The sequence below is a fragment of the Diadema setosum genome, chromosome 13 (assembly GCF_964275005.1).
Source record: "Diadema setosum chromosome 13, eeDiaSeto1, whole genome shotgun sequence".
Lineage (NCBI taxonomy): Eukaryota > Metazoa > Echinodermata > Echinoidea > Diadematoida > Diadematidae > Diadema > Diadema setosum.
Genome location: NC_092697.1, coordinates 35,451,883 through 35,596,061, shown reverse-complemented (window position 1 = coordinate 35,596,061; position 144,179 = coordinate 35,451,883). Strand labels below are relative to the sequence as shown.

General features: G+C 39.3%; 1 protein-coding gene, 1 long non-coding RNA gene and 1 other non-coding gene across 3 annotated transcripts; 1 reads left to right on the top strand and 2 right to left on the bottom strand.

Annotated features, from left to right (window-relative positions):
• Positions 1-20,351: 20,351 nt before the first annotated feature.
• On the bottom strand, positions 20,352-20,426 carry Trnad-auc (transfer RNA aspartic acid (anticodon AUC)). The gene has a single exon. It is a non-coding gene; the product is annotated as a tRNA-Asp (tRNA).
• Positions 20,427-27,229: 6,803 nt separating this feature from the next.
• LOC140236625 (dynein light chain Tctex-type protein 2B-like) lies at positions 27,230-27,802 on the bottom strand. The gene has a single exon (XM_072316543.1). The coding sequence runs from the start codon at positions 27,800-27,802 to the stop codon at positions 27,230-27,232; it is 573 nt and encodes a 190-aa protein (XP_072172644.1).
• Positions 27,803-44,842: 17,040 nt separating this feature from the next.
• LOC140237279 (uncharacterized) lies at positions 44,843-141,029 on the top strand. Its single transcript, XR_011901825.1, has 3 exons — positions 44,843-45,015; positions 85,367-85,403; positions 140,917-141,029. It is a non-coding gene; the product is annotated as an uncharacterized lncRNA (long non-coding RNA).
• The last annotated feature ends 3,150 nt before the right edge of the window (positions 141,030-144,179 follow it).

Here is a 144,179-nt window from a genome sequence, read left to right as displayed (position 1 = left end):
AGGGAGTGAGACCTGCCATCTTTGGTACCGAATTCCGTATACACTAACGGAAATACAGAATGAAGTATATTTGACCTTTGACCTCACTTTGCACACCCAAAATGGCGTCTAAGCAAAAAGTGATTATTTTATGAAATGATTCTTGTAACATGGTCTTTGCGTGTGCAAAATATGGGAAAGATAGGACATGTATTCACCAAGATACTGGATGAAACATTTATGACCTTTGACCCTAATTTACATACCCAAGATGGTGTCCGATCAAGTAGTTGTTATTTTATGAAATAATGTACGTGACATGTACTAAACATGTGCAAAATATGGGATTGATAGCCATTGTTGTTGTTCATCTATTGCACAGAAAGTAGAAAGAAAGAAAAATAAAGAAAAAATTATGTTATTTTATAGAAATTTGAAGGAGAAGCATAAAAAAATCAGAAAAAGATAAAGTAAGGAAAGGGAGATTAAGATTAACTAAAGAAAAAGAAGAAAAAAAGTGTTTAAAAAATTTAAAAAAATATTGGCAGGGGTGAGCCTCGAACCAGGGACCTTAGGATTACGAGTCGGATGCGCTACGCAATGACCTATTTCATTCTCCATAGGCCCTGTGTATTAAGCAAAATGACGCTGCATCGAAGCCTCGTGCCATTTTCAACCAAGTTTTTCGACGTGATGCTGACATCGTATGAAAAAATGGAGGGCACACTTACGATAGCCCAAAGTCTCAGCTACAACATACTAAAATCTGGGAGAAATTCACCGAAGCATAAGTGAGCTAGTGCTCGAAAAAGAGAGTCATGTCAATTTTCACTGCCAGAAAAACTGCTCTCCCATAGAGATAACACGTACACTGGTCAAATTTGACAATATTACTTTCAATCCATTTTTACGAGGTGATGCCGTCATCCAATCAAAATGTTGTAATCATATTAATGAAAGATCATATAATAAGCTACAACATACTGAAATCTGGGTGTAAATTGGCAAAGGATAAGTGAGATACGCTTGAGTGAACTTGAAATTTGATGACGTCATTTTGAAAATTTACTTTTTTTACTTTATTAAGATATTTGATATCTTTTAATCATTTTTCCAGCATCGCCAACCCATGAAATAACATATTCAACTCATCAGCTTTCAGAATATGTAAAGAAAATGGGGGGTCACCGTCCATCCTGACAAGTAAAATTGGATTTAAAATTGGCGTTTTTTTGGCATCGTTGCACTGTATATCGCCATTGACGCGCGCGCGGAATTTCAACTTTGACGGGCCCGTATGACGTCATATTAAGTCGGATTGACTTGAAACTTGGTAGAAATATTCCTTGACATTTCAGGCATCCGATAAATGTAAAAAAACGGGAAATTTCTATTGCATATGAGCTGTGTGTGCGAATATGTGCGCGCGCGTACGCGTCCGTCCAATTTTTTCAATTTTTCAAAAAATGCTCCAAATGGTCTGAAACGTGTGCAAAAAAAATTTGAGCTCGATTTGAGCATACAAATATTTCAACGCGCGCGTACGCGCGCGTTTTGAGATAAAAATGAATTTTGAGAATTTGAGTAGAATTCACTTGACTTGAAATATGTGTGACGTAAATTTCATTGAAGAATTCTATTCTATTAATGAGATATGCATGAAAATGTGTTTTCATATAATGACGTCATAGTGACGTCACGGTCGACTGATCACTATGATTTTACTTGCGCTGTCGTCTTTGCGACATGATACATATATGGTATAAGTTTGACATTGAGAGGCAATGCACTTTCTGAGCTAACCTCTGCACAAATTTTGTCCAGAAATAAAGAAGATTAAAAAGAAGAACAAAGAATCAGTACAGATACAGAAGGTGATCCGAGAGGATACTCGGATCACCTAAAAAATCGGATCACCTTAATTTGTCAGTAATGACAAATTACAATCTCTAGTTGTTTCTTTATTTCTCCTCAAAAGTTGTGCAGAGGTTAGCTCAGAAAGTGTATTGCCTCTCAATGTCAAACTTATACCATATATGTATCATGTCGCAAAGACGACAGCGCAAGTAAAATCATAGTGATCAGTCGACCGTGACGTCACTATGACGTCATTATATGAAAACACATTTTCATGCATATCTCATTAATGGAACAGAATATTTCAATGAAATTTACGTCACATATATTTCAAGTCATGCGAATTCTACTCATATTCTCAAAATTCATTTTTATCTCAAAACGTGCGCGTACGCGCGCGTTGAAATATTTGTATGCTCAAATCGAGCTCAAAATTTTTTTGCACACGTTTCAGACCATTTGGAGCATTTTTTGAAAAATTGAAAAAATTGGACGGACGCGTACGCGCGCGCACATATTCGCACGCACAGCTCATATGGAATAGAAATTTTCAATTTTTTCACATGGATCGGATGTCCGAAATGTCAAGGAATATTTATACCAAGTTTCAAGTCGATCCGATTCAATATGACGTCATACGGGCCCCTCAAATTCAAAATTCCGCGCGTGCGTCAATGGGGATACACAGTGCAACTATGCCAAAAAACCGCCAATTTTAAATCGGATTTTACTCGTCAGGATGGACGGTGACCCCCCATTTTCTTGACATATTCTGAAAGCTGATGAGTTGTACATGTCATTTCATGGGCTGGCTATGCTGACAAAATGATTAAAAGATATCAAATTTCTTAATAAAGTAAAAAAAGTAAATTTTCAAAATGACGTCATCAAATTTCAAGTTTGCTCGAGCGTATCTCACTTATCCTTTGCCAATTTTCACCTAAATTTCAATATGTTGTAGCTTATGAAATGCTCTTTCATAAATGTAATTACACAATTTTGATCAGATGACGACATCACCTCGAAAAAAATGGATTGAAGGTAACCTTGTCAAATTTGACCAGTTTACGTGTAATCTCTATGGGAGTGCAATTTTTAGGGAAATGAAAATTGACATGACTATCTTTATCGAGCACTAGCTCACTTATGCTACGGTGAATTTCTCTAAGATTTTGATATGTTGTAGCTGAGACATAGGGCTATCGTAAGTGTGCCATTCATTTTTTCATACGTTGTCGGGATCACGTCAAAAAAATTGGTTGAAATTAAAGCTTATCTTCGATGTATTGTAATATTTCTTTCTTTTTACAACTTTATGTGCAATAACTCAAGAAAAACATACCCTATCACCACCATATTTTGCACATGTTTAGTTCATGTCACGAACATTATTTCACAAAATAACAACTACTTGATCGGACGCCATCTTAGGTATGTAAATTAGGGTCAAAGGTCATAAATGTATCATCCTGCATCTTGGTGAATACATGTCCTATCTTTCCCATATTTTGCACACGTAAAGACCATGTTACAAGAATCATTTCACTAAATAACCACTTTTTGCTCAGATGCCATCTTGTCTGTGCAAAGTGTTGTGAAAGGTCATATGTACTTTTTTCTGTATCTTCGTTATGACGTGTTATCTCTATGGGAGGGAATTTTTCTAGATGTTAATATTGACACGATTGTCTTTATCGAGCACTAGCTCACTTACCCTTCGGTGAATTTTTCTCAGATTTTAATATGTTGTAACTCAGACTTTGCGCTATCGTTACGTGCCCTTTGCTTTTTTCATATGATGTCGGGATCATGTTAAAATACTTGGTTGAAATTAAAGCTTATCTTCGATGTGCTGAGATATTTCTATGTTTCTGAAACTTTCTTTGCATAACTCAAGAAAAACAGCCCCTATCACCCCCATATTTTGCACATGTTTAGTTCATGTCACGTAGATTATTTCATAAAATAACAACTACTTGATCGGACAACATCTTGGGTATGTAAATTAGGGTCAAAGGTCACAAATGTTTCATCCTGAATCTTGGTGAATACATGTCTTATCTTTCCCATATTTTGCACACGCAAAGATCATGTTACAAGAATCATTTCACAAAATAACCACTTTTTGCTCAGATGCCATCTAGGTTGTGCAAAGTGGGGTCAAAGGTCATATGTACTTGTTGCTGTATCTTCGTTATTGTGTATACAGAGTTGGTACCAAAGATGGCAGATACGACTCCCTTTTCTAAATGAGAATCCAAACATCACACGGCCAATGTCTCTGAACACAGAAGAAACCTGCATGGTCATGCCTATTGCGATCAGGACTTGAATCATTGAGTAAAAAAAAAAAAATCGGATCACCTTAATTTGTCAGTGATGACAAATTACAATCTCTAGTCTTCTTCTTTATTTCTTTCTCCTCAAATGTTGTGCAGAGGTTAACTCAAAAAGTCATTCACCTATCACTTCTAAACTGATACCATATATGTATCACGTCATAAGGACGACAGATCTAATGTATCACTGTGATCAGTCAACCATGACGTCACTATGACGTCATTATCTGAAAACACGTTCACATTCGTATCTCATTAATGGAATGGATTTTCTCAATGAAATTTACATATCATATAGTTCAAGTCAAGCTCTATTGATATATTTCATAAAATTAAGTCACGTTCATAGTAAACGAGCGCGTACGCGCGCGTTGAAATTTTAACATGCTCCAATCGAACTCAAAATTGTTTTGCACACGTTTCAGGTCATTTGGAGTATTTCAGAAAAAAATCGACGGACGCGTACGCGCGCGCGCATATACGCACGCACAGCTCATATGCAATAGAAATTTCCCGTTTTTTTCACACGTATTGGATGTCTGAAATGTCAAAGAATGTTTCTACCAAGTTTCAAGTCAATCCGACTCAATATGACGTCATACGGGCCCGTCAAAGTTGAAATTCCGCGCGCGCGTCAATGGCGATATACAGTGCAACAATGCCAAAAAACCGCCAATTTTAAATCCGATTTTACTCGTCAGGATGGACGGTGACCCCCCATTTTCTTTACATATTCTGAAAGCTGATGAGTTGTACATGTCATTTCATGGGTTGGCGATGCTGAAAAAATGATTAAAAGGTATCAAATTTCTTAATAAAGTAAAAAAAGTAAATTTTCAAAATGACGTCATCAAATTTCAAGTTCATTCAAGCATATCTCACTTATTCTTTAGTTGATTTTCGTCCAAATTTCAATATGTTGTAGCTTATTAAATGGTCTTTCAGATATATAATAACAACAATTTGATTGGATGACGGCATCACCTCGTAAAAAGGGATTAAAAGTAACATTGTTAAATTTGACCAGTTTACGTGTTATCTCTATGGGAGTGCAGTTTTTCTGGAAATGAAAACTGACATGACTATCTTTATCGAGCACTAGCTCACTTATGCTTCGGTGAATTTTTCCCAGATTTTAATATGTTGTAGCTGAGACTTTGGGCTATCGTAAGTGCGTCCTTTGTGTTTTCATACGATGTCGGGATCACGTCAAAAAACTTACTTGAAATTAAAGTTTATCTTCGATGTATTGAAATATTTCTTTCTTTTTGCAACGTTATGTGCAATAACTCAAGAAAAACATACCCTATCACCACCATATTTTGCACATATTTAGTTCATGTCACGAACATTATTTCATAAAATAACAACGACTTGATCAGACGCCATCTTGGGTATGTAAATTAGGGTCAAAGGTCATAGATGTTTCATCCTTTATCTTGGTGAATACATGTCCTATCTTTCCCATATTTTGCACACGTAAAGACCATGTTACAGGGATCATTTCATAAAATAACCACTTTTTGCTCAGATGCCATCTTGTCTGTGCAAAGTGGGGTCAAAGGTCATATGTACTTCTTTTTCTATTTTCGCTATGACGTGTTATCTCTATGGGAGGGAATTTTTTTAGATGTGAAAATTGACATGACTCTCTTTATCGAGCACTATCTTACTTTCGAGCACTATCTTACTTATTTCTCTCAGATTTTAGTATGTTGTAGCTGAGACTTTGCACTATCACGATTCGAATCATTGATTAAAAAAGAAATCGGATCACCTTAATTTGTCAGTGATGACAAATTACAATCTCTAGTTTGCAATGTGTTCACAATGTTAAAACGCTCAAATTTAACAATGTGAAGAGATTTTACGCTGTGGAACACTGTCTTTCCAGCAGGGTTGTTTTGCTTTGTTTTGATTTTCTGTTTGTTTGTTTGTTTGTTTGTTTGTTTGTTTGTTTGTTTGTTTGTCTGTTTGTTTGTTTGTTTGTTTGTTTGTTTGTTTGTTTGTCTGTCTGTTTGTTTGTTTGTTTTTTATATTAGCACGTTTATGATGTGTGCAATGATTGATAAGGAACTTAGGTTATGCCAGAGAGATGGGGATGTGTCATAAAAGATTATATGATATTTCACATGTTACATCTCGTGAGAGTTATTCGATTACTTTGTTTAATAACATGGAGCTTAAGAAACATTTTTATAAGGGGATAAGCGACACGTCTATTGTAGCTTTAAAAATAAAAGACAGATATAGATTTTGTCTTCCAGGGCAATCAAACGGCTTCGGATATAATTATGTTTCGCAAGTCTTGGCAGTTTAATTCTCAATACACATAACTACTCCCTTGCTCAAAAATGAATGAATCAGATGTATCATCAACATGCGTACATTATAAACCTACTGTGTCGCTGTGGGTAACGTCCCAGGGCACGTAATACGTTCTAAATTTCAAGGGTTGTAGGATCCGGAGCAAATTGATTTGCCTTTAACGGTGGTGTGTGAGAGACAATGCGGTGACGTCATTCGTCGTCTGCGAAACTTTTTAATCTGGGCTATAGGAAGTCCCGCGGGAATAACTTGACAACGCGCGACTGCATACGACGTGGTCTCAGCAGTACCAAGGATATTACTTTGCCTTCCACAAAGGGGTGACATGATAACGCCCAAACACAAATCTATGACAGTCACATAACAAGGAAAGATATTGTTTTCCTTTCTGCATTCGCTCAAAAATAGCTGACAAACGTCAATTTGAGAAGGGAAAAAAATGGGAAAAGGAAAACAGAAAACTTCTCTCGGTTTTGCATCACGTCTTTTCAGACTATATTATGTTTGAATCCAGCTGAGAATCACAAGAAAGACTACATGGGGATTCTTCAACATCCAGGCCCCTGGTTTCCCGGGTCCCGGGTTTTTAGCTGACTTAACAAAAGTCTCTGAAACTTTTTTTAGGTGATCCGAGTATCCTCTCGGATCACCTTCTGTATCTGTACGGATTCTTTGTTGGTGGTTCTTCTTCTTAGGTGATCCGAGTATCCTCTCGGATCACCTTCTGTATCTGTACTGATTCTTTGTTCTTCTTTTTATTCTTCTTTATTTCTAACCAAAATTTGTGCAGCGGTTAGCTCAGAAAGTGCATTGCCTTTCAATGTCAAACTTATACCATATATGTATCATGTCCCAAAGACGGCAGATCAAGTAAAATCATAGTGATCAGTCGACCGTGACGTCACTATGACGTCATTATATGAAAACACATTCTCATTCATATCTCATTAATGGAATAGAATTTTGCAATGAAATTTACGTCACATACATTTCAATTTATGCGCATTTTACTCATATTATCAAAATTCATATTTTCTCTTCAAACGTGCGCGTACGCGCGCGTTGAAATATTTGTATGCTCAAATCGAGCTCAAATTTTTTTTGCACACGTTTCAGACCATTTGGAGCATTTTTTGAAAAATTGAAAAAATTGGACGGACGCGTACGCGCGCGCACATATTCGCACACACAGCTCATTTGCAATGGAAATTTCCCGTTTTTTTACATTTATCGGATGCCTAAAATGTCAAGGAATATTTCTACCAAGTTTCAAGTCAATCCGACTCAATATGATGTCATACGGGCCCGTCAAAGTTGAAATTCCGCGCGCGCGTCAATGGCGATATACAGTGCAACGATGCCAAAAAAACGCCAATTTTAAATTCGATTTTACTCGTCAGGATGGACGGTAACCTCCCATTTTCTTCACATATTCTGAAAGCTGATGAGTTGTACATGTCATTTCATGGGTTGGCGATGCTGGCAAAATGATTAAAAGATATCAAATTTCTTAATAAAGTAAAAAAAGTAAATTTTCAAAATGACGTCATCACATTTCAAGTTTACTCGAGCGTATCTCACTTATCCTTTGCCAATTTACACCCAAATTTCAGTATGTTGTAGCTTATTAAATGATCTTTCATTAATATAATTACAACATTTTGATTGGAGGACGGCATCACCTCGTAAAAATGGATTGAATGTAATATTGTCAAATTTGACCAGTTTACGTGTTATCTCTATGGGAGAGCAGTTTTTCTGGCAGTGAAAATTGACATGACTCTCTTTTTCGAGCACTAGCTCACTTATGCTTCGGTGAATTTCTCCCAGATTTTAGTATGTTGTAGCTGAGACTTTGGGCTATCGTAAATGTGCCCTCCATTTTTTTATACGATGTCGGCATCACGTCGATAAACTTGGTTGAAAAATGGCACGTGGCTTCGATGCAGCGTCATTTTGCTTAATACACAGGGCCTATGGAGCATGAAATAGGTCATTGCATAGCGCATCCGACTCGTAATCCTAAGGTCCCTGGTTCGAGCCTCACCCCTGCCAATATTTTTTTTTAATTTTTTTAAACACTTTTTTCTTCTTTTTCTTTAGTTAGTCTTAATCTCCCTTCATAACTTCATCTTTTTCTGATTTATTTATGCTTCTCCTTCAAATTTCTATAAAATAACATATTTTTTCTTTATTTTTCTTTCTTTCTACTACTTTCTGTGCGATAGATGAACAACAACATTGTCTATTGATCCCATATTTTGCACATGTTTAGTTCATGTCACGTACATTATTTCATAAAATAACAACTACTTGATCAGACACCATCTTGGGTATGTAAATTAGGGTCAAAGGTCATACATGTTTCATCCTGTATCTTGGTGAATACATGTCCTATCGTTCCCATATTTTGCACACGTAAAAACGATGTTACAAGGATCATATCACAAAATAACCACTTTTTGCTCAGATGCCATCTTGTCTGTGCAAATTGGGGTCAAATGTCATATGTACTTCTTTCTGTATCTTCGTTATGACGTGTTATCTCTATGGGACGGAATTTTTTTTTAATGTGAAAATTGACATGATCGTCTTTATCGAGCACTAGCTCACTTACCCTTCGGTGAATTTCTCCCAGATTTTAATATGTTGTAACTGAGACTTTGCACTATCGTTATATGCCCTTCGTTTATTCATACGATGTCAGAATCACATTAAAAATCTTGATAAAAAATAAATCTTATCTTCGATGTATTTAGATAGTTCTTTCTTTCTGCAACTTTCTTTGTAATAACTCAAGAAAAACACGCCCTATCACCCCCATATTTTGCACATGTTTAGTTCATGTCACGTACATTATTTCATGAAATAACAATTACTTGATTGGACAATATCTTGGGCATGTAAATAAGGGTCAAAGGTCATAAATGTTGCATTTTGTATCTTGGTGAATACCTGTCCTATCTTTGCCATATTTTGCACACGTATATAGACGATGTCGCAAGAATCATTTCACAAAATAACCACTTTTTCCTCAGATGCCATCTTGGGAGTGTAAAGGTGGGTCAAAGGTCTTATGTATTCGTTGCTGTATCTTCGTTATTCAGTGTATACAGAATTTGGTACCAATGATGGCAGATACGACTCCCTTTGCTAAATGAGAATGCAAACATCACACGGCCAATGTCTCTAAACACAGATGAAACTTGTATGGTCATGCCTATTGCGATCAGGACTCGAATCATTGATAAAAAAAAAAAATCGGATCACCTTAATTTGTCAGTGATGACAAATTACAATCTCTAGTTCTTCTTTCTTTATTTCTGGACAAATTTTGTGTATCGATTAGCTCAGAAAGTATTCTTCCTATCAATGTCAAAATTATACCATATATGTATCATGTCCCAAAGACGACGGGTCTAATAAAATCATTGTGATCAGTCGACCGTGACGTCACTATGACGTCATTATATGAAAACACATTCTCAATCATATCTCATCAATGGAATGGAATTTTTCAATGAAATTTACGTCACATTTATTTCAAGTTATGCGGATTCTACTCATATTCTCAAAATTCATATTTTCTCTTAAAACGTGCGCGTACGCGCGCGTTGAAAAATTTGTATGCTCAAATCGAGCTCAAATTTTTTTTGCACACGTTTCAGACCATTTGGAGCATTTTTTGAAAAATTGAAAAAATTGGACGGACGCGTACGCGCGCGCACATATTCGCACACACAGCTCATATGCAATGGAAATTTCCCGTTTTTTCACACTTATCGTATGCCTAAAATGTCAAGGAATATTTCTACCAAGTTTTAAGTCAATCCGACTCAATATGACGTCATACGGGCCCGTCAAAGTTGAAATTCCGCGCGCGCGTCAATGGCGATATACAGTGCAACGATGCCAAAAAAACGCCAATTTTAAATCCGATTTTACTCGTCAGGATGGACGGTGACCCCCCATTTTCTTTACATATTCTGAAAGCTGATGAGTTGTACAAGTCATTTCATGGGTTGGCAATGCTGGAAAAATGATTGAAATATATCAAATTTCTTAATAAAGTTAAAAAAGTACATTTTCAAAATGACGTCATCAAATTTCAAGTTCATTCAAGTATATCTCACTTATTCTTAGTTGATTTTCGTCCAAATTTCAATATGTTGTAGCTTATTAAATGTTCTTTCAGACATATAATAACAACAATTTGATTGGATGACGGCATCACCTCGTAAAAAGGGATTAAAAGTAACATTGTTAAATTTGACCAGTTTACGTGTTATCTCTATGGGAGTGCAGTTTTTCTGGAAATGAAAACTGACATGACTATCTTTATCGAGCACTAGCTCACTTATGCTTCGGTGAATTTCTCCCATATTTTAGTATGTTGTAGCTGAGACTTTGGGCTATCGTAAGTGTGCCCTTCGTTTTTTCATACGGAGTCGGCATCATGCCCAAAAACTTGGTTGAAATTAAAGCTTATCTTCCATGTATTTTCATATTCCTTTCTTTCTGCAACTTTCTTTGCAATAACTCAAGAAAAACAAGCTCTATCAGCCCTATATTTTGCACATGTTTAGTTTATGTCACGTACATTATTTCATAAAATAACAACTACTTGATCGGGCACCTTCTTGGGTATGTACATTAGGGTCAAAGGTCAAAAATGTTTCATCCTGTATCTTGGTGAATACATGTCTTATCTTTCCCATCTTTTGCATACGTAAAGACCATGTTACAAGAATCATTTCACAAAATAACCACTTTTTGCTCAGACGCCATCTTGTCTGTGCAAAGTAGGGTCAAAGGTCATATGTACTTCTTTCTTTATCTTCATTATGACGTGTTATCTCTATGGGAGGGAATTTTTCTAGATGTGAAAATTGACATGATTGTCTTTATCGACGACTAGCTCAATTACCCTTCGGTGAATTTCTTCCAGATATTAGTATGTTGTAGCCAATGTAATACTCTTTAAGTTTTGTTAATCAAAGTTTTAATCGGATGATGTCTTTACCACTTGAAAATGGATATAATGTAACCTTGTCAAATTTAACCAGTTTACGTGTTATCTCTATGGGAGGGAATTTTTCTGGAAATGAAAATTGACATGACGGTCTTTATCGAGCACTACCTCACTTACTCTTCTGTAAATTTCTCTCAGATTTTAATATGTTGTAGCTGAGACTTTGGGCTATCATCAGTGATTCTCCATTTTTTCATACGACGCCGAGATCACGTCAAAAAACTTGGTTGACATCAAACTTATCTTCGATGTATTGAGATATTTCTTTCTCTCTGCAACTTTCTTTGCAATAACTCAAGAAAAACAGCCCCTATCATCCCCATATTTTGCACATGTTTAATTTATGTCACGTACATTATTTCATAAAATAACAACTACTTGATCAGACACCATCTTGGGTATGTAAATTATGGTCAAAGGTCATAAATGTTTTAACCTGTATCTTGGTGAATACATGTCCTATCTTTCCCATATTTTGCACACGCAAAGGCCATGTTACAAGAATCATTTCACAAAATAACCACTTTTTGCTCAGATGCCATCTTGGCTGTGCAAAGTTGGGTCAATGGTCAAATATACTTCATTCTGTATCTTCGTTATAGTGTATACCGAATTTGGTAACAAAGATAGCAGACCTGACTCTCTTTTCTAAATGAGAATCCAAATATCACACGTCCAATGTCTCTAAACACAGATGAAACCTATATGGTCATGCCTATTGCGATCAGGACTCGAATCATTGATTAAAAAAAAATCGGATCACCTAATTTGTCAGTCTTGACAAATTCCAAGTCTAGTTTTTTTTTTTTTTTTTTTGCCGTGACGACAGGAAACAACACAATTCTGTATAACTACACAACCAACATGACCAAAGTGGGAGTTAGCAGTGTCACGTGACTCCAATCAAATCGAACAATCTTAAGACATATATCTGTCTCATCTGACGAAATCTTCCAATTCGTTGTCTGGTAATATAATCACAAAATTTAAAGAAAAGAGTTACATAGAGCAAAAAACAAACCAAAACACAAGTCTCTTCATTATCATGACGTGAAAATCTTAACTTCATATTTTTATTTTATATCACTTCCAATAAAGATATAAAGTACACCATGATATTTGCATATATATGCAATCGAAATCAATGCAGCTCATTTTTTTTACAATACTTTCTTTAACTTTTACATTCAATTAACATTTATTTCATTCAAGAATTTGGATGGGGGAAGGTAAATTATTATTTCCTCCGCTTGAAGCTAAGCTCCAGATAAAGGAACTCCTACATCGCCGAAAATTTTGTCAAGAAATTTTAGGCAAATTGATGCATTATGTAGCCAAAGCTTGCAATGAGTGTTAGCCTAAGTGTTGACTGCTTAAATTATCATGTATATCTTCTCTTTGTTGACTTGCTGAAAGAAATTAGAACCGATATGACTTCTTTTTGTTCGTTAAACTTTCATCGGAAATCCAGAAACGAATACTGTCAATGTCCAATGTCAACTATGATCTTTTGCATAACAGCGACTTTCTTTACAGTTTCTTTCCAAGTATGCCTTCTTCACATCGTTTATTTTCAATGATTTAAAGGGATGGTATTATTGATTGAGATTAGGATTCAGCTTTTAGCTTATTGCGAGATACTTAGAAACCACTTTTTAAAGATGTTAAAGAGGATACACTTCTTAGAGGAATTCAACATTTATTTGATGAAAATCGGTTATGAAATGGCTGAGATATCAAAAAACGAAGTCAAAACAAAGCGATCATAATAAAAGGTGTGTCCCATCTTTTGTGAGGATCGCGTTATTTTGGATATCTCAGCCATTTCAAAACCAATTTTCAGCCATTAACTCTGAATTCCTCTTAAAATTATATGCTCTTTCATATTTTGTAAGAGATTTCTCATTATCTCAAAAAATCGTCATCAAAAAAACGTTGGAAACCTGAAGCCCCATCTCAATCGAAACTATACCATCTCTTTAAAAGAATTCATTTTAGTTTTGAATATAACGACTTGCTATTTTTAGCATCTGTAACGCTATCTCTGAGTATGGACTACTGAACGATATTTGTCTTCATTGATGGTTCTTTTCTCAGAAGAAATTAATCCACAATTTAGAGTTATGAGTTTTCTTGACGCCACAGTGCACTGCAGTGGTTCCGCAGTGGGAGATCAGCATGTGAAAACACGGCGATATGAACAAAACTCCTTTCTTGTTTATCTGTGATCTCGGGTGTACTTTCGTAACAGATCGGAAGGATTGCCGTTTCGGAATTACGCGTGATCGACATGATATATAGAGGAAAATGCAAAATTTGCTGAAGTGACTTAAAAGTGTTGGTGTCCGACTTCCCCTACCACTGCCTATACGTCTAAACTTTGTCATTTACACTGTTCCTATACATACAAAATGTCTCGTTTGTTTGTCTTGGTTTGTATTTTACTTTCTCTATGGTCTGTCACGCTATGGTAATGATGCTATAGGGTTAGGGTTAGGGTTAGGGTTAGGGTTAGGGTTAGGGTCAGTTCTAATTTGATTACCATACATGTCTCGTTAGCCCAGCTAAAGAAACGTGCAGTTTTGATTATTGTATTTAGTGTTCAGGTGTTGGTGAAGAATTTAAATCAAAATTTGTAAACGACAATGTAGCATCAATGTGGTTGCAACATTGTATAGGCCTACATGAATGCAAGAAAAACAAAAATAGTGAGGAAAGAATTTTAAAGATTGACATCATTATCTATCAACCCCACAATTTCCGGTCCTTTCCCCCAAATTTAAATATCGATTTCTCAAAACACTATAAAACACAATAAAACAACATAATGGACACTTCCTTTCACAATGCTCTGACTGTATTGAGATAACTAGATAGTATATGCTGTTTTGAGCTCATTGTGTTGTTATGTTCCATTTGACGTGTAACAAGTTTGAAAGAAATGCATTGTGCGCTCCGTGACCCTCTTAACTAAAATGTGTTTCAATGCGAGTCATATCCTTGAGGAGTGTGTATAAAGTGTGTCTCTTTAGAGAAACGGTCAATGAACACAAGAATGTCTTATACGTATAAATAGGCCGAGGCGCGTATTGTCCTCAAACACATTAATGAAGATTCAATGTTATCGATCTTTATATCGATGCAAGCCTGCTATATTATACCTGAACATAGATACCATTGATATAAAACGACGTTGTTATGTAATGCCGAATAATCCCCTTGTAAGGAATACCTTCACTTCTTTTTACAAATCTATACAATCATCAAGAACTCAAGTCATGCATGCGCATTGTCACTTTGAAGAACAAGATAAAAAGTTGACGTGGCTTAATAACAGCGCCAAAAATTTATATGCAACGAACCATTTTAGTGGCTGAAACAACTCTGATGAATAACCGTATACAAACCCTTGGTCAGTAAGTTAGAATGATTAAAAGGAAGGAAACACTAGGAATTCGGCAGTAGGCCTAAAGAGATCACTTACCTGTAAAGAAGTCATCGTCAAAATATTGGTATAGGAATCCTGATCAAAACTAGACATAACACCTTCCCATGTCTCCGTTAATATTTATAACGACCACGCGACAAGTTGATCAGGATTCTAACTAAAAACGTCCATCGCGGAATTACGCATTGCACGTTTCTCTCAACGAGTGAAACTGTAATGACGTCCCAATCTCAGGTAGACCGGAGATAAACTCAGGGAGATAGACTCCCACCTTCCTGATTGGGCCATCTGCCATCTGCTTGCATGTTTTTCTCGGTTTCCTACGAGGCGACTCTCGCGTTATTGTTTGTCAACAAGGAGGGAATTATCCCCAAATCGCGACGATTTCAAAGCGGATTAGGTCCACAGTGGCAGACAAGAATGAAAAAATCCGATCAAACGTTCAAGCGCAAGACAGTAACAACGTCCACAGAGAATTACTTTTCTCTCTTAAAACCGGCTTAACGGACGATATTGTTTTCTCGAAAATAACGGATATCAGTTTGTGCCAGGAGTAAACAGATAGGTTGGCAGTATAGCTCCTTGCCTTACAAATACATATTACCGAAGACTATATACCAGATCACTATTATGGGACTCTATTGGCCTAATTAGAGACAGAATGTATGCTACTACAGCTGTATTGCTAATTTTCGACAGCTAAATGGGAAATTACCAACACAAACAAACTATAATAGGTCAAGACAGTGAGGCGCCTGAAGTTGACCGCCTATTTCGTGATTACCTGCAATTACGGGTAGTCATCGTGTGTGTGTGGTGTGGCGACGCTACATCAAACTAAAACTAGTCACACACGTTATATTTCTAGTCGCTTTTTTGCTCGATCAAGAGGGCTTAAAATAGTTTTTGTAAAATTCTCCACATCGTTTCGACAAATCCTCCCCACTATAGAGCCCTAGAGTTGTCGCTATCAGACCTTATCGTTTTATCGTCATCATAATCACAATCAAGATCACTTTAGCTGGTTGAATTTGGTGTGAAGTGTTAACATCACAATATATCACTGGCTTCTCATAAGCTCCACAGTATATCCTTGTTAGCCTCCCCCTCCCCCCCCCCCCCCCCCGAACTGACCGACAAATAATTGCTCTTCATCGACGTAAACAAGAACCGGTAAAAAAAAAAAATAAACACTGTATAATCGGTGCTAATATATTTACATCTATGAAGGGCCATTGGTTAACCATTTACGATAAAACAACTTGACGCCAAAACAAAACTGCATTCATTTGAATGAAGTTCCTTTATAACTACAATGTACCCTTTATGATTGTGGACATTTAACCCTTCGTAGAGTTCTCCATGGCGACTTATAAACTGTTCATCATTCGCCATGTCTCTTTGTTTGTAAGGCGTTTCCCTCTCTAATCACCATTGTTACGTCTCTCTTATGAATAGAGTATTAGGCTGTATAGGTAATAAGGTATATGGCATGGTATCGGGTGCACGTCACGAGACCGACACCCACGAGTCATACAGCCCACGAGTCATACAACTCACAAGTCATACAGCCCACGAGTCATACAGCCCACGAGTTATACAGCCCACGAGTTATACAGCTCACGAGTCATACAGCCCAGGAGTTATACAGCCCAGGAGTTATACAGCTCACGAGTCATACAGCTCAAAGTCATACAGCCCACGAGTCATACAACCCACGAGTCATACAGCCCATGAGTTCGACACTAAGCAAACAAGGCCCACGAGACCAACCTTAAGCCCCGTGTTGTATCTGTCGAACTCGACGTGGGCTGTTTTTACCTAGTGTCGAACTCATGGGCTTTATTAATTTGCCTAGAGTCGAACTCATGGGCTGTATTGCTCGTGAGCTGTATGACTCATGGACCTGTTTTCAATGTCGAACTCGTGGGCTGTATGACTCGTGGATGTCGGTCTGGTGGGATGACCCCATGGTATCGAGCTGCGGAATCAGTTCCTTGGGTATATAGAGACTACTCCATGCAATATGCAAAAATCTCAGGTAGAAACGCGATCACGTCTACCTATTTTTTGTCACCAGACCCAGGAGTACGTCAGTCCAGCTGTCTCACCGGAAATGAGGTCAATGTCTTCACTGTCGCGCCGTTTTCAGGTGAACGTGTTCTGTCTGTAGTCGGTTGAATAGCATCTCATTTGAACAGGCGTCTGACTCCCTCCACCTGTGGGAGCAGTGACGACTGGATACATAGGACCCTACGATCGTTATATTAATGCAATTCCTTTTAAATTTATTTTCATTTTGTCGACAGAAAGTAGTCCTACAATGTAAGTGAAATTGGACATACATTAAGTACAAAAGCAAAATAGCATTATGTTCATATTCATAATTAGATAAACACACACACACACACACACATTTATATATTCTGAAAACATGGAGAGGCCCACTCAAAAGATTATGATTGTAATTATGTTGGTCCCTCAAAAAAAAAAATAGGGAAAGCTTACAATTACAAAGAAAGAAAGAGATGACGAAGAGAACAAATAGAAAGAAAACAAAAGAAGGAAATAACTGAATATTTTATGTCAAAGCAAAAGTTAATACCAAAGCCTAGATCTATAGTTAAGCTTCTATGAAGCCTACAGAGACGATTAGCCACGACTGGACAGTACAACGGAAAGCAACTATATACACAAGTGGGATATAGGAAACCACTGGCAACACGAGTGACAATATAAATTGAAGCACCTTGGAGTAGGTAAATAAAGTGTCGATGACGTCAGTATATTCCCACGACATATCAGAGCCAAGCGCGGTGTTTATGGGTGGAATATATAAAGTCACGATATTATACATCTGGTTGTAGTAAAAACTGGTCTCTTAGATGCAGTCATTGCGTTGCTATGAAACATTCATAGATTATAGTTTTGCGTAGGAGACCTATTACCACAAAACTTCCCCTGTGGTACTTCATTAAAGAGTCACTGAATTTCGTACGTATTATTTTGAGTAACGCGTTTTCTTTTACGTTGTAATCGTTTGCTTCACACTTTAATCGGCAATCGTGCCATACCATTATGGCCAACTCCGATATCTCCAAGAAACATTCAAACCAGAACTCGGCAACATCAATACAGTCATTCTGTATTATGTTCAATTATGAGGGATGTGATGAGTTGAGGCGTTCGCGTGTAAGTTTTTGATTTTGATTTAATTTTAGGAGTTTGTGGAGGTGTCTGTTGGTGATCTCATTTTCATTTGGTCCTTTGTCAAATAATGGCCGTTGAATCTGCTTTCAATTTTAACAGTGAAATAATCATGATGTTTTCTTGTTGCGTTTGTCAGCACGTCAACAGAAAGAATGAATGTTCAACTGTTCTCTGTCTCGTCAATGTTCTATATACTTAAGAAGAAATTTACAACTTGACCAGATGAAGTAATTTCCCCTGACCAGTATTCGCTGTTTATCGCACACATGTAAGTTTAGAAATAAGGATACAATATTAAACATTTTTGTGTTACACGCAAATCGAGACCCGTTAGTCGGCATGGGAAGTGAAATCACACCCACTCACTTATCATCTTGAAAGGTGCCAGCCTCTCCATCATATTTCTACATCATCACTTTGATTAAACTGAGATATCATTGCAAACATTAATGAAAATTTTAAATCCCTGAAAACAAATTCAGACGCACTCTTATACGTCCTTATGAATGTTCCATCCCACCAGTCCTGCTACAGCCACGTTATGTCACATTCATTTGATCGACCAACAGAGGGCGTACTGTTGTTCCTTTTCACAGTGCCGTATGATAAAATAATGTACTATGAGTTTACAAGCCTACTTTTTCTCTGTCTTACTTTACTTTTTTACAGCAATATACCTTGTTTTATCAGTTTTGTAATTTTATGAGGGGACTGCAAACTGCAGACTCAGCTTTTTATCAGTCCCCTCCATTTCCAACAACTTTTTTTTTTCGGTATTGGTGATGAAATTTACAAATGTATCACAGTTCACAGTTTGTTTTCATTACATTGTTGAGTTATCATGTGTATAAATATTGTAATCATACGTGTTGGAAATGAAATAAAAATGAAAAGGAAATGAAAAGGAAAAAAAAAAATCCAGAATCCAAACTTGCCTCTCTTGAATCAAGTATCTAGTATCCATACATATCAACGGAATATAACCAGGACGCCACACAATACGCCATCTACCAAGAAGATGATTGTGTGAAAATTGGGACAAAAAGGAAGCTATAACTTTATCACAACACTACATTCTTTGCACGGCTTTCACGATAAAAGGTATAAAAGGCGATTAATTTGTCCGCTGTCCCAATCCTTCTGTTAGAAACACCTTCTGCTCGAAGTAAGAATACTGGTTTAGTTTTATGTACATTAGCGTTTGATAATTGTTTCTTTATCACGAACTGTATCTTTTTAGTTTCTGTTGTGATTTATTTCTTTTTCTGTGATATGTTGCATTGAAACGGGTACTGTTGTTTACACATTTATTAGGTATATTCGATCGACGATCAATAATTGCACTAAATAGCCATAAAACTGCATTATGTGAACGTTGCTAAAATTTAGTTGGGAATGTTTGAATTGGTCCTATTGTCAAACTTCACAGCAACCTTCTTCGAAACTACTGTACAGTCAAACTAAATTGTATACAGGGACTTTTATTTTTGCGGCTCTGTTTCCCTGTATGCTACAGCGCCCTCTTTGTTTTCAATCAGTACAGTGTATAGTGGCAGACCTGAGGATGTGAACACCGTAATTGCGTATCCGGGCAATTACACCCCCCCCCCCCCCCCCCCCGGCTAAATACTGGTTAGTGGTAAGGTTAGAGTAAAGATTAGGGTTAGTTTAGGGTTAGGAGTTTGGGTTAGGGTTAAGATTAGGTTCAGGATTAGAATTAGGATTAGGGCCAGGGGAAGGGTCCGGAGTAATTGCCCAGGGGGTAATTGCCCAAGACCGCGTTGACCCATTGCTATTGGGTGCTGCGACAATTTCTCGTGGTCGCAGTTCCTGCGAGTGGACAGAGACAACCCCAGTACCGGGCCAGCATCTATGCTACGCTGATCATTTAGCCGTCAATAGTCAAATACTACGTGCACAATGAAAGATAAGGCCCATCTGCAATGCTAGACTAGAATAGGAATTCGGTTTCAGAGATGGACCTTCGGCCCTCTACATTGATATGTTTGGCGATTTCGAAGTTAATCAAATTATCAAATCAAATTATCAGTCTATATGACAACAACAAAACATCCATTGTAAGTATCATTTGAAATTTGGACAATGTTTTGAGACGGTCAGTGAATCACCTTTAGTGGAAAAATGTGCAAAGAAAATGGGATCCCATCGGGATTCAAACCCGAGACCTCCGGATTGATAGCCCGGTGCTCTACCGACTGAGCTATAGAAAGCCCTAGTTCAGTGTTGGTCCCAGAAACCCTTAATTCTCAGTGTCCGAATGGTCAGAAGCTATAGCATTGTGTTTGTGTGTGACACACACCTTATATCATGGTACAAGAGGAAGAAGTACAATTTACACTTTGACCAAAAATCAAACCAAAATAATAAGTTAAGATACAAATGAAAACTGAAGGCTTAAAATCAAGCGTCAGGACGGATCAGCTGAGCAATCTTTGATCTTCTGCATCTTCACTGTTGGTGTTGTACGTCATCCGCTTTCAGATATGAAGTGAATCTCCCAGTTTTTGTTCATAAGGTATCATTTGTTGTTGTATTCTGTAATTATAATGTATAAATTAATCAATTAAATAATTTATACATTCATTCATTCATACAAACATTCATTCATTCATTCATACATTCATTCATACATTCATACATTCATTCATACATTCATTCATTCATTCATTCATTCATTCATTCATACATACATTCATTCATTCATTCATACATACATACATTCATTCATTCATACATTTATTCATTCATCCATTCATTCATACATACTTTCATTAATTCATTCATTCATACATACATTCATTCATTCATTCATTCATTCATTCATTCATACATTCATTCATTCATTCATTCATTCATTCATTCATTCACTCATTCATTCATTCATTCATACATTTATTCATTCATCCATTCATACATACATACATTCATTCATTCATTCATACATTTATTCATTCATCCATTCATACATACATTCATTCATTCATTCATTCATACATTTATTCATTCATCCATTCATACATACATACATTCATTCATTCATTCATTCATTCACTCATTCATTCATTCATTCATTCATTCATTCATTCATTCATTCATTCATTCATTCGTGCATTAATTTTTTTCCATGTGGTGCAGCAATTTGGTAAAAAACAATTGTATGCGTTGAACAAATCGTATTCTGCGCCTACATTATATGTTTGTTTTTCTTTTGCTTTTTTTTTTTCATGCGAGTGTGTTTATGAGTAAAAGGGCGACTCGCCATTACATAGACAAACACGAGGCAACTCTCGTGCAAAAGAAGAAAGAGAAAAGGTAAGTATGTGTGGAATGAATGACAGGAAACTTCGTATGATGGACCGAGGATTTGGTTCGCACTCTGCGAGTTTGCTCGGACGAGGGTACAAGAGCCTTTGCAGCAGGTTTCTGTCGATAGTGTCATGGCAACGAGAGGAGCGAGTTACATTAGTGGGGGCGCTGTGGCATAGTGGATAAGACTCCCGACTCCATTCGGAGGACCCGAGTTCGAATCCCGCCCAGTGCTTACGTCCTTGGACAAGATGTTTTACCCACTATGTCCCTCTTAACCCAGGTGTATAAATGGGTACCTGGCAACGCCAGAGTAATAATAATGGCAGGGCCCTGTGGTACAGCAGTGGTAACACTGAAGAGGCTACCCTGGGTAAATAAGACCTTATTATCATTATTATTATCACTGTGTATGGCAATTATTCTAACAGTTCTACTTAAACAACTCTGCGAACATAATTGTCTAGTTTGCACGAGGAAACAGATGACGCATGAGCATGTGGAATAATGATAATAATAAGAAAAAAATATGTCTTTGGTCTAGCCATGACTTAATTACGATGTTCAGTCCAAATCATTTGGACATCTTCCAGCTGACTTCATAAGTGGAATCGTGGGATATGCGTACGCTGTACTGACTGAATGTAAATGTTGCAAAGACCCTTTTCAAGCAAGTGATGTGTACTCATTTGGTGAACTGTGTCCCATCTCTTTACCTGTCTCTTTTTCTCATTCTTTTAAATGCAATATTCTTCATGGCCTGGGGCTCTCGATACGTTAGTTTTCTTAACTCTGGCAAAGTTCTATTTCCCCTTCTACTTACGATATCTTTCACGTAGCTTTGTAAGTATTCTCTTTGATAAATGGAATACTCTCCATGTCAGAGGTAATTAAAACACTCATCGAGCACTCCATACCTTTTGACACTTACGGGTCATCTGTTATTCATCATAACTAAGGGTGATGACGTCATGGTATCGATTTTTGTTTAGCTCTTGGCAGGAGTGTCACTTACAGATAAGAATGGCAAAAGCATGTCAGAACCGTGCGCCTTCGATCGATGAAAGGGTGAGCGATATCAATTATTAACCGATCATCCAAGCGAACGATACTTCTCGCCAGGCAAGACAAACACCGGGTTGCCGAGACAATTGGGAACGCAAGGACATGTAATGTTCTCATCCGTGTATACACGGTGCGCGGTAAAATGTTCTCCCGCCCCGATTTTAAACCGAAGGTTCCATAACGCCTGGTTTCCATTGATTTTAGCAGCTTTTCTTGCTCGTATGAATGTGTCAAAGCATATTGTTTAGACGTGGGTCATCCTTTCCACTGGACGTCTCACGTAGATTAGGAAAACAGAACGCCATGTTGCTAAAGTTGTTCTGCATTTGCCATCCATTTTTTTTTTTTTTGCCACTTGCACACAGATACATTCACGACAGTCATACGTAACAGGATCAAGTGCGAGCTTTCAATATTAGAAACAGAATGTGTTTTGATTTTGACGGCATTTTTTTTTCATGTTGATACAAATTTAGCAATTAATGCATAAAAGGAGCTAAAGTAGTCCGATACTGAAGGAGATTTTACGCTGAGTACATCTGAACCGATCTAGATTCCATACAGAGCAATAAACCAAGGATCACACTCAGGGATCGATTTAGGATTAAATTCCACTTTTAAAGACGGATTGTCAAATGTGTTTAAGTGCTATAACATAGTTTGATGTAAATGAAGGGTTTGTTTGCAAAAACCGATAAGTCCATTTTTGAAGATTTTGAAGTATGATCTCTGTCATAAAGTACAAAATGATACCTTTTAAATGATATATTGGTCACTACATATAAAGGTATATTTTTGAAGTTATGGTCAAAAGAAGCAAAAATTTTCTTATTATTCTCTTTATTTTTCTTGACCTTTAATCGCAAATATCTCCATTTGGCAAATATTGACTTATCGGTTTTTGCAAACAAACTCTTCAAATGTTAGGGACATTTGCAAGAAACTGCAATCAATTTAAATCCCAAAAATCAATCAGAAGTCTTGCGATTAATAATTGTCAATTTGAAATCGATTACATGCTTCGTTCCATTCTGTCAGTGGGAAAAATAAGCTTGGCCTTAAATATAAGCATTGAGCACAAGTCTAGTTATATTGATTGCAAATCAAGCAGAATTTAATTTAAAATTGATTGCAATTTATATACTTTCTTGCAACGCCCCTACAAGTCATATGTGTAAGTGTTGTGTGCACTGCGAAAAGTTCGGTGTTAAATATGAAACACCGAGCTGGTGTTAAATTTTCGGTGCTCATTTGTGGTGTTAGATCAACACCTCCGGGTGTCACTTCAAAATATAAAATTGTTTTTTTAATAGTTTCTTAGTTATTGTTTTTCTTGTTGATTTTGAACTTCAAGACAATTGAGAATTTTCCGATAAAGTACTTGATTTTTGGAGAAAAAAAAGGTTTGAACACATTTACACCACAGTAACACCAGTTGGTGTGGTCTCCTATTAAAGCTGGGCGGGTGTTATATCATTGACAGTAACACCAGCAATATCAAATCAACATCATGTGGTGTCTTTGTTGAATTAACACCAGCACAGTGTCAAAAATATCACCAGCTGCAGTGTCAAATTAACACCATGAAGTGCCAGGTGAAGATTTTTCAACAACATACTTTCTACACCTGGGAGTTTGGTCCTCTATTGACACTAGTTCGGTGTAACACCCATGGTGTTAAATCTAACACCGATGTTTTTGCAGAGTATGTTTGCATCTTGTTTGTTCTTGTTTGTGACTGTATCTTTTTAAGTGCAACCTGGCATTCAGCTACGTCGCATCGGCGAATGAAAACATCACTAAAAATGATTTTCTACAGTCAATAGCTACCTTACATAAATGAGGCTCATTCGAGGAGTTGTTGTCAAGTAAGTTGTAATGTTTACTTTTGTATAATGATCTTTTAAGACATTGTGTCAGTCAACTTTGAAGTTTGGGGAAAGGAAGGAGATAAGGCTATAGCGAATGAAAGCAGTACAGGCAACTGCCGCTATAACGAAGTCATCGGGAACAGCAGTTTTCTTTCATTGTATCGAAACTTCGTTATAGTCGAACAGTAAAGTATACAAAAATATATAGATGATAATTCTGGGACATTCATTTTTAATTCGTTGTAACGAGAATTTTGTTATAACCGCGTTCGTTATAACGGGAGTGCCCGTAATAGTGGAAAATCTCTACATTTTTTTTTAAAAACCAAGTTTCAATTATTGAATCGACTCAACATTCTAAACTTTTCAATCAATGACCTGTTGCTCGATTGCTTGAATAAGTGTTCGTAATTTTAATGAAACCGACTACGCCTACTGATTACGACAGTGTGTGGATGTCACGGTGTTTGTGTGTGTGTATGTGTGTCAATCGCTGTGTATGTAATTCCTATGCAATTGTATGACTATTGGCTTCCTGTGTTCTTGGTAATTACAGACAACGAAATTATGTGCACGTATAGCCTATGTACATTACGTAATTCGGTTACCAAGCGCATACAGCAAGAAAGGGCACGAATAGTCGATTTGTAGTTGTCAAAATCATTCTTGTAAATACATTGTCGTACATGAGGAACACAAGACTGGATACCACGTTATCAACTGGAACGAAGCATTTCAGCTATACATGTAAAAGTTATATCGATTAGCGAGACAAAAACAAGGAAACCAAACAAAGCAAAGAAAACCTCGAAGTACAACTCTGAAAGGCGATAGGCAGGCATATTTGACACTTCGCGCTTTTCTCAGCTTAAAGTATCGATGAAATGAAAAAGTGAGCAGTGTATGGCTGTTTATAATATTTTACTGGAAAAAATTACACCTCAAATCGGTCTGAATGGTAGCCCGATATGAGCGCAGAGCTGTGCATTACAGAAATAGCGCCACATTAAATGAATGATCTCACAACTTTCGGCAGTGAAGCATTACAATATCATTGCAATATGGATGGAAGACGGAGGGAAAATGTGAAAGTAAATCTTCAGGCAACCTCTGAAAGAAGGTATCGGTAAACTAACTAAACAGATGAAGCACACAGATAAAAGTCGATACTTCTTTCCTATCTTGCTCAGCCCAGACGGCATTTTGAGCCGAATAACTTTCGTCGAATTGGCAGCCAGACCATGCAACAAAGCATTGGAGGATATCTTCAAATGTCTTGGCGAAGGAAATACGTGTAGATTCAAAGTTAACATAAATGCTACATAATGTAGGGCCTATGTTCTATCACAGCGCAGTACCAAAACAATGACGAAATGTGTATATCACATCCCTGCTCCTAAACATCTAACAACAAAACAAACACAAGAATCTTTGACACTTATCTGGAAGCTCCGTTCCGTCAATGAATTTCATTATGTCATTTATTTTGACTAGCCTTCTTCCCTATGTCCCCCATTAACGTCTCTACAGGTTACGAATACTTAGCAACCATTTTGCACGTTCACAAGAAATGGCAGGATATATCTCATCTATTCATGTCAGCTGTTTCCATGCAAGTCCCAATCATCATTAGCTGATGGATGAAAATTGACCTATTCCTGTCTTTATAGACGGAGGCGTTTTATGACATTGCTAACGCAAACCACCAAGGTACAATAACAAGTGCTCTCCTCACCTCTCATTTCTACAGAGGACCATAAAAGTTTCCCTGCAAGGTGAATATCTTCCATAATTTATGACAACACAGCAAATATTCTTCCAGCCTCTGGGAAACGTTCAATGTACTCAATAACTCGTGTTTCAAGAACGTATACTGCTTCGTGTATAACCGATACGCCATCAAATATGGGAAAAGAAGTCTTTACTACGTGACAAACGTATTTGCAATATAGTGACAATATATATAATATAGTGACAGTTACAATGTTTATTTGATGACACGGATATGGTTAACTGCACGAAACATATTGATCCATCTGGAACTAAATGGCGAGAAACATTTCCAAACAAGTGTCAAGAACAAAACGACCTTTTCGTCATGTTACCACATGTACAAGACCTTTAAGCGGACGCCATGGACATCCAACGCTTGGGGCAAATAAATCGAAGAAGTTATGGGCCATCATTATTCCACTCGGGTTTTAAAAAGCTAAACCACAATCCAGGATTATCGAGTGGTTAATATCTTTCCTTGAAGGAAACGATCGCATGCGTTGAAGCGCAAAGTTCAAACCCACAAATAACAATGCACAAGATACACTGCATGAACATTCGAGTAATGTTTCAAACTTCTCTATGGTTTGCCTACAATTTGTGCGTGACTACCAAAACATCGATCTTTTAAACGGCACAGGGCAACGTGTTCATCAAAACAAGATCCAAAGTGAACCAGGTCTTTGTCATTTACAAGATCTTACCAGTGTGTACTTCAACTGAATATAATTCATCAACTCCATGCATTAAAAAAGCAAAGTCGAAACTGTAACACTCATTACACAGATGTATTGAATATGCAGCTGGAAGAAATTATCATTAATGTTAGGGTATTTCTGTCCATTATTTAAGCTAAAGATGTTATCGTTTTTGTTGCGCTTTCAGTTGAACCGTTAATCCATTGATACATTGAAAGAATGTTTTCTGATTCGCTGGACGTTGAATGTTACGCTACTTCAAATTTCCAACAACGCAGAAGTGGCCAATCTGTACAGCGAAGTTACTCGTAATAAACACCATACACCAGCGCTACCGCAAAAATGGACGAATTTTGATACGAAATGGATGCGTAGTTGTCCAATTTGTCGTCCCAGACAAACCTGCTGGCTACTTGGACCGACTGCCCGCCTAGCGGACCTACGATTACGTGGCTGACGATTTTATGCCGGGCAAAACCCAGCGATTTCACATCAAATTTGACTGCTTCACTGAGCTCTTTCGTCAAACTCTCCACCGAGCTCGGCAAGTACTCGACATCCGCCAGCTTGGCTTCCAAAGTCTTTCGCACGACCGCCTCGACGATACCGACGTTGAAGTGGGCATCGGGAGCGAGTTTGTAATTGTTCTCGAACTGCGGCGCCCTCATACTCATCTTCGACCTATCGCCATCAGGCGTTAGTCTCGATCTCCCGCCGGACCTGGCCACGGCCAGACCCGTGGAGCGTCGTGTCGTCAACAAGGACGGCTTGCGGACCTCGATATTGCCACCCTGCCGAACGGACGATGATGGCGGGGATGATATCGTCGAACGGTTCTCGACACTGTCAACGTCGGTCGCCTTGGTCGACGTCATTGTGTAGACCCTAATCCTACTCACAACATGGACCTGCGAAGTTGTTCATGCACAGGCTCTTACGTGTATAGTATTGTACTTTGCAGCATCACAAAATTACACAAAATAACGCCATGTCGAAAGAATCGAACACCGTGGCTCCATACTGATAAACAGAACGTTGCTATAATGGCACTTGATTCTTCCCGAAAATGGTTATTTCATCCGATATCCATGCAATTTCGATTAGAATATCATTGTAACTTTGAAGGTCTGTTTCACCAGATGGCTGTGGGTTTCCTCGCTTTATTGTTTTCAGTAATGACCTTTATCTCCGAACTCCGTGCAACATTTTATTCCACTTAGGTTTCCGATACACTGTAATTGCGGAGACAGTAAATCATAAGTGTTACAGTCACCACAAGACATATACTCCAATACTTGTTCTCCGACGTCAATCGATATGTTCGGTGAATAAATTGAGTGTCCGATGAAAGAGCTTTTATGAATAGCACGCCGTATCCTATTTTTCCTCACACGCGAGAACCTCCCTTCCGAGGACTTCTTCACGCCTGATCTTGTTCAGCGACGACGGCGGATGATTTCTGGCACGCTGCGCCCGCGGGTGAGAAATTGTATCGATTTTATGTTGATCGCTCCAAGATCAAACAAATCCGGCGGCGCATTAATCCAAGCGGTCTTGAGTGTCACTGATAGTCTGCTCTTAGCACTAGTAAGAGACAGATATCAAACGCACTTCATATATTTAAGCGGAGATAGCTATTTCTCGTTGTATTGGCATGCGTATTGCACGATTAATCCAAGTTCAAATTGTATCACTATCACCTTGTACGCTTCGTCGGGCTGTAGTCACGACTGAATGAAGTGATTTCAACGTTTGCATTCTATAAAAGGAATCCAAGTTCGTTTCCTTTAAACACACCTACAAGTGTGGATGACAAAAGAAGTTATCTATATATCGCTCACCCGTTGAAAAGCATATCACTATTGTCGCTCATTCAACTGGCTGAATATGAATACCGCACAGGGCTCAACCCTGGCGATAATTGTCGACTGAAGTATTATTGTTCCACTAACTGGTTACAAGTTGATCTCCATAGCAAGACGCAACCATCCAAAAAGTATTGTAGTCTGTTGATCAGACCCGCCCGACCTATGATGGTAATAAACACATACACTTCCATTAAGTATTTGGAATCTACAGTCTACAGAATAATGAAATAGTATTGTAGAAGCTATGTATAGTTTACACCCTTTTCAAACTTTCTCATTGTTCTTCATCTACTCAGTGTCATAGGCCTTATAGCCACTATTTTACAACATCATGTATCCCTGTATCAATATCATATTAAAGTGGATACTCGTACGGATCTGCAGTCGTATAGAGCCCTCGAAACCAACTGATGATAAACCAGAAGTCTCTCCATATAAATAGTGTGTTAGAATACACCTGATTAAAATCTACAGAAGTTGATGATCAGAAGAAGAAGTAATGAAAGAAACCTGTAAAGAGACTTGTGGGTGAGAGGGGAGATTTTAAAGAGTGACCTCTGAATTGTAAGCCTAGAGCTAGCGAAGAGGACACTCTAACAAGTGGCTTCAACCTTGTTCGCTCGTTCCAGTCGACGTGACAACTTAACTTCCGGCTTACACCCTTTATCGCTCCGGTCCTGAGCTCATAAGCACATTAATCACCATGGCAACGGGACAAGCGTAAGAAGAAGCCATGGCTTGGAGGGCGCCCTTGGTGCTGGGGTCAAAGTGGACGAGCTTGACAAGGTCGTAAAGTTTTAATGGTCTCTCGCAGCAGTAAAATATAAGTTATGAATATGATAAATGGACAAAATTTTAATGTAGGTCATATCTAGACAGGTCGTGAAATTGTCCGTTCGGGTTTTGTGTTGTAAATTGGGGACGCGCCGCGGCGTACCGTAGCAACAGGTTTAATGTGGGCATGAACATTGTGATGAGTGGCACGAAGCTCGAACATCGTTGTGTGAATAATTATTGTATTGTATCACACTTGCAATAGACCTTTTAATGGACCTTACCACACACATGTACCACATATACTAAAACGAGCTTTTAAGTATCGGTCAAAAGATTTTGAGGAGGTTGAATTACTTTAAAGCTAAACCCTAAATCGCAGCATAGAATTTCTCACAAAACTTGAAATTCAGGAATCTGTCAGAGTTAAGTTGAGTGAAATTATTCATACACGGATTGAAATCGTGCTTAAAGAGTAATTACAGAAAACTGCAAATAGATACCATCATAAGCATACAATAAACAACATCCACTAATCTTGCAAGTTTCAATATGAAATGCAGAACGAGTAACTGGAAATCAATACAAAAGAAAGACATTTACAAACATAACATAATCGCTGGTACAAAAGAAAACGGTTGTTGTTTCTCGTTAGACACGATTGCATTTTCAGAAGAAAACAAAAATCAGTATATAAGTGAAACAAATCAAGTTACATGGACACGACGTTTGTTCATCAAATCTTCATGGTATTTGACCGATTAATCAATGAATTATGTAATATTAATAACCTTGCAAGGAGTCTTTTTTTATCAATTAGTAATTCGTTTTCATATATATATATATACGTATTAAGTCCTATATTCATTTATCTACTGATTAATTGATTGAGATGGATGAATGGATTTCAATGCAGCTCTCGGAAAGACTGTATAACAATGGAGATTGGAAAGATGGCCTTTTCATAAACTGGTCATAGCGCCACCTACGGAAGTTGGTTAGAATGTAGTTTATTTCCATCACAACAGTGACCTTTGTATTTTCTCGACAGGACATAAGTGTCTTTCCAACGATTACTATATCTCACAGAACACATGAGTGAAATAACTGTGGCCCTTAGATAAACCCTCAATAAATGTAAGCTCGTAAAATGCGAATCATCGAAACGCTCCCGTACATCAAGTTGTGTAATAGTTCAATTCTGACATCAGTGGATGGTATTTATGGCAAAGTATGGAACTGTCTCGTGAAAGCAGGACCAATTAAAAAAACAAACGAGAAAAAGAAAGCGACAGCAGTCTAGTCTGGATCTTAAATCCGGCTACGGATGTACTAGTACTTATCTCCCCTGGGAAGGGTGACAGTTATCTTTATTTCCTCAAGAAAAGAAATCGTCATAAAATGTGAAGAAGGAATGGACTAGATGGTACAGCGTGCTGGGTAAATGAGCTAGCAGAAACCAAGTTTTGGCATAGCGCCATCTCTCGTCGTCAATGCGACAACTAGTGCTCTTCGGGCAGATCGCGCTCGAATATCAGCCATTATAATAATTATCAAACATCTGAGCTACAGTCTTCTGAACTGTGCGCGTAATATTACAATATATGCCACCATATGGAGAGGGTATCATGAATAATGATACAGGGAGAACGAGAGCTAGAGAGATAGAAAGAGCGGGGGGGGGGTGGGGGGGGGGAGGGAGAGGAAGGATGAGACAAATGACACCTTTCTAAAATTGTCAATCAATAATTATGACATGCCTGCATGATTGGTCGAGGTAGAGCATTGATTACAGGTAATATGATAGAATCGTACCGCTTACAACTTGGGCAAAGTCGGCCAGAGCGATAGAACGCATCCTCATGACTTCTTAACGGAACGAAAGATAATGCGTATGAAATAATATGTTACGTGTTATCGTAGAAATTTGCACAGCTTGCACTGACTAGTCTGGACTTACGACAGATTATTACGTAGAACAGAGTACTAACAGCTGTAATTTGCTCATCTAAAAAAAAAAAAAAAAAATAGAGGGGAAACTGTAATTCAATTTTCTCTTGGTTTAAAGCACTACATTATGCTAATACTCCTCGCGTATTTACCTCGCCCAAACCTACGTGATCTATATAACGATGTATATATTATACATCCACTTCCATATCGCCACTCCTTCCCCGGGGAAGAACGTTTACACATCGTCAAAATCAACATACTGAGTATACGCACTCAGCAATCCACGGAGTCCCTTGTAAATTAGCAGGGGGTAATGGATATCTCATGTAGGGAAGGAAAGATGGTGCACATTTATGTCGTATAAATCAATGTGAGAAGGATGCCATCATAACCGGGGTGACAATGAGGCTCAGTCTTAATATGAAGCAACACTATTAAAGAGTCGGAACTTACTAAGCATTTTTGTTTGTCTATTGTTTTAAGTTTCACGATGGGGATAGTGGCAGAATTGGTAATCCTCGTAATGAAAATGGTTGCGATGATGACAAAAATCATGATGATTGATCATAATCATCAATATTACAACATTTATAGTAGTATTTTATTATCATCTTTATCACCATCATCATTATCTATATCATTTTCTGTATCTGCGCTCATTGACGAATATCTATTTGTAAAGATATTGCGTTATCTATCACCACTTCGTGACTGCAAGTTTAAACGCATATTTGGCGAAAATCCAATGGATAAAAAGATCAACTTTTGTCGATGTCTTGATTGGGAGGTAAAGATTTAATGTCAATAGATTTAATTGTGGCATTGCCAATTCCTTTCCGTTAAAGGGATCATATAGTATATATTGGTGGAGATGAGAATTGGGCTTTTGACTTTTTGAGAGATACCAAGAAACCACTTCTGAAATAGGACAGAGCATACGATTCTAAGAGGAATTCAAAGTTTATTTGATGAAAATCGGTTTCGGAATGGCTGAGACATCCAAAAAACAAATTAAAACAAAGCAACCCTAATAAAAGGTGGGTCCCATCGTTTATTAGGATCGCTCTGTTTTGGATATCTCGGTCATTTCAAAACCAATTTTCATTACATAAACGTTGAATTCCTCTTTGAGTTACATATTCTTTCATATTTCGTAAAAAGGCTTCTCATTATCTCACCAAAAACCTGAAGTTAGGTCTCAACCAAAACTATACGATCCCTTTAACATGTGATCAAAGGGGCGACGTATTATACAACATCCACTTTATATTCAGGCCTTTCAATTTCGTGACGCCATTTCATAATGGTCTTTTCCGCTGTTGGACGACCAAAGTTTTCAGGACTTTGTCACAACACTGAAGCCATTTGGCTAAAATGAAAAAGAAAAAAGAGGAGGGAGAAGAAGAAGGATAAAGACAATAATATAAGAAGAAAAAAGATGAAACAAGAAGAAATTGAAGAAGGGAAGAAGATAGAGGAGGTGAGGGAAAAGAAACAAGGCTGATGTGTTCTACTAAAGTACTGAATCTCTTTATTCACCATGTTCACATAATTTTATAAGAGTTTGATGGCAAAACGAGTTAAACGCCATTTTAAAACATTTCAAAGTAAGTCCATCATCAGCTAGAGCAAAACAAAATCTTTTCAGTTATACCCCACTTGTTACATAAGGAGTATGGAAGTTATGATCAATGTTATCCCATATTTTCTTAGTATTTTCTTTGTTTTCTGGCAGTTTTAGCTGCAAATGTCTAAAATTGACATGAATGGAGTTACAGTGTACTTCGTTTTGCGATAAGACTCTTCATATTTGCCATTTGTTGTACCCATGCTCCTTATCTTAATCTTCACGCTCGATTTTAAGTGGGACCTACGGTCGACAAGCTTGCTTCTAGGTAGGTTCCATCATATTTCTTTAGCATTCATTCTCAGATTCCAACTTTCATAGATCAACCACTATGTTCTATATGTTTGCAATACTCTATAATGCCTCCTAGCTGGATATCACGCATTATTTATACTTGTTATTTTGTTATACTTGATGCATTTTTATTCAACGAGAAATATGAAAACGAATTGAAATTGAAACTAAAATGAAGAGTTTGTTCGAAAAAAAAAAACCCGATAAGTCCATTTTTGAAGATTTTGAATTACGGTCTCTGTCATAAAGTACAAAATAATACCTTTTAAATGATATATTGGTCACTACATAGAAAGGTACATTTTTGAAGTTATGGCCAAAAGAAGCAAAAAAATTCTTATTATTCTCTATATTTTTCTTGACCTTTAATCGCAAATATCTCCATTTGGCAAATATGGACTTGTATTATCGGTTTTTTCAAACAAACTCTTCAAAGTATACATTTGGGTTTCAGTTTCCTTTAACTGTGTAAAGAAGAGAGTTGAAATGAACGAATGTGAGAGAAAGTTGGAAGGGGAGAGGGAGAGGGAGAGATTGAAAAGGAGCAGGGTAGGGGTATTGGGTGATGACAAGAGAGCGATAAGAAAATCACCCGCAAGTCCACGCCTCCTAGCACATTCTCAGGTAATATGTCAATTTCACGTCGTTCCCGACAGACTAATCCGAACGTACTCCATGCACGCAGCCTTTTACCGGCAATAGCGGAAGATAGATGGCGCTGTTTATTCTTCTTGTTTAGATCTCCATTACGCTCGATCCAGGCTCGACATAGAAGTAGAGATAATGGGAGATGATCTCTGCCGGATAGCCCGAGGCAGGTAAAAGTGTCACTTACATTAGCTATAACATTTTGAGACAGCGGGCTTGAGAGAGTTAATAAGGGCACAGTAATTAGTGTCCATCATCCTGGGATAGTCTTAACGACCATGAAAATGACCGGACGAGTTTCCTCCAAATTTGATCGTTAAGGGCTTTTGCTTTTGCGTATTACCGGATGTTTTCGTTTTCTCCGATCTCAGAACGACCATTTCCAATAACTGCCATTCTGTTGATAGAAGCGATCAAAACGGTACATTTCTAAGTAAATACTTCTAACAGCATTTATCATTGTTTTGTTATGGGACTTGCTCACGTGCACAGCCAAGTTACGTCGATCCTTACGAATGAAAACATAACAATTTGGTGTGTTTGAAGTTTTGATTAAAGATATCTCATATAGTTTCTTATTATTTTCTGTGTTCTTAGCAGTTTCAATCGCAAATATCTCATATTAAAAAAATGGAGTTAATGCGTTTTGCGGTAAAATTCTTCGTATGCAAACATAGTAATACAGCTAAAGACATAGAGAGACAGAGAGTAGGACATGATGCATACATAACAGACTATACTATACCAACATACCCACACGCACGCACACACGCACACACACACACACACACACACACACACACACACACACACACACACACACACACACACACACACACACACACACACACACACAATATATATATATATATATATATATATATATATATATATATATATATATATAATACGCAGCAAGCACACTCCCCTAACAATCGTTGTCTTGGTTTGTAATCATTGATTGGTCAACACTTAGTATTAATGAATTTGTTTGTTTTATTTTTTGTTAATGCTGAATTTCAGGATCATCTCATTCTATATTCCATCTTGTATGCACAATGAAATATTTACATCTACATGTATGTGCTCTAATATATATATATATATATATATATATGGAATAAGAAAACTACTTCTTTGAAAATTTGTTGTAGCAAATCTATGACTACTGACAGTGCGTGGGTTAAGTATCGAATAAAATCCAAGCCTATTTCATTATGACGTCGTGCTTTTCTTGGTAGATTCATTCAAAAGTTATCATTAATTTAGTCCCCCAAACCACTGGGTGTCTGCTGTATGACCAGGATCAACCTGTTGCGTATTGCTTTCTAACATCATTTTTTGTTTTGTTTTATCTGTTCGCTGCGGTCATCTCAATTCTTCCCCGTAAATGGACGTGAATTATATATTTGCTTTCCAATATAATGACTAATAGTCCCACGCGTTTAGTTTCGTGTGCGCTCCGTACCTCGATAATAATTAATGACGGTTTAAACCAATAGCCTGGGTCTCGCAGTGCCTTCTTAACCGACGTGGATTGTTTGCTCTTCTCGATAATTAATAGGAACACACCAACCAATCAGAGTGCAGCAACGTGGCGACAGCGCGCTGCCTCTTAAAATCGATATTGTCAATGTAGCGTTGCCATGGCGACATTGTATATCAAGAGGAGCTTCAAAATTTCGAGTATAAACCTCCTTTCGAGTTATAGGCATAGCCCGGCGTGACGTTGGCATGATTGTTGCAGGGTCCTCCGACGTCTCATCGTAGTTACGTTATATCGACCACACGTCGCCTTGTCATATATTGCCATGAATATTTCAAGAAACTTCGCCATTATGCGAAAAAAACAACGAATTCGACACAACCGCTCGTCATTAAAGCGAGCAAAGATCGTGCCGACAAAGTGGTGTGCTGCACCATTAAAACAGGAGTGGCTCCGAAATTGTGGAAAGAAACACGGCGGCGGTGATGTGATGCTGTAACTCGTCTCAGATGAACAAATTCAAGTATTCCTTACACCTTCGGAGGGAGAGAGATAACGAGGAAAACAAAATATACACATTATAAAAATAACTGGTGTCAAATACTGTGTCGAGAAGGATGAATTGCGAAGATAATGAAAATATGCCATAAAGCAATATCACTGTGGTTTATTCAGAACATCGTATACAGTTTCAACAATTGCTACTGACGCATTACATTTGCAAACATCACATGAAACACAAACAACATCACAATATTTTACATGTGTGTTTGAAATATGACTATATACTTGTGATGAAGAAATACGAAAATGTGAACTGTCAAGGAACTGTAATCGGCAATTTAAATAAGATTTCGTATATGCAGTATTTCTTTTTTTTCTGTCAAAGTCCTGGGAGATGTTTGAATAATGACAGTTTGTTCGTTTATAATCGCATGTTATAATGGTAAGTTTTGCTTGTCGAACATCGGAACTTGTTTGTTAATTGTTGGATAACATGGCTAATAGCCAGTACTAATACTTCCAAAATGATGTGCTATAGGATGGGGGGGGGGGGGGGGGGATATGCGCGTGTGTGTGTGTGTGTGTTACTCAATGGATTCCGTAAAATTATGTGTTCACTTTGTTTGATTATACCTTATCATCTATAATCCCTGTAATTTAGTATCAAAATCATTTGATTTGTTTATAGTTAATTGAATTAATTTGTAATATTAAAAAGAACATCTTTATAATTTCGGTTCAATTTGTTAACATATTCAAAGGGATTGTGTTCAGTTTTTCATTTGCATAATATGGAATTAAAATGGCTGTCGAGACACTTATAATCTAAACAAAATTTTGTCGTTTTTGCCAAGGAGAGAAGTATTGCATTACCTTTCATGGATCTGTTGGCTTGTTTATATATCATTATAGTGGGGGCGCTGTGGCATAGTGGATAAGACTCCCGACTCCCGATCGGAGGACCCGAGTTCGAATCCCGCCCAGTGCTTACGTCCTTGGACAAGATGTTTTTACCCACTGTGTCCCTCTCGACCCAGGTGTATAAATGGGTACCTGGCAACGCTAGGGTAATGATAATAGCAGGGCCCTCTGGTAGAGCAGTGGTAACACTGAAGAGGCTACCCTGGGTAAATAAGACCTTATTATTATTTTATTATTATTATTCTATATTCCTGTTCTTTTCTTTTTTTCCGCATGCTTGCAGTCAAGAATAGAATATGTTTCGAAGGCTTTCGGGTGATGATTTTCATGTGTGTAAAACACCTGTCGCCAGACTCTACGCTTCAATTTACCATAGATTACGACTATATACCAGGGTCTGCTTTCCCTTTTAACTAATTCACTACCGTCACCAACATACATAGTCAATAGGCTATAGGATGGTGGTTAGGGGAGAGTTAATGAGGAAACAAGAGATCAAATGTGGTATTGTTTGTTTGTGTGTGTATGTGTGTGTGTGTGTGTGTGTGTGTGTGTGTGTGTGTGTGTGTGTGTGTGTGTGTGTGTACGAGTTGTGTGCTGTGCATGTAGGATTTGAGCGGGTTCACTGGACATGGGTGGGGGTGCCTTGTTCCCTTCTCTTTGATGTGTTTGCCTTTTCTTTATCCTTTTTTACACACAAAATTCTTTCTTTTTCATTCGTAATATTGACAATGTGGAATTTACGATGTCATAATGAAATTTGTATTATATTGCAATCAGCTAATTTGTATATTATTGTTTATATGAAAAAGAAAGAAAAATAAAAGATTGACAAAAAATGCGTTAGACAGGGAGAAGGAAGAAAGATTTTATGTTCAAAATTTTTTCTTTTTCATTCGTAATGTTGACAATGTGGAATTGATGTTATCATAATGAAATTCGTGTTATATTCAATGTCATGACTTAATTTATATATTGTTTTTAAGAAAAAGAAATAAGAATAAAAGATTGACAAAAACGAAAAAATAGGATAGATTGGAAGAATGTATATGGTCTGATGAATAAATTCAGAATAATTACTGACAAATAACGATTTGTTTTGTTGGGGGAAGGGTGATAGGGCTTTTTATAAATATTTCATTAATGTGTTGTCTAACGTACTTTTTTCACATTTTGTTATATCACCATTGTCGATGTCCCCATTTCATTTCATTTCATTTCATTTATTTCCACAACTTGCACAAACCATGCCATTGTCGACGTTAACGTTTAGTTAGTGGGATTTTAATTGATTTATCGCATTGTGGATGTTAAAGTGAGAGATTATGGAAGTAGATCCTGCAAAATGATGTTATTTTGTTCCCAACTGCAATTTTGTATATGTTTTACTTTTAATAAAGAATGGGTTGTTCATTTATGTATAATTTGAGAATGAAACCAATAAAGATCTTGGAAGTATCTAAGGTAAAGACATAAGCTGTCGAAGACAGGACGTGTTGAAGACAAAACTCAGGTTGGAGCGACATTAAATTTCATAATTTTCATTCAAAGAGTGAGACTCGTTGAACCACGAGTGCATGTACTATAGGAAGAAGCCTGTTGAACCCTGATACCCCAACAGGGATAGAAGAGACAATTGAACTAAAAAATGCAGATAAAGATTAAAAAATCATCTTTGGTGGTTAATTGCGTCAGTTCTGTGTACATCGTGATATTATTACAATATGTGCTCCGCATTAACCCCTTACATGCTTACTATAGTGTTCCTATATCTATCGCAAAGACGTGGTTCCTCGTTTAAATTGACTGTGACTATAAAATTCTCTTTGACTCTCCGTGGCGCCTCGGTAACGCCATTACGATCTCTCTAAGGCCCACTTACACCTATCTTCCGCTCACGATATACCGGTTAGCTGCGAGATGGATTTTTTGTTTTTGTTTTCAGGATTAAATGATTTGTGACCGATTTGGCTCGCTAATAAGCAGTGGATTAAGTGTGGAGAAATACGCACACGTATGAGGTAACGACCAGGATGAATCTCTTTCCTCCATCCTTCCTCTGTGGTCTCTATATATGTCACATGATAATGTAATAGATTCCCACATTTATCCCCATGCGCGTATGCACAAAAACACATTATATGATATGTGTGTTTCTTCAACTAAAGTATGTTTATTGTTTTATGTAAACAAATGACGTGTATTTAAATTTCATTTGGACATACAAAAGTAACATTGTACTTAATTAGTTTATATGCAATTGTCATATTATATGCTTTGGTTGGAAATGAAATAAAAATGAAATGAAATGAAATGAAATGAAATATGTATATTTATAGAATATATATATATATATATATATATATATATATATATATATATATATATATATATATATATATTATTCTCTTTGGTCATTTTAGTATTCTTCACAATATACCATTACTCTACGGTTTGATTATTGTTCTATTATGTACTCTGTTACGAAATGAAATGTAAGTTATGTTTAAAGATACGAATAATCTTGAATATAATGATACTTATTATATACACGCATATCATATGGATATAGACACATATTTTATACATGTATTTTCGATATACTCATTTAGTAGTATGTGACTGTAATGCTCATAAGCAGCAGCTGTATGTAGAGCCTCGTTGTCTCATTAACAGCCTGGAACGACCCACTAAATAATCGATGATCATCGCCAGACGAAATCTACCAACAGGTGAAATCGATATGTGCGTCGCTCGGTGCCCCAGAATGTGCGGAAGCTTTGTCATGCAGGTACCCGGAATTCATTTTTTTTCCTTTTAAGAGTTTAATGATATTGAGCTCTTATTCGTGCAAACACAGCGAAATTTGAGAGATGATCACCATAAAAATTACATTGTTCTATGATAACATCAAACGATCCACCATATGCAATTCTGATTGTGTATTAAGTTATCTATTCTCTCTCTGTGGTGAGGGATAGGAGGGAATTATCAGAAATCGAAATTTAAAATTCACCGCAACATTGGAGCACTATACGGCGCTCTGCACTGCATGGGCGCACCTCTCTGCTTGATCAGGGCAGAAGGGGATGGGGAAGGGACAACAACAATACAGCCATCATACTTTCGTTTTGCAATCTGGTGAAAAATGATGGAAATTATCACACTGTCTGTCCTACGACTTCCTGGTGGAATTTCTAAGTTCATTTCTGCGATATTACGTTAACTGTTAATAGGGTTTTATCGTAAAACGAGTTAACTCTATTCTTGTTAATTTGAGACATTTGATATTAAAACCGTCAAAAACAAGGAAAATATGGAATATTATTAATCATTTCAATGATACTCTTTCTTGTGTAACAAGATTTAGTGAGGTATAACTCTATGAGGTTTTATTTTGCTCTATCCTATGATGGATATACTTTAAAAATATCAATGTTTAAAAATGGCGCTTAACGCGTTTTGCGATCAAACACTAGTGCTTCATATCAACTTTGTATAGTACATAGTACATAGTATATAGTATATAGTATATAGTATATAGTATATAGTATATGATTATATATATATATATATATATATATATATATATATATAGAGAGAGAGAGAGAGAGAGAGAGAGAGAGAGAGAGAGAAGGAGAGATGGATGGAGGGAGAGAGAGCTCAGGAGAGGGAGAAAGGTTGGAAGAGAGAAGGACACGGGGCAATTCAAGACGAAAAATAAAAGCTTAAACCTGCAGAAGTTATAGCAATACTTCGTATCATTGTACAACCAGGATGATGCATAGCTTTTAGAAGGAACAGGTTCTCGTCAGCTTTAGATTACAGTCATCTGTACATATGAAATTCAAATGCATTAGTTCCCTCAATTTACCTTCGTGAAGTCATACTATCCCTCTCTTCAACACACAGACACACATACACACACACAAACACACACACACACACACACACACACACATACATACACACACACACACACACACACGGTTGTGTTCACATATCTCCAAGATTATACTATACCAGAGAACGGCAAACGGTTTTGCACAAGAATGAGAGGACGTTAACATTTTTTAGCCTCTAATGAAATTGCCGCCAATTCTAGCATACGCAACCTGTGCCCATTGCTGATGCAACTTATACCATACAAAAACAAACAAACGCACAAATAAACAAAATCCTTCAGAGGTACAATGTATATTGGAAAAGAAATTAAAAGACGGTTGCCTCACATTTCATTTTGATATGATATAAGAAAGATAGTCTTGTTAACAATAATAATTTTATATATAATGTTTGTATAAAGATTACAATGAAAAATTTACAGAGGGTAAACTGTCGATTAAAATCTGTTGATGATGGATATTATACGATGCCTCAGTTAAAGGACGAGTTCACCTTTATAGACATGTGGGTTAAGTATGAAATACAGCAATATTAGTAGAACACATCAGTGACAGTTTGAGGAAAATCGGGCAATCCATTCAAAAGTTATGAATTGTTGAAGTTTCTGTTCAGTCACGGCTGGATGAGAAGACTACTATGGCTTGTGACGTCATATGTGTACAACGATATAAAAAAAAGAATAAAGGATGCATATTTCTAATTCAATTCAATTCATTTATTTTCATTTTTCCCAACAAAACATACCACACAGAATATTGGACAGGAATTATATTATAAGCATACATTCAACTGTGCAAAAGATAAATGATAGTTGACAAATGAAGATATTTTAGACTTGCATACCGGCAAAATACAAAGTTATGTTTAGAGGGAAAAACGAATTGTATACTGTGAACCACTCTCTTGCACTCGATGATTGCTCCGTGAGAGGAAATTACGAACGTCTTGATAATGGAAATTATGTGACAATAAACCTCATGAGGTCTGTGTGATGAAAAGATACGATTTATTGTGTGGGTGTAAGTTTGCTTGCAATTGGTGTAGCATTCACATCAATGTTGTATACAATTATTACTATTCTTTTTTTTTTGCTAAGTGTCATTCAAATGATTTTCGTGAAGGTATAAGATTCTTCTGACACATTATTAGATATTAGATTCTTCCCATGTTGGTCCTGTTCTATGGGGTTTATGTATAATTATATGTATATATATATATATATATACATACATATATATGTATATATATATATATATATATATATATATATATACACACACACATATATATATATATATATATATATATATATATATATATATATATATATATATAATGATATACCAATGCAACAATTCAGTTCAGTTCATTTTTGTTTTGTTTGTTTGGTTTTTTTTTTGTTGGTAGGAGCGCCCTTACAATGTGATCACATTGTTCTTGATAACTTAAAGAAGTATCATCCTTTGTATAAGTGAATGGATGAATCCCTTGCTTTTCGAATAATTTATGTTTTCTTTTTCAACACCATCCTTCTCTGAACGTTTCAATAGAGACTATAAGATATAGTTATACCTCTTGTTACTATTGTAAGATGAATTCGTTATAAATACAAATTGATATGAATTTAATAATGGATTTGAAAAAATACACGCAACACTGCAGGACTTGCATAGGATGACATGTACATAGGCCTTAGAAAGGCCTTATTTCCTTTAATATTTTGTACAGGCAACATTACTCTACTCAATGTTAGTCCAAAGGAAAAGAACAAAAGTCCTATTTTTTTTTTCTGTAATGCTTTTATTATCCATTCTAGGAAAAAACAACAAAACAAGATTTCATCAAGGCATCATAGAGTACAAAATGTAACACATAATGCACACATTATAATCGAGTCTGAATTATAACATACACACAAACCAGTAGATTCGATTGCTTCAATTGAGATTTATTTCCATTCCATTCGCTCACAATAAAGTAACAAAGAAACAATACAAAAACAAAGTATACAATCATTATTTGATCGTTTTCTACAAAATACAAAATAAAAGTATTATGAAGTATAACAAGTTATACATATGATTTCATTAAATAGCCAAGATATCAAAGTACACTTGAAGGATTCACACACACACACACACACACACACACACACACACACACACACACACACACACACACACACACACACACACACACACACACACACACACACACACACATAAGTATTAGAATGAGAAAAGGTGGCCCTTTGAAAAGCAGGACTTGTAAGACGCGGGTCACTTGGGACATAATGTGTACTAGATATCATCCGGAAATAATTCACATGTAACCAAAAAAAAAAAAAGAAAAAAGAAATAACAACAAGAAACAAACAAAAGCAGAACGTCATAAACGACAGCTATTTTCGAAAAAAAAAATGCAAATTACAATTTACAAATTAAGACACTCGTCTTACTCGTTAAACAGATTATACTAGTATCATATAATCATAAATGATATGCTAAACCATTATCGACGGATTTGGATCTCACGACTCTCCATGAATAATCATCAGACGTTGAATATGAAACCGACACGCTTTTCTTCCATTTACTTTCAGTAAATTCGGTTGCTATATACATTCATATTGGCATGAAAATGAACATGAATGGATGGATAAACGTGGCAATGATGCCGGGTAGCTGAAATATCAGAATTTACATACAGGCTATTTGATAGTGCTGAAGAAAATGTGTACTTCAAACATCCGTGTGGCTGTTCTTGCGTATTTCAGTGCCTTGACTAGTGGAACAATACAATACAATTTTGGATCATTCTAAATTAGCATGCAATAAAAAGACCAAAACGAAAATAAAAGGTATAAAATAAAATCCTCACTGCATTAGGTCCCCTCACATTTAATAGATTTATAATTCTACATGATCCAAGGAATATACATTCAAAATGTGTATGAGGAATTCAGCAGTATGTATGTATATATATATACAATTTATATAATATATATATATTATATGTTATATATATGTATATAATTCATATATATATACATACATTTACATTGTATATAGGCCTATGCAATCACACACACACACACACACACACACACACACGCACACGCTGCATATGCACACAAACATAGGCCCTACATACAAGTATGTATATGTTGTGTGTGTGTGTGTGTGTATGCCAATATGTCGACGAATATATTCATTTCATTCTAAGTCAGCCAGCACGGATTTTCTTCCTCAAGTCCATGCATTACGTGGTAAAATGACATAATATTATAAAACAAAGACATGGAAGCCTGTATTAAAGTATAGAATGTAAAATTAAGTGAAGCAAAGTAAATCAAAACAAAATATTAAAACAAAGTGTTTTTTTCACAGAAAAGAGTCGTTATGTATTTAAACAGTTTGGTTCCAAGTTACACACTATAGGCCTATATGTCATGGTATATAGGCCCTATTGTTCCTATTGTTTCAATTTTTATTTCAGTTACGATTATACTCATCATCGTACGAAAATTCGCTATCGATACGTGGTTGGCTACAATTTATACCGGGAAAGCGATCGTCATCTTTTGTATCTCGGGGTAGTGACAGCAGCTTGGGCACCGCCATTTTTGAATGGAAACTGGAGAACGCGGGAAATGGCGAAATCCCCATACATCGACGACAATGCCGCGCGCTCGCTCGATGCTGCATGTTGTGTATGCAGCAAAGCGAAAGAAGCATGCTTTTTTTCTACCCCCCCCCCCCCCTTTCATTTTGCCCTCTTACTGCTGCGAACGTTCCGAGCGTGTGCGTACGAATCGTACGCGTATCCCGCCGACACGCCAGCGAAATCGTCCCTTTACATAGCATCCGTGCCCCCGTATAACGTATCGAATGCACTGTGTAGACACAAGCGTAACTGCGCTGGGACGTTGTGTGTGGATAAGTGTGTGTACTCATTATACTTCGCACATCATCAGTACGTAACCCGTTCATGTTTCAACTACCTGCCTCAGTCTGTAGCTCTACTGATCTGTAGCTTCTATCATCTCCTCTTCTCTACATTTCTGTCCTGATCACACTTCTTCTTCATTCCTTGAGAAATGGACGGGTGAGTAACATGTAGTGGAACGGAAAAATAAAGTTACCCATCTTCAAGACCCTCAGTTTTATCAGAATATGGCTTCTTACGTGCGCCCTTCCAAATTGTGAACTGCCTCGTGGACATGAATGATGCTTAGATCGTGGAAGATTGTGCGCTTCTATGCACCATCCATTTCCACAGCGCAGCACATTTTCGCATAGGCAACCCTACTAGGCGTCTCATTGAATACTTGCCGTCATCATTCATGGGCATAATAATCTTCTGTTGGTGGTAGTTGTATAATCTTAGTTATCTGAAAAAAGAATATTATGTATGTAGATAGTGATATGTTTCTCGTAAGATTAAGACACGTACGTTTTCCTTGTGGTCCGTGCTTGTGAAGGAGGGATATATCTTCCGATATACAGTAGTAGGTCCTACAGTCCATTACGAGCTGCGTGCGAGATTTTTCGGGCTAGGTCACACAGTCGTTTATTGATCACAACAGCGTGGCTAGGCCTGGACGGCACGAAGCCTGAACGTTGTTATGCCCCATCACAGGGGTCATTGCGTAAAGATTTTGTCTGATCTGTACACAAGGAAAGAAAGGCATAGACCACAACACTTGGTTGTGTGCATTTTTGTATATGCATGGATATGGATGTGCATCTGTTTCAACTGATATACATTGTAAATGTCTATTCCTTCTACAATGCTTGGCTTGTGAGAACTGTGGTGTTTGTAGTGTGTGTACATGTGATGACATGATCCAGGCCATGGACATGGCGACAAGTTCCATGTGAATTATAAAACGTATTGACTGGCAGCAGTTTTGTTAATCCTTGTGCCCCCCCCCCCCCATAAGCTTTGATAGGACTTTACAACAGGGGAGATGTTTCACAAAGAAGTTAAGTCAATTTTAAAAGTTTTGAGCAACTTAAAATCTAGGTAGATTTATCTACCAGAACAAACCATGTTACTTTTAATGCCATTTGCATTGGTTTCCCTGTTCCGTTCGTTTTATTTAATGTTTTGAGCAGAATCCACTTCAAATGGTACGTACTGTGGTAAATTTTAATGACATTTTACAGAAAATGCCCTTGCCCCATAGGCCTACATGTATTTAATTTTGTATAATGGCTGCATGTAAAAAAGTCTACAAAATGTTCATTTTAATGTGGAACTCACAATATTATTGAAGACACGGTATACCGGTACCATACATTGTATTATGAAATGGATCTGAATTTTTAAGATCACTTACATTCTGTGTGAAACACCTGCTATGTTTAAGTGCGGCTGAGCAAACAAAGATGTGTGAATGTATAGTACCGTAATTGCTACTTTTTTGTATAGGTTCTATAAGCCTCAATTGTCAATCTCTTGCAAGTGACAGTGTTACATGAGTAATTCTGTGCTAGTCCTGCTATGATATTACTCGATATTTGAATTTGGTCATTATATTTGGAAAGGAATGACAGTGCTTACATCCTTTGTGCAAAGTGGTACAAGCAAGCTTTAATAGTCCCACCTGTGCGATATTGGAGTTACAGCCACAACAATTTCTAGTGCTGGAAGATGTGCTTACTGGGCCTAAAGCATTTTACTGGCAAAGTGTAAAAGTCCAACGTTTGACGACAACAAACCAAAATTTCCCTCAGAATGATGTACCAGCATTGGAATGTCTAGAATCATAGTGAAAAGACCAAATTGCTGATTCATACAGGATATGGCATACTTTTTGATAGTTGACAAGTCTGATCTATCATCATTATTAGTTTAGGTTGTTGCACTTTCACTGAAAAAGAAGAAGAAGAAACGCATTGTAACTCCATGCTTTGTACCTTATAGTCATTTGATATAGTTATCGGTCTAGATGAAATACATGGTTTCTTCTGCATTGCCGTCTTTGATTCCTGCCAAGTCTTCACCATAACAGAAATAACTCATCGTTCTCAGCAATATTTTAGGAGTCTAGCATCAAGACTAGTGATTTTGTGCCTGAGTTTAAGGAACAGGTATGATAATGATAAAAAAACCCCCCAAAACAACAACAACAACAAAAAACAAAACCACCTCAATGATTAGAACAATACACAAGTTGGGATATGGTAATAAAGAACCCTTAAAAATATTGTGATTATCCAGTATACTAGTCTTTCATAAGTTTATCTTTTTCCTCAGTGATACGTTAGCTCCTGTGATTATGTGATCTCTTGTATGACAAGTAGAGGTCTCGTCTGTGATATTGTATATGCTGTAACAGCCATTTTCTTCTGACTGTGGCTTGGGCTTTTGTTGTACTGCTTCTGTCTTGGTTTCATGTCATGTTACTGAGCACTTTTAGAAAAAGTATGCACAATAAGTGCAAGTAATGCAACCATGCTTGAAGGTTCAGAATATCAAGTACTCATTTACAGGCCTGTCTTTACAGTATTGAAAATATGTACCATGTACTTTGTAGGTGATCTTTTGTGTGTTAACATGCATCTGTTTGAGTGTGATTTTGATCCCAGTTTTAATGGCACTGGCTTGTACTGTATACCTTGTAGATCATAGTGTTTGTGCTATGGCAGTGTTATTCCTTTGTGTCAGAAATTCCCGTCATGCTATACAGAAATGATTCAAGTGATATGTACTACATTCAGGTTTTTGTGTGTGTTTGTCTTGTTTTTGTTTTGTCTTTGAAGACTATTTTGGAATATCCTGTGTTCAGTTGAAATGATGGCACTATAGCTACCGTACTACAACTTTTTTTGATTAAAAAAAGTTTTTTTCTAAAGTTGTGTGCATGGTGTCATCATATCAATAGATTTGTTTATTGTATTGTATTAAAAAAGATATAAACAACCAAATATTGCCTACAATTTTGATGGAATTTTGTCTACAATTTGGAATGTCCCTTCTTTAGCTCAAAATTATGACACTAGCTCTCACCATATTAAGCTTTAGAATAGTAATGTTGTACTATCAACAAACAAACTTTTTGTTTTCGTGTCAAAGACTTTCAGAATACCCTGCACATAATTTTTAGATTACATGATGACACCATAGCTCCTGCCATGTACTGTAAAAAAATCCTCAAACCAGGATTTACCAATGTTGCAAGGACAATATTGTCATGCCCCAAACATTTGCATATTATGTAATGATAATGATGATAATGATAATAATAATAATGATAATAGTAATAATAATGTCAATAATAATGATAATAATAACGATAATAATAATAATAATAATAATAATAATAATAATAATAATGATAATAATAATAATAATGACCTTTACCACTCGGTCTGACTTCTCTAAGGGCAAGTAGTGCAAGAAGCAAACAAATTTTCATATTCCAAGTGGAACAACTCATTTCATTCTACATGTGCTGTTGTATTGAAATCATAGTTTACTGAGCTATAATTTTGAATGATCAGTCCACAAAAAAATAGAATTGTAGAATCAATTCTCAAGTCGGAGGGTCCTGCTACTGTAGATAAATATTATGGCACAAATGAAGCAATAGACCTACATGTACTCACTAGAGTTTGTTTTGATTTGTTATGTTTTGTTTTTGGTATAGCTCTGTAAAGTCATCAGAAAAGGTTGCCAGTCATGACACTTCACTTTCTACAAGTATCTTGATACTACCACCTCCCCCCCCCCCCCACAAAAACCCTAACAACAACACCAAGCCACCCAAAAGAAAAGCAAATAGAAAAACGAACATATTGACTTATATATGAAGTGAATTTACATGTATATCACACGTTAGTTTGCATAAGTAGATTTGGTATGTTTTCAATCAAACTATAGATTTGTCTTGACGAGTTTCTTTGTGTGGATCAAAGACGCTTAATAAATAAGACACGAAAGTGCGCGCTAATCCTGTACAAAAGAAATGGACAGCGCGCGGTCTTCAAGCGTATACGCACATCACCTGAGACGCGCTGCCTTGACGCTTGATAAACAACAGCAGCGGCTTTAGGGACAGCGCGTCTCAGGTGATGTGTGTCTTTGCCTGAGACGCGCTGTCTTTGCAGATGTTGTTGTTTATCAAGCGTTTTTATGCCTCCGCCACGAAGTGGTGCCGGAGGCATTATGTTTTCGGGTTGTCCGTCCGTCCGTCCGTCCGTCCGTCCTTCCTTCCGTCCGTCCGTCCTTCCTTCCGTCCGTCCGTCCGTCCGTCCTTCCGTCCGTCCATCCGTCCGTCCATCCGTCCGTCCATCCGTCCGTCCGTCCTTCCGTCCGTCCGTAATGAATTTTGTGGACAAGGTAACTATCGAAACCTGTTGAGGTATCCTAATGAAACTTGGCATGTATGTGTATTAGGGGGTGAAGTTGTGCCTATCAACTTTTGGGTGCACATGCTCAAGGTCAAAGGTCAAAAGGTCAAGGTCAAATACATAAAATTTCACTATTTCCACCATATCTATTGAATGCCTGAAGATATTTTCTTGAAACTTGGTGTATACATGTATTACCCAATTAAGATTCTCTGGTGAAAGTTTGGGTCATGAGGTCAAAGGTCAAAGGTCAAAAGGTCAGGATCAAATGCATAAAATTTCACTATTTCCACCATATCTATTGAATGCCTGAAGATATTTTCTTCAAACTTAGTGTATACATGTATTACCCAATTAAGATTCTGTGGTGAAAGTTTGGGTCATGAGGTCAAAGGTCAAAAGGTCAGGGTCAAATACATAAAATTTCACTATTTCCACCATATCTATTGAATGCCTGAAGATATTTTCTTGGAACTTAGTGTATACATGTATTACCCAATTAAGATTCTCTGGTGAAAGTTTGGGTCATGAGGTCAAAGGTCAAAGGTCAAAAGGTCAAGTAGAAATATTAAAACTTCTTTTTTTTCTCTGTACCTTGGAAAATTGTTCAAGGTACATGTATCTTCATGGAACGTATAGTATATACATGTACTGACTGATTATCTAGAGAATGTAGGGTTCATGGGGTCAAAGGTCAGGGGTCAAAGGTCAAGTGCAAGACTTCAAAATTTTACTATTACCCTCATATTTATGCAATGCCAGCAGGGTTATTTTTTTACACTTGGTGTATGCATGTGTAACCTAATAGAAATTCTCTGGAAAGTTTTTTTTTTCTCTTTTTGCCTCAAAGGTCAAAAGGTCAAAGATCAATTGAAAGTGCTGAACTAACTTTTTCCTCAATATCTCGGAAGTGGCTCAAGTTACCTTGAAACTTAGTACATATTATGCATGTTCTACCTGAAAGTAATTATCTCATGAATTTTAGGGTCAAGGGCCAGATGAAAATGGTAACAATTTACTATTCAATTCAGAAATTGCACTTTTTCTCCACACCTGTTCCTTGAAAATTACTCAATGCCTAAATGTATGAATGGTTCAAAGTCAAGTTAAAGTCCTTAAATCCCTAGATACATGCTCTCCTATTCATCCAATTAAACCTACGTCAAGGAAGGTGAACATTCAACACATTTGTGACAAACTTGTCATTCCAATATTTTGCCAATTTTGTGAAAATGTAATCACACAGTGTCCACATGTACTATCTAGACCTATTGGGAAAATCATGCATTATGGCGGAGGCATACCAGTCGCCATAGCGACATTTCTAGTTTATTGTGAGATCATGTTGTTGCCAAATTTTTACCTCCACGAAATAATCCTTATTACTCTAAAATCTCGTTCTTCAAAATAATCCCCTTAATCGAAAAAAAGCTAATTATAATTTTTAAATCTTTTTAAGATAATAAAAATACCAGTACCTTTGGAAATGAATGATGTTCCTAGGTGTACTGAGTTTGTACTTAGCTCTCTTTTGTATCGTCATGTAGGGAAGCCATTTTGTGTCCATTGTTATCGCGCGCCTTCGTATCTTATTATCTATACTATCTTTGGTGTGGATGTTAGTAAATTCCCTTTATTAATGGATTTTATGAGATCTGATAACCAACATAAGATCAAGGTACTCTTTTGCGAGTAGAGAAGTAATTATTATAAATATTTCATATGGTCTCTGATTATGCTTTGGTTGTGCAATGGAAATTGCAGTGAATTTCCTTTATGGAAGACTCCAGTCTACTACTTATAGTAGACTAGGTACTACTTAATATGAGAGTATACACTTTTGATTAGTCGGTGTTTTTCAGTGTTGAACTTGGGACCGTTTCATGAAACTTTTTGCCAGTGATTTACACTGACAACTGTTAAAAGCTACTGAAATCCTTATTTCTCATTGGCTGATAGCAAATTTGTCGGTGAAAACCTCCGACGAACTCGATGAAACGCCCCCCAGGATGATGCAGTTGGCACAGTATTAGTCTCTTGGTTTTCCAGGCCTTACGTTGTGTTCTTCCTTGTGATTTGCCCGTTTTCTGAAGTGGATTTTGTGATCTACAGGACTCCGCAGGCCAGTAGAGCTTAAAGTTTTTATGAAAACACCAAAAGTTAATTTCAGACAAGCCCAAGGCAAAATTGACAGTGAAAACAAATCATACATTCTACATCTCTATAGCCCTGTCTTAATAGACCCTAATGTGGCAATGTTGCAGTATCGTCCGGAGAACAAAATTTGTTGCCTCTGACAGTAAAACAGGAGATTACAAGCTCTGTTTTATCAGAGCCTTTCAAATTAGTATTACCGCTGAGCAACATTTTGCAGAGACCATTTTAAACAGGCAGGGTAGCAAAAGATGATACTCGGATGCTACCGGACCTTGTCTAAGTAGCTACGTAGTTTGAAAGGCTTTAAAACAGAGCCTATTACTTTTTAATGTCTGTTGAGGTCCAAGGAGGATGGAAGAGGGATGAGGGGTAGTTTTGGATAGCAGCTCAGGGAGGGGGAGGGGGTCACTCACAAGAAACTGATACCTGTGCTCTGGTTACTTTCAACCATTTGCAAAATATGATTGTCAAAATATCAGCCCTCTCCCCCCCCCCCCCCCCCCACCAAAAAAAAAGAAGAAGAAGAAGAAGAAAGAATAAAAATGAAATGCTGACACAAAACCATGCCTTCTTTGTCATGTTATGATTTTCAAAAGAAGAGCTCTCAGGTGTCCCTGTGAGTAGGAAACACTTTATATCTGGCTGTAGACAGATTTATACAGTCAGTGTGACGGTCTGTTTTTTCAGTAGTCGGTTACCAATACCGAGTGAATATAAGGTACCAGTAGAAGAAACCTTGCAAGAAATGTTTGCATACCTCTTATATTTTACTGCTACATGTAGGTATATGGGATGATGATTTTTTTTTTTTTTTGTCTTTTTTTTTTTTAAGTTCAGGATGCGTAAATGTGTAGAAGTCACATTGGTAAGCACCACAGCATAACAGCACAATAGTCTTGAATAGGAAGATTATACATTTTTTTAGGGTCTCATTTTTTTTTTCTGAAGCAAAACTCGCAGCAGAGTTTGAATAGTGTATTCCAAGTGCCAAGTCTGTGCAAATGTTGAATAGAACCTGCAACCCACGCAAAAATACTGTTGTTTGATGTACATGATAAAGTGCTTCATCAGTACACCTGGGGAAGTTTTACCCCCGATGCGGCACGGCGCAGTCGAGTGGATCTGTTCCAGGCCCAATGATTTTACGCGGCACCAGTTGTGTCGCATGGAGGATCCGGGCAGAGGGTAGTTTTGCGTCTCATACCTCTGTCAATGGCGCACATTCGTGGCAGTTTTTCCTTTTCTTCTTAGTACCACAACTCCTTGTTTGCCCACAGTCTGGGTGCCGCTGTGCATGGCAACTGATCACATAGTTTCTGAATCCCTATTGAATATCGAACTCCTTCCTCCCCCAACCCCTTCTTTGTTTGCCATTTGTATGCTGATAGTAAAAAGATACTCATTTTTTTCTCTTTTTTGGGGGGTACATAAATGACTCCTTGGGAACGTCTCACAGCTTTTCATGTGAAAATGTGATCACGCAACTGTGTGTCCACATTGACTTGATTGCATTGATTGTAATGACCCACGCCCCATAAAAGTTCCTCTATAAAAGTGTATTTTTTCCTCTCTCTCCTTGCTTTCCTCCCCCCACCCCCCCCCCCCACCCCGCTCTCTCAATTTCTTAATTCTTAGATTGATTGAAAGCATTTTGGAGAGCTGTCAAGTGATCATCATACACTAGTTTGATTAAGGGATTTAATTTTTGTAACCGTATGCAATAGCACATGAATCATTACCCATGTAGGTTTTCTATGAACTGGACCATCCTTAACTGAACACTTGCAAGTAATTTGATCACAAATAGACAGTCTGTGCGGAGAAGTTTATCCTTCAGAGAGAGGTATAACTCGCTAGTCCAATGGATAGTTTGTAGACATGCAGATATTAGAAGCTTCAGGTAGATCACAAAATTTCATAACAAAAAAAAAAGTATTTTGTAGGAAATGTTGGGAGTTTTCCAAAGAGCTTTTCGCAGAAACTGAACAAAAAACCTGATTCATATGTGATATATCTTCACAACTCGGACCTATTTGTAAGTGATTGATATAAACATTAATGTGAAAATCTTTCCCCTGTATTATGCTCCTGCCAAAATAGTGAGTCACAGCACAATGATTACTGCTCACAACGAGTTGTCTGGGCTGAAACCTGCCGATTCCTCGAGTGCTGACTGGCAAGATATTTGCCTATGCCACACCAAACCAGCGCATGTTCTGGATGGTCATTTTTTTTTTGCCCTGCACATAATTTTTCCCTCGCTTGAAGGATGATAGTCATGATTTGGTTCAACTCTCCGACATCTGGCAGAGTCGTTTGAAGTTTGCCAATCCTGCTCCGAGATATAATATTTTTTCATCCCTCGAGACAACTTTCGGCAAGAAGCTAGAGTGATGGGTTTTACAGATGGGTTCGTACTTGGCACCCTGGGTAACCTTGCCTATCAGTACTGGGGACTTCCTAATCCATGGATGCGTTTGATTTTTGTCTCAAAGCTGTCCCGATTTATGTGGGAAAAAATCCATCACAGTTGGGACCAACCTCTCAAATTGATGGATTCTTGAATAAACTTGATCTGCTGGCACTTGGAAGAATCAGAAGTGGGGAAAAAGGGTCAACTACATGTTGAGAGTTACTTGTACGATTTTTTGTTTTGTTTTTGTTTTGCAAATCATTACAGTGTACTCCTAAGCTCATGGATGCCTCTAGAGGTATTTACAAACTCAGTGAAATCCCTCCATTTTTGTCATTCTAACCACACTAGAGACATAGCCGATTTTATGAAGCTCAGATTCGTAGTTTGCACTCTACCTGTTGATAGGTGGGAGACATCGTGATGAAAAATGACGACAGATGAGCTGAATTTTGATGGATCAGCAGAAAAATTCAGAGCATCCTACCCTCCACCCATTAAGAGACAGTTTAGTGAAGCCACACTGCATGCGCAACCTACAAAAACATTTGAGGAGAGCAGGATTAAATTCTTAATTCCATTGGCTTAGTGTGCACTGGTGCACATGTCATAGAAGAATGTCCAGTCTAGTTGAAAGTTTTCTCTGAGAAATAGTGTATTATAACAGAGTATGATCTTTAAAAGGAGTGTACCAGAATGATTGCTCCATGGAACATGGAAAAGTAACTGATCAAGTGGAAGTTTCTGGGGCAGTCAGTATGTCAAAAGCTTCTAGTCATAACACTGATAACCTCTGCATTTTGACTGGGTTTAGGGCTAGAAATACACAAAAGAAAGACTGTGCCCTTATAAATTAGGTAGAAGGTTATAGCTGGAATGGATGAAATTGCTACCATAGTTTTTTGCCTCCTATACTTCTGCAAATTTCATTATCATTTCTCATTTTTTCTTTGTTTTTTTTTCCTGTTCTATCCTAATTAGGTTATTACATTTTTTTTTTTGTGGCTAACATATGATTGTTATTATCTTGTGGAATTCTAGTGCCATAGGCATGTAGGCCTGGTATTTTCCCTCATTTTTTCTCGCGAAAGTAATGATATGCAAAGCAAAGGAGCTTGGTGTTAACATTGATAGTGACTGTGTTGACAATACATGATTTTCAATCTGCCTGATACAGAAATCATAATGCCCAAGCTGAAATCACCTTGTTCACCGAGAAGAAACTACATTGTGCTCGCTACAATACGAAAGAATAATCATTTTGACGCAAACATCAGGGCCCCTTTGCTTCATTGTGTGACGGTTTCAATCATGCACGCATGCATGGTGTGCAGTGTCTGTGTAAGGGGGGGGGGGGGGGAGGGGTAAGGGTGAGGAAAACTTGGGGAGGGTAAGGAAAGGCCATGCGAAGTGCATAGAATGAACATTCTCATGCCAACCAATGACTGAGAACAAAGATCAAACTCTGGTAATAGAAAATGTGATGGAAAGGTGCAACCGGGCGTAGAAATACTGAAATACAGTGCGCCAAGTGTGGGAACAGGTTGTCAGTGGCAATGTTACACATACTCGGTAGCCTTTATTGAGTAGCAGTGCATTCAAGTGCATGTACCTATATTCATTGTGTTGATAGCCTTGTATGTTCTGTTGCCCCCACCCTTTCTTTTGCAAGCATTATTTCATGGGTGGGGGAGGGGGGGGGGGGTGTGGGAAGGACTTGTCATGGGATAGAAAATTGGAAAAATATCTGTTTCGTTTAAAACTGCTTCGATTAAAACTTATATTTTTCAATAGACTGTCAGCTAACCAACTGTACAAAATGTAATAGTGCAATGTCTTTGTGTTTGCATTTATGGATCCATTTCTACATTTCTTTCCCCTCCTACAGATGATAAAAGACATACTTATAGACTTAAGAGTTTAAAGATTAGTTCAGTTGGCTAGACAGCATTTTGTATCATTTGGTAGACACAAAGGCATTTACATGCAGAGTGATACAGAGTGACAAAGCCATGTGACATAGTTGAGTATTGTAGATTCAAGTATTAAAGCTCTTAGGAACGGTTGCCGCCCAGTATGCAAGTTGGTAGCGAGGATGGAATTTTATGGCCCGCACGTAACCTTTGGAATTGAAATTTCCACCATAAAATGGGCTATAGAATCCCAGCATTGTGGGCAGTAGCTGCTGAACTGTTTATATGCATTTTAAAGTTTGCTTTATAATGGAAAGATATTCTGGTCATGTGTCGTAAAACAGATTCAATGTATGCAGTTTGGGATACATGCTAATGCTACATGGAGTGTTTTGTGATCTCATCCTCCCAAATGAATCTTTCTTATTTTCCTCTCTCCATCAGACTCCCCCCCCCCCCAAAAAAAAGACAGAAACATCTGAAATTTTGCTCTGAATATCAGCCATAGGTGGTTGAACATCAAGCTTCCTTAAGAATTTGGAGTGCCCAATGCCCCCCCCCCCCCAAAAAAAAAAAAAAAAAGAAAAGAAAAAGAGATATGGTTAAGAGATTTCGCCGAGTTAGCCTGATCAAAAGAAAACAATAGATATTTCTTCGGTGGGTTTATGAGCTCCATATAAATTGTGAATTCATTCATGACAGATGGCTTCACATTGGAAAATAGAATCTAGAGCAAAAGTTGGGGGGGGGGGGGGGGGGAAGAAAATTGTGTGAACTTATATGGAATTTAGTTCCCATTTTATTTCAGTTCTGTTCTTGTAGAAATCAGAACATCATGGGTGGAGGTGTTATAAAATACCATTTGCCAGTATTTCTTACCAGATTGTTCAGGGTTTGTGAATGTCTATGAATAGACAGCCATATTTGAACATCTGTGTTTGGGGGGGGGGGGGGGGGAGAGTATCTGTAATTGGTGTGGGTGACAATTTGTCGCCAAACATTCACAGGTTATACACATGTGTACATTTTTATGGTAGTAGTGTGAAAAAGCAAGAGATGTTATTCTGAACTGTTTGTGAAAGTAAAGGAGTGCAAAAAAAAAAATAAAAAAAATAAATCAGCAAACAAACCCATGTGCTATGGAGAGATGTGGATACATCCTGTTTATACATCAGCCAAGACGAGCAATATCCTCAAAGTTGCTGGTTGGGAAAATCGCACAGTTAGAAATATGGATGGTAGTATAGAATATAGCTCCCCTCCGTTCTTGAAACTTGACTTCTGACATGATATTAAATGCTCCTCATCTTTTCCGCCCTTGACACTCGATATTGATTTGATGGTGAAACGTGGCATGGTCTTCAGGGGTCAGTTTGACCATAGGATATAATTATGCAGGATGCCAGCATGTTAATGGCTTTGTGGTCAAGACTCGGTCCTGATAATGTGTATAATTTTATTCATGGTGATGCAGTTTCTAAAGTAGAATGAGTTGCAAATCACTTCTAAAAACAAAACAGAAGTTACAAATAGTAATGCAGTGTTGCACTGTGCTTATTTTGAAAATATGGTTGAGGAGATTAATGTGGACAGTATGTAGGACTTTGTAACTGATGGAGATTTCTTGTATCAAATCAGTTCGGTAACCAACATGTGAGAACAGAAGACAAGAGGGCCCGTTTCATAAAACTTGTTATCAGTGACAAGTTGTCGTAGTTGTGACAAGATAGTTGTGACAAGCTACTGAAATACTTGCATCTGATTGGCTGAGAGCAAATTTGTCATAGAAATGTGGCAGTTGTCACTGATAAAAGTTTTATGAAACGGGCCCCCTGGTTTCCATTCCATTGGCAAATGATAGTGTGCTGGCAGTGAAAGGGGAATTTTTTTTTTTTTTTTTTTTTTTTTGGTCTCATCAGTGTATTGCAAGTGATGGGATCTAAAAATTTGTTAACTCAGAAGATATTATTGGTCATTCAACAGTTTAGTTTTAACTGACGTGATGTCTTGCAACATTGTTTGCCGTCACCAGTGTGAATGTAGGAACACAAACCTGTATGTCATAGAGCAGAATTTGAGAATGATTGTGTTATAAAGGCATTCATTTGATCAAACATGGCTGAAGTGAAGAAAAACAACACATTTTTGTATGCCTGGCAATGTTAAAAACAAACAAACAAACAAACAAACAAACAAACAAACCAGCAGTACACAAACAGTCACATTCACCTTATGACCTCATTCAAATAGTTTCATTGTCATTTAAAATATTGTTTCATTGAAGCTTTAATGCACTTTTTGATACCTCTCATGGGTCAAATTAAGTTAGATTAATTAAAGCTTTGCCAAAGACATTTAAGTAATTATATTTGACCATGTCTGATGAATAGAAAATGGTCTCTGAGAGAGGGACCTTGATATTTAATATGGTAAACCTTATACAGTAGTTGCATGGAAAGTTCTTGTCACATGTCTTGTATAGGGCGGGAGGGAGGGAGGAGTAGACTGTTCTCAGCTAATTGGCGGGGAAAACCTGTGTAGTAGAGTGAGTAAGTAAGGTGGGAGACAGTGCTTATGAAACAGCATGTCTTTCATGCTATGTTAATGGGGCCATCATGGGTAATACTTGTCATGTTCACATGACATACTGCATACCTAAACTCGAATAATAGCTCAAAGTTTCAGTCTTTGATAATTAGTTTGTAATCTAGCCCTGTGTAGACGCACTAGAAAGTTAGCCATCGTAAAGATTAGTCAGTGATAAGAACCACACGACATCGTAAGGTTACACTCTGTCCATACTGTAAAAGTGGATATTTTCGCGCTCGGCCAGGTAAGATGAGTTATGCATGTTTTTAATTCCACGGAAGCAAGATATCAACGACTGGAACATATGGCAAACAGAAATATTTGCATGCTTTTATTTTCGCGCTAGTTTCTGGTTGCACGAAATGTGTGAAAATTTTTACACTGTAAGCCACTAGGGGGCTCCACTCCTACCGGTAGTTTAGTATCATGTGGACACGATAATCAATCTGCCACATTTCTATGACAATTTGCTCGATCAGCCAATCAGATGCAAGGATTTCAGTAGCTTGTCACATCTATGACAATTTGTCACTGATGACAAGTTTATGAAACGGGCCCCTGGAAACATTGAACTGCACATTACTTGAATATGAGACCATTCTGAAGCAAATTATTTTCACACAACAATAGATGTATAATGTACTCTTGAATGAATCCCACAAGGATTGGAACAGTCATCCCCCAGCATTCCCACTGATTCCTACTGATCAGTTACTAGCCATCCCTTCAAGGTTAGGTGTTGTATGAACACTTGTCATAAAGATTACAAACATTGTGGTAACGTAACTATTGGTGCAAGCACTGTTAAAGGTATATATTGGCCCTCCCTCCCATTACAGATATGATATTAATTGCTATTTTTTCACACGCAGTAGAAACCGCAGTGTACAATGTGTGGTGCAACTTGAAGTAATGTCTCTGTGAGAAGAGTCATTACAGTGGATTTATGGACAGTTGTAGTTTCACATCTGTGTTGGGAAGTGAAACAGCTGAGTGAGCTCTCACACTTATGAAGAACTTGTTGATAAATATTTAGAAAAGTAAAGTATGCCCATGAAGTGATTTCTTTTCTGTAAAGCCTTTTTATTGCATTTTTTTTTTCACTCCTGAATACATAGTTTCTCAAGTCATGATTGGCTTATCATGGTTCTGAGTTGGTATTGGGTCTGTATTTAAGACGTATTATAAGCAGTTTGACCACTTCAGTTCAAGCACATACAAGTGTAATGGAGTCTGCCTTTACCTTATGAGTCCCACCATGGTGCATAGATACATTGTACATGTATAAGTTATGAACATACTCTTTATGCCTCTGCACACCAAGCAAAAAGGTACCATGTCTGGTTCTGTTTAAAAAAAAAAAAAAAAAAAAAAAAATCAATTTTGGTACAAAATCACCAAAAGTTTTACTCTTGCGTCAAAATCAAGGGCAGCAAAATCACTTTTTGAAGATTTATTTTGTGACAAAATTATCAGCAGGGAAGTGATATTACAGAACCAGACATGGTTCCTTTTGGCGCACCATAACAGAAACAAAACAAAACAAAACACAGACCGTTGCCGTTACCGTGCTCGGTGTGTGGAGGCCTCTATGCTGTACATGTATGTACATGAGAGCATATCTGGAGTTGCAAGTTTAATTGATACATGATGTAGACCACAGTGAAATGGACCTGTAGATGGCATTAGCTGCTTGTGGTTTTTCAAGGAAACTCATTTTTAATGTGTGAGCACTCACCACTCATTACTGGACATTACTCTAAATATGTTTGGAAATGTGTTTCAGAAGCATGAGTACCAATGTATCATGAGAGAAAGTGTGAAAGCCCACTATGTCTCATGTTACAACCAATTGTATGTTCCTTAGCAATGCATCAAATAAATAATGAGGAGCATTTTATTCTGTCTACAACATAGGACTGTGCAGACTCAAATTTTACAATCTGTTCCTAAATCCATTGCTGCAGGTGATACTTCATTTTCTTACATAGAAACTAAATGCTGCTTTAAAGATTGTACATGTACGTGTAGTACTCATTTTCAAGCCCTGCACAATGTAAATTATTTTCTAGTCATTTTCATTAATTTTATTTTGTATGAGAAGTATGCGCCAACTTATGGTTCAAATATAGATCACACTTGGGGAGGGGGGAACTTGATTTAATTTGCATTATACCCTCAAGGAAGACAAAGTAAGTTTTCTGACAGTTAAATTCTCTTATGAGTGCTCTGGTACCCGTATTTGGATAATCACATTTGTGAAGTGCAGTTCTAATCCTGTCGATAGAGTTACAGGCCATTCAGACATGGAATGAGTCATATTGTGCAGACCTGAAATGTAAACAAAATTCAACACTTCAGCTATATCAAAAACTCTTTATTACCTGTCACTCAAACACACACTTCTCGATACACGTACGGCGTATGCACTATACAAACGTATGTGTACATGCGCGCGGCAGACACCATGCATGTATCTGGAGAGAGTGCAGTGTGACGATAGAAATTGAATACGAATTCAACACAAGCGCCCACCTCCTCGAACTGCGTATGAGAGAGGTCAGACCGTGGAGATGACAAACTGGCTTCAGAAATGGAGCAAAACTCCAGAGGAAAACACCTCTAGACCATGACTGGCAAGAGTGGTTGTTGACAAAGAAACATGATTCTAGTTCGCTATGCCTCTATTGACATCAAACATGTGTCTGTGACAAACAGTACTTACAAACAGATTCTTGAAACTGTTTGTATGGGAAATTTTGCATATTGTTGTTATGTATGTGTTATCTTTTTTTTTTTCCATGCTGTGCTAGACATTGAATGAGACAAGCCCAATGTATTAAGGCACAAGTAGACACCAGACAGCAGAGAGTTATAGACTCATTTTAGTCGACAATCTGTAATGCAGCAAAAGATATGATGAAATGTGTAACATAACAGACAGAAAGAGTTACAGACTCATTTAGTTTGCAAAGGGTCAAAGCGTTCTACAAGGTAATAGTGCATTTCCACTCCTTAAATTGAATGTTAGTATAACCCACTCCTAGCCTTCTCTCTCTCTCTCTCTCTTTCTTTACATGATGTCTCTTCCTTTTTAATATAATGCATAGCATTTTATAACTATGCTACAAACATGTATTCATTTTTTTCTCACGTGGCTAAATAAGACAAATCAAGTACCACCAGTGTTAGTACTGCTAGAAGAAGTAGCATTACTCTTGGGTATGATATTATATAGATCGATTTAAAATATGATTCTCTATTTTTCTTTTCTTTTCTGGAGGGTACACATCTGTTATTCCTTTAGTATTAAAAGCTTCTGAAAATTTTAATCTCTGATATTGAAACAAAAAAATTGATATTGAAACAAAAAATCAATATCATTCCTGACTCTTTGAACACATTTGAAGACATTATCAAGTCTAATTTTCACAAAATGGAACTTTGCAACAATTTCGCGAGTGGTGAAATTGGCGAGTGGCAGAAACCTACGGCTGCACGTTGCCTTTATGTTGGGATCAGAGTTAATATTTTCATGTAGGGCCCCTATTGTACCACTGGTGAATGGCACCAACTCCTGAAAATGAAATTTATGAAAAATAAAAACCCCACATGGTGTACATTAGAGCAGATGATGAAATTAATGCTAATGATGATGATAAAAGAAATGCAAGAGCTGGCTCCAGTTATGGACGATAACATGTCTTATTCCTCTCCTCCCCCACCCCCCCCCCCCCCAATGTTTGCTAAGAGGGCTACAACCTTTCCCCCTGGATGCCCTGCCAATCTGGTATGCGCTGGGATGAGAAATCTATAATTTGTGTGCTCGTGCATGTTGCCTTTCCGCTGCAGACACATGGTCAATGTCCTTGAAGTAGTTGTCTTGTAGTTTGGGGGGAGAACCTGGAAGTCTCCAGCTCCTGCTTCTCTGGTGGATCTGAACATGCCGGAGGCTTGAAGGGGTTCATTGGCAAAGATTTCCAGTGTCAGGGATATTAGGCTACGGTGCTCAGACTTTCTATTGATTGTACGTAAGCAGTAATGAGAGGTCTACACGGTGTGCAAGACCCAGTTTCCGACGTACATTGTATGGATTCTTCGCGTTCAGTGCCGTTTCAGTGCGGTTGTTGTACGCATAGTTTGTCTAATTATCATAACTTTGTTTGCTGTTAGAAATATGTCGGGCAATGACAGCCACCACCCCCCCCCCCCTTGCCCTTGACATGAACCTGAAAGTTTATGAAGCTTTATTTTGACCAACACGTACATAGAGATGAAGAAAGATAGTTTAAGCCTTTGACTGCCAAAAGCGCCATTTATATTATTGATCAGTGCACACATGATATACGGTATTGGGCAAGCAAATACTTCGGGCCCTACAGAGTAAAACAGGTTGCATTATCTCTACCAGATAAGTGTACAGACCAGTTGCTGTGTTGTATTCTGTGAGATATTTTTTTTTTTTTTGTGTGTGTAGCCTACTTTGCCTAGAGGTGAACTAGGAAAGGGTTTTCTCCATGTAATTTCACTATAAAGCTGCAGTGGATCACCTCCTGTGACCTCTACCATGTGATTTTTATCGAAGCAAGGAGTATCATGTAACGGTACCGTACACCGGAGAATGGAGTACACGTTGGTTGTGTGTCCATATGTCCATATATGCCATGCCAGCTGTTCATGGTTAACCCATGGAGTTAGTAGCTCCATGGTTAACCCAACCATCCACCATCGTACAGCACCCCATTTTGGAACAGAATCAAAACAAAACAAAACTTACTTTAACATTTGTCATTACTTGTGAGTGATCCAACCAGCCAAAAGTGTATGCACATAAAGTTTTTGTCATATATAGCATTGCTGTGTTGGACTTGTGGAGACTAAAGGAGTTAGACTATCACTTATTCCCAATGTTGCCAGAAAAATTGATTGTAACCTGTTAAACATGCAGCCCCACCTCCTATCAGCTGCAGCCTGCCCCCAAACCACAGACGTCTGCATACGTAGACTAGCCAGCCATGTATTCACCGTTCGTGAGGAAATTGATTCTAGCCCATTAAATACAGCCCCTACAGCTGCCCCGCAAACCACATAGGTCTGCGTGTCTAGACTAGGTGAGCAAGCAAAATGGTCGTGAATAATATGCTGAATTGCAAGCAGTGATAAACAAGCTGCACATGTATATATTCCTGTAATCCGTCTGCATTTACGAGTCTGTGCCGAAAATTGCCAAAGTCCTATTGCATGTGATGAGATTCTGCAGTGTAGCAAACCGTCAGAAGCAGGGTTTAAATGGAAAGTGACTGCGAGTATCTGCTTGTGAGCCATCAAAATTCCATTTGATGCTAATTTCTATGTGCAGCTCAGGGTTGCTGTAGAAGTGTGAAAAAAACACTGTGCGCTAAATGCTCGTGCAGTTTCATTAGCGTTACTCCAAGGGTCAATTTTCGCCGAACTGCCGTCGATCCTCGTGTGCAAATGTTTGCATCCATTAAACATGGCACAAGCCCCCATGTGCATAGGTGACATTAGCACTCGGGCAGCCCCGTACTGGCTGGCTAGGCAGCATCGGCCCTGGGCTGCCTACAAAATTGTTGGCTTGTTGCCGCCTTCGCATCAAGTGTCTGCCGATCCATCCACCATAAATTGTTTTTTCTTTCAAAAAGCTGGGCGGTCTGCCAGTATTGTAATTAGTTTTTCATGTGACTTTTTTTTTTTTTTTTTTTTGAGGCATGAGCGCTACGCTTCGCATCCAGATTATAGTATGTTGAAAAGAGCTCTCCCAACAGAGTACACGCATCTTTCACATTGCACATATGTTCAGCCGTTAATGTGTTGAACTTTGTACAACACATTATGAACACTTGACATGCAGACATGCTGATATGATGAATTGCACTGAGTGCTGTATTGAAAGCCTTACTTTTATTTCTAATGCATTTGTATGAAGCTGATATTACCATCAATACAAATCCTTGTAATGGCCCTTATGATGAGAAAAGTTGGGCTCCTATTGTGTAACATAATTTTCCCTCTCTCTTTCTACACCCAAAAATTTATGACTTGTAAACATGCAATATTGTAACTGGCTAGACTTCTTTCCGTAATGATCATGAGGTATAATGCATCATCGTACTATAGGGAACATACATTTCATGTCATATTCATCACATATGTTATAAATGAATCTTGAGGAAAGCATGCTATATAAAATACAAGATATCAAACCAGTTGCTTGTAGACACTATTGTCTGATACATTGAGCTTTAATAACAATTGTTCATTCTTCTGATTTAATCCTGATCCAAAGCTTTATATATTCCTGTACTGTGATTCCTGTCTGAATGAATAAATTCTCTGAAGCGGTCCAGTATACAACCACTCCCTTCCCCCCGCCCCCCCCCCCCCCAGTAAAAAAAAAAAAAAAAAAAAAAAAAAATGATGAAACACACAACTCAACCCCCACCCCCCAAAAAACCCCAAAACAAAAACAAAAAACAACAGCAACAACAACAACAACAACCAAAAACAATTGACAACAGCAAAAGCAAAATTTACAGTAGGTGGATTAATAAATGTGAGCAAATATAAGATTTTGCTGGATGAGACCGGACCAAAATGAAATCAGACCAAATGGTTGAATTTTCAGTCACTACCAGTACTATGGTATTTGTTTACCACAGCGATTGTTTTCTTCTGTTGGGATTACATTGCACTCACACTCTCCTGAGTGTAACCTAATCCCAAACTGCCGTAAATATGAAATACTTCAGTTTAAAGTACCTGTTCAAACCATTGTGAAGTATAGTGAAACAACCAGTTGCTCCCTCTTTTTATCTTCATGAAGTAAACATGTAGATCCCATGTTTCTTGTAAGGCCAAGGAAAAATCGCTTTTAAAGGACCTTATTGCATAAAGAAATTGAATATCTGTGTGCTGTGTATGTGTGTGTGAATCAATAAGACAAGCAGAGACAAAGAATGTGTACTTGCAGGTTGTAGTCCCGCCTACCCATTTCAGTGTTGCAAGATTCATATTGCAATATTACAGAAAATATGACCTTTTACATGTTTGCATAGGATTTAAAGATCCATATTTTCAACCCTTCCCTAAAGATAAATGTTGGAGACAGTATCTTTCTGAAACATTTTCATGAGTAAACTTGAACTTGGATTTAGGGCTGCATCAGTAGAAGCAGGACCTAAATGAGATGCAAAAATTCTCTGACTTCATTTGGCAAATTACAAAATGTGCTTGGCCATCTTCCTGTGCTGAGTGGCACGGTCTGAAGCACATGATGGTACAGTATTTGATGTTAATGCTGTGTAGAATCCCATTTCACTAATTGCATCTTTTGAAACTGAAAGTTATAATGTCCCATTGTACTGGCCTTTTTAATCTGGATGTTTATTTTTGCTCTCTCTACTCAGTATTATTTGAAGAGTTTGATCCCAAAAGGAGTTAACTCCATTTTTGCCAATTTGAGCTATTTGTCATCAAGTCATGAAAAAAACCAAAATGATAAGAAAAAGTGGTTTATTTTTCCATCGTAACCTCAAGAATATTCCTTACTATGCAACAAATGAGATATCATTGGAGCTTACTTAAAAAATGTTTAAAATAGTACTTAACTTTTTGTGAATAAAAATCTTCATCTTTTTTTTTTTTTTTTGAGGGGGAGCAGAAACATTTACTTTGTCACAGTTGTAATTTAAACTTCAATTTCACTCCAGTGATTTGTATGATAGTATAGAATTAATCAGCTGAAAGTATCAGCTGGGTCATTGCACTAAAATTTGCATAAATCATGATGATGTTGCCAACATTTACACTGCATTACCATCTCTTGTTTCAATTTGTTTCAGCCATATCAGGACAATTACCCCCCCCCCCCCCTAAAAAAAAAAAAAAAATGACTGGTTAGTAATAAGGTTAGAGTAAAGATTAGGGTTAGGGTTAGGATTAGGATTAGGGTCAGGGGAAGGGTCTGGGGTAATTGCTCAGGGGGTAATTACCCTAGTCCCATGATCTGCATCAGTAACAGTTTACATAGCTCTGCCAGGGGTAGGAAGATACAGAGGCCTTTGGACAATATTAGCAGACCTCTCGGAGGTCATGGTATAGGTCAAGAGCGTTAAGGGCTATGGTCTGGTCACACATCCATGTGTTGTGTGTGGGTCAAGTTATATTTCAGCTGGACAGTGAAGGCACACTCTCTCATCATTGAATGCAGTGGCAAAAGTTTACCCATCACAAAGTGCTGTATGTGATGGCATACATACACATTTCTCTGCCATGTCCCCGAGGGAGTTTTCAAAGATTTTACTCTGTATGCCTCAAGCCCTGTTGAAACAGACTTACTGCGGACAAAGTTGGGAGAACAAAATCGCTCACCTCGGGCAGTAAAACAGCAGGAGAGAGCGGGGTACCATTTTAACAGACACGCACAGAAAACCTTTTCTGGGTAGGTTTCCATGAAGGGGGTGTGACCACTGATGTAACTACATCATGTACCCCTCCCATTGGCCAGCCCTGGTTAGTCTAGATTTTGCCCATCTGGGTTGGCAATCATGTTTAGTATTAAAGCAAAATGTTGTTAAATACTGTCACTGATCTCATCTGCATAGAAATTAGTGGTTACAATCGATGCACATAATTTGCCCATGGCGTGTCTATCATTCTGTGTCTGCAATGTTGCGCACACAGGTTGAGTGTATCATAGGAATGTTACCGCGCTTGCGTTCTAAAGAGAAGGGTTGTGGGCGTAATGTTTGCGATGATGTCAGGGTAACTTCGCAGTGATTATCCTACCTGGCTAAGGTAGAATTTGGCAAAGACTGAGGAAACATTTGAGCAACATTTTGCGGGGACTGTTTTTAACAGGCAGGGTTAAAAAATGATTATCCGGATGCTACCCGGACATTGTTGCGGTAATGCTACAGTGTAGTTTGAAAGGCTGTCTTTACAACATATGGGGCTTCAGACATACACTTTTTTTTTTTAAATTGCAAAAGCATTTTTGTTTTGGTGGTTGACTGCTAAGTGTAGTATTGGCCAGTCTGTTTGAATTTAAATCAATTCTTTGTAGCCACATTGCTGAATAATGATTTGTGCTGGCTTACCCAGATGTGGTGGATTATTCCAAGACAACTTTGGCATTTTGTGGTCAAAGGGTCTAAGATGGTGGTCAGTGCTGTGTTGACTTTCAAAAGTCACATTGTATAGTTAAACACATGAAGTATTCAAACAGAATGTTGATTTTGACAAACTCAAATGCTGTGTGTATATTTAAGTACTCTACACCGAGGCGATATACTGAAATGAAGCATAGGAGTAAGCCGTTTGTTTTTGTGGAAGCTCTAGGTGCTGTTTATACTATTTTAATAAGCTGTAAAATTTCCTACTGTAAATATCACAGGCCGGGAGAATCTCTGTGTTCTTGACTACACACTCTCCCTGCATGAGACGTACATGTACATTTCATTGCAGGAAGGGAAACAAATAATGATTAATGAGATGAAATGCAGCCCAAATTGCAAACATGATTCTGTTCATCTCTCTTTGCTGTTGTTGTTGTCGTGATCTTGTTTCATTTGACCAGTCTCCCCCCAGTCTGTTCCTGCTGTTTGCTCATTGTACAGATGATGGATGGCTGTGATATGAGGCAACAACGAGGAAAACGTGGTGTCTTCTCTGCGGTGGAAGTCAAGTGAAAAGGGGGGGGGGGGTGGCGGCAAGGGTTTGCGGTTTGTGAGGAGAAGTTTGAGGATTAGGACATGAAAGATGGATGGGTTAAACAATGCTTTAAGAGAGAAAGAGAGAAGAAAAAATAAAACATACAATGTTGAATGAAATGTCAGTCAGTTCATGACGGGTAATATTTCATTTGGTCCCATATTTCGAACGACTTCCTTCCTCGGAATGGGAAAAATGTTTTTCTAACTTTAAGTGCCAGGCCAAATCTGGTTGGAAAGATGGCTAAGATTCAGTTGTGAATTTGACATGTATGCTTTTAAATTCCATTTGCTAGCTTGGAGGTCAATAGTGGGAATTTGCCTTGCTATACTTTTTGCCCTGACAGTGATTTGATATTGATTGGTTGCCAGTAGCAATAGTGATGATTTTGGTGTGACGATGGTGATTATGGTCATGGTTGTCACATCATTATTCCCTCTTCAAAGTAAATACAAATGAAGTATAGACTGTGAGGAATAATTGTATAATTTGCATAACGCAAAGTTGTTATTTTCTCTATTCTGGAATTCTTTCAAACAGTATAAATTGTGTTAAACTGGGTATGAAATGCAGTATTACTTGGCTTGTACTATGTTTCATGATCAAATTCATATGATAATTGCCCCCAAATTATTTACCAGGAAGGCAAGCAAACTATAATAATAAAAAAGAAATCACTTAAGATCGCAAATATGAATGCCAATTAAGAACTGGCAGGCATACAGATAGTGGTAGTTGTACAGTCATCATGATAGTTGAAGGTCCAGTCTACGAGCAAGTGTGTTTGTGGGTGTGAGCCATACCTGCACACTACTATACTTTCAGGAACTAAAGAAAAAGTGTGAAGTTGTTTTAAATTCATCCCTCTGACTCCTTCCTAAAGCCAGATGGACTCTTAACCTGTTGAAGACGAGTCTCAAGTATTCTCGGGCAAGCGTCTATGGGAAATCTCAATGAGTAAACATAACTTAAATTGAGTTTCATCTTGTTCATATGACATTTTCATGTTATAAAGCTGATTTCATTTAAAGATACACAGTAGCTGTCTGTCTATGGGATAAAGTCCTTACCCATTGAGGAAAATTCATCACTTTCTTTCTTGTTTATGTGCCAATCTTTTTATCAATGTTCTGTGTAGTCTTTGCAGAATCTTGGTAATACTGTAGTCAATCCATCTTCTATACTTCAAAGAGTTGAGTTGTTTTTTTGTCGTCAATTTGTCGTTTTTTTGTCGTCAATTTGTCGTTTTTCGTCATCGGCGGGCATTCATACCATCAATCATGCAGTTTTATTCTGAAGGGAGTTCTCTAGTTACACAGCCATACATTCAATAACACACTGTGTAGTGGTACGATTCACCCTATCTGCAGTGGAAAAGGAGGTGTGCCGTTTCTCCTCTTCGGATGTAACTTCTGCAAATTGAGAGAAATTTGAGACGTTTCTCCTACCAGCAGATGTGAGGGCAAATTTTTTGATGGGAGAGCTTTTGTATTGCATTGATATCGGAGTGTTAATATTGTGTAGTCTATTCTCTGAGTCCGTATGAAAATTCAGTGCAGAAGGAAGGCGTGGACACTGGGCATCTTAGGCATGATAGTAACTGTTCAAAAGCAAGCTGTTTTAGGATATTTATGGTCAGATTTACTGTTTCTAAAATCAAAGTCTTCATTTCCCTATCTTGGGATGGGCAGTGCTCAGTCAAACTGTATTATCCACTTTAATTGTGATTTTGAAAACAAAATGAAATTTGAGATGGCAAATGTATAATAATTTTGTTTTTAAGCTCACATTTTTAAAAAAAAAAAACCAGCCAAATCCCTTCCAAACTAGAAGAAGTAGATTCTTATTTTATGTAATTGATATATAAAATGATGGGGAAAATCAAACATCATCGTCTAGGGAAGGCAGTTGTCATTAGGCACATCTTACCCTTCAACCAGTGAAGGTGATGTGTGGTGCTGTGATTGGATAGCTGCTGGCAGACGGCATATTTCATTTCAGTATTTATATTTGTGAGGTTGCATGGAAGCCTTCAGTGACGCCACTTTCGGAATCTGGTGAGCGGCGGCGAAACGGTGAGAGTTGGGCATGGTTCCATACTGAAGTAGACAACTTCCCCCCCCCCCCCCAATTTTAGATGCGATGCATTTAAGGGATTAATTTAGGTCCCCCCCCCCCCATTTCAATTTCATGTTTATTGTCTTCCCCCATGGCCGTGTGCAGGTTTGTGAGACGTGGGTCGTGGGTAAAAGGCCTGTTGCACGGTGCTAGGATGGGAGCGCGAAGGTCGTCTTGTGCCGAATGTGTGCTGCTAATGAATTACGTTCATATGCTCATAAATTGATGATGTCACAGCAACACGTAATCAAGAGCCGAGACGACGGTTTGATATCGCTGCGCAGGCCTCTGGGCTTTGGCTCAGACACTGATGGAGCTTTTCCATTCCAGTCCAGTATTGATGTATGATTTGATATGCTGTCGTGAGTTGAAAAGGCCATGGTGAATACCAAAAAATTGAAGAGCAGATTTAGATACTTAGTGCATTATGATAATGTTCCCCACAGTGTTTGTACTTGTGTACGACATTTTAATAGCACATGTAGTCAAGTGCACCATACTTTGTGCAGACCAAATTTATACCTACCAGCAGATATGGTATGATACATTTATGTACATGAGTACATACAGCCTCATGGCTTGAAAAATGCCAGGTCATCGAATGTAACTCGCTTTGTCTTTCTTTTGGTGACAAATAGAGTTGAGGCCTTTGGAACAAGCCTGCAGTTGTGTTAAAAAAATAGAAAATTAACGGTAGAGATGATGAATGTGAAATAAATGTTGTTTTTCTGTTGTGTTTATTATACAGAATGTGTGCATTCTCAAAAGTATCAGTGAAAATTACAAGACCAAACCAAACCAAACCAAACCAAACCAAACCAAACCAACCAAACCAAACCAAACCAAACCAAACCAAACCAAACCAAACCAAACCAAACCAAACCAAACCAAACCAAACCAAACCAAACCAAACCAAACCAAACCAAACCAAACCAAACCAAACCAAACCAAACCAAACCAAACCAAACCAATACCCCGAACAGGTGCAGATATTGCAATGAGGGTCCAGAGGAACAGGAGATGGCTTTATTACTCCTAGAAATGTCTTTGAAGATCGATGCATGTGCGCAGCATGCATCAATTCTCTATACATGTAGTTTTCTACTGTTTATATACTTACTGCAGAGTGAGGATAGATTTTTGTTTTATGTAATCAAGTCCTCTTTCTTTTCCTATCTGAAAGGATGACGAATTGTGTTTTGTATTGTTTGGCATTTTTCATAAACCCTGTCACCACCAACTTTCTCCAGCTTTGAGTTTTCTTCCCCTTTATAAATGTCATCATTCCAAAATTAACACAAGACCCAAATAGTTTGATCTAAATGATAAATGTGGTGTATCGTATCGTTATGATTTTCTTGTCAAAATTTAGAGAACGAATAGTTTGTGATGATTTGTGTACAGTTCAGTTGGAGACGTGTATGTTGATGACATCACCACCATTGCCAATTTGAATACTGTAAATGCCAAATATTTTGTGGGCATAATATTTTGAGAATGAGGACTTGTTAGACAATGGTACAGGTGGTTAAATTTGCGATCGGGAACACAAATGTCGTACTGCCGGCATGCACTCAGCGTATAGGCGTGCATGTATACATATAGTAGGCCAGGCATATGTGTGCATCTGGTGCGTACCCATGTTGTATGTTAGATACACACTGTACATTGCTCTCACACTCAATGTGTAGTGCTCACATAACGTGTAAGCAGAGGGCAGTATTATGGCAGGTTGTTAAATTCTCAAATTTATTGACTTGCATGAAATTTGTGAAAGTAAAGCCCCTGTAAAATATTCAGCATCTCCACTTTGTTGTATTGTATGACTAACATTGTTATCCAGCAAAGACACAAAATAGTAAATTCCATAACTTTCTTCTTAAGTTATGATTTTAATGATACCTGTTCAGTGCTCTTTGCCTGATTTCATTCCATTTATCAAATTCAAGTTTTGTTTCTAGTTAGTGTTTAGTATAAATGACAGGGAAAGTTCACTATTGTTCAGAACGTGAAAATGATTTGGCAGTGGAATTAAAAGAGTATATTAACTCATTAACTTATTTGCCAGGTTGCCTCTTCCCAGTGGAAAGCAGCCTAATTCAATTTGGCATAATAGCTCACAATGTTTTGTTGTTTGACAAAGTACGTTCACACTTCAATTTACTTTCATGTTTTTGTATGAAGCTTATGACCGAGAATAACTTTGTGGTTTCTGACGATGATGATGGTAATGAGAAACGGAAAAAGACAGTATAGGAAAAGAGGAAAGAAAATACAGACCGAGAAGTGTAACCTCTGTGTGACCTTTGGTGTTGTGATGTACCGTAGAGCGGCAAGTGTGCCAGTCCAGAGGTACGGGATCAGATTCCGACCCAGTACAATCCCATTTGGGGAGAGCGTTCCACTGCCGCCAGACTGCTGCAGGTTTGTTTGATTTTCACAGATTGGGTAGGCTAGGAGGGCATGGAGTGTACACAGGGAAAATGTCCACAGTAGTCTGAGCTCAGTCCGCTTGTAAGTGTGAAAATCGAAACAAGAGAATTGTGGTTTTGGTTCCACAGGATTGCTGCTCTTTACGATTTGAGGATATTGTAAAAACTATCAAACCTTTTGGTTTCATTGGCTGCATTCATCATTAAGTTTGCTAATTCATCCTGTAATGATCATCTCACATTGATGTGGTCATGAATTAGCACATTCAGCAATCTGCAGTTCTTGCTGTAACATTTTTAGGGGAAATAAGATGAATTGCCTTTCCCTTATTTGCTTAAAATCCCTTATTTGTAGCTGACTGATTGAAAAGAATTCAGACCTCTGTTGCAATGTATTGACAGAAAACAGTGCACCTACATATGATATCTGCCACATGAAAATGTCCGTGATGCAGTGAATGTTAAATGTAGAAAGATTGCCAACCAACTAGTGCGGATTCTTGAAGCTGAGAGACACAGGCAGGAGATTTGGTGTACATGATTGGTGTGAAGCTGCTCAGTAGATGACAGGTCCTTTTCCTTCCGCGTAATCCAACCAGCGGTCATGATAGATTTCGTGGAGTTCTATGAGGGCTCCCCTTTAACCCTTAAAAGACCACTGTAAATAGTGGGTCTTTTTCCATGTAATCCAACAAGCAACTATGATAGATTCTGTTGAGTTCTATCAGGGCTCCCTTTTAACCCTTAAGAGACCATTACATATAAAGTATATACATATAACAGGTCCTCTTCCATGTAATCCACAAAACATCCATGATAGATTTTGTGGAGTTCTCTATAAGGATTCTGATTAAACCCTTCAAGAACTCCTCCCTGAAATTACCATCGATATTTTTATATATAAACAGTCATGTTGCCTTTAGTATTGTGAGAGGGGTAATGCATGAAACCAGCAAGGACAACATGTTCACTCATCTACAAGAAGAAATGGCAGACTCTCTGGAAAAGTTTTTCTTTTGTTGTGTATATGAAGTGTGTTTGTCTGTGTTTTTGTATTTCATTGCTATATTTTAGAAAAAAGGTGGGGGAGAGCAACAGTTTATAAGGAAACATACTGTATACGCCATATATTTCACTGGTATGATATATCTTTGATTTGGACTTGTAATCTGACAATTTTTCAGGCGATGGAACCACAGTGAAGAAATAAGAAATGAATTTCATGTCTTTTCAGGAAAATACTTCTAAAAGTGATTTCCAGCCTTAATGGCAATACAACATTTTATGATTAGATGACAAGTTGGTCAGCTCTGCACAAGATGAAGTCAATTTGCTGACCAAACCAGGGAAAGAATTGGAAGCAGCATCGTGTAAAGTTGAAATGATTATTTAAAGTTTAGTCCAGCCATCCAAGATTTGACTGGAAGGGAGGGTGGACTCTACTTTAGATGGGTAGTTTTTGGGTATTGGACAAGGGAACTGTTTTTGTTTACGTTATGAGATTGCCTTCTTCTTGAAGAATTTTTAGTTCTTGACTGTTTTGTCAAGCTAACTGACCATAATCCTTTGGACTGGAATCTAGTGTTATTGATGGTGAGAAGGCTACAAATGTTCATGTATGTTATGCAGATTAGATGATATTTGAAATTCAGCAGTCGGTTCATAATATGTGTGTGTGCAACAGGTTTACTTTTGAAAAGGATTTAGTGCTTGAGAGAGTATGTGTGAGGGTGAGAGAGAGAGAGTATGTTTGAAAGTGAGAGAGAGTATGTGTGTCCAGTTACACGGCGGATCTTTAATGTATACATCCTGCAGGAGGAAACAATCTTTGGAAAATCCCCAAGATATTTTTCTCGGCAGCAGGATTATGATGTTTCTGTATGATGGGAGGCTGTGTAGGAACTTGCCATATATCGCGCACAGTTTGGGAGGTTGCCATGCTTATGGTGTTATATGCACACAGCAGTTCTCCCCCCCCCCCCCCCCCCATGATTTTGTTGGGGGGACTTGTTAATTGGCATGCCTGTTATTTTTCCTGTGCCTGCCCGTGTCTTTGCTTTTTCTTCAGGGGCGATGACGCGTGATGTACATTGATTGTGTCATGAATCAGGGGCCTGCTTGACACCTGTACTTTTAGCTCACAGCGCAAGTGAGTCACTCCCTCGTTGTCTCGCGTTATCGTTGTCGGCCGCAGAAGGACATTGCTGGGCAGTTAGTCTTTATACCAGCAGTCTTCGTCAATGTTTAGATCTCGGGAGGATGTTTGTTGCTCTATTAAAATCTGTATAGTCCTTTTGACATGAATCTGGTGTGAGACAGAGGAGACAGACATTCGTGTCTTCAGACGTGATAACTTTTACGGTTACTCACCAATGTGCGGACTTTGGTTTTGTTTTTTGTCGCATCATACCCCACGCTAGATGCCTTATTATTGACGTTGGCATAGTGATGGTTGTGAGCTGCACCATGTTGTACATGTAGTTTCCAGATTTGTTTTTGAAGTGTATTCCCCCCCCCCCCTCCCCAAACCCACTTTTGTATGAAGTGAATGTTCAACAGCACACACTTTACATAGTGGCAAAGTTTCGGTTTTGTCTTGCATCCAATTTACTTTAACCCAAGTATTTTTCAAATATGTAAGAGGCTATTGCTAGGGTGTTCCATCTTCCATACTGCATCCTCTGTTTTATTATTGTGAAATCAGTAAAAACCTCAGTAGCAGAAGACATCAGGATATACAAGATGAGCCATGGTATTTGCAACTTGCAGTAGAATCAATCTCATGTCTTCTAGCAGCTACTGTATATTGGGGCAGTACAGTTACTTAAAATCATAAGTACAACATTACTTAAGTGTGCCTTAACGTTCCATTTTTCCCCATTGATAATTGAAGCAGAAAATTCTGCATGCTTGTCATTTACACAACTTTGAATGGTGGTGATAGGCGAGGGAATGGGGGGGGGGGGGTCACAGGTTTGATTTTGTTCAATTTTTATTTTAGATTTAGAATTGAAAGTGTGTTTTTTTGTAGTTAAGAAAAAAAAAGAAGAAGAATGAACATAGTGTGAACCACCATTATGTATTTGTTGAAATGAAAAAATTAATCACTCTCTTGAAGAGGTTTCTATAGCTATTATCATAAAGTAAGTTGTTTGTGTAAACGTGCCACCATCAACATATTCTAGTCTCAAAGTTTAGCAAGGCAATATTGCTATGTCATTGGAAGATGCACCCTTTTGTGTTCATTGGGTTGGCCCCACAGGCTGTACACCATGTATGCTGGTCCCAGATTCTTGTATGATTGTGTGTGTTTGTGTGTAGAATATTTATGATAAGGGGTAGCAGGAAATTAGGAGGGACATCTCATGGCAACTGGCATGATTTTGGGGCATCTCATCTTTCTAACCCCCTTTAAAACAGGTACTGTATGAGAGAGGCAAATGAAAGGTATAGAGGCCTATATCAATATTATGCAGCTATATAACCCCATGACTTTCAGGGATGTGATTTTTCTTTTAGTAATACTGGAAAGATCTTCGGCAGAGTATCTATCTTTAACAGGAAATACAAGCATGTGCGATAGAGCAATGTAATGAATACCAAAAGGTTGAATATCTTGGGCATATTAAAGGAATGATACATTTTGTGATTATAATTTTGTTTGTTTGTTTGTGTGTGTGCATGTGTGTTTGTGCATTTGCAGGAGGCTTTACTCACTAAAGGAATATGGTAACCATTTTTAGTTTTAAACAAACGTTCTCATGCTTACTAGAGACTCCAACCTCAAGCACCTTCTGATCTGGAGATTCTCCCTCCTGAAACCCCTTGCAAACAGGAGACTCCAACTTGATGTGTGCGAAGTGCAAAGTTCCTTGCAGCTGGGGTCCAGGGCCCGCTTTAGGGCCCTGTAAGCTCTAGGGTTCGAGATGCTCTCTCGTGCCATCTCAGGCTTATTTTTCAACATACGATGACACAAAGTAAGAAATCATTTCAAGTAGGAGACACAGAGCCATGCAGGGCGGGAGAAATTAAATCTCAAGCGGGAGAACGGGAGATTTTGCAAAAATGGGCTTTCGGCGGGAGATCTCCCGTCCAAAGCGGGAGAGTTGGAGTCTCTACATTGGTGTGCTCCCTGGGAAAATTCAACAGGAGATGTTTCTGGTATACTTGGGACTCGTCCTCAACAGGTTAAAGTAAAAATTGATGTACTATTATGGGAATTTAACCTCTGTAGAACTTTCAGAGTATTCAAATATTAGCACTATTCGGATTGCACTTTCAGAAACATAAGAGTATGGATCTTTTTTTTTTCTTTTCTTTTTTTTTTTAAGGCAGGGAGGGGAAAGTCCCTTCAGAATTTGAAAGAATAACAGTTCAAAAATTGTGTTTTTTTTTTTTTTTTTTTTTTTTGTAAATCTGAGCTTGGTGCACAAAAGGTTTACCAAAAATACTGAGTAACGACAGCTGCAATTTTCATGGCAAGGTCCAATGAGTTTGGTAGACTTTGCACCCGATGAATACAGGTACATGTAGCTATCTGCCTGCATGAGTAAGGTTGTATGTTTCTTCCACACAGTTTTCAAAGACTTGAACCTCAAGTTGCACCACAGGTATGCCCTTTGTTCCCTAAATACCCCCACTGACTCCACTCATTTGTCACGAACAAAAGAACTCCATTAAGCAGAGACTGCAGCTCAGGCATGTAGCTTTAGTATTACAGGTAGGCCACCTGGCTGATACGCTTGAGGTCTCACACTTAAAAATACACTGGACTAGTCTGAACCCTGTCATGTTGTTGCAGTGCTCAAAGTTTTCTTAACTTAAATTGGGTGAAAGAAGAAAGAAAAACTATAAAAAGTGGGGAATAGTAGCTCCATGATAACTTAGCTGCAGCTGATAAAATAGTTTCTCTTCAAAACACACATTAACTTTGAAACTGTATTTCCTCTACTTGAGATTTTAAGGAAACATGCTTTTGTTTATGGCAAAAATTTTCAGAACACATGCAAGTTGGGAGGGATGAAACTTTTTTGTTTTGTTTTTGTGTTTGTGTTTGTTTAAGGACCTCTGAGCTGAGTTTGAGCAGGAAAAAAAAAATGTCTTAAAAATTCCTGGACAGAATTTAACATGTTTCTTTACTTGAATCTTACTCACAGAAGACATTGAATTTGTGTATATATATAATTTTGTCCTGAAAATTTTGATTGTAAACACATTTTCTATTGAGAAATTCTATTTACTAGTGTGAAACCTTGAGTGTGAGGAAAATTTGTTACATATAATACTAATGAAGCTTTGTCTAAACTTTATGCTTGTTTATGTGTTAATAAATTATGCAGTGCTAGCATTGCTCCCCCCCCCCCCTATTGGAATATAGAGAGTTTGCTTTGATAACAAACATAAACGTTGATGAAGGATTTAGCTGATGAGGAAGTGCTTTCATTGCAACTGAATATCTAATGTAGATATAAAGTTGTTGTTTTTTTTATAGGGGGAGGGGCTTTATGTTCTTTGTCATTTGTGTTGCCTATAGTTTGGGTCATACACATCTCACTTGTACTTTTCATTTCAGTCATGTCAGTGTATGTTTAAAGTTTTGCATGCATCACTGGTGCGAGATCGAGCAAGGTTTCAAATTTCTGGCTCTTCTGCCAATATCTCTGAAATAGACTTTTAACTCGCCCACTCATTGTGTTGCTTGGCTCCTTTACCCAGCACATGGAAAGTCGTATAATGTCCCGAAGGGTTTTCAGTTTTCTCACTTATGTTGTGTGAACAACATAATTAGCAGAGAATGGGCAGATTAGCTAAAGCAATATGAACATGAATTACATGTATGTATGAAAACATAGTGAAAGGATTATAGATGACTGGAGGTTTTGTTTTTAAAATGGGACAGCAAGTACCCGCTAGAATACCTTTTATACCACTTTAGAGAAATCGAAAACTTAGAATTTTCTTCTTGTCTACACTATCTTTTTTTCCTCTCTATCTCATTTTAAAACTGTCTCGTATCCAAGCCAGAGGTATATTAAAGTGATTGCTAGGGTCTTTCTCAGAGAGAGAGATTTTTGTTGCATGAGATGCATGTAAACAGAGTGCAAGAAGGGAATAGTGGGAATATACATAGCAGGAATAGTCTGTGTGGTGACATGAAAGCATACTTCTATTGCCAAGGTCAGGTCCAGGTAATCTGCCAGCTAGATGTGGATTTAATGCATTCTTTATGCATTTCATCCTGTTGATTTCTGATACTCTGACTATTTACATCAAACTGATCAAAGTACAGTGTATGCTTGCCCTTTGTTTAGAAAATGAAAGGGAAAGTGTTTTCATTGGTGAACAGACCAACCTTTTATGAGCATGGTACCTTGATGGAAGATTTGACATAAAAGATCGAATGTCTTTCACATTTGAATGCAGAACAAAAAGCTTTTATTTATGTATTTTCATTTTTTTTAACACTGAATACCAAGTTAAAGGGATCACTTGTTTAAAAGACATGAACCATTTTGAAGGAATAGTGATTTTTTTGTTGTTGTTTATTTGAGTTCTTGGTATTGTGAGACTAAATCAATCAGAGGTTCTGTAAATGCTGAATTTGCACAAAGAAAGAATTCAACTTCTGTATTGCGAGAGTGGCCATCTCTTTAGCTTCTGTTCGTAACGATGTCAAAAGGTGCTTGTCACTGCTGATGATACATGTAATGATGATAAGATGAAAGAGCCGATGTCAACTCTCAAAATCAATGCATTCTCCCAGTCTGCTCTCTGGGAACTATTGTCTCCTTGTAAATGGAGCAGCTATTGTAGGAGGAATAATCTTGCGCGGGAGAAAAATCTTGTGCGGAGAGTTGGCCGTCCCTTTGATCTTGGTCCGACCTTTGTCAACTACCTTTTGTTCAGCTCCAGATGACCGGTGATTTCAAAGTTGATCATCAGCGTTGATTGTTGCTGGGAATGAATGACAAGTGGTGCCAGTAAATGAAAGATCAGCGTTTTGTCATTTGATGCTACTTAAATTAAAGGCATAATTCACCATTTGCAGATGAAAGCATTAGTGCTTTAAAATAGTTCTAAAATGTGAGTTAGGGATAGAAACAACCACTGTCAAAATTTGAATCCGTATAATCGATGTTAAGTGTTGTTAAATACACAAAATGTGAACAATAGTTATAATAAAAATGTTTCCAGACAAAACCGTATACAGTTATGGTTTACTGAGAAAAACCCTGATATCTCCTTATATTTTAGGTTTTATTGCAAATATTTCATATGGTAGGATGTTTTATGATACAACAGACCTACACATATGCATCAAATGTGATATCTTGAACATTTTTGAAATCACTGCTCCCAAAGGTAAACTGGACCTTTAATTGTCCAATCAGATGATACAGTGGAAGTGAAGGGGAAAGAAATGGGTGTCGAAAGTTGCTTGACAAGAGGCTGTGGGGAACAGATGAATGAAGAAAGAATGAGAGGGAGAGAGAAACGGAGGGAGAGTCCGATGAAAGGAAGGATTGACCAAAAAGGAAAAATGAAAGATGAACAATGGCCGGGTTGCCCCATAGATCAATACTGCCACCATTTTGCGTGCCAGATGCTATTGTGATGCAAACGATGTGCAGGATGCAATAACATTGGGCCCACTGGAGGGTAATGAGAAATTGCATTGTGGCGGCGGAATTGCAGAATTAATGAAAGTGCTCGTCTATCATCGGAGAGGGTCTTCGTTTGTTTATTGTTGAACTGAATAATTCCCTGACCTTGGAACTGTTCTGCCACTCCTTTTGTGGGGATTTTTTTCCCCTCCCTCTTCGTTTGCGTGTGCGTGCATGTGTGTTAGAAAATAGTCAAAGTGGGTATTGATTGGCCGAAGTTGCTGAAATGACACGGGGTGGAATGACGTTAATAATTCATTTCTTGAGCCCAGCATTGACTTGCTATTGTATGACGGGACATGGCGCATCTATTCAGTGGCAGATCTGCATAACCTTAATGTAGCAATGGTTTTGTGCTGCTGTAGGTTCGGGCCGGAAACCTACCCTTATCTCCCAGGCCAATCTGTGCTCTGTCTGGAGACATTTAACTGCAACGTCCTGTCAATTACGATTTGGACATTAATTTCATCTATGTAAAATATTCGTCATGGACGAATATCCTACTAACAGCTTAAGAATGTCCATGTGTTCCTATTGTGGAACAGCTCGCGAGGAAAGCAAAGATTTTGAACAAGAAAGAAGGTCAAGTTCACTTGGATCATTTGCTGTACACACGTTGCAGTTGTCGGCAGTGTTTAAGTCCCTTGTAATCCAATTCTTTCCGCCTACCTGCAAAAGTTGTCCAGTGTTCTTGACTTTTGTGCAGATGGGTCATATGATTTGACTGTGTACCAAAGCTAATAGAAAATCAGACAGGATTTTCTTCCTCCCGTGAACCCCACAGACATACGTACATCAGGGGCATTTTTCTGATCAGGAATATTTATTTTTATAGCATAGTAGGTTTGGGTTTCTAGACCATATTCTTTATTAGGAAAGAATAGATCTGTATGTGTGGTAATGTTTGATACTGCAATAGTTTCTCATGTGATGGATGATGCAGTAATATCCTTTGCCATATATAGTGTAGAAATACAAAAATATTTTGCATAGATTTTGTACTGATGAATTTGGGTTTCTAGACCATATTCTTTGTTAGGAAAGAATAGATCCGTATGTGTGGTAATGTTTGATACTGCAATAGTTTCTCATGTGATGGATGATGCAGTAATATCCTTTGCCATATATAGTGTAGAAATACAAAAATATTTTGCATAGATTTTGTACTGATGAATTAGAAACACATTGGAGTAAGCCAGACATGGTGATGTATTCACAGACATTTTAATGCAAACACCCTTCCCCACCCTCACACAAACTCATGGAAAATCATTGGTTCTGGGATGTAGATTTGAAGCAGTGGAATATAGTTCTTGGTCAAATCGTTTTGGAGATGTTCTACCATCTTCTTCCTTCATATGGTTTTGAAGTCAAAATGAAACTGTCTCTGTCTCTGGCAGTTCAGTTTTGGTATTTTTTTTCTGAAATCTGTGTATTTATTGTTTTTGTTGTTGTGTGCTTTTAGTTTAGACTTCAAGTGGTAATACTGTGCATAGAGAGCTACAGGTTGTACATACATATGAGGGTGTTCCATGTCATACATACATTGAAGTAACTCAGTATCCCCAGTTGAGTGGAAACCCTGACCTGTTAACACCAGGGCTCTCTCAACCCCTGTCAGATCCATTAGGCTGTGCCAGAAATGTGGCATCTTTCTAGGAATTCTCAGGTCGTGATGATACGTTGTATCTCTGTGGACAGTATGGAACAGTCTAAAGTTGCAGTACATGTAGTTGTTGGCAGCAAAAACCCTTACAGAACCTCAGCTCTGATAATGCCTGTGATATAACTCTGTATGCAGCAGTCTTACTAATAATAAGGATGGTATAAACACTGAGATTGAAGGGTAGCAACAAAGGGGAGGGGCAGGGGAGGAGAAGGGGCAGGGGAGGGGTACATCCAGAAGAGAACTTTGCGTAACTTTGAATAGCAAATTGTGTGTAAATACAGACTTTAACATCCTAGCAGTAAATTTAGTCTTCAGCTGTAGAATCACCTAGACAATATCTGTCCTATCTTGAAGTGACAAAGTGACAGGAGGTTTGTTGAAAGAGGAAATTAAATGGAGATCCAACAAGTGATTTCATCTTATCTTGGGTTGATATTAACACACTGTGGTACAAAAATACTGCCTTTAGTCAAACATCGCTGGAGGCTTTGCAGTGTCCGTGGATTTTAAACTGAAAGTAATAATTCTAAAGGAGCTATAAACTCATTTCAAGGTAGAATGTGATGGTCAACTTTACATGAACTAGACATGCTGCAGCCATTGTTGATTTTGTTTTTTTTTTTAACAAAGAAATTAAGTGTAAGTTTGAGAGATGTTTTAAATGCAAAATTGATGTTGTATGCTACCATTTGCCATTTAATTTTGAAAAGGAAAAATTTGGGAACGATAAAAATCCTAACTTTTATCATTTAAAGTCATTGTAAGTGCCAGCTGGTGGTGAGATCAGAATGAGGAGGCTTGTTGGTGGAAGACATTAAACTGAACTGTTTACTATAAAATTGATACTCTCATAATATTAAAGCCGACATTGTTTTCATGTATTTGTGTTTCTTTGTACTGAGTATGCATGTGTAACAGCTGTCCTGTAGTAAAGTGTAACCTAACCAGGGGAATAGATCATGTAATGTTGTCCCCAGATTGAATTTATGGTCCATTTTTTTTTTTTATGTAGTGTATGTGTATGTGTGTGTGTGTGTGTGTTTGTGTCTTATTTATTTATTTATTTTTTTTGATGGACATTGAGAATCCACAACAGCTGTTAAATAGAACTGCCACACCAGATGCACTCTCATATGTTATACATTGTATGTCTTAAAATTGCACTTTGTGGAAAGCAAGGTAGTGTAGGGTAGAATGATTCATAGACGTATCAATAAAAGGTTAAAGAAAGAGAAATCCAGCCTCTTTGAAAAATAAGCAAACAAATAAACAACTGAGTAGAGACAGAAATGATATTAGTTTTTCCTGTGTAAAAAGGAAGTAGAATTTGTAGAGTGAAATTTTCAGACTGAAACTGCCTTACTCTGAGTTGGACAGGCTATATGAAGTTATTTACCAGCTGTGATGACAAATGCATACAGGTACATATTTATTATGGTCCAGTCTTTTGGGGGTTTAGGCATCTTCTTTATCCCTAAGGAAGAAATTTACATGTTCAAGATGTTAAAAGAGCGCACAAGTGTCTTAATTTCCATCAAAGCAATATTATATTTCTTCTGAAAATTTATATTTTTGTTCATGATGGGGATCTTGAAACTGCACTACACTGTGAAAACACCTGAATCATTTATTTTTGCATACTATCTTTGGTAGAATGCAAAAAGTATAATAGGCTGTAGCCCTAAATATGAAAAAAAAATGCCTTATAGTGGGATGGAGGTAGGGAAGTCTTTTATCTTTCATAGCTTATCACAAGTCATCAGGTCAGTATTCTTTGATCTCGTACATTTAAATTCACTTCGATCGAAATTATTTACATCATAGTGTATAATAAGCATAGGAAGAGCAGAAATATGAGTAAAATCAGAATTAGACAACATACACGTCTATGACATACACCGTGTGGGGAGCTGATGTAGCTCTGTGGTTAAAGACTGTGGACTCAAACCACAAGGTCCCTGGTTCAATTCATTCCCCTAGCAGCAGCAGGTGTGCCCCTGGGCAGGGCACTTCGTAATCCTCATTGCCTAGTCCTTCACAGGGGACGTGATCCCATTGGTCCCACAGTTGCTTTTTATTATTTTAACAAGCATTCATTGAGCATTTCCATGCAGGAAAAAAATGCAATGCAACAAAACAAACAAACCCATTATACCAGTCAGTCATAAACTAATGGATATTTCCAAAATGAACTTGTATGATTGGAGTGTTGAGATACAATTGTATTAGCAAAAAATATTCTTGCCTGTTGGGCCTAACCCCTCTTCAACCGATTTCTTATGGAGCTGTTACTGACATTAACAAATATGTGATACAAAAGAAAAGAAAAGAAAATCAGATTTTGATAATGCAAAATAATGTTTTTGGCCTCTATGGTACTTGTAACTTGTTAGATGATCTGGAAAGGTCTCCTACACAATGTAAACTTGAACAGGTTTGAGACCTAAATGATAGCCCAGCAATGTAATTTGCTGCCCTCTATGACTGGGCCAGTGCTCTGTTCTACCCATGGAGACCGCTGCCGACTCGTTGAGTCTAGCTAGTGGGGATCATTTCATCTCTACATTAATGTCTTATCAGATTACATGATATGATATGCCCGCCGGCTGACATTATCGAACACTCCAGGATATGATCCCCTGCAGGCCAAACGCCAAGAGGGTGGGGTGGGGGGGGGGGGGGGGTCATCGCAGTTCAGAGTGTGAAAGAGACGGGGAGAGAAAGAGATAGAGGAGAGGAGAGGAGAAGAGAGGAGAGGAAACGATTGCCTCTGGTTAGGAGAATTTAGCTCTTGAATGCAGCTTTCCGGGAATCAAGAGAGCATGCATGCATGAATGGAGAACTTGAGAATTGAAGCTGATGAAGATTTTCCTCCTCCAAGGGCATCTTTCCTCTGGAGAGGAGGGCAATGGACCAAATACTAGTATAGGGAAACATACGGGAGTTAATCATGGTGCATGAGATCTGTACGACATCAAACATGCCCCCCCCCCCTTGCTTCCTAACCGTAGATATTTCACCCGCTCAGCAGGGATAATTGGATGTCTGAAGTAATCATTCTAATCTGATTACTTAATGTTCATGTATTTGAAGATGATCATTAAATCATCATGCGTAGTGGAGTTTTCATTTTTTGTCTGACACAGTTTTAATCTGTCCGCTGGCATGAATTGTTACTGATATAAATGTCGCATCATCTGTGATTTTCACGCCATGTTCAAACTCTCATTAATGTCAATTTATTAAGGTAGTTGCTGGTTCAAAATACCGAATGTGTTTGATGCATTTTTTTTTTTTAACATCAGTGGATTAACATTAACGTGAGTGGCTGAAAAATGAGGAGTCTGTGTTGTTGAGTGTTACCTCAGTTTTAACCCCTCTTCTACCATTTTCTCTCTTCTCTTTTCACAGAGGATCCTCTCCTGACATCAACGGATCTGGCACAAAGGTAGGTCCACCACATCACGGCTCCATTCTGGTCTGGTCTGAGCCTGTCTGGTCCGGTCCGGTCCGGTCCAAGCCAGTCTGATCCGGTTCAGTCAAGTGCGGTCCGGTCGGGCCTGGGCTCCTTGCCTCGGCATTCTCTGCTGACTCCCTTTGGCTTCAATCTTTCACTTCTTTCCCATTTTTTTCTTCCCATTATATATATCATTTATCTTCTTTTAAATTTTAACATGTAGATGAACTTTTGAAACGTAGACATGGAAAGAGGAAAATAGTATAGGAATGTCATTAGTGTAATAGGATTCTATGCTTTTAAAAATGGGCCATCCCCTTATGTGAAACAAAGCATCAATTACGTGTGTGTTTATCTCTGTAAAACAGAGACGGTTTGCCCAAAATAATCTCATGTCTGGAAAGTTTAGCAGAGATAATGCTGATTTGTTGAAATTCTTTGTTCATGTGTGTCTGAGTGTCTGTCTGTGTGTGAGTGCATTTTTCATAAGAAATGAGACAGTTTAGTCTGTTTTGATCATCTCTAGTAGAATGGCAGAATATGTCATGGTGGATGAGTGTACTAATGCTTATAACTGCTCTGTGTAAATAACGCACTTGCTTGATAAACAGACAAACAAAGAGATGTGATGGAAGATTTTAAGATCAGAAGCGAAATTTCAGGAGATGGCAAGTATCTCAGTTACATACTCGGTTAAATGCTCATATTCAAGATTGGAATAATTCAAACAGTGACAAGGATACCATGACAAGAGGGCGCTGTGGTATAGTGGATAAGACTCCAGACTCCTGATCGGAGGAGCCGAGTTCAAATCTCGCCCAGTGCTTACGTCCTTGGACAAGATGTTTTTACCCACTATGTCCCTCTCGACCCAGGTGTATAAATGGGTACCTGGCAACGCTAGGGTAATAATAATAGCAGGGTCCTCTGGTAGAGCAGTGGCAACACTGAAGAGGCTACCCTGGGTAAATAAGACTTTATTATTATTATATTATCTCTTGTTTAAAAACAAGTTTGTTGTGACTAAAAACAAGTTTGTTGTGGACATTTGGACAAAATTACCGGCTTTCAAAGTTTTAACTCAGATTCTGGACTTATTAATTTCACATTTTTGTTTATGAAGTGGAGAAAGGTTTTTGTTTCTGTTAACAAAATAAGACATGCCTGAAATATCACCCAACCATTGTATGACAAGACATTTGCAATGAAGGACAGAAATGGTTCTGGTATCACAACAGTATGAATAGATTTTTTTTTTATTTTTTTTTTTTTTAAATGGCATAAGTATAGAACACTGTATACTCCAGTCATTCCATTGTTTTATATAATGTGTGTGAAGTTCTGTCTTTGACTGGACTATTCAGAGGTGGCGTATAGCTGTGCTGTCATATTTCCTTTTCTCTCGTCTTCTCTTGCATTCTTTTGAGGTGTTGGGAAGTTTTGAATGTGCTTGCAGAATTCAGAAAAGTATATTACTGTGTTGATATCTCTCATGTGATACGGGATGAAGCATATATGCTCTCAGGAAGTAATTTCTGACAGTAATTTGCATCCGCAGAAGACCTGTTGTGTTGTCATTTACCATCTTTGTATATGTGTTGAAATGAGTGGAATGCTTTAGTTAACACATTAAACCTTGGGGTTTGCTTGGTGATTTGTCTACCAGTACTGTATAATGGATGCAATCTGTAGATTAATCTATTATACTTTTTTTTTTGGATAATGATGTGGATGGGTAGAAGAACATCTTTTTCTGTGGCGTGAGAGTAGGTTGTGAGAAAAACAAAATTGTGTGCAACATGAAACTTTAAGATTGAGAAGAATCATCCAGTCAGTGGATGAGCTCTTTGGGATGAAAACTGTGTTCATTTCAACACGAGTCGTTCATGCGGAATTTTCACAACATCTCCTGGATATCGCTTTGTAAGCTACCAGTCAAAGTGGCAATTTTAGTGGATTTTCTGTATATTATATGCAGAGCTGTCTAGTGTCACACCTTGTATTAGTGAATAGGAAAGAATAAAGTCTGATGAAGGAATGGTATTTAAGAATCATAAACCTTCTCAAGACTACTGCTGATGCTGCTTTTGTTGATGGTAAAGGAGAGTGATGATAAAATTACTCTGTATGTCCTTTAAAACCAGCCATCCATTTTGTATTACATTGACATGCTCTGGTGTCCAATATGGCAATTTATGTTTATAGATTCTTAGAATGATGATGTTTGTTTAACGACACGTTATGGGATAAATCGACAAGGCAACTTTCATTTTCAAAATGCAACATATTTTTAAGCTTGTGTTGAGACTAGCAATGTCCACACACACACCGATTTGACTAATGCAGATGCGAAAAGGTGTGAGTTCCACTTGTTGTCAACATTTTAAGAAAAGATACGAGGGACAGCCTGGTTGATTGTAAGGCAAGATGTGATGGGCATGGCAACCCCATGAATGCCATGTGGGGGAATGGTACATGAATGTGCCTTTGAGTTGATGAATGATTACACCCAGACGCTTAGTGCCGTCACATCCCGCCATTTGACCAGCAGACATCCTCTGTTACATGCATAATGGATTATGCTAAGCTCTGCTGAGGTATGCCGCCAGGATGCCCTGGAGATTTGGCCGATCTTGCCCCCCTCATCTCTCAGCCCAGTTTGCCGGTCCGGCCCTGGCAGAGCAGAGCATCGCAGAACAGCTGCGTGTCGCTGCCCCCAGTGGTCGCTATTAAGTGGACGAGTTAATCGAGGTGGCGCATGCCGAAGCATAAATGTTTCAAAACTTGCAGTGTTGGGGAAAAAACCCTGATGTGATGGCGATAGCCCTAGATAGAGCATGCACGTGACATTAGACAATGGTGTGAACAATTCTGAAGTCATGAAGTTGTTTGTCTCAGACAACATCCTGACCCTGAGCTGATGAACCTGACAGGAACTGTATTGAAATTACCTTTGGAGCTCTGAGTGAATTTTAAGATGTGCATTACGTTCTTAGCACAAAAGACAAATGAACGCAAACAAGCTGAAGGTTTGTAGTTTGTGGATTTGGATTAGCAAGCATGGTGTTGGGAAATGTTTGTATCTAGAAATACAGCCATTAAAAGAAGATTGTATATATTCCTGTTGAGTGCTGTTTTTCCTCTTGGAGGACTTTATTTTCATGTTGGGAAGGGAGGGAAGACCGTGAAGGGGTCCGTTGCGGCAGGAGTCGGACAAGAGGAAAACCAACAGAGCGTAGACTGTCTGAACACACTCCAGTCAAGTGCCTGTTTCTCCATGGCAGAATTCTGTTTGCATTCAGTGAGAAGACTGTGTAAGGGTGAAACATTACAAGGAGAAGGCAGAAGAAAAAGAAAGAAAATAGGAAACCAGTGGGGAGGATTGTCCGAACATGATGCTGACTCTGCGACTGGGGTTGGGGAGGGGGAAGTTTGCTTACATTGCAGAGAGAAGAGTGCTAAAAGTTGTGAAATGTGACTGGAGATGGGCAAGAAGAAGAAAAGACTTTCTGTCCATTGTTCTGTAACTCTTCCATGTAGACTTGCGAGGTCATTCCAGTGTTTTGTTCATACGCAAACAAGCTGGTTTATACATGTCTTGTGCCATCACCACACCCCACACTATACCCAGCTTCGCATTCGACTCTGCTGGAATCTTGCCCAGTGGCGAGGGCTTAGGTTATCGACTCTGGAGAATTGCGATGGAGAATGGCTGAAACAAAGTCAAAATCCCTTCCAAATTCTAATCCTAATCTTCTGTGTTGCTGGGAGCTCAGACATTTTGCAGCTTGGCCTTGATTTATCCTTCCTGAGGGTGGGGATATCCAAGAATTCACCTCCCCACCCCAGCTCCCACCCACACACCCCCACCCCATCCCACCCCAGCCAGTAATACCGGGGTTGCCTTTTCATGTTAAATTCGTCTGGTGAAGTGCGCTAATTTGATCTGCGAGAAAGCTCTGAAGTGCCATTCAATAAGTGCTTGTACCACCTGCCCAAGCAAAGCAGGGGAGGAAAAAAAAATGCAACCCATGACTGCGTAGCTGCGCTTTTGAAGGAAAGAAAAAAAAAATTTAGTTATGTGTGAGATGCTAAGATTTTCTCAGGAAGTTTTTGATTGGGACTCTCATTGATTTTCATCAGAAAAGGGTATATCAGAGAGAACACACAAGCACAGAATACACACAAACACAACTACGCTAACACACCCCGACACATATTGGTTCATTTGACTCCAGGCCAGGTGAATAGGGGCTGAGGAGGAGAATTGTATTTCACCCAGTTAGCCGACTTAAGCTTCACTGTGTACACAACATTATACATCCAATTTTCAAATTAATGCCTGCACCATGACTCTGTAATTGCATTCGAGAAATGTATCTAATACTACCTTTCATTTTATCCCTCTTCTTGAGTGTGTATGTATGTATGTGTGTGTGTTGGCCTGTTTGTGCACATGAAGGTTATGCGGTCATATTGCTATTACAGGAAATAATGTTTATGTATTGATGGAAAAGGAGGGGGTGAACGGGGGGTGGAAAATCTGAGAAAAGGATTACTTACGGAAGATGGGAGACCAATCCAATTTTCTTGGCAGGAGATTATAAATTTCATAAGTGTTTAGCGTGATGGCTGGGTAATGTGATTTAGATCGACGTGGCATAACGACTTTCGCCTGATTGCTCCCTTCTCGACGGTTGACTTGGTTTTTCAGAGTGCACCGCAAGGTGTAAACGATTTCCTGCCGATAATCGTCATAATGAATAAGCGATAGAGTTTCTCTCTCATATGGCGTCGTGCTTGGCGACCGATATGGTTGTTGTCGTGCTGTCTGTGCGCTATGCACTCTTGATTCACTTTTCCTTCCATGTGAAAATTTCAAAAAGGACTCCGCTCCTTGCCAAGCCTCATCTCCACACTTCTACACTGAAGCAATGTGACCGTTAACCAATTTCAGCATCGGTATCAAAATTCTTCCGTGATGATTTTGCTCATATCATTAAAAGGTGCATACACTTCAAATTATGTTCATCAGTGTATATAATATAAAGTATATAACATTGGAAAAAAATATGGAAATACTGTTAAACACAATAACATAGAGTATACAGAAACCCAGCCATTATGCAGAAACAAGTCAGTGTGTAATAATACTTCAGTACTAGATTTGTATGTGTAAAGTAGTTTTGCCCTGGTGTTGTAATACTTCAGAGAGTACTAGCATGGTATGAACTCGAAATTCACCCGTGGTATTCTTTAGTCATTCACTCAAGAATTGAAAGTGAAATTTTTGTAAGTTTCTTCTTCGTGACCTCTTGTAAACTTTCTTTGACTCACTTCTAGTAAGTACTGCTTTACCAAGTGGTGGTGCTAAGCAGGTTGTTGTCATGGAGTGCTGCAGTCAGATGCAAGAGTATATTTTTAGCCATATTTCAGTAAGCATTTCTGTGAAGAAATATGTGTGTTTATCTGCTCCATGCACACAAACACTCACATCCTCACATTACTGTTCTTATACGATAACTACTGCAGCCAAGAAACAAATGCACAAAGTAATACTCCACTTGCCAGAAATAGATGTTTTTTTAAAAAAAGGTATTTTAGCCTACAGGGAGCTATTCAAAGCATCATCATTATTCAATTTCTTTTGTGATGGGACATTCATCCATCGAGAATGAATGTCTCCACTCACGTGTATCGTAGTCATGTGATGAATGCAGTGTTTATTCAGGAATGTTTTAGTGTTTGGTTCTCAAGGCGTATTGAGTGTGTGGTATAGGAACCACAGCGCTGCACTGTTCCACATGGGTGCTGTAGTAAAGGAGTACCTGGTATGTTGGCTACTAGTATATTGCCCTATGCTCAATAATGTGGAGAGGTCTTTGACTTTACAACAATTATTTATCAAAACCCTGTGTGGTTTGAGGAAGCCACCTGGGATAAAAATAAGAATTTCAAATCAATTGCACTATTAAAGGTAGAAAAAATGAAACTGTAAAATGGCAAGAATTAGAGAGAATATTATTAATATTTGTTAGATATGAAGGAGATATTGTATGTCAGATTTATAATGATGATAATGTTCTTTGAGAATCTCAAGGGGAAAAAGAAATGATATTTGGATCATCTAGTCCCATTTACTTACTTCTGTGTGGGTAGTTTCATGCGAAGAGGATCCATGCAAACTTGTCTGTCGAGTCCAGTGTGGAATACATTTGACTTTGCATTGATAATCAGATAAGCTAGGCCCAAACGTTTAAAGTTTCACTTGAAAGTCATGTCTACTACTAGTTAACAGTGGGGCTGTTTTGTATGCATCCATTTTAGCTCTTTGTGCGGCTGTGGTCAGTTTAGGAGTTTTTGAACTGCAGGCATTTCTTGCTTTATCAGCGACAATTCATGCAGACATAACACTCTCTTTAGCAAAGCAATGCAGCAGGTGCTTTTTTACAAAGTTGTTCTCCATGTGAATGACAATTCCATGCCTGCCGGTGAAAAGCGACGGCAGTGGCATGCCGCAATGAAAGCAAAAGGCCGACTTCACAATATTATCCACCGATGTTTCTGCGTCATTTAGGTGCAGAAAATCACGTCAAAAGAACCCCAAACAAGAGTATAATCTGTGAGCTATCATCTTGTCGCCAATATTCGTGAGTTGGGGTGAAGAAGGTGCTTTTTAATATCCGCTCTTCACGCCGAGGTCCGTACAGAGGGCGATAAAATCCAAGTGACCGGCCAGCGGGCTGGAAATCCTTGGGCAATCTGGATCTGTCGAGTTAGTCCCAAAGAAAAGATTGATAGCGGATTGTCAGAGAGAAATTGATTATGGCGGTGCAATAACACACCAGAAATGACCATCGGGGCTGTGATGAGACAATTCATAGCTGTGAAGAGAGCATGTGTGTGCCAGGTGAAGGTGCTTATTGTTAAATAGCCTTTTATTGCTAAGCGTACGGCTTGTTGATCAGTACTAGTTTCTGTGTATGATTTATACAACTAGATTTCATTAATTTTTTCTTTTATTTGCATGGACAAGACTGAGTATTCCACTGCCAAAGATGGTAGTATTTGAGGGAGAAATATATGATTTTACTTTTGACGTGCACAGGAAAAAAAAAAACTGTTTTTTTTTTTTTTTTTAAGAGTCAGGCCTATGGGAATGAGAGGATCACACATACAAACATTCAAACACACACACACACACACACACACGCACACATTTACACACATGTGCTCTCACACATTTAGTACATACAAGTATATTCACATATTTTACATAGATACAACACACATTTATATAGTTAGTCACTAACAATGCTGGCCATACCCTTTTGCTGGACACACACACACACACACACATACACACACAGACACCTTGTCAACACCTATCAATAATACAAACCAACATCGATGTAATTATTACCCTGCTTTATCCATTGTGTATAAAACTTGGGTAGGGCAATCATTTCCCCACCTCCCCAACGGAGGAGGCGTTATGGCAGCCGTTTACCCCCGCGGTCACATTATAGTGGCCTGTTTGTCCCCTCTGGCTAGGCCTGGGCTTATGGCTGGACTACCAGTAGTTTCACATCAGGTGCTGATAGTAGCGCACAGTCCAGGGTCGATGGGGGCTTTGTGTATTCTTTACTTCCTGTAAATATTTGGCCAGGAAACAATGTACCGGGTGAGATATTAGCCACCTGCCGAGTGTGAAAGAATTTATCCCGTTTCACCCTTGACACAGTTTTGTCTATTTCTTTAGCCCTACAGAGAACATAGACACATTTTTTTTTTCTCTGTCAAGCTTTGATCATATTACATTGTATGTACTGCAATGGACAGCTTATGTAAGATTCTTGTCTCCAGGTTCTGTGTTTATATTTCCTTTGTGTGTGTGTGTGTGTGGTGGGGGGGGGGGGGAGGGATGTCATACCTATTGACTACTGTAAAAGTGGATATTTTCGCGCGACTAATTTTTCGCGCTATGCCGGGTCAGAAGAGTTTCGCGTGTTTTTAATTCCGCGGAATCAAGACATCACGCACAGGAACATATGGCAAGCAAAAATATTTGCGTGTTTTTATTTTCGCGCTAGTTTCTGGTTGCGCGAAATGCGCGAAAATTTCAACACCGCGAAAATTTCCACTTTTACAGTACCCAGCAGTGGAATGAAAGGTCATTGATATACGCCAACCCAACCACACATTCTCATCAGTATACATGAAAACACCATTGAGACTGAAAAGTAGAAGGAACAATTTGTCACAGATGTTGTTGTTTTTTTTTAAACCTGTACCATGACAGTGGCATTGATACCCTACTTCTCAATAGAGAGTATTTTATCATTTATTTATTGATTTTTTCCATTCCAAAATTGCCAATTCTTCCCCATGAGAGTTTACTGGTAATTTATTTCTTCTTGGTCTTTGCTTTTTTCGCCTGTTTAAATATGATATAAAAAATGGATTATGTCATGCTATTTTTAGAGCTGTAATAGGAATTGTTATAATAGAGATAGCCTTGGTATTGTGTCAAGCTTTGGCGTTTTGAGCTAGTTACTAGTATGCCAATGGTGTACATGATCAATAGTTTCTACTGATGATAGTAATTGGCATGTCTGTTTGCAGAGATAGTATCAGTGACTTTTTTTTTTATTCCATCTATAGATGCATTTTGTGTTTGTATGTGTGTGTGTGTGTGTGTCTGTCTGACTGTCTGTGTTTGTGTGCAAGAGTACCATTTTGCTGGATTTTGGTTTATTTTTGTATGTTTGTTTTTACTATCGGTGAAGTTTGCTGAGATAGTAGTGACTGATTAAAGAAGGAAAGAATTGTCAATTATATTGCAATTATAGGTTCGATGCGGGTGGCTGGAAGGGGGTGGGGGGGGGGGGAGGGGGATAGGGATACTGGGTTGATAGATGGATGTGATGCCAGATGTTAAAAAGTGCCTTGCTCTATCCATATTAATCTCATGTAGACTGTGTTCCCTGGAGGCACAGTGTGTTTTAGATACAGATACAATGACCAATTTCATTTGGGATTAGAGCTCGGTTTTACCTGCATTGCAAACAGCACTGTGTGCATGTTGACCTTGTGGAGTGTGTGCTAAACTCACACTGTTCACAGCCACAATTAAAACTGCTGCCAAAGCGAAATTGGATCTAATTCGCGTGGGCATCAATTTAATGTGTAAATGGATCTAGAATTTGATCCCAAAATGTGTCAATTACACAAGATTTGCAGAAATTCTGCCAGAGAAAAAGAAAGAAAGAGAGGGAGAAAAAAACAAAACATCTAGCCCGACATATATTAGCATGACAAATTACAGGCCCACTTCCATTTCCATTAAATGGCAAAATTGCCATCCGCCCCCAGTGGGTGGCATTACACACGACATTCAGCCTTAATTAGTATCACGCTTCTGTCATCCTCCTCTTCCACGTCCATACGTCGACTTCCTCCCGAATATGAAATTTTAAATGCTCCCGAGCTCGTCAAACGGGACATGTCGTTTTGTTTGTCCGAACGTGCCTTGTAGTCGGTGGTTATTAACCCGGGATGATTAAATTGCAAACATAGCAGCACTGGTGGCTACCGTTGAAGTGAAACAGGGAGCTATTTGGCCTTAATTAGCTCGGAAGACTAATTTGCAAGACGGTCTGGTCGGGCATTAGTTGATCGCTCGGGGATGGGGGGGGGGGTGGCTTCGCTTTACTCCTGCAGAGAAGAGGAGGGGGTTCGTATTTGGGGGAGGGGATTGGAGAGCATCGTGTATTGCATAAGACCAGGGTGGTCTTGCAAGCAATAATAATCGCAGGTTGCGAGAAGAGTCGCAACGCTGGCCACAAGTGAACCAAATCGGGCGGTAGAAAGTGATGGATGCACAGCTATCATGAATTACTTTGGCAAAGCCTATTCATAACTGTACCCCCCCCCCCCCTGGAATATAATGAGGAAGAGAAGAATAACATATAGAAATTTTTGTTTATAACTTTGTCATCAAAGAGAAATTAAAGGGAAAAAATGCTTATCGTGTTTTCTTTGCGCATCATCTCAATTTTTTTTTCAGACATGAAGGAACATGTTAGGGAATGATTACTGTAAAACGAGGAATTTTCGCATGCATTTTAATTTCGCGAATTTCGCGAGCGCCAAGATTCGCGAAATTAAAATGCACGCGAAAGTTCTTGTCTACACTAAATGCATTGAATGCCAGTGGCAGTTCGCGAAAATTTCATGCCGCAAAAAAGTCCGTCGGCTCCAATTCGCGAAAAATTCATGCCGCGAATATGTCATGTTTTACAGTACAGTGTTTGCAAAGAATGATTGTGTCACATGTAAACTGTCAATGATTATGTTGGAAGAGCATCCACTCAGATACATTTTGTGTGGATTCTACTTGTGATTTGAGTAGGTGACTTGTATCAGGAGTTATTGAGTGTCTTTGTAACCCCAGCTTAGCATGGGAGTGATTCAACAACAGAATAGCAAGTAGTATTAATTTTCACTCACCCTAATTTAATATGAGTTATATTTTAAGTGAATTGATACACCCACGTTACCAACAATAACAAAAGTGTTCATTCATTTAACAGTCCTGCCCCAAAACATTAAGCGAAAGAATTCAGATGCCAAAAGAAAAGAAAAAAATCCCAAGCAACGAAATTGAGAAGGAAAAGATAGAAAATGGTTTGAGCCACTAGACTTAAGAGTGAAAGATTATGACCTCTTGTAAATATTGCATATGATACTAATATGACTGTGGTCTCATCAAGTTGCATACTTCAGGCTGTGGTTTCACACTATCATAAGCTATCTCTTCCTCTTTGTTTATTCCCTGTAGTCAGAGTCTGAGGCTATGAAATCATATCATAATGGGTATTCATGTCACATGTAGAGGTGCATCTTTCATCATGGCCTTCTCCCACAAATTTATGAATGAGGTGGGACTGTGGATGGCATCTTACACGTCTGGGGGCACTTTCTCTTGTACAAAGGCTTGCTAGGGTGGGCCTCTGTATCTTTTGAATGTGTGATGTGGCAGCAAGGGTAGATGAGATCCATCAAGATTTATTGATATCTCTTTTGATAGTACCAGTAACCTCAGTGTTGAAAGTGGCATTGCACGAGATGAATTATTGTTTGGGTAGTTAATTAGCAAAAGAGGCTTTGCTCAATGTTGATGGTGAACTTGTTGTGAAATGATGGACTACAGTATGAAAGATTGGTGAAGTGCCAACATGTCTTACTCGTAACAGCCTTGCAGAGACAAAAATCAGTTCTGATTAGAAAGGTGGGTGTGTGTGTGTGTGTGTGTGTGTGTGTGCATGCCTCTCTGCATGTACAAGTGGTATGTGTATTTGTGTACATGTCATTGTGTGTTGTATGTGTGTGTGTGTGTGTGTGTGTGTGTGTGTGTTGGGGTTGTGGAATTGAAAGTGGAAAAAACAAACAGGTATAACAAGGAAAGATGAGTTGTGAAGATTGCGAAGACAGTGGCTTGATGCTGGAATGATTACTTTCTCTGGGTGACTCCGAGTGGCCTCCCCGACCTTTGCCCCCTTCTGTGTGTGTGTGTGTGTGTGTGTGTGTGTGTCTGTCTGTCTGTCTGATTGTCAGTCTGTTTTTCTGACTTTCTTGCTCTCTCTCAGTCCCCTTATTGCCCTCACCTGGGCGCACTGGTGTGCATCCAGGCAACGCACACTTGCCAGCGTGAGGAGAGAGAGAGAGCTCTCCGGCGGATCCCTGCCCCGGATCCTTTTTCTCCGGCACGGGTCACGCTTCGGCGGGCGCATGCTCCACCGAGTAAGATATCTCATCAAATTGCAATTAAAGTGCCTAGGCCGCAGATCTCCCGCAGGGCCCACAAACCGCCAGCTACAGATGTTTAGGTGTACATTTTTGTAAGTGGCAGACTCCCCGTTTTTACTTTCAACTCGTTTTGTGTTAAAGTAACAGAATCTGTACTGATTGTAGCCAGAGAGAGCGATATCATGCGAGTGAGAGGGAGGGATTACAAGTCCTGTATTTATGTTATTACGGCAAGTGTTATGTTTCACAGTACTTGTTAATGCTACTGTTATCATTGAAATTCATTTAACCATCCTTCGCCTCATATTTGCTCCAAGCTTCTTTAACATGCTTTGTGACCTTTGCCATACCGAGCAGAACAAGGAAGAAATTGTGATGAATTTACCACAATTTTGTAACATTATACACTTAACAAGTATACAGGCTGCAATCAGGGTAGTTCTAGATGTGTCTAATATTGATGGGACATGAGATGCCAGGTCGATCCACAGATTGTCTAATGAACTGTCCTATTTGCTTTTAGGTTAATGAGCTTGTATACTCTCGTTGGTCCATTAAGCACTTTGAGTTTTCCCAAAATGCACTTTATCACATTCTCCCCTCTTTCCATTTGGTTTATCATTTAAACAGGATGGCTGTATGTTTTAAAATTCAGAGGTCATGGACATTAGACTTTTTTTCTGCAAGCTCCCCTGATTTTTATTTGGGCCAAATTTAACCCTGATCGTGCCATTGCAGCTAAGTTTCTGGTATAGTAGCAATAAAGTTTAGCATCCATTCACACATAGCAGAATGTCTTGTATTGGAGGATTAAAGCTTGTGACTTATTCTACTACAGACTTTGAATATTAGATCTTAATTCTGTTCCTCGAACTTCATTTTTTTTTTTCAAAATACAAATGCACATTAAACATTTGTTTTTAGATAAAAGCAATTGAGGTACTGAACTTTGTTTCACATTTTGTCCATGGATGGAAGGCATATTTCTCTACTGAGTCATCCTTTTATCAGACTTTTTTTTTGGTGCACATATGTGTACATTTCCAGAGGTGAATATTGAAAGGTGGGGGGGGGGGGGGGGATACTGCTGTTCAAAGAGGCTGTTTGTCATGCAAACACAAAGTCTGTAGTTTTAGTATTTGTGATGAGAGCTGCCTACAAAGACAAGAGCTCAAGGAATAATGCATTTAAAAGTTCATAATTCCCCTGTGGTTAGGAAGAAGTCGCCAGTAGTTGTTATATGTGTTGTGGGAAAGTGATGGAGGTGGAGTGTAGAGTGTGAAATTCTTGCTGGACCGTCACCAGCTCATGAGAAAAACGAAGAGTAGCCGTGCCTCGGTTGGTGGTGCTTTTCGGGGCATGTCGTGGCACAGATGGTCACCCTAGGCCGCCTTCGCTTCCCTCCATCCGGCGCTGATGGCTTCTCCATCTGAGGGAGATCAGAGTCGGAGTCCTTGGCGATTAGGCGGCGGGATAGCCGTGATGATGTTGGACACGATCTGACAGCGACAATTATGTGTAGTCCCGTCTATTGGCACCGGATGAGTAGGCTGGGATGTTGGTGAAATAGAGACGTTGTATTACCTCAGGTTGTAACGAGTAGTAGGGGGGGGGGGGGAACCACGTAATCTGGCTTCTAAAATCTCTGTTTCGATGGTGCAATTACACAAAATTAAACAGTGCATAACATCCTGCAGTTTTGTTCAATAAAGTTGAAGATAGTCTTGGTTCCAGCCCCAAGATTGGTGTCGTTTTTACAGCATTTTTTAAAGCATGTTGGCTGCATAAAGATCTACAGAGCTGCAGTGTCTGGCTTGCCCCTGTAGCAAGTAATGGTGAACGCCAGAAAGGGTCTGAGATATTTACAATGAAGAGATGCAAAGAATACCTCCTTTAAAAAAAGAAAATAAAAAAATGACACCCCTACCCCCAGCTGCACTTGATCTTTATTCCAGACTTGTACCATTCTAACCTTTCTACATACAGAAAGTAAAACAAAATGGCCTTGTTGGGTGTAATGTGCTTGTCTTTGTTCTAAATGTATGAGCCTTTCTGCCGTAATGGAGGTATATTCCCTTTACTGACGAATTCACCGCCTGCACTTTGCACTTTCTTGAAATGCAATTCATGTTGCTTTTTTTTCGTTGTTGCTTGATTTGTAGAATGTGCACTTTCTTTGCAACCAGAAGACATTCCAGTAAAAGCTCCAGAAATATGTTCGGCAAAAGTGTGCAACAAACATTGAATGCAAAAAAAAAAAGAAATTGATTTGAGCCATGTATCACATGTATATAATATGCCTTGAAAGTTTTGCAGTTTTGTTGTTTCATGGTGAGTATTTGTGCTTTTGTAGGTCTAGCATAGCCTTCTAGTGCCCGCCATAATTAAACCATCAGTTTAGGCCTATAATTATGCATAGAATCCCCTTACGTATTAGATACTTTAAATGGGTATCAACATGCTTCAAAAAACTTCCTCATATATCATCCAGCTTCTGTGACAATGCATAATGTGTACCGGGAAGGAGAGAAAAATATCCTGAAAACAAAACAAAAACTAAATCGGGGGTGGGGATGGGATATGAATGGAAAGATCTCGCAACAAAAGTGAAAGAGTTCCCCAAGAGTTTTGAAAAGGAAAACACCAGGCAGGGCATGTACCAAGTCTGTCAACATTGTCTCTAATGCTGCAAGAAACAGGGTAAACAAACCCCTCTCTTACCTTAAAACATACCCCTCTCTTACCTTTTCACTTCAGAGTGCTTCTTGCAAGCAGCAAACAAACTTATGTGACATTTGAAGCCTTCTGATATTTGGCAAAGGGGGTGGGGGGGGGGGGTGAAGGATGTAATGCATCCATTCTTGCATTATCTGCATGCTGGTGGCATGAAAATCGGAATGCGCCAATTGAATTTTGATGTCTGTCTATTAGTCTGTCTGTCTGTTAATTTTTCCTCCTTTTCTTACCAGTCCTTAAAAAAAAAAAAGTATACCCAAGAACGTTTTGAGATTTCACTTACTTTTATGAGTCATGGGGGGGGGGGGATTCTTTGAGGAATTATGAATTTCAATGTTAGTGTTTCTCACAAATTGACTCTGTGGAGCATGTATTATGCAATGTCTAGGAAAGAGAGCACCCATGAAACGATGTATCCTATGTTAAAGTTGCAGTATAGTCTTATATCATTTTAAATGAGAGTGAAGGAGAGGGAAGGGATTAAAAGAGATGGAGAGGGAAATTAATCAATTTAGGGAGATAATGCATATGATTAAGTCATATAAGATCTCAGGGATAAAATGAAAAAGTGACAAACCCTTCATATGAAGGCCATAAGCTCATAAAGCTCTTAACATGATAATGAGTATGTGGGACTATGTAGTTTTAGCCATTCTAACATTTTTGGCTATGGAAAATGAAATATCCAGCACTGGGATGTTTATCTTCCTTGAAGCTGAGTACTTTAAAAAGATATGTTTAAATAAGTGTCTTGTTACAGAGATTTTTTTTTTCTCATCAAAGAAGTCAGTTTTGTTGATTTATAATTTATTTGATTGTACTTCTCCTTCCTGTGATGTGATATACATTTATCGTATGTAATATAATCACTCATAATGGACAGGAATGGAAAAAACAGAATCATGCGCGAACTTGTGGATAGGGAATATGAACACCCCATGAAAGCACAGCAACCAGCAGTTCTGATTTTTACATCATACAGTTTACACATTAAAAGTGTACTGATGGACTTGTGATGGACACTTTCTACTATAAGTGGAAAGTAGTATCCAAAATTGTTTCTTATTTTTTTCAGTGGAAGTCCATTGATCCCTTTCAGTGCAGAATTAAATCTGTGCATGTGAGGTTAAAGGCCAAGAGGAATAGAAAAGAAAGAGAAGTCTTTAGGCAAACTGAAGGATTGACAATGGAGACCAAAGAGGAGAAAACTTGGGATTGGGGGGGGGGGGGGAGGTGCAGAAAAGCCCTTGTGTGAGCATACCCCCATTATGTGTGGGATTTACATACAACTGGCTGCTACAAAGGGGAAAAGGCTGAGGTGAGTAAAGGGTACTGATGGTGAGCCCAAGTGTCAATATTGTTCCCTAGTTTCCAGGCTCAGCAGAGTTCCAAACAGGTTGCCAAAAATGCTAGGGGGGGGGGGGGGGGGAGGAGGAGGGAGGAGGGGGCTTAGCCCAAGCAGAAGGGTGTAGTGCAGGTATCGGATGGTCGTAGTACCACTTGTACTAATTTCATTCATGATTGTAACAGCACATAAAGTGGAAAGCTGTGCCAAGTGAAAGCTGCAGTTAGCTGCTTCCAATGTAGGGGTAGCATTTTGTAGCTACCAACCATCCAAGGCGTGTTGGAAGAAATCAACCATTTTTGCTGTGATATATTTGTTAAACCTCATAATTTGATCAAAGAAATGAATGGTAAGGTAAATCTGTGTACAAACTGGAAGTCTGGAAGTGCATAGTATATCAAGGATTTTTTGCCCTGCAGGCATTACTTCTGATTTCCTTCAATCTCTAGTTATGAGATTAAGTCCTATACCTACAGTAACCCGAGTGAAATGGAAAGTGATATATGAATGTTAGTTTTAGTCTTAACTCTTTCTTTTTTGTTCGTTTGAGATACAATGGGGAAAGATGATTTAGGAAGGGGTGGGGGTGTGTGTGTGGGGGGGGGGGGGGTCATGTCACCTGTAGGAGTCTGCTTCTCCCGTGGTCATTACCTTTAAAGCCATTCCATTGCTTAGTGTGTGTCTTTGTGTGTGTGTGTGTGTGTGTGTGTGTGTAGGGGGGGGGGGGTAAGGTCCAATGGCAAGGATGCAATGAAAACAACTGGACACAAGAATTCATTTACTTGAATTACTTCTCCCATGTTCATTACCTCTAAAGCCATTCCACTGCTGTGTGTGTCTTTGGGTGTGTGTATGTGTGTAGAGGGGGATGGGATGTGGGGAGGGGTAGGTCGATGACAAGGATGCAATAAAAAGGACACAAGAACTCATCTATTTGAATGAATTCTTCCTTGTTCATCACCATCGAAGCCTTTCCACTGCCATGTCTGTCTATTTTTGGGTGGGGTTGGGTCGTTGGTCTGAAGACCAGGAATGCAAGGTACACACTGCCTGTTGTTATAACATTCTGTGCATCCCAGTACATTCAGGGCCAGTTGTAATGTGGTAATGTATGCCTGCCGGGCGGCGCAAGGTGGAGATTCCTCGCCACGCTTGTCTGACAGCTACCAAGGTTACTCCGTGGTGACAAGTCGCCACTGGACCGCTTTCGGCACGTATTTCTGCCTGAAGCCAAGCCTGTGCAAAGATGAAGCAGTCACTAGACCTAACAGTTTAAATCCTACCCCTCCATCCTATAAAAGTATAGGACCAAGGAGGGTCAGCTATACCATACAGTCTTTGACAACAGACATCATATATGTCATGAAGCACCCAATTAGGTATTGCCATGGTGACAGTATGCATGACAACGTAGCTGCTATAGGCCTTCATTTAATAATATGTATACCGTAAAGACTGTATACTCTATGTCCCTCTCCATCCTCTCACACTTCCAGTAGGAAATGGGAGAGTGGATGTATCTGGTCAGTATCCCTCATTCGTCTTTGCTGCATATGCATGCAAGAAATTCATACCTTGTATCATGCTCTGTCAGGTGATGACTGCAGTCAAGTGGTAATGCAGAACGCATCATATGAGGTTTGTTTAGTAAAAGGATGAACAAAGGAAAAAGGATTAAAAAAAAAATCATGGGGGGCCCTGTATAGATGCTGACTTATTTTGTGTGTATGTGTGTAGCTCGTAGCAGAAACACAATGTCTGCATTCATGTACAATTCTTTACTCTATGTGTAATCTTTTTTTTTTTTTACTCTATTACTCCATTGGCCAGAGTAAACTGTAAAATCAGATGGAAAGAGTTTTTGACAAATTATCCAAATTTGCAGCTTTATACATTCCAAGAAACGGGGATATTAGTCACAGGTACTATGCAAACTGGAGAAGGTGTCACCACCTTATTGGTATGAAAATTAACCTGGATGTTAATCTTCCCTCAAATTCTTTGTGACATAAAGTCATGAAGACTGAGTGGTATATTTTGCATTGCTTGAAATTACTTGAGGCTTTGAATAAGGTAGCAAAGGTGACCGGGAAGGGGGGGGGGGGAGGAGGAGGGTAGGGGTTGTAGCTGTTTATATCATTTACCCACATGATATGATAGACATATGGGCAAACCAGTGGGAGGGTTGTAAAGTGATGACATTTTCGCCTCTATAAATACGCATGTGTGGTTTGCGACCAACATCATTATTTGACAAAAACCTGAAAATATAAACATTTCACAACTTTCTTCTGTCTGATTTTGATGAAATCTGTACTATTTATTTTTTTTTTTGTTGGATTTTGTTCTATGTTATATTTAAGTCAGATTGACCTCGGCGCAGAACTGCACTTTTAGGAGGTGGAGTAAGGAGAGCTAATGAGCGACATGATTCCATCTCAGGCACAAGTCAAACGGTACGGACAATCAGCAGCATCACCTGTTTGCTCTACTCAATCCGTCTTACTCGGAGAAAGGTATATTACCTGTCTTGACTAGAGGGGGAGCTTGGTTATCATTAGGAGCACGATTGATGCGTTCATTAGTCGCGGCGATATCCTGGGTGGTGGTGATAGATATTATGAAACAGAAATGAAAATTCATAGAATGGAATGGAAGGGGGTGACGGACAAGGAATATTTTGAGAAAAATCTCTCATTGTCATGGACCAATCTATCAGAGAGAAACTAATAACTGGAGGAAGAGATTTCACTCAGTTTTACAGCTTTGATTCATGCATGTCTCACCGTTTTCAGTCCTGGCTGCTCATTCAGAGGTTCGCTGTGTACCTGTCCGTGTACAATATCTCCCTATCTGGACAACGGAGCTATGAATCTCCGCTGCCCAGCTATGATTGATGTTGATTTGATATGAGATGAATGGCTGTCCCATTTAACTCCTACAGTCTTCCAATGAGTCGGCAGCATATTTTCTTTCGTTGCCATTGTCGGGGAGACTTTGTGCTGTGAGTCATCCGCGGGGTATTAGTCCCACGTTACGTGCCATGTAAATTTAGTGATGAGGCATTGAGCCGCACCATATGGAGATGGTAGCCTCAAAAAAGAAATGGAAAAAGAAAAAGGGATTGACAATTGTTCCATTGTCCATAGAAAAAGAAAAGATGAATGTGTATACCTAGTGCAGTAGATCTGATAAGATCCCATGCCAGGTTTTTATATCTGTCTATACAGAGATGGTAGCTTCATTTCTCATCGCTAGAAAATAGCAGTTTGTGGATTCGATCGATTGATCGACAAAGAGGAAAATAAGATTGTTCTTACTGTGAAAATCAAAAAGGAATAACCACACAATTCAGGCAGAGTCACTTTGTGAAACTAGTGATAAGGCTGGAGATACTGTGATGTGAGCCTCTACAAAGTTTGGGCATTGATATAATATATATATTATATGGCAGAAGATCTACCATGTTGATTGTAGTGCCAAATATGTTTCTTGTGTAATGTGTGCTACATGCGTAAACATTGAACTGCTCAAAAACATGATAGAGCCATTCCTGTAAGCCTCATATCTTCTACTTTATTTTTGGAACTGACTTTGAGTTTCAAGTAGAATTTACTTTAAGGGCTGACTCTAGTGGAAGGGGATCCTAGGAAAATGAATAGCAAACTGTTTTCTTCTTTTTTCAGACTTGTGAAAAAAAGCAACTATAACTTGAATGCTGGTATGAAAGTCACTAGGAGAAAAATTCTGTCAGACTTTGCATATATTTTTAGCCCTATTTTTTTCCATAGCTCCATACTTACACAGTATTAGAAATACAAATGACCATACAGCCCAGATATAATCTCCCCCCCCCCCATACTGATGACATTGTAAAACCATTTGCCTTTAAGATCCTCTCTCATGTTCAGCTCAGTCTGGAGTCACAAGGCCAATCTATATTTAGTTGACTTGTCACTGTTTCTGACAAGCGTTCCATGTCTCTAATAATGCAGTTGATTCCAATTGCTTAAAGTGGCTGCGTCGACCATGCAGTGCCCCTGAACTTCAGTAGTGTGTGTGTGTGGGGGGGGGGGGGGGGGAGTTAGGATGGTAGGGGTGGTAGTTATATAGCACTGTATGTAAATTCAAGCAAAGATGTTATAAATTGGTTGGGGAAGTCCCCATGTTGAATTAGCCAACATTTAGGCCCTCCCACCTAAAAAAAAGTTAGTAAGTATTCAGAGTGTGAATTTGCTTGCAAAGTATCTTTAGAATCATGTCTAAATTGTAATAACTGTGAGTCCTATACCTTTTTTCATACTGAAGTCATTGTCATTACCAAAGTATGAGATATTTCTACCTCAATTCTATACGATTATCAGTGTTATGTGGACACCGAAATGAAGTACAGTACTTGTGACATAGTAGATTTGACCAGTAGACTTTATTTATATGTGTCCCTGCAAAGGAGAAGAAACAAGGTAGATGGATCAATAGATAAAGAAAGGAAAGGAGAGAGAGAAAAAAAAAATTTGGGGAAGAGGTTATATTCCTGAAGGCACTGTCTAGCATGTATGATGTATAAATTTCCAACTTAATGTATTGAAATATGCGCATAGTACTTGATTTGTGTACCATTGGTCTACCCTTAGAAGGAATTCGGTAGAGTTATTTATTAATCAACATCAAGCACGATGATCTTAGACTTTGTAGGGAGGAAATTTATGGGCATACACAGCCACTTTTAAAATTTATGAGGAGAAAGCCCCCGTTTCTGTGTGTGATCACGGCTAGTGGTTGATTATTCATGCAAGCCTTTAATATGCAAATTTTGCTGGGTAGCAGGGTGCAAGGCAGTAATGACTGAAAGCCTGGCAATCTTTGCCGGCTTGTTATTACTCTAATGGTGCTCGCAGGCCTTGCCAATTACAGGGAGTCGCTCTCTTCCGTTGAGTTCGTCCATTCCCAACAAGCGTCTGCTCGTTCAGGTGTGATCGTCGTTTGCCCAGCCGGTCGGGGGTACCCCTAAAATTTGACACGTGTTGCGTTTTAGCGAGTAGGTAAGGTCTGCAGAATTTGATGCCGATTAGTGGCCGCTTTAAATGGCCAGTTTTCTAGCCCTTGGTAATTAGACCAGTCAAACGCTACCTCATTACTGCATGTTTGTGTGTAGATACAAGTGCATTTGTGTGGGGCTTTTTTTTGGGGGGGGGGTGGGGGAGGGGGAGGTTGTTTTTTGTTTTTGTTTCTTTGGTTATCTTGTTTTCAGTCAGAGATAGTGTACTTGTGAAGAAATGTATAGAATGTGTCTTTTGAGCATTGCACTGGAGGACATATTTATATTAATGAATCAGATGTAGATATGGAAGCTCTATGTATCAGGGGAGTGAGAGGGTAACTTCTATGGTTGGATTCTTGTGGCTGTACTGCTGCTGAGGTTTTGTGGTTTGTTGATTTGTGGTTGAAGATACCGAAAAGTTTTCTGTCAAAATGCCAGTGGGTACAAATCATTTTCAGATTGTGATGCAGCCGAGAGACACTCGTTAAGAGTCTGGACTTGCTCAAGTAGAATGCCAACATGGATGGTGAATGTGAAGCATGTGGCTTGATTTAGAATGCCAACATGGATGGTGAATGTGAAGCATGTGGCATCAAGTGGCAGTCTGGGATTGAAATGCTCCCAGATGGCAGAGTGAGTTTGCAGGAGGTGTGTGTTGGGGGGGGGGGGGTGTTGATTTCATTGAATGGGGTAATAGTATGTTGTAAAACACTTTGAGCATGATGTCTGTAGAAAAGCTTGATAGGAAAACCAGCCATTATTTCCTTACGAGATTCCTGAACATCTCTGATGTTGACAGCTCTATGCTGTCATTCGTTTTCTCTTTTCTTGCTTCATTCTTTCTTTTTTTTTTTGTAATATGATATCCTACTTTGGGATAAATGTAGTGTTTCATTCTCCTTTAATGTGGAGTGCTGTGAAAGTTCAGTCACGTTTAGGGGGTTTAAAGTTAGTGAAGACTAGAATAATTCCTACATTGCCTCTAGGAAGTGAATTGTATGCGGCAGTGTTCATTTGGTTTTCTTTTCCCACCTTCCCTCGTGGTGTTGCCTTCTGAAACAAAATGAAAGAGAAAGAAGAAAAATCCCAGGTGGCCAGTGTGTCAAAAGTGATTGTCTTCCACAGAATACACACAAATGAGAAGGTTAAGTATTGTAGACTGCAGAACTGTTAAAGTCGACATAACACTGTAAATGTGACTAGGGAATTCGGGATGCCTTTTTGAGTAGATGGTGGGAAGGAGGGAGGGAGGGGAGGGGGTGGGGTTCATTGAAAATACTGTTGTCTTTCAAGGACAGAAATAAGAGAAGAAAGTAACCACGGTAACCTGTTGCCCCATCCTCCTCCATGAATCGTCTTCACTGGTGTACTTTACCCCACATGGTTTAACAACAAGTGGTTTTCCAAGACTCTTCACCTCACCAAATTTGTCAGCTAAACTCCGGCTGCTCCATCCTGCCCACTTTGCCTGATGTAGCCAGATGCCAGCCCCACTGGTAGTTTGTACCCCTAAAACTGTAGCATCATTGTTAAAGGTAGCATGTTAGTGGTTATCTGCGCCTCTCCAAAGTATTCTAAGAGTACTGGCGGAATCTGCTGTAAAGGTAGTTGATATCACTGGCCTATGATGGGGATGGGGGTTACCAATAATATGGGAAATATATAAATCGTTGCAGATGCCAAATATGTTGTTCTGGATCACTGTGATAATGGCTGAAGTTGTCATCCCCCAGCTCCATGAGTGAGCAGGAACTTTGGATTAAGCACGTGGCATCACTATTGCTCACATGTTGGTCTGAGAGTTATTGTGTGCGGAAAGTGCCATAGTAGGCCTACAGGAAATCCACAAACCCACAATGCAATGTTATGACTTCCTGTCAGTTTGTTTTGTTTTGTTTTTGTTTTTGTTTTCCTTAGGAATGTTCATACTATTTCCAAAAAATATGACTGGGTGTCTCCAATGTGCACTTGTACAGGTCATCTCTGCTTGAAGTCATAATGGTAGAATGACAGACGCATTGCAATATATTTAAATCTTGGCCTCAAAGCTACAATTTGCCAATAATTTTGAGCCCTTTTTTTAAATCCAAAAGTAAACAGAGAAACTGGGCAAGTAGACTAATGGTTCACAGATTGATATGCTTGTTCTTTGAATGTACAGTATGCAAACTCTGCAGAATTCCTGCAGTGTTTCTACAATTTCATTGTACTGGAGTTGTAATTTCATGTGCTTTTTACCAGAACCGTCTTTTCTCTGCAAACCTTTTGCACAGTTAGGCCTAGGTACCATTTATTGCAATAGTTTTATCAATCTTGTAATGGTGAAGTAGGGAAGGTTAGATCCTCTTCATTATTTGCAGGATTGGTTACATTAAGTGGACATTTAAACCCTCTGAAGTTAATTAACTCTGTGGGTATTTGAATAATTGATGTCAATTAATTATGTGATGACCATGAGCTCAGTATCCTGCACAATATGACACTGGTTTTCAAGGGCATCAGTCCTTACAGGATTAATCAGATTGTACAGATGATGGTGGTAGTATAGAGTGCTAGATTAGCCAAAAAGGGGTCCATGCTAACCCTCTGCCTTACCTCCAGCAACTGAAGCAATACTCTGACAGGTTGTGTAGTTAATTCTCTTTATTCTCTTGGTGGGAAGACCAACAGGTTCTGTAATGATTACCCTGTCATTCCACTTGGGTGTCTGACTGACCTTAAACCCTAACGGGGGAATCTCCAGCCTGCCCTGGCTCCGGCTGGGTGCACTGGAATCAGACGGGGTCTACAGGGGTTAATATCTTCATTGGATAGCTATCTGGGATGGGTACACTTTTTTTTCTTTTGTTGTTGTTTCTGTTGTCTTTGTGTTATGTTTAGCCTAGATAATGTAGGCCTGACAAAGACATCTAATTTTTCCCTTCCAACCTTCAATATGTGTGGTCAGTGTTTGTGCTTTGCTAATATATTAGTACTAAAACAACCTTCCAATGGAGGTCATGTAGCATGATATGGAATGGTGGAGATAATCGTTGAAACTTGAACCCAAGGCATAGGATACATACTGAAAGATTCGTACGGTGTGTGTCTGACTCACACATTTTTGCTGCTGCTGGTCATATTTTATGATATGAAATACACATTTACTGCTGTGTTTGTTCTTTTGGTATACATTTTATCACATACTTGCTTTTATGCTGACATTGGTATTTTTATAGTGTATGTCCAGTGTTGACTTATAGGAAGATTTCTCTGTACTAATGTAAAGTCTACATTCCTCGTGTAGTTCTCTGACACCCTAGTTAATCAAATTGAGAGAAAAAATAGAGTAGTGTTTTATATAAGCATTGCTTCTTCATACCCTTTCCCCTGTAAGCTTGATTTGTGTAATTGCCCAAATGAATTAGCTAAGAGTTTACATTTATGTCAAGTTGACTTCTGACAATGGGAGGAGTGATTTAGGATTGCACCTGTTACATTTTGGAATATTATATGACAATCTAAAATACTTGCAACATGTAATGCTTTGGTTTCCATATTGTAAATGGTATCTTGCCCCTGTAATCAGCAAACCACTGCACATCAGATGAAGACTAAATATATCTCAGTTTAGATTCCCTTCGATAACATAATTCCCTCTAATAATTTGCACGATGGGTAATAGTTTTATTTGTACCTATGACTCATATTGCCGGCATCACAGTGTACAAAACATTTTGTGGTATAGTACAAATACAGCTATAAGTATCTTTTTGGTAGAATGAGCTTTATAAGAGTCCACTATTATTGTTATCAATAAGTATATTGCAATTTTTATGGCAAACCTTTGGATATGCAAACAATTAAAGGTCTCCGTCGGTTCCCTGAGGTATGAAATTGTTTGGAGTGTTGCATGTGATAATAGTTACGGTTGGTGCCGGTATATCTTAGAGATAATTAATTGAACCCATAGCAGTAGAGTCAAGTATTGAGATTATAAGATGTTTGGATTCCCCTTGGTATTCTTTGTCATCCTTTGACACCAGAAGTGTTTGCTTTCATCTCAGACAAGATCTGACATAATTCAGAGTGACACATGATACCCTTATGCTGTAGTAGTGATATGTGCACTGGATAAACACTGTTAATTGGCATGTTAGACCTGTTTTTAAGGGGGAAGGGAGAAGAATTCTATTTATCAACTTTTGTTGCAGATACTGTCATTTTCCATGACATTTGGATCTCTTGTGGACACGTAGTACAATCCAAATGATCTACCTATTTGCAGCAAGTTTAATGCCCAACGCATAAATGTCAGCTGTGCTTTCTGCAGACAGATAGATTACAGCTGTGTGAACATCTTTCTTACAACCGTCTAGAGTGTGAGATGCGTGATTTTTGTCAGATCCTGTCTCCCGTCGCGCCTTGTTGCCTCCCGCAAATCTGTTTTGAAGGAGGAAGACGCTGAATAAATTCATGAAGCGGAATAACCTGTTTTTCGAGAATTGTGCGCGAAATGCCCCTCCGCGGCACATTACACGACGGCGCCGAAAGAGCGTATCACTCGTTTGAAGGAGCGGGAAGTGTACGAGAGCTGGCAAGGTGTTGGCCATTGAATTAAAGAGAGGAGAACGGGAGTGATTGTGGTCTGTGTTTTGGAGTCTAAGTGGTACCATCCATTAACCTACATCCAAGGAAATATCTGAGACGAAGATACCTCCTCTGCGTATATCAATAATCCATCTTTTGCGTATGGTTCTCTGTCGCGACCGAAAAACAGAAGAAAAAAAAAATGGAATAAAGAGATGTCCTAGTAAAGACACGAACTGTCAGTCAAAAGGACTGCATCTTCATTTAATCAGGCTTTCATTTCATCGAATGGAAATCACTCCTCGAGTCACGGCGAATGATCCATTTGGCTGGACTAGATTACTGCTGCACAATGGGGCGAGAGGCAGAGAGTTTGATTGCCGATGACACTGCCAGGTATGGCAGACAAGAAGTCGCACTGCTTCTGGGGTGATATGGGGGCAAGATGTCATACCAAGTATGTGTCTGCTGCCATCTGTTGGTACACCGTGGTTCATTTCAAATGTTTTGTCATCTTTATAGCATGTCACATCCTGTGAATATGTTTACACTTCATGATGTTATCGTTTGTTTAATCATGCCAAAGCTGTCCTTTGTAGAAACTATTGTTTTGTTTGTTTTTGCTCTCTAGGTTGTGTAGCCATCCCTAGATCAACCCCATGAGGGTGGTGTTGATTCTTATACAACACCCTTGCAGCATCTGTTCTGTTTCTTCGTACTAATCGAATCAGTTGTATTTCTTTGCAAAAATGTTGGAACAAGTTTTGAAGTAGGATGAGATCAAGTGTTCAGCAGCACAAAGCTCAATTTCTGGTGACTTGGTACAGCAGCCATACCTTTACATTCAGTTCACTTTCATGGTGTGATATTTTTGTGAGGAAAGAATGCTTGTAACCAGCAATATGTGCAAGTTTCAAGTAAAGTGCAAAGAAATTTCAGCGACTACCTGTGTATCCCACACAATTTTTTTTTCTCCTAAAGCTAAAGACGAGCAGTGAATCTAGGGATGCTTTCATGATACCACGTACTGGATTCAGGTCATGGGCAAATCAAAGATAAGGTCACCTCAGATGTTAAAATTTAATTTTCACTCAGTATTTGTCAAAACTGATATTTGAAAGCCAGAGAGGTCAAAGCTTAGAATTCTACCAATGAAAGTGTAAATGTTAATGAAAGTGTAAATGTAAATTTAAATGCAAATTATCAGGGCCCTGTAGTGTGTTGCTTTTGATAGGAAGTGAATGGTGAACATGATGTTCCATACATATTGCGATATTTCTGACATTAATTACAACATGCACAAAAAGCACATTTTATTTCCTCATAAAATGTTGCTGCTATAAATTTAATTTTTTTTTTTCTTTTCTGATACTGAATTGTAAAGCTGTTCAAAAACACTTTTAGAGAATTTTTCAACTTTAAGAAATATTCTGAAAAAATTGTAACACTTTCTTTTACATCATATGATTTTATTATTCATCTCCTTTGCTGTCAGGCATATATAGATATCACAATGGAAAAAAAAATCTTGTCTTTGTCATCATTTTGTTGTTGTGAAGATCTCTGTGGAATATCCAAATATGATACATGGATTCTTCTCAGACTTGCGCTTATTTTTGGTGGAAGTGTGGAATATGAAGGGGCTTGCAACACAAGGCGACTACATAATCAGTATCTCTATATATGGAGCCAAAAATACCATGGAAGAGTGGATGGCAGAGATGATAGAGGATGGTTGAAGGACCAGAGATGATGATGATGATGATGATGATGGTGTCCTCTGGCTCCTGCTACGGAAGAGCAGTGGAGTGTGGCTGGGGAAAGCGGCCACCGCCAGTCACCCAAATCATCTTCATACCATCGAGAGATTGGATGAGAGATGTGATTGGAGGGGGGGGGGGTTGGGAGGAGGAAGAGGGATAATTGTCATAGATATGGAGAAGGAATTAGAAACAGATATGGATTATGAAAGAGGAGGAGATCCCATGGAGAAAAAGCAAAAAACAAAAAAACAAAAACAAAAACAACATGTAAACAAACAACAAACAAACAAACAAACAAAAAACAGTACTATACACACTACTATAAAACCAGAAACTTTGCACACATGAAACTTTCACAAATTGTGTGATTTTTTTTTTTTTTGTCTACATGGTGTATTGAATGCCAGTGCCAATTTAAAGTTTCATGCCATTTATAGTTTCTGATTTATAGTACAACGGTACCTCTATATTTTCTCAGAGTCATTCCTGTACATATTAGAATTGAGAGATCTTTATCTGTGAAATAGATAATTTTGCTCTATTTAAATTTAGGCCTAGTAATTGGGCATTTAAATTGCATGATCTTATTGAAAACATTGTCCCCTAGTGTGCCTGTATTAGTTGTTGCTATGATGGGCAAGCCTCTGACAAGCTGTATGGCTCTTAGGAACAATCTATGAGTAAAGTTAAAGTTGAATTTATTCCAAAACTTGTCTATCGTGAATGCAAATGCCCTGCTGCCATTTTAGGCATTCAGAAGAGATACATGGAAGAAAAAATAAAACGATGTGTAAACCAAACTGTGCTTTTTCTTCAAAATAAACATGGCTCTTTTAGTGCATGTAACCAAACAAATAAGCTGATTGGATTATCTGTATAAGTATAGTCTTTTATTTTCTTTTTAGTAATCCACGGATACGTTGCAGGGATTGAGGCAAGTTGTGTTTGTGGTATTGAGAGAAAATTGCCTTGCTTGACCATGTAATGCGGATTTCATCTTAGTGGCCCATTGAAGCCCGTCAGACTTTAAAAAAAAAAAAGATTTTACCGCCCAGATTATCCAGGTCTCACAAAGTGATGGCATTTGGGGATAAATGTAGGTTTCAGCGCCAGCATTGATCCGTCTGACTGTAAGTTTCGCTCCAAATCTGATCAAACTGGGGCTTTGTTTGTGGCAGTCGATAGGCGTACAGCATGGTATGGTGGGAACTTCGAAAGACTTTGATCATTGGAGAAGTGGGCTGTCGGGTTTGGCGCTGCGAAACTCGGCCGAAGTCAGTTTTGGAGTGCCCAAGTGGGAGATGGTGTTTGAGTAACCTTTCCAAATGGCAGCATTTAGGGGATGGATAATCAAATAGAAGGCTCTGAAATTGGCGTATGTCAAATAGGTTCATACCAACGTCCTCATGTCGAATGGTGGCAAATACCGATGGGGCTGTCAGTGGGAGATAAAGCACTATTAGAGAGCATTCCATGAAACTTGTTGAACCGGGGTTGGGTGTAGGAAACCCTCAACCCCGCACCCCCACTCCCTCCCCCCCCCCCCCCCCAAAAAAAAGGTAGTATAGAATATTTGATCACTCAAGGAATCAGACAGTTGCAAACACTTAATTCTGAGTGTTGCATTTAGATCTTTATGATTTATAGTTGACAATAGCCTGGAAGTATGTGCATGATGATAGAAATTGAAAGATATTCATAGAATACTGTTTTAGAATTATATGAATAAAGATGGGAGAAAAATGTGTGATATATCTGTGGCTCTTTTAGGCTAAAGGGGAGACAATGTGTGATCTTTGGCAGCCTGCACTGCCACGACAATGTATATTACCATTATAATGGGTCTCCAGTGGGCCAAAACAGAACCAAACACATGAAATATTCAAGATTTGTAAGTGGCAATTTTGTACAGTTAAAGGGGAGTAAATGGCAGTTGAAATTCTAAGAGGGAGGCTGATATGAGTTCTGTTTGGTTATAAATCATGTATGTCAACTTTTTTCCACTAATGATACATTTTTGTTTGTATTTTTCCTTGAAAGTTTACCAAATCAAATAGATGCTGAGTCATATCAATATCAGATCTGCTTATGATGACTTGTCAATACTCAAATAAGAATATTGAATTATATATATATATATATATATATATATGCTATATATCTGATGCAGTAAAAGAAATATATATATATGTATTTCTTTTACTGTGCCACATCAGAAAACATGCAAATGTATTTCTCTTGTAAATAAGCATTGCAATAAAGATGTTTGTTGCATTTGTGTATATAGTACTATCTCTCTCCCACGAAAACTGTGTAATTCCTCGGCAGCGTGAGTGAGTCCCTGGTACTGGGTGAGGATTACCACGCTTCAGTGAACCACTGACAATGGCGGATGGAATCTTGAGGTCAGGCGAGACTTTGGTTCCGTCTCCTCCCTTGTCCTAAAAGGGATCAATGAAGGCTTTCTGCATATGTGTAGCATCTCAACCCACCCCTCCCCCCCCCCCATCACCACCACCATCACTTTTATCTGTTTCCAATATTCAAAAGGCCCAATCAAGGTCGGCGATAAGCTATACGTGATCAATTGTCCCCACACTGGCTGGTGGAACGGGACGGGAATGAAAATAAAGAGGAAAATGGCGGGAGATTGCCGTCCGATTGATTTCGATAGAAAAGGATGACATTGAGGTATTCTCCACCATCCAGACGCCATCAAATCAAGTTGCGCAATGATGCTCCGTTGAAAGTGATTTCCAATATAGGCATTGTTCCTTTAGAAATTACATTGGATCAAATTTGACTGGATATTGTTCTATTAAATGTTCTGCATATCTTGCAAGTATTGGTAATTGCTTGACACAAGACACAAGCACAGACAAAATGGCTAGAATGAGTAAGAAGCAGTGTATAATCTCTTCTTGGAGGTTGTAGTAATTATAGTATGACATCCCAGCAAAAGACTGGAGAGCTGCCCAAAGTGTCTGATCTTGCAGAGGCTACTTTCTGGTCATGGTCTTACCCGTCAAGTTTTTGGTGGGTGGGGCTGGTGAGGGTGGTGGTAAGGGATATGGAGTGGGGTAGGGGAAATTGAAAGAACAACAACTACTATTTGGTGACCATAGGTGTGCAGTTTGTATTACAGGTGCATCTGAAACATGCGCAGGATTGTTCGGTTGAGATGTTCGAGGCCAACAGAAGAACATCCTCGTGCTGTTCCCTAGTGGTCCATGATGATAGAAACAGGTTTATCACTTGTCAGATTGTAGGATGTGGACAAGGTGTTCACAAAATACCTCTGGCAAATGTGTTTTTTGAGCTCAATCTAGTTGTGCTTCAGCAACAAGTCACTCACACACACATATGCTAAATAACCCATTCGGGCATAACAAAAATTTTTCCCCCATTTGCCTGATTGATTGGGAATTTAGACCAGGGCGGCCAAACTTTGGATTAGGCAAGTGCCTCTGAATACTTGCCCAGCAGTGAGTATTAGTCGCCCTTGGTAGGTGGGCTAGTGGGCCCTTAGCACCCTGTACCTGTTTTTGAAGGACTTCTTGCAATCATTCCGTGATATTGCTAGACCTGAACTGCTGAAAGAGTCTTTGCAACCTCTACCCTTCAGGGTTGTCCATGAGGCGACACGCTTCATGGCAACCATGGTGCAGAAAGCATGGATGTCTAAGAGAACAGCCACAGCACTGTCACTTTTCCACAGGTACAAACAACCAAGGCTTACGTGACTAATCCACGTTTTCTCCATATGCATTATCACCCGTCCTTGATATGTAAGAGTGTTGGAGAGCCTCCCAGTGCATTTAATTTATTAATTGGGGAGAAGTATATATGCGTCCCTTTTCTGTGACAGCATACGTAAGCCATATGCGGGCATTATTCAACACTTCCTCTCATGCAAGGTTGAGGGACGAATTATGATTACGTATTAATACGACGCTGTAACTCTGATTAGACTTGCCAATGAATGTGAGGAGATCGTATTGAGATTGTGATTGAAGGTTTCTTTATTACGTTAAGGAAGTCAAACTGTGGTGCCAGTCTTTGTACATTCATACATCTTTGCGCATGCATCGGTCGATCCTCTTGCATTGTGTAAACACACATTTTACCTTTTTCTTTAAAACCTGAAATTAAAAATTAGATGTATCATTCACATCAAATTATTGTAGTCTGTTGGGAAAAGAGCAGGTATGACTCTTTTTAGAAAGGGGGGGGGGGGAGGGGGTTGTTGCTGGATTATCAAGCAAAGACATAGATAGAAAGCTGTACACCATTTTTCGTGTGAGAATCGAGGATATGACATCATGGCCCCTCCCATTGTGAGTGTATTCGGCGAAATCAAATGAAACTTTCATATTTCATAAATGGCTTATTTCAGGTCTGATTTTGATTGGCTCTTTACCATTTCACGTGTCTGATTTCAACCTAATTATGATGAACAGTCAAGTTTAACATGATGTGGAATGGCACTTTGTCTTTGACATGGCATGAACCAATGGGAAAATAATGCAAAGGAAGTATTTCTCTGTGTGAAATACTGCTCACTCTAAAAAGGGAAACTTCTCTGAGGCTTTATCATAATGTCTGCTCTACTTACAGCTGAGGGTATATATATAAGGGTTTTATTGGACGGGAGCTTATCCCCAGACAAAAACCTGGAAGGGTGCAAAGGATCATTGATTGCAATTTAAAGTCAGCGAATGCCCCTTTTCTCTCTCTGTCTCTCCCTCTCTCTTCCTGTTTCTCTTTTTCTCATTCTTTTTCTTTCTTTTTCGCTTTCTCGCTTTCCCCTCGTTCGCTTGCTTTGTTGATATTGTATAGGAGTTTGACTGATAAGTTCTGTGATGTGAGGTGTTACACCTCAGGATTATGGATTGTGTATATGTCGGTTTGATGGGGGGGGGTGGGGGGGAGTGGGGTAGGGGAAGGCCCTTCATGCATTTGATCGTCTGCAGAGAGAACTTTGTGTGAGCAGATTCAGGATCAGATGTGAATGAACATGTGACATCTTCTTCGATCCTGGGATAAGATGCATTTACATATGTTTCTATGTTTGTTGGCATGATATGTTTATCTGGATTGTGTTGGATAATGTTACGATGTGAATGCAGTACCTACATATGCAAGGTTGAGGGGGATTTCTACAGCTGAACATCTGTATTATGCTTATAGAATTTTTTTTAGGGGGTTGGTAGGTTGTTGAGATTTTAAGCCCTTTAGGAGACAAAACAGAAAGATAATAAAGACTCTCGTAAGAGTCATACAGAGAAGGATTTCATAAGTCAGAATAATCTCAGTTTTATGTGTAGAAAAAAAGACTTTTTCCCATTCATCAAAGGCTCATCTTAAGTCCTTCCCCTTAATAAAAAAGCCACAAAAAGAAGAGAAAAGAGAAGAAACCATGAGAAGCTGCTTCTCGTAAGAAAGCAAACTTAGAAAACTACACTACTTGCAAAATTCTGCCAAGAAAATATTTACCTCTTGCATGAACAGCAGTCCACCTTGCATACAGAGCAGTCGCCATGCATAGTCCTGCATACAGTTTATGTACGCTCCGTCATGCATTCTTGTAAGGGCAAACCCAAACAACAACAATGAAGAGCTCCGAGTCTGAATGCGAAGACTATGTGTGCCTACCTTGTAATGAATATGTGAAGAGAGAAAAACGGACAGCGAGAGTAGAAAACACATTTTGAGAAATGACGAAACGTCCCAAGCCCCCCTCATCCCATTGTTACAACGACAGCCAGTATTGATCTGTTTGCAAGCGGCACTAGTGAAATTTACACTACAAGAAGGAAGGGAAGAGAAAGGTGGGGGGGGGGGGGGGGCGTAGGCAGGGGTGGAGTGGGGGTGGCTGAGGAAGAGATGAGGGGGGAAAGATGGGACAGTGCTGAAGCTTTTATCTTCTCTCTTGAGCGTCTGAGGGTGCGCCATGTTCAGCGATTTGAATAGAAGGAGGGGATAGTGAGACAATGGGGAGGGGGAAAGAGAAGCGATGAATAGGAGTGAACAAGAGTTTCTGTGTGTTCCCCTTCAGAACTTGAGTCTCAAGTAGGGCTTCTTGGCGTTTGGCGGGAACGCTCTGGATATTTAGTCTCACTCCCAGCCTGACACAATTGTTCTTTAAAGTTTGAAGAAAGAAAGAAAAAAAAAAGAAGGAAAGAAATCAGTTTTGTGTTGAAAGTATTGTTCTTTGGAGTGTAAAAGGAAAGAAAGAAAATATATCAGTGCTGAGATTTAGGTAAGTACCAACTTCCATGCAAAAGTGGTTGCAATCTTAAAAGTGGGAAAGTGTACCATAATAGCGTTTCTTGAATCAATGTTCGAAATAAGAGCGGCGCACGTTCATGAAAGTTGCTGATAGTTGTAACAATTATGATCATGATGAGACAGATTTCTCTCAAAGTATTTTCCTCACTTGATGTTGTACAAGTACAGTCAAACCTGTCTTAGCAACCACCTGTCGACAGCGGCCAACTGCCATATAAGACCACTAAAAGCAATTCCCTCTGAGAGAAAAAGCATGTTAAAGAACCTGTCTATAATGGCCATCTGACTATTACGGCCACTTTTTTCGTCTCCCTTGGGTGGCCGCTAGAGACAGGTTTGACTGTATTTTCTCCCAAGTGCTCCAATAAGGAGGCGAATACTCTGCGAGTTTTTGTTTTCTTTTTCTGCGACCATTTGAGAACTTTTGGACGCTTTTGCCATCAACAGGGATTGGAGAATTCCAGAGTATTGTAATATCGATGACGTCAAGCCACCAAAATGTAGAAATATGCTCTCTTTTCTTTTAGACCATTTCACCTGGAATCTCTTTCTCTACATTCCAGGATGATGTTATGGAATCAGCTCCAATTGACTACATATCTCTGCATGCCGCGAAGATGAGAAAAAAAACGAAAGAAAGGCACCAAATGTCAAATGGATTTTTGAAATGAATTGCTCCCCAGATAATGATGAAAATGGTCTGAGTGTCACCCCTGCTCATTTCAAAATTGGACAGCGGCAGCTCCACCGTGTGACGCAAGAATCACTTTCAAAATCAATCCATCTGGTGTGGAGAATGCTTCTGGTAATTGCGCATCCGTCACAAATGTAACATTAACACCGGCGAGTCCCAGGTATTGCTTGAAGCAATCCTTTCCGTAAGATTGAAAAATCATGTTTTTTTTTTTCCCTCCTCTTTTACTCACAAAAAAAAGAATAATAATAAATTCATGAATGCATACATCCCATTTGCATCTAAGGTAGAAGTGGAATAAATGTGATTGAATTGTGGGTCGCCATGGGAACGGGAGGGGGGGGGGGATCCCTGCAATCGTGGGATGCGATGCCGCCGAGTGGACACAAAAACAATTTCGGAGTGGGATGAGGCGTATCTCCCAAGAGGTGGAGTGTACTTTTCGCAATTTATATGTATAAATATCTGGCCTTCTCCTATTGCGCTGAGGGATATAAATAGAGCTGCGTGCGGTTGAGTGGGGTAGCTCTGCTCGATGGGCCCCCCCCCCCCCGAAATTGTGAATATTTTATCGCGGTCGGCAGGAATTTCAGAGCCCCGTCTCTCTGAAGAGGAAGTTCCATCCGAGCATTGATAATCTGGTGTGCACAGTTTAGTGACAGTATGATGTATATTTCCAGTATAGATATTGAAAATGTGTGAATTTTAAGTGGGTCCTACCTCGTCCCATATAATTTTTTTCTTCTTTTTTTTTTTGCATTCTGATAGCCATATACCTGGTAAAATGATATTGTTATCAATCATTTGAATGAGAAGTCTGTATTTCATTGGACATTGAATAAAACTATAATGTGCCATATAGGCTTTGTTATTAGTCATGTCCGTCATATTTGACAAGTAATGGAATGAGGAAAGATATGACTCCAACCAAAGAGAATTATTTCTGTATGTGGCCTGTTAATCTCTAATATATGCACATTTTATGATAGTTGTAGTCTCCTGAGGTCTTCTGAAGTTCTTCGTTAAATGGAATATCGAATTCTACTGTGGCTTGACTTCCAACAAATACGGAATCTAATGCTTTTGATTTCAGACATTACATGCTTCATTAGTGTTCAATAGGGCCCCAGAGTATAGATCAATGGAAATATGACATTGGTGTTACTCATTTCCTGGTTAGAACATCTTTTGCCAAAATAAACATGGATTCACATTGTTCAACACTTGTATGTAATGTCAAAAGTATAGAAGAATGATATTGGTATACCACTGGTTTGAAGTGACTTGAATGCGAAAACAGATAAATGCCATTTTCAGAGTTTTTTTTTTTTTTCCCAAAGTAAGGTCCTCATCACATGATAGAGAAAAATCAACTCTTTTCAATAAACTGCACTAGCTGCATAGCAAGAAATGTTATTCAGGATGTTATAAAGATTATCACATTTTTTTCCCCTTTGTTTTTCATCAGCTTCAATCTCAAATATCTCAAGGTGGTGAACATGGATAAATCGGCCCTTCCCTTTTTAAGTCTTTATATGTGTATATGTATAGGGGTATATAGTTAGAGTTTTAAAAAATTGTGGGTTGGAAAATGACAAACTGCCCTCTCTTGTTGGGAAAGGAGAAGGGCAAACTGTTGCATGAGCTTTGATGAAACTATGTGTGTATGTTTCTTCTTGGTGAGCACGTCACCACCTGCTGAGTTTAGAACATTTGAGATTGACAAGTAATGCCCCTTTATTACTATGCCACATTTCATTTGCGGGAGAATAGATCGCAAGCTGCACGATGGCCAGCCTGTCACAGACCATGTTCCCGTAGATCGTACATTGACATTTCATGAAGAATTTATGCATTGCATTTCAAGCGCGACTTGACTCCGTGTGGCCAATTTTCTTTCTTTCCAGCATTTCTTGCCATGATCTGGCTGCGATCATCAGTGGAATTGGAGATAATCTTGCACGCTTAGTGTTTAAAAGTATTACTGCCCAACACTGAATGTTGACTTTAGGATAACATAAACAGTTCTGTGTCGTGACTGTTCCACTGGCCAGAGATGTTGCAGGAAGAAAATGAATTCGGGAAAATGAACATTTTGAGTGGTGGACAATCTAGCCACCTATGCAAATGTATTTATAGTAAAATGTGTGTGAATGATGAAATTCTGCTGAAAAGAAATTCAGTTCACCCTGGCTTTTACCATTTACCCAACTAGAGAAAATTATCTGATTCAGAAAATGAAACTTTATTTAATATGAACATCACCTCACTCTTGTTCCTTTGAAGCTGTTCTGTAATCACTGATCAGTTAGTGATGTTTTCTTTTAATGATCTTGGTGTGATGCTTCAGTGAAATATTGATCCGTTTTTCAGTTAGAACTGCTTGTGTCAGTGTGTGTGTGTTTGTGTGTGTGTGTGTGTCTGTGTGTGTGTGTGAATGTGTGCATGTGAGAATGGGACAATACGAACATTTTCACAATTCGAGGGACGGAAATGCGCTGTAGTTTGTTTTTCTATGTGCATGGTAACCCATCTCTTGTACTTTACCTCGCAAAGTACTCTGTTTACCTTTGTATCTGTCTTTATTTTTTTCTCAAGATTGATTTACAGTTACCAATAATTTGCTTCTGGGAAAATCATTGTACGGTATAGAAGCTTCTCTCTCTCTCTCTCTCTCTCTCCCATATCCATCTACCCTGCCTTTTTCCACATTTCTACTCCCCCCCCCCCCTTTTTGTCAGAGCAAAATCTAATGACCATGAAATAGACTTCAAGTAGTTGAAAAGGGATCGTGTTATTTGGTTTGTATATCTGCGTATGCTTTCTGCGATGCTCTCGCACCATTTCAGGAAATAACCAGCGGAAGCATGGCGAGTCACAATGGCGTGCCACACCTGCCGCGCTTGGGCTAGAGATTTGAAACTGCAATGTTTGGTTTTCAGATGCGTGAATTTTATGCCGTTGTTGTTCGATAGGTGTGTGTGTGTGTTTATATGTGTTTGTGTTCATGTGGTGGTGAGTAGCTCATTCAGTAGCCATAGCTAGTGAATTTTTGAAATCTTCCGTGTAGCGTGGCCTTTTCATGTTGCTGGGGAATTGATACGGGATGATTTATCGATACAGAAATGCCAATAAATCTTGACTGTGTAGAGGTATAAAGTAAAAAATGATGAATTGCTCCCCCTCACGTTGTGGGTAATTGAGTTTTGCTTTACGGGAATCCCTCCGATCGGAATTATGGTGGGATCGTAGCCATTAATCCTGCCGACTAAATTTGCCATGGCATGGATTCCATGGCGGATAGCATCCGCCTGCCCCAGTTTCGTGGGGGAAGGGAAAGCAAAGACTCTATTCCTGGTCAGCGATGGCTCACGGTTGGAGGGCCCCCAGGGGGACTTTAGGGGATTAACAGGTTGGCCGAAATGAGGAGGTTTCTGGCATAATCATTATTTTTTATTTCGAGAAGTAAGCCCAGGTTTGCCAGTCATGCGATTGGCTGTTGATTTATCTATGTAAACAGCCATCTGGATCAAATCAGAGAAGTATTGGTGAAAATTACAGATAGTATGTCCTCATCCCAGTCAACAACATTATGCAACCTTCATCTCTCCTACCCTCGTTTCCTCCCCTCCCTTTCCCCCTCCCCTTTCCTCCCCTCCCCTCCCATCCCCTCCCCTACCTCCCCCACCCTAGGCACCCCCTTTTCTTTTCTCCCACTCATGTTCTGACTTTCATGCCAATTTGTGTGGCAGTGAGATTAGGAAGTTAGCAGGCATTTCACCCACAAAAATGTCACACTATGCCCAACAGGTTGATTGCAGTATGACTCATGTTATAGATTCACGATTCAAAGTGTTCCATTGTTAATTCCTGTACACCCCCTGATAATCTCACAATTACAGGATTTTTTTCTTCTTACCATTAGTGTGTTAGCTGTTGATTTTGACACTATGTGTTGATTCTTTTTTTCTTTCCATGTTTAAGGCATTTCTTTCATATGTATCTCTTTGTGATGCTGTATTAAATTATGTCACGGTTCGCAAGTCGTTTTTGGCCGCATGGTTGGTTTCTTAAAAATGTTGCAGTGAATGAATCATGGAGAATGAATTATCCATAACATGATCATCAATTCCTGTACATCATCATTTTTTTTTTTTTTATATAAAGGGCAAAACACACACACACACACGCACACATACACACACATACACTCACACCCAGCAATGTGTGTGTGTGTGTTTATCTCTGTACCTTTACCAAGCTAGAAATATTATCTGCATGTCTTAATACCTTTCGAATTATCTTATTCTTCTATTGCTTTTCCTATCCTTCTCACACACCTTGAAATATATACATTACAGAGAGAGAGAGAGATAGATATATGTAAACAATATCTCACATTACATCTTCTTTAGATGCTGAATGAGGCAAAAGGGTTATTCATTTTATAGTTTTGTATCCAGGCCCTCTTCTGTGTAACTAACTACCATCAGCCATTAGACTGTTTCTTTTTTGACGTGTCAGAGTGATCTTGGGTGGCATTAATTGCATTTCATATACACAAGAGGAAATACTCATCATAGCAAGTTGTTTTCGCTGCAGAATTAAATTGGCTAGGAGTGTGTTGTAGGATGAGTTGATGGAGGGGGGGGGGAGGTTAGGGAACAAGAGGAAAAAAAGGAGAGATAGGTGAAACTCTGTCTGTGATGTAAACTAAAGCGAAACGCAAATATTTTCTCTGAAAATATCAACCATGGGGGAAATATGTGGTGGAAAGTTTCCAGACTGGCTAGCTGTGTTGACCCGGTAGCAGGAGTGCTAATATTTGAGTGTGATCTCTCCACGCTGATTGTACTGGGAGCCTCATACTGGTGATTGTGGTAGGGGTTAGCGAGGGTGGGAGTGTAGTACGATTCTGGGAATGAAAGGGGGGGGGGGAGGCTGTCTATGTGAGAACTGTGACTAGACTGTAGAATGGGAAAATCCTGCAGAAATTGATTTATGTTCGGATAATGGCCGAGTTGCAATGCTTGTATTGTGGCGTGTGAAGCCAAGTAAGAAGGCGAACAATAGGCCCTGGTCTGGGCGCTATGAAAAAGGAAAAGAGGGATGTGTTTGCCTAGTTGTGAGTCGCAGCCCAGTAGTAGTTTTTCCTCCCTGCACAAAAGCCTGCCTATTATTGCTCCTGCGCTGGGGTTGTGTGAGCAGTTTTCTCGCTGTGCAAGACTGAAAGCAGTGTTTCCGAGCCGTGCAGGCCAAACGTTAGCAGGTGGTGCTGGATATTGTTGTGGGGCTGGCATCACAGCAGCCAGCGTAGCCGCAAAGCCTTGCTTTGGTTCCGCACTGCGAGCATGTCACACTCGGGCGCCCGTCTTATGAGAAAATCTAGCAGGCGGGAGAATCTCCGACTACCGCGATTTCACATGTATACGTGAGTCTCTGAATGTCCTCACTCCCCCCCAAACTCTCGGTCTCGCAAGACTCGACGCATAAACAAGGGAGTATCGTGTGTTAGCAGCAACCGAAGGGATTGATTTAATTGTTTGCTCCGTACGACACTTATAACCTGCCCTGGGCCCAATCACTGTGTCATTGAGGTCGAGTGAGTCTAGATGACTGCTTTATTAATTGGGATTTTTTCAAGCTGGAGATCGAACGACGTGCGCTAACCTCGTAGGCCGCAGTCAGAGAGAGCAGAGTGATTTTGAGTGGCTGGATAAAGTGTTGCCAGACTCATTGCTCATTGATTTTCTTCCTTTTTTTTTACTGTTGGTCATCATTGGCTACTACATTCTGACCTACTCATCAGACCACGTCCTCTGAGTGAACGGTCATCGGCGGAATCTGAAGACTCGTGTATATAGGCACAAGACAGGGGGCGCAAGAGAGTAAATTTTCTGGATAGGCCCCTCCTCTCTCTCTCGCTCTCTCCCTCCCTCGCTCCCTCTCTCTCTCTCTACTACGGAGCATATTTGGAAAGTGTGTGGAAAGTGGCGCTGGCGTTGACGCAAGGGCTAGTGTCGGCACACATTATCCCGTGCCCCTGCCTATTCAGAGGTGCAGGTGTTTGGGAGACAGATTACAGTGAGCCGTCCTTGAGGTGCTAGCACCCATTGTCTACCTGGTTTTGTCGTCACTGCGCCTGCCCTATTCTTCTCTTCTCCCTGCTCCTCGCCGCTGTCCCTCTCGTCTCTCCCCTCTCCGGCTTGGATCACAAGACTCCGGAGCATCGCGGCTTGAGACACCACCATGGACTTTGCCAGTGCTGCTGCATTGCAAGCCGCCACCCCTATGTCTATGGTTCCCCACCCGCTAACTCTTGGACATACCGGAACCGTACCCGTCACCGTCCCTCTCACTGTTCCCATCATCCCCAACCCCCAGCTCAGCCTCCCCATCGCCGGTTTCTCATCTCGCAAGCGCACCCTGGTGAGTCTTTACCCCTGCCCCTCTCGACGACGAGCGGTTGGCAGAGAAAAAAATGTTGTATGTAGCCGTGTGCAGTCAAGTCTTTACCCCCATGCGTGCATTCTGAGTGTCGTTGGGTCAGCACAGCGTAAGGCTGAGCTCTATGAATTGACGACGTCGTGTAGTGGCCAGACTCCATTGACTGTACTTACCCAACCATTTCCCCCTAAATAGATCTTTTCCAGCGGTATTAGATTTCCAGTGCATGACTAGTATTCCCCACCACATTGTGAATCTCCATCAGCGCAGGGGTGATAATTGTGTAAAGCTACCCATTGTGTGTGAAATAGCAAGGGACAGTATGACTTTCTCCCTGTCTTTTTTTATTTCTTCTTGTTTTCAGAACACAAGAAGTTTGTTTCAGTGCATGTACTGGGAGTAGAACTAGATGTAGCCATGCATTCCAACTCCCATCCTCCCATCCTTTAACCCATAACTCTTCCACAGTCAGTCCATAATAATGTACTTTCCTCCTCATTTCATACATACACAATATACCATACGGTCACATGATACCACACATAGTACATTGGTAGACCACATGTAGCCTTTTCTATCCCCCACCTGTGAATCCCCCACCTGTAAATCAGCTCTTCATCAAAATGTGAATCTCATAGTAGAATAAGCCACCATAGGCATAGCTATTCACATTGCATGATAGGTCATCCTGTGACTTTTTCTTTCTTTTTCTTTTTTTTTTTTTTTTTTGGTGGTGGGGGGGGGGGGGGGAGGAAAGGATGGGGTATGAGCTGAGAGTGTAAGTGTGTGTAACATATACTATACATGTAGCTGTTGTAGAAAGTGTATCTCATCAACAATGTTCATGTTTTGCATGAAAGACTGGTAAACCCCATAATGTTTATTACCGTATGCTCATAGTGTGCTGGACGCTGCAACCTTTCCGTATCGTACAATTCATCATTTGTGTCATAGAACTCCATTAGCGCCATGTATCAGCTCATGGTTTCGGAAAATATACGCCCTCATGCGCTCACTACTCCATACACTGAATAAATCATGCCTCATTTCTCTACATTGAGATGGATGCCTTTCGCCGAGAAGGCTCGGGAGCCTGCTTCCTGCGAAAAAAAAAAAAAAAAAGACAGAAGAGAAAAACTATTGTGCAGAAAGTGCCGACACCATCCCGAAAGTGCTTTTATGCATACCAAAACATGTGCCTGCCATCGTGACAAATAGAAAATTGCATTGAAAATCCGTGGAGGGGAATAGGAGGGCAGGGGATTATTTGTCTTTCCATTTGTTTTCAAGCTTTTTCACGTCTTGTGCTGTCTTTTCACTGTCTCTTGCGTAGATAAAATCTATTCCAGCTGTTTGGGACAGGTGACTTTGGGGGTAATACTCATACGTAAGGGTGCCCAACGCTTTGGTATGAGGCAGTTATGTAAGCTACAGGTCAATGCTGCATAGGCTGCTTGGTGCGGAGATCGCTGGCATAGAAAGTCAATTAATCAGCGAGTGCCATGAATAGATGATCCCACACCATCCGGCACGTTTTTGTGTCTCTTTCCCCCCCCCCCCCCCCCCTCCTCCAGTGGTGGCGTCACAAACAAAATTAAAGTTAGTTTCAGCCGCGCTACGCTAGGAAGCTAATCAAACTGAACTGTGGGGCTCTGAAATTTTAATGAGCTAAAGGTCGAAATGGAAAGGGAAGAAGAAAAATTGATGGAGAGGGATCGGGAGAGTGTCGCCTTGCCATGACTACAAGCAAAATGCTACTGCCTGGCTCAGTAAAGCCAGCACCAAGTTTTTTTTTGTTTTCGTTTTTGTTTCGTTTTTCCCTAGGGAGGTGTTGTAATGTCGCTCACGTAATGGAAGGTACAGGCAGGATTTGAAAAGTGCTCATTCAGAAATGGATTGTGCAGCGTGTGTTGTTGATGCCTTTTGGGGTGTTGCAGGACAGGAACGTGAAAGAGGAATTGCATGGTAGTAACTAGTATTAATGAAATTGCATTTGATTGGGACTGATTATTTTGTGCTTGGGACCAGCTCTCCTTTAGAATACAACATATTTTATTTAGTTCCCCTCCCCAAGCCATGGCAGGCATATGTATATCAAGTTATTAAAATACTCTTCTCCCCCCTCCCCCCCCCCAACCTTTTTGGAGTGTCTTCACCTATTGATTGATATTACAACTTTCACTTTTGTAGAATTTGTCTTGTAGGAAATAAATCTTGTCTACTCTAGTCTTTATGGAATTTACATTAAGGGGATACTGGCACTCTTGTTTGCTGTGTTGACTGCTTCAAGAGCATTCTCTGTGTGTGTTTCAAGTGTTGCATTATTTCTTGTACAGTTCATTTCACTTTGGACTGATTCTTTCATTTGTTGAAAGGAAGTGAATAGCCAGGAAGATGCCAAGTGGCCTGTAAGGGTCTGGAGAAGTCTGGCTTTCGAGTGTGCGACTATCCCTGCCAAGTTTGGTGGTGCATTTTGGTTTTCCAGCGTCATTGAGTTGTGTATCGATGTTGGCTGATGGCGTTTTAAATCTGATTCATGCTGACTGCAGTGTGATAGTTTGTGGCAGTGGAATGATCATATTTTGAGACTGTGGTAAAAATGATCCACCCCGAGGTTGTGGGAGGGGGAGGATGGAATACCTGCAACAAGTGGGTAGAGATCTGTCACACAAAACCCACATCCATTGTCGATATGCTAGCTTCTGCATGCGCGATTGGTTGACGTTACGGCTGGTCGTCGGATCTGAAAATGAAAACACATTTGAGCGAAAAGTGAATTCTTTCCACCAAATGCTAAGTGGACTCAAAGTGGATGACATTAGCCGTATGAGCCGTGCCAACACATCGAAAAACTAAAACAGAGAAGCACAGCGGCAGCACGCCGGAATTGTACAGCTCTGGAAAGGGTGAGGGGGAAAAATGGCTGCCACTGGAATCAGTGTACCGTTAAGTACATGCATCCAATTATGATGTTATGCAGCTGTAGCAGATCAATATCGCAGCCATTCAAAAAAAAAGTGGCCAGACCGATATGAAACTGCAGAATGATGGGAACTAATTAGGAGCAGAGCCGCTGCTGCAGCGAGGGGGAGAATAGAACAGAGAGGGGGTGCTTAATTACAAAATGGACGGCGATGGTTAAAAATTCATAAGTGCCCCTATTTGTTTGCCGGTTGATTAGAAATTGACTTCGGAATAAACGGGGCACAGTTACTCCCAGTCCAGCGATAATGCATGAAGCAACAGTTAGATTTAAATTCTGAGTGGCTGTGGTGTGTACAATGATAATGGTCATTTGGGAAAAAGGGAGGGGGGGGGGGTGGGTAAAGGGAGGCATTTGTGGCTGAAATGAAACCTATGAAAATTGGGGGATTGTGCATCCTGTTACGAGTCCAGAAGCCTCAATGAGATGAGTTGCTGAATAGGATCGGTAGTGGTGGTTGGGGGGGGGGGGGGGAAGAGGAGTATGATAACTGTTTAGTATTGGTAGCATAGTCATGCTTAGTGTGCCACTGTGTCAGTGTCAGTATATTTTGTCAACTGTTGGGTCTATTGGCCTCTTTCTAATTGTCAACTGACCTGGTACTAGTATACCCACACAAATGTGCTCTCGGCCAGCCTCATACATGTACTTGTAGCTCTGTTTGCCTGCATATTGATCACATCATCTGACCTTTTTTGGCTAATTTTTCAGTTTTGAAGGTTACTCTGCCCCCCCCCCACCCCCACAAATCGACAGGTGATGACATGTTGTGTTGATGGTTGATGGAAAAAAGCAACAAGAATGCAAAAACAGAAAAGAAACTACTGTAGACTGTCTCATAAAATCGTACATAGTGTACCCAGTCTGCCTTCGGTTCGTCTTGATTTCTGCCCATTCTCGGACTGACATACCCACTCCTGGATGCAATCCATTTCGTGTCATTTGGAATGACCTGAAAGCATGCGGGAGAAGGAAGTACCCATTCTGGAGCCCTCTGTCACCCTAATTGTCGCTGTGCACGGGTCCCCCCCCCCCCCCCCTCCTTCCCTCCTTGCCTGCACCTGCTTTCCCATTGACCTGCCTTGTATCTCTCTGGGCACTCATCTCTCAGGCCCCACTCAGTTTGCATCCCCATTCATCTTCATTCCCACAGTACCTCAGTACTTCCTGTCCATCCCATCCCCCCTTCCCCACGACTTAACCCTTTTCCCTTCTGTAACCCATCTTACTCGGTACCGAGTGTCGGCAGTATTTACAGTCCTTCCCCCCTTTATACATCTCTTGTTGCGTGCTTGACTTTGCATTCATCACCGGCTATTTTTCTCTTCATTTCCACCTGTCGTTCATCCTTTCGTTTCTTTAGTTTTTCCCACCGTCATATCTGCGTCAGTCATCATCAGCACCTGCCGCATCATATATGTCCATCTCCCTGTTCAGTCTCTGTTCTTTCATGTTTTCTGCCTCAATCCAGTGTTCCCTTTTGTGTGGCTCTTTGGAGGGATGCCTACAATGTTCATGTATTCCTTCTATCTCTCAATCTTCTTTAGATGTGTTCTATCTTCCTCTCTGTCCATGCTCCGTCTGTTTCTCTGCTCTCTTCTTTCTTTCTGTTCATCGACTTCATCTTGTGTTGTGGATCAACCTTCCCATCCAGTGTCCATCTCTGTCCATCTGTTACCATGGCATATATTTCTCCTCATTGTTTTCTTTCTCCTGGAATCATATACCTCTCTTCATGTTTTCTCTCTCCATTACATATATTTCTCTTCATTGTTTTCTTTCTACTTTACATATGTCCTGCTCGATTGACTTCTCTCCTGTATATATCTCTCATCATTGTTGTCTCTCTCCATTAACGATATTTCTCTTCATCACTTCCTATCTCCTTTATGCATATTTCCATCAATTTTTCTCTCTCCTGTATTTATATATCTTTTTATCGCTATATGAGCGAACTCTCTTCTCTTCATCTATTACTGTCTCTTTCCATCTCCATCATATAACTCTTCTTCCTCCGAACCAAATTACCATGATTTGGATGCGGAGGGAGCTGATCACCAGGTCTCCCTCATTGTTGGCCAATCAAACGGGCTTCATCTCGCGCAAGTACAGAGCAAGTCAATTAATAGATATCGCGGGCAGCGATCCGAAGCAATTTGCTGCAGGGCCGCAGCCCAACCGATGACACTCTCTCCTCTACCGATACCTGGTGCACAAATGTTTGTCAACCCATTAACTAATGAAACTCGCCCGGTACACATTATCAGTGCCCTTTTCTGGCACACACAAACGACGAAGGCAGAGACATTGTGCATAGCACAAAAACAAAATCAGAAAGACCAAAACCAAACAGAGGGAAGGGATGAAGGGAGGGGGGGGGGGGAGGGGGTGGGGGGGGGAGGGGGGGGGAGGAGAAGGGAAGGGGTGGGGGAAGAGGTTTGGTGTTAGGCATCATCTCTGCTTTTAGCATATATTGTTTGCTCTTGTTGCGTAAGACTGTAAGGGGGATTTGTTTTTTAGGGGGTCTGCTATGTTTGTTACCGCTGCCACAGTTTGAATGTTCCCTATGTGATCAGTGCGCCCCAGTAAACAGCGAGAATCCGTTGGGCAAATCTTCTCACTTGTGAGAGCTCACTCCGTTTCTATTGTGTGGATGTGGAGATTTGAGGGAGAGTTTCAGCCAATGAAAGCTGTATCCTGCTAAAAGTGCCCCAGCTGCATGTGTGTGTATGTGTGTGTGTGTGTGCCTTTTTAGAGAGTATTCTTATTGGCTTCAAGGTGATTGTTTAGTAGCAGAGGAGAATAAGGTCAAAATGGTTAAGCTGATGTTAAAATGGCCAGAGTAACTGTATATGGTGAATTCTAATGAGCTGTGGTCTTGCTTTACAATGCCTTATGGGGGAGATTTTCTTCATGAATAACAGTGGCCTCAGGTTTTTCTGTTTAGATTTCCTGTATGCAGAATGACTTGCTGTGTACCAAGTACAGTGCTTATTGTTGAAGGTGAACGATGGCAGCATAGGGTAGTGATGCAGCAGATCCTGATGAAAAAATGCTCAAAAAAGAAAGACAGAGAAAAGTGTCACTCACAACAAATATGATATCACTGGTCATTGGGCAGCAAGGGAGGGAATGTGTTTGCAACAAGCAAAGAGCTGTAATTCTGAAACCATATTGCAGCTTGGTCATTTTTTAAGCAGCAGACTTGTATCATGTAGCCACTCATCATATCCCAATTTTCTTTCCAAACCTGAACGAGTTAACTAGTCCATAGGCCTATATGTTTCTCTATCACCCTTCCAAAGTTGTCCTAAAATTTTGACCGAAGATTGTGGAAGCTAAGAAGAACTGTCTGTCCCCTTCTTTACCTTCTTCAGTGTGTTTGAGTCCTTTTAAGTATTGCTGGCCATCAGCAAGTGCATGTACCCCCTTCGCTCAATGTTTTACCCCCTTTATGAATGTACTAAGAGCGGGAAGGGGTGCACATATACCCCCCATGGTTGCTGATGGGGGGTGCTTCAGGCCACGAAGATGAGTGTATATACACTGACCCATCACAGGAGGCACCAATGGAAGTAGCTGTCTGACAGTCGCACAGACACCTGCCATTAGTGGATTGCTTGCCGATCATGTGAGGATGCCAAGGCTTAGCCTCTCTCTCAGGCTGAGATGTCATTTTTTTTTTAATTTCTCTTTGGAATGTGTATCCCAGAATATACATTAGTTTACTCCCACAGACTAAGTTGAGGAAAGGAAGAGACAAGAATCCAATGCAATGGCAAAATGCAATAAATGTATTTTTCCATTTCATACATAATCATATAATTTCTTTCAAACTGTAGGCATGTGGACTAGAGTGGTTATATCTATTTTTATTGATTTTCATGAAGAACATATAATCGTTGGAATTTGATTATGGTCATTTCTTGCGTGTAATTGTTGAAATATATCTTCTTCAGAACTTGCATTCAAATGATCAGAGTGTGATGATTTTCACTGATCACGTAAGAGAAGGACATCCCTTGTTTTAACCTTTTCTCCTAAATTTTTACCTCAAAATGATGCGTGATAACATGTGAAAGCATGCCTCTAAGCAATGCATTGAAACCAAGTGTGTGTAATATAATGAAATGCAAACCGGTCCAAAGTACACTGCAGTCAGTTGGTGACTGAAAAGGTCGTTTGGTGTCAATATTTCAGTTGTCCATTCCACTTGCCCTTAATGCTGGTAAAATCATACACGTCCCTTGCTCTTTTCCTCCTCGAATCCAAACAACTCTGTGCTTATCATGAACACTGATTCAAGAATTTGGAAATGCATTATACATTTTGATAATATGTTAAAGTACCCATTTTTTTTTCTTCTTCTGGAGTGCCTCTAAATGAGCCAATGTCCTGTTGTCAGAATGGAGAGCTAATGACTATTATTTCTAGGGAGTTAAACTTAAATGTAGAAAAAACGCACTGTATGCAATTGTTGGGAAGTTGAATCATCCTGAACATATCTTAGATCTGTAAGAATACCATTTATTTGACAAGAGTGTGCTAATTCAGCCTCTAAACAACCCCTCTGCTTCCTCTCTGGTTAGCCAAAAGCTACTTGAAAATGTTGAAATATATCCCTCACCGTTTTTTTTTTTCTCTCTCCAAGTTTAGATACGATGTTAAAGTGGTTATCTTGTCCACTCGCTGATAGCGAGATACGCATACGTGATTCTGCATTAGAGATGGATACGAAAAAAAATCGCGGAAGCAATGTGGACCAATAACCATTGTCAGGTTGGAAATTGAATGTGACAATATGTCAGTGTGTGTTCATATCAGCCTGGTTGTGTACTTTTTCCCCCTTTGAGATATGTTATTGTATGGGGCGCTCAAAGGCCTCTGAAGGGAAGAAGGTTATAGCAAGAAAGACCTCTGCGCGTAATTTTGATCAAGCTTGTTGCTGCCGTTCAGTGCAGAAGAAGTAAACACACGGCCCTTGATAGGGCACTGGCTCTTTTGTTAATTCAAGTAAAGACACGAAATATTGTAGTCGGTCAAAGCAGTGAGAAAAAGGAATGATTTAAGACTAATTTCATTGAGGAGCGGAGAATTAAAAGGAGATTAGAAACTGCGTCATCTGTTATTGCAAGTATTTATGTGAGTCCTTTCTCTCTCTCTCTCTCTCCCCCTCTCCCCAATAACCTTTGTTTGGTAAGGTCATCGGGATTAAATGGAGCTCTGTACTCCGTGCAGGTAGGTCTGCCTTTGTGTGCTTGGGAGCGTGGCGCCTCTATTATGGCAACAATTCTGTGGTGGGGCGAAATTTGAATGGGCCCAAGGATACAGGCCTCGTGTAGAACTCGCTAGTCCCACTGTGCCAGGCCCCATGACTTGGGGACTGTCTCACTGTGCGCATCACCTCGGAGGAATTCCGACAGGTTGCACCGTGCGACTTGTGGATTATCCCAGTCCGGCTCACAAATGATATCTTTATAGGAGTCAAAAAAAAGAATTTATTGTGGGGGCTTCCTCTTTCGAGTTTGAGTCATGTGATGTACAAGAATAACATGTTACACAAAGTTTCTTTTCTGCATTTTGTATCAAAGTGAATGGCATTGTGTGTTGGGGGGGGGGTGGGGGGAGAGGGGCAGCTTCTATCTAGTTTGTAGACTCTGAATAGCTTTAGTATCTATGTTTATTGTATGTTTGAATGCATGATATGCCCAGGAAGTGACAGAGATGGATATGAATGGATGAATTGAATGGAAACCATGCTCCCCAGAAACTGAGCTTCCAGTCGTTAATACAGGGGGAATTTCTCTTCTTGGCTGTACTTCCAGACTCTGTACCCACAGGTACCAGAATGGTTGTGTAAGATTCATGGTGTAGTAGGACGTCATCATGCTACAGATATCAGTACTGTTGTCAGGACTTCGCAGCTATGCTTTTGTAATCCTGGGGGTCAGTTTGTTTGCATATGAGTGCTTATTTTCAGGGAATCTCGTGAAGAATTGGACTATTTATTGTGTAATAATTTTTCAGATTTCCGTAGATGTACACTTAATCATGCATGGTCATCTCAATAACTGGATTCATATTCTGTGTAGGGTCTTTAGATGTTACTTGATTTTCCCTTAGCTCTTGGCTTGGTTATGTATTGCATGTTTTTGTCTGTTTTAACACTATATGTGCCACAGTGTATAAACACACTGTGAGCCACATTATTCTGAGATTGCAACACAAGAGCACTTCTGGAAAACATTCTGTTTTTAAAAAATCATTTTAAATTCTTTTATCAAAGCGTTTATGATAGAAATGCACTACCGCAAAGTTGTACTATGGAGAAAATTGCAAGCTACGCTCTGTAAATTTCATGAAAAATCTATTGCACTGTTTCGCTTTCAGTATACTTAAGAATGTTGTGATCTATCTATTGGTCTATGCACAGTTGTACATCAGAGCAAAATATGCAAAGCTGGCAAGCCATCGAGTGAGGCTGGTGTGCACACATAGCACACAAAGAGTTAATAACTCTTTGGGGGGGAAAAAAGGAAAAAGAAGAATTTTTCCTCATTTTGGGAGAACGATGGTTCACGATGAGTGCTTTGATGGGTTCAGTCGCAATGAGATGTCTGTAGCAGCAGTGAATGCATATATCGTGAAGGCGTGGAATGTGATTGCCGAAGAGGTTTGCAATCTAATTACTGAGAATGTCAGTCAGAAGTCCGCCTGGTCAAGGCTCTCGAAGAACGGAGAATGATTTAGATTTTTTTCCCCTTCTGGTAGATGCAGCTTTCTATTTATAAATCTCCCTATATCACAGCGTTGGGATGGAGAAATGCACAGGTATATGTGTCTAAGAATAGTGATATGGCAGGTATGTCGTCGTGGGGATTTTGGGATTTTCTTTTATTGAGATGCATTTCTGCCTCGTGTGCTCTCTGTAGTGTGCTTGGCTACGTGAGAGAGTGAGAGGGGCTCTTACAGATCGGTGAAGATGATTTGTTACCCCCATAGCTTGGCCCCAGTTCGCAAGATGACCAACTGTTATGTAAGCATCGAATGTGGTTAATTAAAATTGCAGGAGTACGAGACTTGGGGTTACTAGTCTCCCCATCTAGACCCTGCCTGTGTCAGATTCCTGCGATGTCCACTCTGAAACCGATGTTGAGCTTGTTGGGGCACCTTTTATCGAGCGATGATCGTGCACAAGAGTGACCAGAAATCTGTACTCATTTGGCAGAGTACCATGTCAGTCGGTGGCGATGAATTGAAGGCTCTGTTGCCATGGCGACAAAATTTGATAAGTGCGATACTGAATCGAGGCTAGGTGTGTGGTAGACCCCGGCTGAAACTGAATCTGATGTGCATGCGGCATAGACAGTTGAAATGAGTTTGTCTGCCACCAAGACATGGCTCAACAGATGTTCCCCCGCAAAAAGACTTGTCCAATTTGAAACCAGATATTCATGTACATACAGCCAACAATGAAATATTGACATGCCCTACCTGTGTCTCTATCCCTCATTTATATCACACAGTGGGTTACAATGTCTTGCTGCTTGTTTGATTATGCACTGGTATATGGGTGCGGAATGAAATATCTCCAGTTTCCTTCTCAACTTCAAGCTCAGACGATCCTTTCTCGGGCAAATCACGATGGTGATCACAAGAGTTTCAAAAGATTCATATATCGATTTGTTTGGAATGCAATTGGGAGTACTGTGGATTTCTTGGAGTAGGTGAAATTATGCACTTACCCTTTTGTGGGAGGTGGAATTTTTTAATTAACTCTGAATTCTTTGTGACACTCTCTCATACTGTTGAATAGCGAAGTGAGAATTAATGCTCCAATCGGAGCTTCATGTTATACAAGTGGCACTTTCTTGATGTTGACATTTTGTTTGATAGTGCATCAGCACACTCCTGCGTGAAGTTGAGTGTAGGAATGTGAACGAACACCTTGCTGAGCCTTGAGCCAGTCTGATGTTTTATAAATCCCGATCCTTGGAATCTGGGTATAGAGCATGGCTTAAGAAAAAAAAAAAAAACCAAAAACAAACTAGCATCGTAGTGGTTGGTGGGGCATGGATTGGGGGTGTGGGGAAGGGGGAGATATGTGTTCTTTGCAGCAGATGAGTACAGCTCAGCTCATTGGGATTGGGGGTTTGCTGGGGAGAAACCTGTTACGGTTTAAGATGTCAGATTGACAAAACAAAATTCTGTGACAGGGGAGACGAGCTCGTTTGGGGCGTCAGCGGCGTTCTGGGGGCCGAGGAATCAGAGCTGGGGGGTGCTTCTTTCATCAGTATTGACTTTAAGGGCTCAGGGTTTGTGATGATTGAAGTTTCAGGAATTCAGTAATCAATTACAGTTTTTTTTTTCTTTGACTATTTTTTGTTTTGTTTTGTTTTTTCAAAAGTGTAGGATTTAAGATCTTAAACTGAATGTGAGGTCATGAAGATCATTGCTGAAAAACTGCACAGCTGTGAATAACTCTGTGCAGGTTATACAACCTGACTCTGAATCCCAGAAACCAAAGGCAATTCTTTTCCCGTCAGACAAAGTAGAGATGGATAGAAAATGCTAATGCGGTTGGATGGATGTTTTTGTCGATGCCAGTCTGTTGAGAGTGGGGGTTGTGCTGTTGTAGTTGGGGTCTGGATACGCACGACAGTGTGTACGGCAGCAGCAGCCACGGGTGGTATTTACTCGGGCTGTCTCTTGAGATGTTCACATCAGCCGTAGATCGTCGTCGGTAGTGAGAGATTGGTGTGTGTAGCGTTGAGAAGTGAGTGATGTCGAGTCTCGCCGCGAGGCATTCCACCTTTGGGAAAGAACCTCGTATATTTAGAGTGTATGTCCCCACAGCTTGAGGGTCTGGATTTCTATTAGCTGGGGGGAGCTTGAACAACATCAGTGAAAAAATCGTGGGAAGGGAACATTGTTGTCTTATACTGATATTGTATTTCTGTGGAGAGCAGCAGTACAGTGTAAACACTTGCCTATGCTGCCTCCAAGATATATACTTTGATATGTTTCAGTGAATTCCGGGTAGCAACCCAAATAGTTTCCATTCAAATGCATTTCCTCTTCAGAAATTTTGCTACCACAGAATTTTCATGAATAGTACCTGCAGCACATGCATGACAGATGTATGTAGTGATGATATTTGCTTACAAGAAAAGTGGAAATGATTACATTCAAACCACATGATAACAAAACAGCATGGAGATAAAGCTTCCCTCCACAATTGCCATCCGGGGAGTAAAGGACATTTCCAACATGATATTGATGTGAAAACCAACTGGCTCAGGCTCATTTATGGGCGCCTTGGGCCGAATAATCGGTGAAGCCGTCCTGTGCACCGTGGGAATGACTTATTATGGTCGTGAAAATGTAGGTCAGTGTGTCGCCTCCAGCCGAGTTGGAGCAAAAAATGTGCGGGGGAACGCAGTCGGTAGGAGCGAGTGATCGTGCGTCCAGGAGCCACCGAAACGGCAGCCTCCTCACCCAAATGGCACAGTCCCATCCCATGATAGTATTCCACCGCCAGAGCATTTTGTCTTCGTGCTCACAGTTTAGTCTGTTACCCTAATGGACCATTGGAAAAGAGAACCAAAAAAAAAAAAAAAAAATCTGTACAAATCAGAGTGCCCCATAACACTTTACTAACCCATCTCCCTAGCGGTGTGAGCGAGAGGAGGTTCCTCTCGTTTCCATGGCGAAATCAGATACTGGCAAAAGTACCTGCAAATGTACAAATCTCGGAGAGTGGGTGTGTAGATTCAGTGTCCTGCGATGTAAAGGGCAAAGTGTTGAATTTTGTCAGACAAGAGGAATGAGATATAGGCATAGAGCGTGTAAAATCAATGCCGTGCGTCCTCTCATAATGACTGATACAGTGTGTGTTCCTTGTTCACGAGTTGTATGAGCAACAACGTTCTAATGATTTAGGAAGAAATTAAATTTAGCCAAATCCCCCTGACCTGCTCAATTTACAAGCACTTTAATGTCACTGGTCAGGGTATCATCATCCCTCCCCCCCCCCCCCCCCACAAAAAAAAAAGATCAAAATCAAAATCAAAATCAAAACTAAGAAATGACCAACTCATGCCAGGGTAGCATTCTCTATGGAGTGGTTAGTCATAGGTGACTATCCCCTTTAAATCTGCTGTGACTTTATCACGTAGCCTACCATTTTTGAGGCAAGTCCCATAGACCTTGCATGGGATGCACCAGGCTGGCGTAGGCGGCGGGTTTGTGTAGAAACACCCAAAACTCGTTGCTGTTGTGTGCGATTCGCGCAAATCCCCTCCAACCAAGATGGCTATGCTGAAGGCATATTTCCATGGCAACCGGTGCAGGGAGGGAAAGATGTGGTTAGCGTAAGAGGTTGTAATTTCTTGTATCGCCAACATGGCGCTGAAATTCCTACCGATATTTGAATTCATATGCCATGTTATGATAATGACGGTGATGACTCTCCCAAATTGTTGGGACTGAAGATGAAGATGATGGCTGAGATGCTCACAATAAAGACAGATTGGGTGATGATGAATGGAGCATTGATAAAAACAATGAGAATGGCAAAAGTGATGATGATGTTGATGGAGATGATGGTGATGATGGTGATGATGGTGATGATGGTGATGATGATGTTGATAAGGATGATGATGATGATGGTGATGATGGTGATGATGATGATGATGATGATGATGATGATGATGATGATGATATACGACAGTGTTGGAGATGATGATGATGATATACGACAGTGTTGGAGATGTAACTGAGTAGTAACTTAATCTACATAATGTACATTTTGCTGTGTATACTTGATGATGATGGTTTGGTGCGATGCACTTTGCTTTGATAGAACATTTTCCTGTAATCTACTGTCAAAAATGCCTCTATTGTATGTTACATTGTGGCTGAGAGTGTAATAAGCGGCATAGTGATTTTTACGTCTGGCTTTCTCACAGCTTAAATCAATGCTTTTGTGTGTTTTATCTTTGCTGAGTAATGAGCACTGTGCAGTCATGACATGTTCTTCACTCCACAGGAAACCTAGTATCGGAAGAGAAGTACCACAAAGTTTGTGAAATGAAGCAAAAACACAAACGAGCCAAAAAAAAAAAAAAAAAGAAAAAAGAAAAAAGTGAGGATTCTTCTGCACCGGGCAGTAAGGAAATGTGTTGACTGTTGTATATTTGTGTCCTTCCCTCTGACTCTATTGACTATGACTACCCCTATTGTCATAGTTGGCAAGTCCTGACTCCTTTGCTCTGTGCACTGCTTGATCATTCCATTGCTCCATGTAGGGGAGAAGTGTGCCATTCTCTTTTTGTATGTATGATAACAAATTCTCTCCACCCTTCCATCCTTGATCACATAATTCATACATTCCAATCAGTGATTTTTTTTTTTGCATTTCCCTTTTTTACAAATATTCTGACATGATTTGCATAATTTTGACACCTTCTTTTATGTTGCATTACTGACAAATCACACGCGTGATGCTTTGATGAACTGGGGCACTTGTACCTTTTTTTTAATTACTTTTCGCAAAAAAAAAAAATCAACAACACATCTATATTTGGGCATGTTTGATATATATATCTTTCTATCTCATAATTTTGACTTTTTTTTTAGAATTTCCGCTGCATGTGGAAAGTTTTTTTTTTTTTTCTCGTTTTAAGTTCTTAGCTGTCTTCCTACTTTTTAAAATACTTCTCTTCTTCTCACTGGTGCGTTGTGTTTTTCTCTTTTCTTTTTGTCTCTCGTTTCATCCTTCTTCTGGTTGGTTGCCTGTTGATCTCCCATCCTACATGTACAGCGTGGTTCAGACGAGCTGATGGCATCTACGCCCAATGGAACCTCTACTAACGCCTTAGCCAACCAAGAAGCAGGCTCACCTAACTCTAATGATCATGATGCCAAGAAGGTAAACAAAAGAGAGAGAGAAAAAAAAATCCTGAGAAAATTCAGCGAAAATAGTGAAAAGAACTACCAAAGAAAAAAAAAAGTCCCCTCCCCAACCTAGCTGTTTTCCGTATTTCATTATTTCCCCCAATTCTGTTTAATTTTTTTTTCATTATTTGTTTGATTGTTGAAAAGTTGTAGGTATATTGATCGTAAGAGCCCAGTGAAAGAAAAAAGAACAAACGACTTTGAAATCACCCAATGAATTATTCCTGATAACAATTTCATACCTCCTCCCCAAACAAATCTCTTTGTGCAAAATTTTCCCAAGTGATCACTTCCTGGTTCAGGGTATTTCTCAATCTGTGTGTTCAGGCATTCTTTCGCAATGTTGGCGTTATTTGTTTATCTATTTATTTAGTCGCACATTCGCACAAAAGTTCATGTTCAGTGTGAACACACTAAAAGCTATATTTCCAAGCAGCCTTTAGGTTCAACACGAAGCTGGAGCAAGTAGTGTGTGTTGGGTTCTGAGGTCTTGGATTTTTGAGAGCCTGCCCACTTATGCAAGTTATGTGCGCACCTTAATTGTATCTGCCAGAAGTCTGAAAATGCATCAATTTCTAGCTCATGTAGTTTGCAAAAAAGAACCAGCACCAATGTGACTGGTTGGGACTAACATGAGTGTTCCCTCTATTTTTTTTTTCTCATTAATACTACCTTTACTATGCTCTCTTGCCATGAACACATTCTGGTTTGAAATTTTGTTTTGCATGTCATTCATTATCAGTCACATTGCCTTGATCCAACTGTAGATATTTTTTTCCCACTTCTTGTTTTTGTTTTGATTTGTCATGCTGTCGTATCATTTTGTTGTGGTCATCATGAAATGTTAACATTCATATGTTTGCCTGCCCTCCTGTATTATTTGTATGTGTGTGTGTGTGCATTTGTGTGTTGGTGTGAGTGAGAGTGTATGACCCCGTGATTCAACTCACGCATTTGTTGGTGTTTTTTTAACACTAAACATGGAATGATACTCACCTTCTATGTTTTCTTCCTTATCTTCAAATTTACAAGTGTCAGCAGCATGTTAAACCATGGAGGACCTGTTGCTGTGCCCAGATATGCTATTTAAAAAGTTGTATCTATTCAATGAATATGCAAGGGTTTATCTCTTTTGAATGGGAATATTGAGGCGTAGAGATCATTTGATATCCCTTTTGCAAATGTCATTTTTTTTTTGCATTATTACAGAGTAATGTCTTCCCACATCATGTATCATGCCTTATGGTAATACACTCCAGATCTTATGGTAATATCCTTCAGATTTTATTATTTTTTTTTAAAGAAATTAAAAACGAACTCCATGTCCCTTGAAAATATGCTTTCCTTTTTTTACCCCAAAAACAAAAGTTGGAATTTCTTTTGGGGTCAGAATAAATTCACTGAATATTTATTGTTTTGTTTTCCCCACCGGCATAAAGAAATTTCCAGTTTTAAAGGTCTAGATTGTCTTTTCTCACAATACACCAGCTCATGAAAGGAATATAATTTTCAGGGTTGTGGAAGGGACACACAAACTTTGAATATTGCATTACACTCATATCACTTGTGTTACTGTCTTGAAAGAGTGCACTGGCTGATTTCTTTGACCCTGATGCAGAGGGTCAAAGGAAAGGTCAAAGGTTAAAGGGTAATTTCCTCTCATGTCGTCACAAAGTGGGACAGGTCATAGGTGGATTACGGAACTTTCCAATCAATGAATAGATCTCTGGCGAATAGATACGTCGCAGCACTATCCCTCCAGACTTCAAACGGAATGACTGGGATGCATATCTTGCCATACAGGGTGGGATATATGAAGTATCTTGCAATCTCCTTCATTAGGAATGATGGGTAGAGTGGGGGAGAAAAAAAGGGTGTGAAATGCACGTAATACTTGCATTATGCATTTTACTCTGGCTTTGAGAGCCCGTAATGGATGGATTTAATTTGCGCCAGTGATGCGGCTCCCCCATTCCCTAGCATCGGCCATGGTCATCCTGAAACACCGTCAGGGGGGACCTTGGTCAAACTCTCCCTGTCCTTTCAGCCTCCCTCCTACCTAGCATACACCTAATTGATTTTGAACACCGACAATATTTCATCCATCCAGTGCACAAAATGTCAGAAGATGCCATCTGCATTCATGTCATGCAAAACGAAATCAGTGGAGTCCGATTAAAGCTTCAACATGGAAAAGAAAGAAAGATGCCAAGAGCATCGAAAATGACCGAAGTTATTTATGACCATGTCCATGGTCATTATGAAACTGGCATGTTGTTTGAGAATATTGATCTATTTGCTGAAGGGTTTCAAAATGCTTCAAAATGATTATAGATAAAACAAACAAACAAAAGATGATGGGGGGGGGGGTATTTTTAGAGCTTGTCAACCCTGAACTCAGTTGAGTGATCAGAAGGGAACGCTCCAGAGTATCCTCCTGCGGGGCACAGCTTTTGAATGACCATTTAACTGTCGGCACTGATCTCAAAATTGCTCCATCCTCCGTGGCAACCAGTCTTTTGCATCATCTGCATCATCTGCTCAGCATCGTCATGGTAACCAGGGCAGCATCCATAGTATGGAGGAGTTGTGCGTGTGTGTGTGTTTGCCACATTAGTGTCCATGTGGAAGGAGTCAGGGAGGTTACAGTTACTTTGGCCTTTGCGAGAAGTGAAATCTAGCATTGAATCTGTCTGTAATTGTAGCTGGGAATATCTCCACCTGGATAGTTTGTCCTTCAGGACTTGTGGCTATCCTGTATCACCTGAATTGGCTGGGAATGACATGGAATATGTTCATACCCTCAGGATTTGAGAGATAATTATCTGATCATTTGTTAACCTTTCAGTCATATTAGGGGTGGTGAAGATCAGTGGTCATTTGTAAGAACTTCAGAGAAGCTACATAGTGTGATTTTGGCAATGAAACAATCTGTTGCTAAAAAATCAAGTCTGGTTAAGTCACTACAGACAAAAGATTTAAGCAAAGTTTGTGATAGCGAGGTATGTCATGGGAAAATTTTTACTTATGTAGAAAGTATAAGGCTTGTTCATTGATTTTTGAGATGGAGTTATCAAGGTTTGATATCTGAGTCACATAATCAGGGTAATTTATAGCCAAGTTTTTATC

Bases quoted from the DNA above. Each gene is read 5' to 3' on its own strand.
- LOC140236625 (XM_072316543.1), bottom strand. From the start codon at position 27,802: ATGACGTCGACCAAGGCGACCGACGTTGACAGTGTCGAGAACCGTTCG.